Here is a 102313-nt window from a genome sequence, read left to right on the forward strand (position 1 = left end):
AAATTGAAGGACTAACAGTACAGTTAGATAGCAATAAAAACGGTACCATAGAGGCACAGAATAAGTTAGAGGAAAAACAAAAAGAAATGGAGGAACTTATTCAAGAAAGATCCAGTGTAATATATTATAAAAATAAAGCGAACTGGATGGAATATGGGGGAAAATGCACCAAATTCTTTTTCAATCTTCAATATAGAAATGCTACCAAAAAAAATGTATTAAAACTTGTTACAAATGATGGAGTCACGCATGATTCACCAAATGATATTTTGAAAGAGGAAGTAAAGTACTTTAAGAATATGTTTTCGTTTCAGGCTCCTCCATCTCCACTAACTGAAACTAATTGTATGGATTTTTTTCCTATTAATAATGTAAAATTAACATCTGTACAGAAAGACTCATGTGAAGGCCAAATTACAGAGGAGGAACTGCTTGATGCAATTGGGGCCTTTAAGGATGGGAAAACTCCAGGGCTGGATGGCATACCAGTGGAAGTATACAAAACTTTTTTTGATATACTCAAAGGACCATTATTAGCTTGTTTTAACCACTCCTATATAAATGGTAGATTATCAGACACGCAACAAGAAGGTCTGATATCGTTATTACTGAAACAGGACCCAAGTGGTATATATAAAGATCCAGTCCAATTAAAAAATTGGAGACCTCTTACACTTCAGTGTTGCGATGCAAAAATCCTAGCAAAATGCTTGGCGCATAGAATAAAAAAAGTTTTGTCAGATATTATTCATCCTAATCAGACAGGTTTTTTACATGGACGATACATTGGAGATAATATAAGGCAAGTACTGGAAACAATAGAACACTATGAAATATCGGGGACACCAGGTCTGGTTTTCATAGCTGATTTTGAAAAGGCTTTTGATAAAGTACGACTGGAGTTTATATATAAATGCCTAGAATATTTCAATTTTGGGGAATCTCTTATAAAATGGGTTAAAATTATGTATAGTAACCCTAGGTGTAAAATAGTAAATAATGGCTACATCTCAGAAAGTTTTAAACTATCTAGAGGAGTAAAACAAGGTTGTCCACTATCGGCATATCTATTTATTATTGCCATCGAAATGTTAGCTGTTAAAATTAGATCAAACATTAATATTAATGGATTAGAAATCCGTGGCTTAAAAACTAAGGTGTCATTGTACGCTGATGATTCATGTTTTCTTTTAAAACCACAACTAGAGTCTCTCCACGGCCTCATAGAGGATCTAGATACCTTTGCTATCCTCTCTGGATTAAAACCAAATTATGATAAATGTACCATATTACGTATTGGATCACTAAAAAATACACATTTTATATTGCCATGTAGTTTACCAATTAAATGGTCTGACGGAGATGTGGACATACTCGGTATAAAAATCCCAAAAGAAAGAAATGATCTCACTCCAATAAATTTTTATAGAAAGTTAGCAAAAATAGATAAGATCTTGCTACCATGGAAAGGAAAATACTTGTCTATTTGTGGAAAAATCACCCTGATTAACTCTTTAGTCATATCACAGTTTACCTATTTGCTTATGGTTTTGCCTACACCTAGTGACCTGCTTTTTAAATTATATGAACAAAAAATATTCCATTTTATTTGGAACGGCAAGCCAGATAAAATTAAAAGGGCCTATTTATATAACGAATATGAATTCGGAGGGCAGAAATTATTAAATATTAAAGCATTAGACCTCTCACTAAAGGCATCAGTCATACAAAAGTTATACTTAAATCCAAACTGGTTCTCTAGTAAATTGGTACGAATGTCTCATCCTATGTTCAAGAAGGGCCTTTTTCCCTTTATTCAGATTACACCTGCTCACTTTCGGTTGTTTGAAAAGGAAATAATCTCCAAAATATCCTTATTTTTTAAACAAGCCTTAGAAAGTTGGTTGCAATTTCAGTTTAATCCACCTGAAAGGACGGAACAAATAGTACAACAAATATTGTGGTTAAATTCAAATATAGTAATTGATAAAAAAACTGTATTTATCGAAGAAATGTTTAAAAAAGGTATAATTTTTGTGAATGATATCATAAATAGGACTGGTGGAGTTATGTCACACATGCAGCTAACACAGACATATGGAAATGTCTGCTCTACCCAAAATTACAACCAATTAATTGCAGCATTACCACAAAAATGGAAGAGGCAAGTAGAAGGGGAAAAAAGTAAGGAACTTGTATGTCGGCCCTGTATTAAAGAACATAAATGGTTAAAGAAAAGTGTGATAAATAAAAACATATACCAATTTCATTTAAGGACCAAAAAACTGACAGCTGTGCCATATAAATTGCAAAATAGTTGGGAAGAGATTTTCGATGTACCCATTCCATGGCACATGGTTTATGAATTGATACGCAAAACAACGCCTGATTCAAAACTTCGAATTTTTCAATTTAAATTACTGTACAAAATTCTTGCAACTAATAGAATGTTATATATATGGGGTATACAATCTTCCCAGCTCTGCAGATTCTGTTGTGAGGAGGCAGAGTCATTAGATCATTTATTTTGGTATTGTCCATATGTAGCTCGTTTTTGGTCACAGGTCCAGGAATGGCTGAAGAATTGCAACATTTGCCTAGAACTAACGCTACAGATAGCAATACTGGGGGATTTGAAAAGCCATAGTCAATCAATCAATAATATAATAATTATTTTAGCAAAAATGTTTATTTTTAATTTACAATCTGTAGAAGCTATGAGAATAGGAAGGTTCAAATCTTTTGTGAAGCATCACAGCACAGTTGAAAAATATATGGCAAATAAAAATCCGAAATGGATGATGTTGGAAGATAGATGGGAAGGATTGAGTGGAACTGAAGGGTGGGACTAATAACAAGATAAACAATGTAGGGCATACGGGATCTGTGAAATGTGTATAGGTGCGGAGCTTTTGTGAAATAGCACAGTTACAAGTGGAAATAAAATTGGATGGACAACAGAAATAGAGGAAGGACTAAGAACAAACAAGAGAGAACTATTATAAAGTAGTCTGTGTCTGTAAAATAGGTATAAGATGTATAAATTGAAGGTAAAAGCAGAAGTGTTTATTAGTTTACTCCAATTGGGGGAGCGGTGGTAGGGTTGCGGGGAATAATAATAAAGGTATATTCTTTAAAAAAGTATGTATGTCTATATAGGTATGTGTATGTATATATGTATATATGTATGCATGCGTGTATGGATATATATATTTACCCCAAAAAATATGGGGGATTGGAAATGATGCAGACAATTACATTGGAAGCAACATTCTTTCCGCAATATTAAGCTGATCCACCCCAAAGAAAAAAAAAAAAAAAAAAAAAAAAAAAAAAGGGGCTACACTGAATGAAAGGGACTGAATACGCCAAAGTCGAATAGTCCCTCATATAGGCAACATTTCAGCCACAATGTTCAATGAGCTTAAAGTCCATTTCACTTTTCATTGTAGCAGTCAGCACTCATCAAGGACATTCAGGTCACTGTGGTTTAACAGGACATGGAGGAGGAGTGCCTTTGACTTCTACTACCACAGATGTTCTGACAAACATTATAGCAGGCCTGGTGAGCTCTGGCTGGTGGTCATTGTGGACATTCAGTTCTGGTCTGAGAGCTGCGTAGCTGCAAAGGTAACATGGTTCTCCAGAGGAGTGTGAGACAGCGAGCGAGAAAGAGAGAGAGCGAGAGAGAAAAGCGCTGGCCTGCTCCCAGTGACAGTTCAGTTCCTCCTAAAATAACTCCCTGTAGACGTCCACAGCTACTAAAGCGCACACCATTGGCCCTCACTATCCTCCATTACTGCTGCTGGAGAGAGACCTCTTAGAATGCAGGGGTTGATGAATGCGGCTGAGGAGAGAGAGGAGATGTTACTGTTGTAGGAAAACAAAACAATGTTTCGCCCTTTTTCTTAGCCGTACTCCTCTCAAAGGCAATACTTCACTATGTTTGGGGGGGGGGGGGGGGAGAGTCATATTCATTTTTCAAATAATTGGCTTTGAGGTCGTTTTTTATGTTCGCTAGCCATGTTGTGAGCAGCCACCACTGTGTGTTGTTCAGCTCATCTCTCTTGTCCCTCGTCCCTAATCACAAGGACAGGAAGTGAAGCGTGGATCACACAGGAGCCCAGAGAATACAGAGCAGTACAGGGTTAAACAGAGGATGTGTCCACTCAGGAAATCAAGCCTTCTGCACTTCCTCCTGCAGCCACAGAGATTGAGGGAACGAGAGACAGACCTAAGAGAAAAGCAGCGGAGTCCGATGAAGAGGTATGGAGAGAAAGAAAAACAGAGGGAGAGAGAGAGAGAGAGAACGAAAAAAAGAGAGGGAGAGAAAGAAAGAGCTGGAAAAAGATTGGACATGTTTTCAGTGATTTTTCCACTTATAGAAAATATACAGCGAGACCAAAGGTTCTTACAGAATGATGTCACCTTCTCATTTCCTGTGTGTAGCCCCTCCAGACAACAGAACAGCACACAAGAACACATAACATAAGAACTGGGGCTCCTGTCCATGTTTATAATAGCTACAGTGATCTATTGTACACAGTAGTTCAGCGCTTTATACCATTATATCTGTGTATCCCTCCCTCCTTAGTAAATACAAGTATCCTCAGTTATCTGAAATGTTTTGATTCTGGTTAGCTTTGTTTATGTTGTTGCACAGAGAGCCAGGCCATGACATCATACTTGGCAGGCCTTATGTCCTGTCCTGGGCTGAATCTGGAACACGCTAAAACACCAGGGCCGTGTGCACAGGAACAAACTGACAATGGGGGGGACAGAACGATAGATGGAGGAAGAGAGTTTAGTGGCAGGAGTATAGAGGGAGGGGGAAATGGATCAGGGAGAACGAGCGAGAGTGAAAGGGAGTAGGAAAAAAGTGGGAGAGAAAGTGAGACAGAGAGAAAGTGCAAGAAAGAGAGAGAACGGGTAGAGTGATGCTTGGATTCATTAGCCCCAGCTGTGCGATGGCAGCTGTTTGTCTTTGTATGCCAAATAGAGGCGTATGAGAAACAGGCCGACTGGATGATGAGGAATGAAGAGGAGGAGGAGCAGGAGGGTTATTTCTCTCTCTTCTCACACAGATGTTGTTAATTAAGGCAGAACCATGGTCTCATCTCTACAGAGACGGCCTGCCCAGCCGCCTGCCAACCCGCCTCCTCTTTTCCTCTGTCCTCCCAGCCAAACTGGGCCTGTGTGTCCATGACTCCACTCATCTCTGCCTCAATAGGCTCTCTGTCTCAAAACAACACATAGAATTGACAAACAAATTGACAAACAAACAAACCAAAACAATGGCAAAAAACACACATTTCTTTCCACAGGGCTGTGGGGTGAGACAGGGATGCAGCTTAAGCCCCACCATCTTCAATATATATATCAACAAATTGGCGAAGGCACTAGAACAGTCTGCAGCACCCGGCCTCATCCTACTAGAATCAAATGTCTACTGTTTGCTGATGATCTGGTGCTTCTGTCCCCAACCAATGAGGACTTACAACAGCACCTAGATCTTTTGCAAAGATTCTGGCAGACCTGGGTCTGACAAAGCTGTGAACGAGCTTAGAGACAAGGCAAGAACGGCCTTCTATGCTATCAAAAAGAAGATAACATTTGACATACCAATTAGGATCTGGTTAAAAATACTTGAATCAGTTATAGAACCCATTGCACTTTGTGGTTGTGAGGTCTGGGGTCTGCTCACCAACCAAGAATTCACAAAATGGGACAAACACCAAATTGAGACTGCGTGCAGAATTCTGCAAAAATATAATCCGTGTACAACGTAAAACACCAAATCATGCATGCAGAGCAGAATTAGGCCGATACCTGCTAATTATCAAAATCCAGAAAAGAGACGTTAAATTCTACAACCACCTAAAAGGAAGCGATTCCCAAACCTTCCATAACAAAGCCGTCACCTACAAAGAGATGAACCTGGAGAAGAGTCCCCTAAGCAAGCTGGTCCTGGGGCTCTGTTCACAAACACAAACAGACCCCACAGAATCCCAGGACAGCAACAAAATTAGACTCAACCAAAATATTATTACTTGACACATTGTAAAGAATTAACAAAAAAAATGAGCAAACTAGAATGCTATTTGGCTCTAAACAGAGAGTACACAGTGGCAGAATACCTGACCATTGTGACTGACCCAAACTTAAGGAAAGCTTTGACTATGTACAGACTCAGTGAGCATAGCCTTGCTTTTGAGAAAGGCCGCCATAGGCAGACCTGGCTCTCAAGAGACCTGCTATGTGCACACTGCCCACAAAATGAGGTGGGAACTGAGCTGCACTTCCTAACCTCTTGCTCAGTGTATGACCATATTAGAGACACATATTTCCCTCACATTACACAGATCCACAAAGAATTTGAAAACAAACCCAATTTTGATATACTCCCATTTCTACTGGGTAAAATACCACAGTGTGCCATCACAGCAGCAAGATTTGAAAAGGGCAACCAGTGAAGAACAAACACCATTGTAAATACAACCCATATTAATGTTTATTTATTTTCCCTTTTGTACATTAACTACTTGCACATAATATGCCATTTGAAATGTCTTTATTCTTTTGGAACTTTTGTGATTGTAATGTTTAATGTTCATTTTTATGGTTTATTTCACTTTTGTTTATTGTCTAGTTCACTTGCTTTGGCAATGTTAACATATGTTTCCCATGCCAATAAGAGGCTTAAATTAAATTGAATTGAAATTTAATGGCCTCTCGTCAGACCAGTTTAATGAGCAAAACATCCAAGTCTGATTAGCTTTAGTGGAATTTGCCATCTCTATCGGAATTAGCCTGTCGGCTCATAATGTGGTGCGTAGCCATGAGGTCATGCGTTTCAGAGTCCCTGTTTATTTTGCCGTACTTGATCATCTCAGTCCACAAAGACACACTGATGTAAACTACTGTAAACTCTTCGGCTCCATTTGTTTCAGACGAGTGACTAATGTCAGACTGCAGAAAACTGGAAATAATTGCGTTGACGTTGGAGCCGGTTGCTTCTGCACCGCTGTACTGTCATTTCCTCAGTTTGGTAACTCCCGAGAGAGAGGCCTTGCAGCTGCTCATCATTTGTATTACTGGGTTGTGTTGTGAATGGCTAAAGTTAGGTCATCTCTACAGTAAGGCAGTCTACAGTAAGGCAGCATAACGGACTGTACTAACTGGGGTGCAACGGGGGGGGGACAAGGCTTGATAAATCTAAAGTTTTTGTTGTGATTTTGTCCTCTCTTTTGTTGGCCTAACACCACTGATCATAGACATACAATATCAAGTTGAAGTATAATGTGTGTGTGTGTCTGTGTTTGTGTGTTTTCCAGGCTGCTGAGTTCAACGTGTTTGAGGGCATGGAGCTGCGTGGTGCCCCCTCGGTGGTGATTTGCCAGGGGAAGCTGGTGCTGGAGGATGGGAACCTGCACGCCATCTCCGGGGTCGGTCGCTTCATCCCATGCACCCCCTTCCCAGACTTTGCCTACAAGCGCATCAAGGCCAGGAAGCAGGTAAAAGATGCTAGCGTCTCTCTCCTTACTCCTGTCTAGTCAGAATCTACTGTACTCTAAGGCTGTGTTGACACAGGCATCCCAATTCTGATCTTTTGACCAATTATGGGCAAAAGATCTGATCTGATTGGTCAAAAGACCAATTAGTGGCAAAATATCAGAATTGGGCTGCCTGTATAGACACAGCCTAAGTCTGTCTCCCCTTTATAAAAGTATTAAACAATATACAAGTATTTCCAATGAACATATTCCCAACTCTTCAGTTCTGTCTTATGTTTTATGCGGATTGTTTGTTACATGCCAGAGTGTTGCTATGTGACACTGAGCCAAGGTAAAGGACTGTGAGGACTGTGAGGTATGTGAGGCAGTGGAGGCTGCTGAGGGGAGGACGGCTCATAATAATGGCTGGAATTGAGTGAAAGGAACGGTATCAAACACATGAAAAAAAAAGATACATGTCCTTGATACCGTACCATTAACTCCATTCCGGACATTATCATGAGCCGTTCCTCCCCTCAGCAGCCTCCACTAGTATGAGGTGTGTGAAGTACAGTATTTGAAGACTGCAAGGTCTGTGAGGTCCGCGAGTTGCGGACATCTGGAAGTGTTTTCTCAGTGGTTAGGGATTAATCAGGACTAATCTGATGTAGAGCTGAGATGAGCCATCCAGAACCCACAAACATGGAAGATGTCAGTGCGGCTTTACTTTCAAGGCGGTTTAGCTTTGCGCGAATGCATGCTGCTGCTGTGGCTCAGCCTATGCCACACATCATCAGACATGCCGTCAATCTCAATGTACATACTGAAATGGTAATCCAAAGCAGTGTGTTCAATGGAGACAGACTGCACTTATATATCTCAGCTGTTTTCACACCAACCCGTACCGCAATCTCTATCGCACTCCACACTGCCCTTTCCCACCTGGACAAAAGGAACACCTATGTGAGAATGCTGTTCATTGACTACAGCTCAGCGTTCAACACCATGGTGCCCTCAAAGCTCATCACTAAGCTAAGGACCCTGGGACTAAACACCTCCCTCTGCACCTGGATCCTGGACTTCCTGACGGGCCGCTCCCAGGTGGCGAGGGTAGGTAACAACACATCTGCCACGCTGATCCTCAACACTGAGGCCCCTCAGGGGTGCGTGCTCAATTCCCTCCTGTACTCCCTGTTCACCCACGTCTGCGTGGCCAAGCATGACTCCAACACCATCGTTAAGTTTGCTGACGACACAATGATGGTAGGCCTGATCACCGACACTGATGAGACAGCCTATAGGGGGGAGGTCAGAGACCTGGCAGTGTGGTGCCAGGACAACAACCTCTCCCTTAATGTGAGCAAGACCCAGGAGCTGATCGTGGACTACAGGAAAAGGAAGGCCGAACAGGCCCCCATTCACGTCGATGGGCTGTACTGGAGCGGGTCGAGAGTTTCAAGTTCCTTGGTGTCCACATCACCAACAAACTATAATGGTCCAAACACACCAAGACAGTCATGAAGACGGCACGACAACACCTTTTCCCCCTCAGGGGACTGAAAAGTTTGTTACCACACGGCAAGCGGAACCGGATCGCCAAGTCTAGGTCCGAAAGGCTCCTTAACAGCTTCTTCCCCCAAGCCATAAGACTGCTGAACAGTTAATCAAATGGCCATCCGGACTATTTACATTGAACCCCCCCCCCCCCCCCCCCCCCCCCCTTTGTTTTTACACTGCTGCTACTCGCTGTTTATTATCTATCCCTAGTCACTTTACCACTACCTACATGTACAAATTACCCCGACTAACCTGTACCCCCGCACACTGACTCGGTACTGTCATTCCCTGTATATATTCCCTTGTTATTGTTATTTTATTGTGTTACTTTTATTTTATTTTATTTTTTACTTACGTTTCTTTGGTAAATATTTTCTTAACCCTTTTTCTTGAACTGCATTGTTGGTTAAGGGCTTGTAAGTAAGCATTTCGCGGATACACCTGTTGTGTTCGGCGCATGTGACAAATAACATTTGATTTGATTGTGTACACATAGGACGTCTGTCCTCTGGCAGTCGCTCTGGTGTTAGCTATAACAGCAATACATTATGGGCTGGATGCATGTCTGTCTGTCTGTTTCCAGGCTTCGGGGGCATAATAGGAAGTCTGTCTCCCCAATTGGAAGGCACAAGATAAAAATAGCATTGGGAGTGTGTAATGCAGATGGGAATTGCCAGAAAATGCAGTAATGGTGTCTTAACTACCTCTCTGGGTGATCTCACGTATCCTTTTGATGTAGGTGCTGGAGAATGGGGGGATTGAACGAGGGGATGGGGATGTTTGAGAGAGAAGTATTACGTCAGACTTGAGGGTTCACCTCAGGGGAGTTGGCTGTTGGCTGTGGGTTGTATACTGTAACAACTGACTGCCAGTTAGAACCCTCTCCACAGAGGGTTCTAAATGGAACCAAAAAGGGTTCTACCTGGAACCAAAAAGGGTTATCCTATGGGGACAGCCGAAGAACCTTTTTGGAACTATTTTTTCTAAGAGTGTAGCTCAGCTTCCAGGAATTCCTCAGTCACATAATCCTAGGACAGAGGACAGAAGCTTGCATGTCAAATAAGAACAGTGTCTCAGTCTGCAGTGCGTCTGTCTGTCAGTAAATCTGGAAGTGCTTTCCTTAGGAAAACACCGGGTGAAATATGCATTTTGATTCAGGCACAATGCGTTCTACAAACAAACCCATGAATCAAATTATAAACAGGCATTGTCTTGGAGAACTGTTGTAAACTTACCAACAGAAATGATACCCAATTCATCTCTCTTTCTCTCCTTCTTCATCTCGATCCCTCCTTCTTCCTCTCACTTTCTCTTTCTCTTCCTCTCCACTCCCCCCACCTCTCCTTTTCCCCCTCCCCCCTCTCTCTCAGCTGGCAGTCCTGCGGGCAGTGCCCAGGGGCATGTATGATGGCCCCGTGTCTGACTTCTCGCCTATGTCCCGTGGCGGTACCCCCTCAGCGTCTGCCCGCACCTCCCCCACCAAGCAGCCCGTGAGGAACCTCCATCACTCGGCCTTTAGCTTAGCAGGTAACCCTGCACAACGCGGTGAGCTTCAGCAACCTTTTCATTTACCCATCTGTCTTCCCATACCTTGCCGTCATAGGAAGTACCAGGAACCTGACACACACACACACTCAACAACAGTCAACAATGACACATTACAATGCAATTCACGCTTGATATGTTGCCATGGTCGACTTTGCCATTTGTCTGCGGAATATTAAATAGCCTTCGGGTGAAATCTGACATTTTACCATAATCAAATTTTCTGCCTTCATGATTTGTTTGAGGTAACAAATGCACACAGCACAAGACATTTGTCCTCCAGCCATCTTGGTACTTCCAGACAGTGCTCTATATGTTTCTCAAGTCTTTTTGTTATCTTAAAAAAAAAAAGTTTTTTTACATTGGTTGATTTAATTCATTTCAGCTTGATGCAGCTTTGTCTTGGTTCTCTCTCTCTCCCTCTCTCTGTATGCATCTTAATTCAACTACAGTATGTTCTAAGATTTCCGTCCAGACATCTGGCATCTCACTTTCGTAGTTGTTGTCTGTTTAATGAAGCTCATCTAATGAGCGGGTACAATGAGGCTGATGATAATTGATGTGTCTAAAGTTCGTTCACATAACCAATAGCAGAGCTTAGTGGAGCGTTGAGTGACAGTGCGATTACATACATCTGCAACCTCTTTTCAAAGTACAACCTTTGAGGGAGGAGCCAAATAAACAATAGTTTAACAGGAATAGTTGATGTGTGATGCACTGATGCAGGAGGAGGGAGGGTGACCTGCGTTGGAAAGTATTTCCCCATGGCTGTAGTCTAGTGGGGGTTTATTCCATTCATCCCCATCGTTCCCAGAAAGCCAGAGAGCCTGCTTTCCTTTCCTAGGCTGTGTGTTTATAAACCAGACCTGGCCTATTCTCTCCTTCTGGCTTCCAAGATAATCCCCTGTTCGAATACTAGCCACTCACTCTGGGAATAAATACCCCTCTCGTCCACATCCAGTACATGCAAGAGCACATGCACATATACCCGCGTACACACACACACAAACGTAACACACACATGCGCGCGCACACACAGACGCAAACACACGCACACTCACAGGACTCTGCAGAATAGGGCTTCATCTCACCAGCCACAGGGTTGATATACTTCTCTGTCTCCAGATGTGAAGTAACCTTGGCCGTGTTTCGTGCAGAGAGGATGTGGTAGAGTTCTACAGTGTAAAACACTAGTCCCTGGCCCGGAGAGAGTGTACGATTTAAAACAGTAGGCGTAAATCTCTCCTTGTCCATTATGCCAATTTAATCCAGGGCTAATCCCAATCCCGTTGGCGGTCGAAAAGGGATTTATTCCAGAGGTCGCCAAGGAGTGCCAAGGTCGCGTCGCCTGGTTGGTTTGTCTCATGACGAACGCTAGTTGCTAGTGGAGAAACTGGCTTTGTTGAGGGGAATCTGTAAGAGACAGCGCTAAATCATGTATGTCTGTGTCAGGTCCCCCCACCACAGAGGATCTCCCCATCCGGCCAGCGGGACGCCGCATCGTAATTCCCCCCGGTGGTCGCTCCAACATCACATCCCTTAGCTAAGAGGTTGAACCAGGATCGAGACCAGTCAGAAGATGACAACAGCCACTGGGAGAAGACGGAGACATGATTAGTTACAAGTTAAGAGTTGAGCAAAACACTGAATCCTCATGCCTTACCAGCCACAATGCTACCTGCTTAAGCTTCTAAAGCACCGTTTTCCTCCTCCTAGGGAATTGCAGGTCAGTCACTAGAACAATAGGTTAATTTGAAGGATATTTGGCAAAACCTTTACACAAAGATTGAATTTGTATGCCGTGGAATTACATGAGCATGGTCATAACCAGAATATAGGTAATCAATGTGTATTACTGTCCCTTACTGTCAACATTAGTAGTTGTTTTAACTGTGCATTGACTGTTCCGGTTCTACTCTGAATCCATAATATAGTTAAATGAACCTCATGATAACTGTCATGACCAGTGACCACAGTGTTCTGATGCCTGTTCCCTAGGACAAGTAATACTGCTTTTCTCATAGCAATTCTTTGTTTTTTTCTTCCATCACGTTCTCGGCTTTCAATGTCACCCTTTTTGAGTGCTAGTCTGCAGATATACAGTAGTTCGCTAGCGGTGTAATAATAACATACAGTAACGTCCATTACTGATAGGTGGCACTGTGAGTATGTATGGTAAATGTAACGTAGCTTTGTGAATGATGTTGTCGCTGGCTCCCTGGGTTGTTGAACCAGAAGTGATAGTCATTTAATGATAAAAAAAAAAGAAACTAGATAAAAACACAGCTGGTAATACAGATATTTTGTAAACATGTAATAGCATGTTGGTAGAAGTGGTTGTCAGGTTAATTTTCCCTTGCGCTCTGCTCCATCCTGGCTGTAGATTCCATTGAGAAACCGTCCTTTGCCATTGCTTCAAGCTTAATGCCTGTTCCTATACATACCGTTTAGCAAGTCATCTGGGGGGTAAAAGGAAAATGCGCAAGAAGTACCAAGCTCAACTTCCATGGCCTGGGTCGTGAAATTGTAATTCTGAGCTTTGTGAACATTACTACATAAAGAAAATGAAATGATTAAAAGTAACAAACCTGATTTGAAATAACAGTAATTCACCTCTGTCTTTTATTTTTTTTATTTTCATGGCAATGTGGGATCTCGTTTTGAAGCAGCAGACCATCGTAACCTGCATTCAAGAACATAACATTGAAACGTAATGTCGTGCTGTTTTAAATCTCAACACTCTGAGAGTCTTCACATTTCTGTACACTCTACCTGACTGACAGCCCTTAGTTTGGTAACTAACACCAAGGGGAAGACAGACATGCTTAACCCTGGGTCACTCTCTTTCACAATTCTTTTCTATGCGTCTGTTTGGTCTACCTGTCCCAGACAAGGCAGGGGATTGTAATATGTTTTCAGAAAGAGGCGAGGAGGACGAGGAGAGCTTTATTTTTGCTATCCCAATCAGCTGAGGAAGAGGTTGTGAGGAAGTCATTGTGTTTTAATGAGTGATGGCGTGGAACTTCAAGCCATCCAAGTGGTGATTATATTTATGTTAGTTTGACTTGATCTTTGTTATTGTTTTTTTTAGGTTCTTTTTTTTTTTTTTACTGTTGTATCAAAACCCAGAGAAGGCAGGTAATAAAATAAAAAAACGTTGAGGTGTGATGTGGTGTTATGAACTGTTCCTGAATAAACATGAGTTGCAACTGACTGGCTGTCACTCTTTTATCTTTCAATCTACATTATAGTAGAAATAAAAAATATATACCTTTTTAAAACTTCTTCAGGATCGGTGGGTCCCCCACGGGACGGTTCAGCTAACGTAGGATAATGTGATTAGCATGAGGTTGTAAGTAACAAGAACATTTCCCAGGACATAGACATATCTGATATTGGCAGAAAGCTTAAATTCTTGTTAATCTAGCTGCACTGTCCAATTTACAGTAGCTATTACAGTGAAATAATACCATGCTATTGTCTGAGGAGAGTGCACAGTTATGAACTTGAAAAGTTATTAATAAACCAATTAGGCACATTTGGGCAGTCTTGATACAAAATGTTGAACAGATATGCAATGGTTCATTGGATCAGTCTAAACCTTTTCACGTACACTGCTGCCATCTAGTGGCCAAAATCTAAATTGCACCTGGGCTGGAATATACATTATGGCCTTTCTCTTGCATTTCAGAGATGATGGTACAAAAAAATGGTTGGTTTTTTCTTTGTATTTTCTTTTACCAGATCTAATGTGTTATATTCTGCTACATTCATTTCCCATTTACACAATCTTCAAAGTGTTCTCTCATAGAAATTGGATGTGTAGTCCTGACAGTTAATAGTACTAATAATACTGACAGTATTATTGCTGTTCCAGTATATTACATTTCTATCTGCACAATTCTGGATTCATACTTCCATTGTTTTGGGGATTTCCCATTTTCTGACCCATTGTTAATCCTGGCAGTAAACTTGTCACCGCTCTGTTATCATTTTTCTATTTTATAGCCAGTTAAAGTATCATGACGTCACTTTTGATGACTGTCATTATGAAAAACTGAGAAGATTGCTTCTATAAAACGCCATCTCAGTCTGGAGTGGGAGATAGTCAGCATTATTTTGCAAACACGGCCAGTTCACAAGGACTTCTTGGCATTGTATATAAACCCTCCCAAGATAATGTAGTTGTCACTGGCCAGTTAGTTTCTACAGTATGTGCATTTACAACAGATGAGCTTGTGTGGGGGGAGAGAGAGGCTCTTTGAGGAGAAATCCAAAATAAGTCCACTGTTATTCTTATCGTATGTGATCCTCCAGCTTGACTTCAATTTGGCTTTATGAGGAGCGTATATCATTCACGGAGATTCACAGATTACCCCGTGAATGTGGGAAAGCGCTGGATCAACTTTGATCTCAGAGCCCACCGAGGAAGAGTAATGGGGGCTTGTCTTAAAAGGGGATCTGGGGAGAAGTTGGCCACAGTCAGACTAGCAGTGAATGGGAAAACCACATGATGCATGGTAACTTGCTGATGGTGCATTAAGAGGTAATGTCTCCAGCTGATTAAGACAGGAGAGGGTGGGCGGTCAGAGAGAGAGAGGTCTCGGACACAAGGACTCCAGTCTTGACTTGAGATCTGGCAAGATCTTACAAATGAGAGTCTGTAGTATCAGGGAAGAGGTAAAACATTCTACATTTTTGTCAGTATAGGACAGATAATTAGTTACAGGCAGCATGACTTTGGCTGTTATGACCATTATGACCTCAGCAGCTCTGAACATAACCTCTGTTTTTCTAAGGGGTGGAGGAGCTCAGAAATAATGAAGTGTGACATAAACTCAGCGTAAGCTTCACAAAGCCCTGAAAGTACCAAATGACATATTAGCTCATGCACAGCTTTGAAGAATACAGTGTGATTCACCAAGGAAACAGTGGCTAAATTGGTGTGTTCACCCCAAATTACTTGGTGAGCTCACCATTCTGGTGTGTAACACCAAATACTGGAGCCAAATCTGGAGAAGAAGGAGGAGCAACAAAGCCTTCTCATAAAGAAAAATACTTCAGACAAACAAATCAAGCCTAAACTATGCTTCCTGTTTCTGCGGGGCTACAATTGATTGTCTGGGTAGTCTGGGGGATGCTATACTTAGCTTATTCTCTTTGGTGCCATTCTCCACTGTGTCTCTGTCGGTCTGATTTCGGACTGTTTTCATGGGTTTGCCCTTTTGGCTCATAGTGATAAGGCCCCTAATGCGTTAGAGCCCTGTCACTCATCCATAGCCACCTGCTAAGGCTACTGAGGAACTTACAACATAAGGTTGTTAAAGACAGACAGAGAGCACACAGCTCTCGCTCTCTCTAGAACATTCTTATTTTGAGTGTTTTGTGGTTCCCCATGCCTATTCAGGCATAATCCCATCTCTGCAAAGGGCAAAATCAATACTTAAAAAATGTATACAGTATCAGTGGTGTTTACCTTGGTTCCAACATATCAGTGACATTAAAAACTCTCCTAGGGTAGGGGGCAAACTTTAGGAATTTTGGATGAAATGCATGCCCAAATTAAACTACCTGCTTCTCGTGCCCAGAAGATATGATATGCATATAACTGGTAGATGATTTGAATAGAAAACACTCTAAAGTTTCCAAAACTGTTAAAATAGTGTCTGTGAGTATCTGTGAGAACTGTGAGAACTGATTTGGCAGGCGAAACCCTGAGAAAAATCCATTCAGGAAGTAGTTTTTTTGGGGTTTTGTAGTTTTCTATTCAATGCCATTACAGTATCCATTAACTTAGGACTCAAATTGCAGTTTCTATGCCTTCCACTAGATGTCAACAGTCTTTAGAAATTGTTTCAGGCTTGTATTCTGAAAAATGAGGACGTAAGAGCAGTCTGAATGAGTGGACCCTAAAGTGTCACAGAGCTTTTTCATGCATTTCATGCCTTTCTTGTTTACCTTTTAAATTGACGACGTTATTGTCCGGTTGAAATATTATCGATTATTTAGGCTAAAAACAACCTGAGGATTGAATATAAACATCGTTTGACATGTTTCTATGAACTTTACGGATACAATTTAGATTTTTTTGTCTTCCTGTTTTGACTGTGTTTGAGCCTGTGGATTACTGAACAAAACTGAGGTTTTTGGATGTAAAGAGACTTTATCGAACAAAAGGAACAATAATTGAGTAAATGAATGTCTGCTGAGTGCAACCATATGAAGATCATCAAAGGTAAGGGATTAATTGTATCTCTATTTCTGACTTGTGTAACTGTTCTACTTGGCTGGTTACTGTTTGTAATGATTTGTCTAGTGGGCTATGTTCTCAAATAATCGTAAGGTATGCTTTCGCCGTAAAGCATTTTTTAAATCTGACACCGTGGTTGGATTCACAAGAAGTTCATCTTTAAACCTATGTAAAATATGTTTTGTTTTCTGAATTTTTATAATGAGTATTTCTGTATTTGAATTTGGCGCCCAGCAGTTTCACTGGCTGTTGAAGAGGTGGGACGCTAACGTCTCATGTACCCAAGTTAACACAGACTCATCCAACCGTAGGCATGACACTCCTACAGAAATACAAACAGTGAATGTACACAACAGAGGCATGACCCCGTTTTGAATCCTCAATTTTATTTTAAATACATTATTAACACAGACATAAATAATTAAACGTGAAAGGATTTTTGTAGACACTGTATTTGGTCTGTGTGGGGAGGGGAAAACGGAACATTTGCTGTTAATGGCAGAGAGGTTTGTAACTCTCTTTCTTATTGGTCTATTAACTAATTTACCGCATGGTGATGTCACCACAGAAGGCCAAAACTCCATCCCACCAAAACAGACTGAAATTTCAGGCAGTCTTTTCAAACAGCGCTTACACTGAAAGTGCATTATCATAATTTTCACAATTTCACAGTATTATTCCAACCTCATAGTGTTGAAATATAAAACACAGATTAATCCCATTTTTGACTGCACTGGGCCTTTAAGTACACAGGAGCACTACCACGAATAAACACTAGGTGGCAGTGTTTCATTGTAGTTTATCATAGAATATCAACCACACACGAAGCATGGAGATGGAGGAAAGGCTTGTTTGAAACCGATTTGAAATGGATTTGTCTATTTATCTGCCATCATTAATTATATAGTATTCCCTCTAGTCTCCTGTTGCTGCTAATCAGAAAACCAACACCACACATTATCAAAAACAGGTCTAGCATTTAACCCTCTGAGGTATTTCTCTGGCTAACTCATCACGTTGTTTTAAGATACACTTTATTAGTTAACGGAAATGTGTCTTCTGCATTAACCCAACCCCTTCAATATACACACACAGATACACACAAACACACATTAGGTTGGAGAGGCTGGAGCAGAGGGCAGCATCCAATGAGCAGACTTTAGGGGGTTGAGTCGGCAGCTGTGATATTGACGACAGCAACCCTCCGGTTACCAGCTCACGCCTGCCAGATTCTTCCCCCGTCGGCAATGGGATTCGAACCCGCTTCTCTAACCCTCATTTTTTTGCAGGTTATGTACAGAAAGTCTTCTATCATCTCTCTCTGGAGGGTACGCAGGTGTCAAACTCCTCTCTCTGAGGTCAGGAGGGTGTTCCAGGAGATGGTGATTGCCACTCAGAGTCAGTAGTGTGATTGATATGCTTTTGACTTCCCCCCTAGGAAGAGCCAGACAGGCCTACAACTACAGGATTAATCCCCACCATAACCACTACAACCCCCAGCCTTAAAGGTCCAATGCAGCCTTTCATTTTTGGGTAACAATTAAGTGTCTTACTGTGATTGTTTTCATTTCAAATGGTCAAAAAGAAACAAAAATAGCTTCTTAGCGAAGTTCAGATTCTCATGCAAGAATTTAGCTTGGACTGTCTGGGAGTGTTCTGAGTGGAGGGGAAAACTGAAAATTTGCTGTTATTGGCAGAGAGGTTTGGAACTCTCTTTCTTACTGGTCTATTAACTAATTTACCACATGGTGATGTCACCATGGAAGGCCAAAACTCCATCCCAACAAAAAAGGATGACATTTCAGGCAGTCTTTTCAAACAGCTCTTACGCTAAAAGGGCTTTATCATAATTTTCACAATTTCACAGTATTATTCCAACCTCATAGTGTGGAAATATATATATAAAACACAGGAAAATCATGTTTTTGACTGCACTGGACCTTTAAGAAACCATATAGAGAGGCACAGCTCCAGGTAATAGGACTGAAAAATATACAGGTTCTACCCTAAGTGCTATGTGGTATATCCCAAGGCAGTTTGCACAGGAGGAGCCTAATACAACTCTTTTCTCTTTTACAACTATGTTTTTTCAGTCTTTTTAACCAATGCCTCCAACTGTTGCCAAATCCACAAAAGGCCACGTTTATCTGGCTATGTATTAAATACGCACAATGAGCAGTCAGTTAGGTAACGCCTGTGAATGTGAAAGGAAACGTTCACCAGTGTTTCTGCTGTTTAAAAGCAGCGCAGTAGTAAAGCACAAGCAGTGGTAAAGGTCGGTGTCCCAAAGAAACGTAATAAATTAAGGCACCAGCTGCTTGACAACAAAACAACAGACAACAAATGACAAACAAAATGCAGTACTCATTTTACAACTCTGCTTTCATTGTGTAATAAACCTAATGCTAGTTTGAATATCTGTACCAATAAGGGTTGTCAGAAAGGTCCCAGTAGTAGATCTGATAACCAGGGACAGGTAAAGCCTTGGATACGTTTCGAGTTGTATTTCAGAGAGGGTCAAAATAATGGCAAAGCTATTTTCCAAAACACATATTAGACTAGAGGACGGTGAGTTACAGTATAACAAACTGACTACATGATGATCATTCTCTACGTGGGGAAATCCAGTATGTGCTATATAAAAGTTAGAAGGCACATAGGGGAGAGTGGGGTAAGTTGAGCCACCCTTGTTTCTAGGAAACCATACACAAAATGTATCATTTGACCAAATATTTAGGAAGATGTCATCATTTCATGGAGTCTGTGAAGGAAGAAACCACATGGGGAAAAAATGGTAAACAAGTTAGGTCCAAATAAACAAATAAACCAAAGTAGATCATTTTAAGATTGTTCTATACATCAGTTGGGGTCTTTATAAGCTTCAATATGAAGTCCGAAACCTAGCATGAAAGTGCATCCTTGAAGCTGTGTGGGATAAAATAGTCAAAATGTTTGCCTTGGGGTAAGTTGAGCCAATGGCCAACGGGTAAGTTGAGCCAATAGCAAGTTGAGCAAGTGTTTTTTTCCATGGCATAATGCAAGGTATTATCGCTGGGATATGAGGTAACAACAGATCCTGGCCTATGTTAAAAGTGTTTACAAAAGTACAAAGTGTTTGTTAGGTTTTAAACCTGTGTTAAAAGATCCTTAAAATGATTAAAATACAAAAAAGTTTGTGATGGATTGTGTTTGGGAAATAAAGATAGACATGGTTTTAAAAAGGTAGCGGTATTATTTCATTCAGTACAGAAATATGTAGTCGGCTTAACTTGCTTAACCTGTCCCGGGGCTCAATTTACCCCATTCCCCGGGGTAAGTTGTGCCAAGAGACCACTTTTTTTTTAACAAGATATGTTTTCAAAAGTATAACGTTTGACATGAATTCGGATTATTTGATTCACAACATCCTGAAATATATGTAGATATCTTTATTGGAAAGAATACTATATTTCCCTTGGCAGACTGATGCTGAATGTAACAAATGGTTCAAGTTCCCCCACTCTCCTCTACCGGCACCCCTCTAAAGGCACCCCTCTAAAAACCAGAAGAGAATGAGGATTCATCTACTCCTCTTTGACCTCTGTGCATAAACGCTACAACTAATGGAGAAGCGTATGCAAATCATGTTTCTGTGTGGAACAGACAATACCTATCTATTCGTCAATAAAGATTGACGTACAAATATCCATGTCGAGCACCAGTCATTTTGGTTTGCTTGAGAGGCATATCGATGCCTAATCATTTCACAGAGACGTATTACGTTCAGCAGCTAGCGCTCAAGCCTACAGTGGTTCTCTTTGTCTTCGAAGAGGAATCTGTGGTTGGAGTCTTGAAAACAAAGGCCTCATATCTCATCTCTAATCCTAATTCATTTTGTGTGACGCTACTCACAACCCCTCTCTCTTCCAAAAGCAAGTCAGCACCGTTTCACTGCAGACGTAGTCTCCTACTTGTCAACATTATGCTTCATTTCCTGCCTGGCCTGAGTCTAGCCTCAGCATAACAGGCATGGTGGCTGTATCCTGTCTGGCTCTGCTCTCTGCTGGGTTTGTAGTTAAGTAATTTCCTGGGCCTGGCTAACTTGGTGGACGGAGGAGAGCTCTGGGGGACCATAGTGCATCAGGCCAGAGCAGGTCAGATCAGGGTAGAGTGTGAGGAGGGCTGCCCACTGAGAGGCACGTCCCCCATCATATGAAAAGTGAAAAGAGCCAGGGTCTATCTGTCTGTCTAGGTCAGCTGCCTCTCACTCTGTAAAGTAGAAGTCTATGTGAGCTCCTGAAGTCTGGGGTCTGGGCATAATAGCTGTCTGTTGGGGGAATGTGTCAGGGTTAAACTCAATCTGAGTGCCCTGCGCCGGACAGGGGAGAGGGGAAGTGGACGATTGGTTAGTAGTGATCTACAAGCTGTGGCCAGGTTAGCATGGCGACTTACGGCTCAAGCCGTAGTCCGCTATCCTGATATGTCGGCTGCCGGGTCCACGTTGTTGTTCTGTCCATCTTCGATAGCCTTGTTCTTCTCTGTCGTGGTGAGGTCTGCTACCTCTGTGTCTGCCACAGCCTTCTTTGACCTATCAAGAGAAGGACAAAAGCTTGATTTCTTGCTTTCTGGTAATATGATATGTAAATAAATGTTTTTGTTCATGAGATTCTATCATGACATGTTACTCAGTATTAGGGGACACGTTCAAGATTCATTATTGCAACTTTTTCTGTAAATACGTCCTGTTGCCTGTGGCCCAATACTTTTGCCGTACGCCATCTAAAATATTCCTAACTGTTCAGCTGAGCTTGATTGGATGGATGGAACAGTTCTCTGGCAACTCACATTGAAACTGGACATCAAATCTGGGCGATTTTAGACAAAACTCAGGACGACAGCAGGCGCCACATTTTGGTGTTAATGTAGGCCACCGGACTATATACTGTATCTCCTTTAGGACATATACTGAGTCTCCTTTAGGACATATACTGAGTCTCCTTTAGGACATATACTGAGTCTCCTTTAGGACATATACTGAGTCTCCTTTAGGACATATACTGAGTCTCCTTTAGGACATATACTGAGTCTCCTACCTTTCTCTGTTGAAGATGATGAAGTCCCTCTCCACATTGTTCAGGCGCTGCTGGAGCTGACCGTTCTAGGGAATCAACAGAGGTTTGAGAACACACACACACACACACACACACACACACACACACACACACACACACACACACACACACACACACACACACACACACACACACACACACACACACACACACACACACAGTCATCTTTTTTAAGACATTAAAGATCCTACAGTTATGTGACCCAGATAACGGTTGTTGGGACTCGGAGAAATGAAGAAGTAGGTAGATGGATGAAGTTTCGCAAAACTTTAAAAGGAAATACATGACCTCTCTCACAGCTCCACTTGCCCTACACTGACAGTGTCACACATTTAGATATGCTAATAATGTGAGAACAAAAACACCTCCATGACGACCTGTCCCGGCAGCTATATGGCGTTATGACAGGCGTGTTCTCGCTCTCTCTGGGCGGTGGGTTAGTGGTAGGCAGACTGATGGGGCCAGATTGGGCCTCAGACGCCTCGCCACTATAAGTTTGTTGACCCCCTTTACAGGCCTGCCAATCAGCCTGGAGAGCTAGTACAGGTGCTCTCAGAGTGGGGCGCCAGACCCTGGCAGACAAGAGAAGTAGAGCACAGAAGGAGAGAGAGAGAGAGAGAGAGAGAGAGACAGAGGCCTACTGGGTAAGGGTAGCTTACGGAGGGCTTGGTTTTTCATCATATGAAACAGAAAACAAGCAATTGTTACATGAAAATAAGTTCTAAATAGGAGGGGGACCAGCATCATCTCACCTCTCGTTTCATGATGGGCATATTGACACATGTAGCCTACATGGAGTTGGTTTAACGCACATCCAAAACGGGAGTTGGCTCAAATAATGTAGTCCTACAATACATGTAGGCTAGACAAAAAGGGGATGTCCCTTGCTGCTCCCAAACTCCATCTTTTAATAAAGCTTTGGTGATTCAGATTTATTCAAAGCAGTCTCACAAGCCAAACCCTTTATTGATAGGCGTGGCTACTTGGCGAACGCATCGGGCAAGACAAATGAAACCAAACATGAAAAAAAACATGTTTTTATGTTTATTAATACGAGGGTTAATGGCCCAAAAATAACATCTCTCTTGTTCCATGAGCATAAGGGCACTGTGCATCATGGCTGGATAGGTTGTGCTTCCGCTCACAAAATCAAGGTGTTACTGCTAAGACCTGCTTTTCATTGGTCTTAAAATTCCCGAAATGCGCTGGAAGAAATTGACATTTTTGCACTCGTTTTCAAGAACACAACTCAAATATTGCCACCCCTCCCACCTCATTGCAAGCATACTGATTAGGGGTTGCGAAGGGAGGGTATATTTACTGCCAACTTTTGAAGTTTAGTTGTCTGTAACTCTGGACCTCTGTGTGGCCTTATCACATGTAAAATATATGAAGAAATTGAATAAGATTATTTAAAAAATAAAATATAGAATGGCAAACCATCAACCTAGTGAATACCATTAGTGTTTAATATGAGGTTTGGATTTGTATTTATTTGACTATGTCAATATGTATTTTCCATTAGTGTTTTGGCTTCAAACTAGTGGCAGTTGAGAAAAAAGTCAATAGTTGGAAGAGTTGTAGAATTATTTGAAAATAATGCCATTGTTGATTAGGTACTTTTTTTCATTAATTAGGCTATTTTCTTGAACCATATGGTCTATCTACTAGAAACTCATGGACAATACATTAATACTCAAATCAAATCGTACTTGTCACATGTGCCGAAATGCTTACTTACAAGCCCTTAACCAACAATGCAGTTTTAAGAAAATAGAGTTAAGAAAATATTTACTAAATAAACTAAAGTAAAAAATGTAATAAAATAAAAATTAACTCAATAAACTAACAATAATGAGGATATATACAGGGGGTACCGGAACCAAGTCATGTGTGGGGGTACAGGTTAGCCAAGGTCATTTGTACATGTAGGTAGGGGTAAAGTGACTATGCATAGATAATAAACAGTGAGTAGCAGCAGTGTAAAGACAAAGGGGGGAGGGAGGGTGTCAATGCAAATAGTCTGGGTGGCCATTTGATTAATTGTTCAGCAGTCTTATGTCTTAGGGGTAGAAGCTGTTAAGGCGCCTTTTGGACCTAGACTTGGTGCTCCGGTACCGCTTGCCGTGAAGTAGCAGAGAGAACTGTCTATGACTTGGGTGACTGGAGTCTTTTACAATTTTTTGGGCCATCCTCTGACACCGCCTAGTATATAGTCCTGGATGGCAGGAAGCTTGGCCCCAGTGATGTAATGGGCTGTACGCACTACCCTCTGTAGTACCTTGGTATTTTGGTATTTTATTAGAAACCTTACGGTCGGTTGCCGAGTAGTTGCCATACCAGGCGGTGAGGCAACCGGTCAAGATGCTCTCAATGGTGCAGCTGTAGAACGTTTTGAGGATCTAGGGACCCATACTAAACCTTTTCAGTCTCCTGAGGGGGAAAGGGCGTTGTCGTGCCCTCTTCAAGACTGTCTTGGTGTGTTTGGACCATGATAGTTTGTTGGTAATGTGGACACCAAGGACCTTGAAACTCTCTACCCGCTCCACTACAGCCCTGTCAATGTGAATGGGGGTGTGATCAGCCATCCTTTTTCTGAAGTCCAAGATCAGCTCATTTGTCTTGCTCAGGTTGAGGGAGAGATTGTTGTCCTGTCACCACACTGCCAGGTCTCTGACCTGCTCCCTATAGGCTGTCTCATCGCCATCGGTGATCAGGCCTACCACCGTTGTGCTGTCAGCAAACTCAATGATGGTTCTGGAGTCGTGCTTAGCTATGCAGTCGTGGGTGAACAGGGAGTACAGGAGGGGACTAAGTATACACCCCTGAGGGGCCCCTGTGTTGAGGATCAGCTTGGCAGATGTTTAGTCCCAGGGTCCTTAGCTTAGTGATGAGCTTTGTGGGCACTATGGTGTTGAGGGCTGAGCTGTAGTCAATGAACAGCATTCTCACATAGGTGTTCCTTTTGTCAAGATGGGAAAGGGCAGTGTGGAGTGCAATTGAGATTGCGTAATCTGTGGATCTGTTGGGGAATTGGAGTGGGGCTAGGGTTTCCGGGATGACGGTGTTGATGTGAGCCATGACCAGCCTTTCAAAGCACTTCATGGCTACCAATGTGAGTGCTATGGGGAGGTAGTCATATATTACCAAAATTACGAAAGATTCTGGTAACTTTCGTAAATGACCCGTAGCTTTGCAACAACAGTGCTGATATTAGACAAGTACATTTCCAAACCTGGCGCATGTTGTGGAAAATGCCAGAGCACCAGATTTACTTGATGAAATTCCTGACTAACATGCGGTTGGCACTTGCGCCGCCGTAGCGCCAGCCAAAAATAGAGCCCAGACAGACAGACAGACAGACAGACAGACAGACAGACAGACAGACAGACAGACAGACAGACAGACAGACAGACACAGACAGACAGACAGACAGACAGACAGACAGACAGACAGACAGACAGACAGACAGACAGACAGACAGACAGACAGACAGACAGACAGGGGTGGTATGGGATGAGCTCTCCACCTGTAGAACGAGAACCCCCTGTGGAGCAGACAAGGCAGCCAGGCAGCTGGTGGAAGTTCAGAAGTTAATTATGCCCAGCTGTTTGATTAAACATTTCATTTTACAAAATTAACCTCGAGCGATCTTTCTGTTAGCCGTTTTCCAGGATGGTAAAAATACAGTTGACGTCATTGTCTATTTCAATTGTACAGATATGGCCTCAAGACGTCAATTCGGTGACATCATTGTGTATAATAACTCTCTGACAGCCATACAGTTGGTTCTGACCGTTACAGATTCCGCCTCCATCTTAGTCATAGAAGTGAGTCGGGTGAATGGAGGATGGAATGTGCATACTGAACCAATGGATCCTCGGATGACGCGATCGCCATCGCACTGCACACTGCCCTATCCCATTGGGACAAGAGGAATACTTACGTAAGAATGCTGTTCATCGACTGCTGCTCAGCCTTCAACACCATAGTGCCCTCCAAGCTCATTACTAAACTCAGGGCCCTGGGTCTGAACCCCACCCTGTGCAAATAGGTCCTGGACTTCCTGACGGGCCAACCCCAATTGTTGAAGGTAGATAACAGCACCTCTGCAAAGCTGATCCTCAACACGGGGGCCCCACAAAGGTGCGTGCTCAGCCCCCTCCTGCACTCCCTGTTCACCGATGACCGCGTGGTCCCGCACGCGACAAGTTTGCTGATGATACAACAGTGGTAGACCTGATTACCAACAATGACAAGACAGGGAGGAGGAGGTGAGGGCCCTGGCAGAGTGGTGCCAGGAAAATAACCTCTCCCTCTCCCTCAACATCAACAAAATGAAGCAGCTGATTGTGGACTACAGGAGACAGCAGAGAGAGCAGGTCCCCATACACAGTGGAGAGGGTGAAAAGCTTCAAGTTCCTTGGCGTGCACATCACTGACAACCTGAAATAGTCCATCCACACAAACAGGAGGCTGAAGAAATTTGGCTTGGCCCCTGACCCTCACGAACTTCTACAGATGCACCATTGAGAGCATCATGTTGGGCTGTATCACCGCCTGGTACGGTGATACAGAGGGTGATGTGGTCAGCCCAACCCGTCACCGGGGGCACACTGCCTGCCCTCCAGGACATCTACAGCACCCGGTGTCACAGGAAGGCCAAGACGATCATCAAGGACCTCAGCCTCCTGAGCCACGGTCTGTTCACCCCGCAACCATCTAGAAGGCAGAGACAGTACAGGTGCATCAAAGCTGAGCCTGAGAGACTGAAAAACAGCTTCTATCTCCAGGCCATCAGACTTTTAAATAGCCACCACTAGCCGGCCTCCGCCCAGCATCCTGCCCTGAACTTAGTCATTGTTACAAGCCGGTACCACCCAGTACTCTTCCCTGCACCTTAGAAACTGCTTCCCTATGTACATAGTCATTGAACACTGGTCACTTTAATTGTGTTTAAATACTGTTTAACCCACCTCATATGTATATACTGTATTCAGTCAAGGCTCATCCTATATTACTACTGCTGTACACACCTTTTATTTTCATACACTGTCTATACACACCATTATATACATATACACTGAGTGTACAAAACATTAATAACACCTTCCTAATATTGAGTTGTACCTCCTTTTGCATCGGGGTATAAACTCTACAAGGTGTCGAAAGCGTTCCACAGAGATGCTGGCCCATGTTGAGTCAAGTTGGCTGGATGTCCTTTGGGTGGTGAACCATTCTTGATACACACTGGAAACTGGCACCTACTACCGTACCCCATTCAAAGGAACTTAAATCTCTTATCTTGCCCATTCACACTCTGAATGGCACACATACACAATCCATGTCTCAATTGTCTCAAGGCTTAAAAATCCGTCTTTAACCCCCCCTTCCTTCCTCTACACTGATTGAAATAGATTTAACAGATGACATCAATAAGGGATCATACTGTAGCTTTCACTTGGATTCACCTGGTCAGACTGTCATGAAAATGTCTTGTACACTCAGAGTATATGTATTTATATTCCGCACTCTGACATTGCTCTTTCTGATTTCTTAATTTATTTCATTTGGTTGGGATTTGTGTTTATTGTTTTGTATCATTAGGTATTACTGTACTGTTGGAGCTTGAAACAAAAGCTGCAACTACGGTAAAATCTGCAAAATATGTGTGCCCGACCAATACAATTTCATTCGGAAGGATGGTGCTATGTATGCTGTTCACGACAAAACAAGTCCAATTTCCCACTGCATTATCTGTGATTTAATTGAGCAAATTCTACTGTCCATTATAGGTTCAACAGCAGAGGGAGAGAGAGAGGGGGAGGAGAGAGATGTAGGGAGATAGAGAACATTGCAGAGGCTGAGAAGAAGACAGAAAATAAGAGAGAGAAAGAGAGAGAGAGGGTTGCGGAGTCAAACAAGGAGAACATAATGTGGGGAGGAAGAAATAGAGAGGGGGAGGAAGGGGGAGACAGGGAGAAAGGAGGAAGCCTGAGGCAATGAGCCAGCAGCAGGGTGAGATATTTGGGCAGCGCCCCGCCTGCCATTCATATAATATTGATCTGCACTGCTTTAGAAATGGTTACACGTAATGGGTCTCTCTGTCTTTCTCTCTCTCTCTCTCTCTCTCTCTCTCTCTCTCTCTCTCTGCACTACAGGCAAGATAATTATGTGTCCTCCTTCCTCTCCACAAGTGGTCCCAGAGGTCCCTCCGTAAACACACAAACACACACTCAAGCATGCACGAAGAAACACAAGCATGCGCACAATGCTGTTTTCCCATTTTAGATAGTTGTGGGGGGAAAAGTACGCTTGGCTCACTGGTTTTATTTAAAAATACATGTAGTTAAGTGCACTTCCAGCTAGAAGGCATGTATGAAGCATTCTTAGTATGGTTCACAAAATAGAACTGGAAGGCCCAATGCTTTGAGGTTCCTATCTCCAAGACGTTGAACAGTATTCTTTATGCCACTGGGCATAAACTGGTTAAATCCAACGTAATTTGTCAACGTGTTGTGAAATTGAATCTCCTTGGAAAATACATTGGATTTGAAAAAAGTCATCAACGTAAACTGTTGTTTTGAGGATACAATTTCAACCACAGGATTATGTCATCCTGGTAACCAATTTTCAACATAGACAAAATATGTTGCATTTTTACCTTGAAAACAACGTCAGCTCTTCAACGTAATATCCACTATAAGAAAAAAACGATAGGCTAAGCGGCAGGGGTGTCATGCACCCCCGCAATTTGAGGGGGCACAAAGTACGTGAGGATGGCTGGAGGGTGGCTAAACATAGGATCAATACGTTTTATCTGACTGTGACTGCCGATAACTTCAGAACGAAGTTGACTGCAAATACAAAATTGCCTAAGTATTTGCAATTGTTACAAACAAGTGAAGGATAGAATGATGCTTCAAATGAAAACCAAGATGATACATAGGCTACATGGGCCTGTATAGGCTAATTTAATCATATTTAAATCTATTTCATGTTCAATCAATTGAATTGTATTTTGTGACTAGGCTACTGTCTGTCATTTTTGCCAAAATGTGTTTCATGATCAGTGACAACATTTGCGCAATGCTCTGCCCAATCTGTGATTTACTGCATTATTATTTGGTAAGCATAATAAGTCGCCTCAATATCCTATTTGCAGCGCTGGGTGGTAATATCGCACATGTGGAATGATTCTAATGTTAAGGTAAGATTTGAATGGAGAAAGCTGGTCTGAGAGCAGCTCTGCTTTTCTTTTGATCCTATCAGTATCGACGCATGGTGTAACGACGCACTTAGTGAACATTCTCTCTACGTGCATGTTTGGGAAACACTTAAAAAGCTGCTTCGTGAATAATGATGCATCTGGTACTATCGTCATAGTGCTTAAGTTACATCGCAACTGGGAAACGAGGCCCAGGGCTAGCTAAAGCCAACTTCATAAAATTGCTAGGTGTCCAGTTGTACTACTGGGAAACCCCCCAAAATATATAGTATATAATCATTTTACAGGACAAATCTGAGGGGGCACAGGGCCTATGGGCATGACGCCTCTGCTAGCCGGCACCTCCTTAAGGAGAGCTGATCTATCTACATCTATCCCTTCCGTCTCCCGCCCCGGGTTTTATCCAAACCCAGCACTGCTTAGCTTTGATATTTGTCACTTACAATTACCAATGTGCTATCGTGAGAATGATTGTTGAACAATCTCCACTTAATAGATTCAGTGTTGCTATCGAAGTCTTTCCAAAGGGTATGTTCAACAGAGCAAATGAAATGTAACCATACTTCAGCAATCACATATCATCAATGATGCTAGTTAGGTCTATATACAGTAGCATTTGGGAAGTAATCAACAGCTATTGTTTAAATTCAGCCCAGGATGAAACAATACATATAGGCAATGTTCGTTCTAATGTTTTTCGTCAGTGAGCAAATTTCAGGTCTGCTGAGCGCAAACTTGAACTTTGTGAAAATTCTGTGCAACGTCCGGTGCGCGTTTACTGTGAACACTGAGGCTGTACCCGCTTTAAGTTAGTTTTAACAGTGGTCAAGTAGGCTACTGTAGCTATTTGATGATAATGTAGGCCTACCAGAGTGGCCTACCATCAAAAACAATGGAGAAAATGCATCCCATAACATTTTAACATGGAAAACACAGCCCCTCTAGAAATGCACATATTTTATGCTCTTGTAGGAAGCAATCACTCCCCCATCGCAGACTACAAATTATCTATAACTGAGCTAAAAACTCACTAACTAGCAAAGGATATGAACAAATGTACACACGTCACTACATGTAGCTCTCACTTTGATCTCAAAACAAGCGCATCTACTCATGACCGCTCATGCTGTAAAAACAGTCCAGTTCAAAGTGAATGGCACAGATCCATATATGCCAATGGTCTATTTGCATATAGGCTTACTAAAGCTCTGATTGGTTATGGCTCACCAGTCTGTGTAGAGTACAGACCTGAGTCATGCCTGTAATGCAATAAAATCCTACTCCGATGCATTCAGCCTAAAACAACATCTCTTGCATCGTTAGTTTTGCATACTAAATCTTGCATAGTTTGTTATTTATATTGCCTTGAAAGTGGCTAATGTTGCGTTGATTCAATCACAATTCTCACAGTAAAGAGAAACATTGATAGAGTTAACTAATGGGGAAAACTCTAGAAAGTTGAGTGAAGTTCAATCTCGTGCTTCTCTGCATGGGGAGATTTCTTTTGCGGGACAGTCCCGCATGAAGCTTAGAGGGAACATTGCATATAGGCCTCAGGTTTCAAGCTTAAGTTGATTTAAAATGGAATCTACAAGTTATAATAAATATGTTGGACTCAGGTCTCCATCTCAACAAAACATAAAAGTTAAATAATATGATTCAATCAAATCAAACTGTATTTGAAGTGCATTTAAATTTTGATTTGATTTGATTTAGTCCTATACTTTAACTTAGATTTTTGGTTGAAGTGTAGACGTGAATCCAATATATCAATTATTAACTTGTAGACAGACTGGAATTAAAGCCAGACTCAGTGGCAAAGATGGAACTATCCAAGCAAAATACATATCTTTCAAATGTTGATATTTGATTGCGTTGACAACCAAACACAATTCAATATCACTTTTGCAATGCAAGTTAACAAATTACATGTTGGATACAAGTCTTCCATTTCAACCAAAAATACAAGTTAAAGAATAGGATTAAGCCAGTGACTCAGATGGAACTATCTTAGTGGTAGATACATCTCTGATAAATGTTGATATTTGGTTGCGTTGTCAGCCAAACACAATTCAAGATTACTTTTGTAAGACAGCCTAATGTTAAGGCCATCTTACAAACTAATGTAACAGTATTTATTCAAAATGAGTAACACATCCATGGCCACATTTTGAGGTTACTATAACAATAAATGCCTTATGTAATCACAGAAAGCGTGCATGTTCAGGGTTGCAGGTTTGTGCAAATCTTCCCAATTGCTAAAAGAATCTGCACAGAATCTCAAACAGCACTGTTCACTTGCACCATGTACTTCAATGTAATTTCAACTAGCTGCAATCCAGGTAATTTGGCTGTGCTATTAGATGAAACACAGTGATAACAAATTAAGTTGTATAAATAAACAAATAGATCTGTCAGTGTATTGCCATTTGAACGTTGGTGTGCTTTTAAATGGTTGAAAGCACAGTGAGAAAACATTTAGGTGACAACTAAACCAAAAATCAGATCATTGATTTTCCATTGGAACTTGGTTGTGCTTTTAGATGGTTGAAAGCATAGTGAGAACACATTGGGAATTCAACAAACTTTTGGCTGTCTTTTGAGTGGGTGAAAACAGGTTGGAATCGCATTGATCAATGTATCTACCAAATATTACCCAATTCACCACATTGAAACGAGGTGGTGTGCCCAGTGGGTTAATACACTTACTTCATTGCTATAGAGCATTTCAGTTTGTGTGAATAAACCTTCTACATTAACCCAGGGAAGAAGAATCTGCATCATGTCTTTCTAAAGCACTGTGAGATTCACAGAGCTCCACTTGGGCGAGTTCCCACAAAAGTTGTCAGCTTCCATAAAACATGACTCAATTTGGGGCCAGCTCTGGCTTATTATTGCTACTGACGAACAAGATTTGTGCCCATTCCACCCAAATGTATTACCTCTATTGGAAAAGAGTCACATAAAATCTATTTAATGTAGCTGACAACGGAGAGAATCTAAACTGAGAAACTGATATACTTTATAATGGCCCTTGACATGAGGCGTTTAGTCGATGGTTCCTGATTAGCCGATGGAGTCCCTCCGATCATGTGCATTCATGTGCACCACCTCGTGTTGGGTAAACAACATTTAAAAGGCTGTAACTCGATCACTCACACTGGGATGGCAAACAGAAGCAGTCTGCTGTACTGAATGAGAAATAGAAAGTAGAGAAGCTGCATGAGGAGGGAGGGGAGAGAAGACGAGGAGAAGGGAGGGGACAGGAGTAGGGGGGGTGCTGACTGGTTCATTAAATGGTTACCCGGACTTTCTGCTTTTCACCCCCTATCTGCAGTGCATGTACATATTACCTCAATCAATCACCCCAACTATCTCGTACCCCAGTATACTGACTTGGTACTGGTATATAGCCTGTATATTTCCTCGTTATTGTTATTTTATTGTGTTACTATTTTATTTGATCTATTTGTAAATGTTCTTACTTTTTAACTGCATTGTTGGGAAAGGGCTCGTAAGTAAACACTTCACTGTAAACTCTACACTTGTTGTATTCGGCCACATGTGACAAATACCATTTGATTTGAACAAGTGGCATCATTAACAACATGGCCCCCAGCAGCAGTCACAGCAGCCAGTCCAGGACACAGCAGCACTCTCAGTAAACGGTGGAGGATGCTTGATGAATGCCCACCACCACGGAAAAAGCACCTTTAATGAAATCACTGATGCCAATCTTTCCAGCTCTTTTTCGTGTGTTTTTGTGTGTCTGTATGTGTGTGTGTTTTACCCCCCCCCCCCCCCTCTCTTACTGGGGGATCAAATTAACCTTTGGGTGTTTTCCTCACGGTCGGCGTAAACACCGAGAGGACTTGGCTGATTTATGTGGACGTACAGAAAGTGTGAAGGAGAGAAAAAAATTGAAAAAAGAGAGAGAGTGATTGCATTCTTCACATTCTCCTTCTCCCTCACGCATGGAAAGTCCACATCGTTCATTTATTCAGATAAGAAAAGTGCTTCTTCCATCCATTACATCCACGCGGGACATATTTAAGGGACAAACTAAAGGCTACTTATCACCTGCTGCCGAGCTAAATGGACACACATGCACACACAGACGGTTCTTGTGACTGATGGTGAGCTCTGGAAGGAAGTGGAACCATTGAGAGGCAGGGGTTTGTTGTTAGGGTGAGGCTTTACCTGGGGGGACCCATTGGAGCCCTGCTCTCTGGTCTTCCTGGCTAGTCTTTTCTTTTTCTTGTGCAGCGGTTTGGACTCCAGGATCATCTCCTCCAGCTCAAAGGTGGGGTCGCAGTTGAGCCTCCGCCTCTGGAAGAGGAACAGAAGGCCACAACACAGGATGAACATTTAAAGGGGCAATCTGGGATTTGAAATAGATCATAGCGGCCACCCTGCCACAGTTGTTGGTAAGGAGCTGAGGAAGAAACACAATACAGGATGAAGCATTTATTCTATAGAGCGAGGATGTCGATTCAATCGATCAACCTTCCCTATCTCTCCTACCTGGCCGGCTGTAGTGACCACAGGGAATTCACTCTATAATCACACACCACAGGGAATCAGATACTGTAATTTCCTGTTAGCTTGGTAACCAATGACAGCCTGTAGTGTTGCTGTTATCAGTCAACAGCTGATAGTCCCCTTGAATCAGTGTCCATTCATCGTTCAACTCCTCCATGAGCTGTCAGGTATGAAGCGAGGGTTCACAAGTCAAAGCTCCGCTCCCTGGCACCAAACGATCGGGTGTTGGAGGTTGGGACAAGCTTGGCTTGGTTTGGTAAGGTTGTGCAAGGATGGGAGGTAGGTACAAGCTTAGCTTACTGTGCCAACCGAACAGCTCGACCTACTGCATGACGGCTGATGACGCCACTACCTTGCATGCATCATTTTACCTGCTTGTCACACACCTGCTTCCTAACACCTGAGGAGATGCAGAGGCTGTATGTGTATGTGTATGTGTATGTGTATGTGTATGTGTGTGTGTGTGTGTGTGTGTGTGTGTGTGTGTGTGTGTGTGTGTGTGTGTGTGTGTGTGTGTGTGTGTGTGTGTTGTTTGTGTGTGTGTGTGTAAGAGGCATGAGCTCTAATGACCCGTAACGGCCTCCTCAGACCAGCAGGGGGGCCGTGGTGACGCACCTCTCTGTTTGGGCTGTGGCAACGTCGTGGCAACGTCGGCATAATGTTGTGGTCTGACTCACATTGGGGATGAAGCCGGGGGGCAGCTGTTTGTTGAGCACAGTGTCCCAGTTGACATCAGACAGCAGGTCTAGATCCTGCAGCTCAGCCAGGCAGGACACACGCTGGTGCACGTCAATACACAGCAACTAGAGGAGGAGAAGGGAAGAGGAGGAGGAGTAGCAGGAGGAGAAGAGAACAAGAGGAGAGGGGAGGTAAAGAGGAGGAAGAGCAGGAACACACACATCACACACACCGCATACACCACACACACCACAGGAATGTAGATGAGTGGTGTAGGGGTAGGCTACTTCAGCACTGAGCTACAGTTTGTCTATAGTGGAGAATTACCAACATAGAATCGGATCACTCAGCCTTATAGGCTTCCAGTTATAACCTCATGATGACAAAGGATACGGCTTACATGGCTTACAAAACCGATCATCCTAGCATGTAATAACAATTAGTCTTTCAAGGAATGTAGGGGTCAAATACAACTCTAGTTCAAGTAAACAAGGTCATGGCTCAAAGGTCACCGGTTGTCAATAGCATACAGTTCAAAAACAATGCACATTTATTATTCATTCGGGGAATTTAGGGATGAAAAACAAGGTGACCAAGTGTCTACAGTATACAGTATGCAGATCTTTCTGTACCTTTCTGAGCATGGTCTTCATCTCCAGAGACCAGGCTATGGGGTAGCTGGGGTTGACCTTGTGGAACATCTGGAGGATCTCATTGGCCGGTGTGCTGGAGCGCATGACGTACGGCCTCTGGAGGGCCAGGACAGAGCATTATTATCACACAAAGGTCGTCAGGGTTACCGGGTCCTCACACAGAGATACACACAATAGTCCCTAAAACTGCCTGAAGAGAAATGTCTAAATCTGGGTTTAAACTAGACCACATCAGTCTTATGCTGTGTTACCTCTCTCAGGGGAGAGACAGTTTTCCTGTGTTTGGGATAGATTATGGCTGGGGCTGTGACAGTGATTGATGTGCGGTGCTTTAAGGATGCCAGGGCTGGCTGCCACTGATAGTCCAATCCATCCGGGCCTGGGGTGAGGGGGTTTAGGGCCTGGGGAGAGGGGGCTCAGAGGGCTGCTGTACAGCTTGACCCTGTCATACTACAGTAAGGACCCAGCAGGAGCTTAGTGGGAGTCCTGCCCCTGCCCTCCCTGTCTTTTCCTCTCCTAACTAAAGATATGCCCTGAGGGTAGTCACAGGCTGGTCCCAAATCTGTTGGTAAAACAGCACAAACAGGACCAAGCTAGGGTAATTACACCTTCATCTGAATGGTGAGGCTGGCTGAGATGGGTATTTTCATAATAATATTAAGGGGTATTTTCATGGTTATATTAAGGGCAGGCTTGGAGAGAAAGGTGTTGTCACTGTCTCTTCTTTTCTTACTTAAATGACTATTCTAGGAGCAGTAACAGCATGTATTGTAGGTTTTAGCATGCATTATTTACAGGCTGGGGATGGGCTGTGATGGGCTTTGTTTCTGTACCTGTCCTCGCAGAAGCTCGTAGGCAGTGACGCCCAGAGACCACCAGTCCACAGAGAAGGAGTAGCCAGGGTGTATTCCCTCGTGTGGCTGGAACAGCTCGGGGGCTGGGGGGAGGGAGGCACGGACACAATCAGCTGTCATTGCTCATCCAGACTGGACAGTAGTACTAGTTAGTACTGAAAACCAACACTTATAAATGGAACCAAAAAAGGAACCCATCAAAACTGCTACTGAAAACTCACAAAAAAACGCTAGAACCAAGCCCTTCAAAACCCTTCACCAAAAGGGACTCTGTTCCTTTTTATAAATAAATGAATGTTCCTGGAGATCCCCACCCTCTGAACACTTGGAATATGAATGTACTTTATTTCGATTAAATTATACATTATCCTTTACGGCAGTCTTAAATCGGGATCTAAATCCATCGTCTCCTCCTCCTTCCCTCCCATCCTCTCCACCCCCTCCATCTCCTCTTCTGTTCCCTGCTGCTTCCTCGGTGTCAGTCCCACTAAACTGATCCATTCGTCATGCCTCTTAATCACGCTGGACGAGACACACCGGTCGGCCAGGACCCGGGGTCAATGAACTCCACAGTCGAATCTGTCTGTAATTCTATTAATTTACATCCGATCCCCCAGAGCAGAAGGAACAACATTGATCTGATACTGTATGGTACGTTATGAAAGGGAAATGTAAGAAGCATAAGCATCCACATTGAAAGGGAGATATATTTACTCTGAAACTAGAAAGACACAGTACTGTACCGTTGAGCTGTGTCGTCCTTACATTAGCTCAGTGGTATAAGTGTTGTGTAGCTACTTACCCATGTATGGTTTGGTCCCTGCGATAGACGTTGCTCTTAGATCGTCTTTGACGATGGCAGCGATGTTGAAGTCCGTCAGGTGACAATGTCCTGTAGAACGGAAACAGGAAAGAAAGTCGTATTCGAAATTCTTGATGACAGTTTATTTGAAACAAGGTTTATAGGCAGTCTACTTAAGGCAGCATTCAGGCATCAAGCAGCTAAAACTGTCTTTGCCCTACATTGTGCTGTGCTGGGTGGGGTGCCCGAGTTAATGCAGTCGTTAGTAATAAGGCATTCTTTGTTTGAACTCACAGTTCACTCTGGCTGCATTCATAATGTGGTCACCGTGAGTGAATGATTTGGTTGGGGGTTAAATGGTGTAGCTCCCTAGAGCAGGTCACAGAGGGAATAGCAGCCTCAGTGCCTGCTGCCAAAGTCACCGGCTAACCTTTCTGTGTGTGGGGTGGACTGAAGCCTCAGCCATGCACACTGAACACCCTTTTTTATAAGCTGATGAGTGTGTGTGTGTGTGTGTGTGTGTGTGTGTGTGTGTGTGTGTGTGTGTGTGTGTGTGTGTGTGTGTGTGTGTGTGTGTGTGTGTGTGTGTGTGTGTGTGTGTGTGTGTGTGTGTGTGTGTGTGTGTGTTTTTAACCAGAAGTCCCCACAACAATAGTAAACAAACAAAAATTTGACCAACTGGTGACAACAAGGTCAAATGCTATTTCTAGGGGGTTTAGACTTAAGGTTAGAATTAGTGTTAGGGTTAGGAGCGAGGGTTAGTTTTAGGGTTAGGAGCTAGGGTTAGGTTTACGGTTTGGGTTAAGGTTAGGGTTAGGTTTAGGTTTAGAGTTCGGGAAAATAGGATTTTGAATGGGACTGAATTGAGTGTCCCCAGAAGGTTAGCTGTACAAGACTGTGTGTGTGTGTGTGTGTGTGTTTTATGCCACAGAGCTAGAATCGCAAAACTACCGGTAATTTACCACAGTTACCAGAAACTTCAGTAATTTTGGTAATTAACAGAAAGTCTTTGGTAATCTATCGTAAATTTGGTAACGTATACTTGAGTAACTTGAAAAAATGACTCGGACAAAGTATACATTGTTTTATATCTGTGTCCATAATGTCCATAATGTCCATTAGTTTCTAGTAGATAAGACACATGGTTCAGGAGAAAATAGCCTAATTAATGAAAAAAGCATTAATCAACAATGGCCTTATTTTCAATTAACTCTGAAACTCTTTGAGCTATTGACTGTGTTCACAACGGCCACCAGTTCGATGCCAGAACATCGGAAACAAATACATACTGACATAGTAAAATAAAAGTGTGTGAAAAAAATACAAAGGACATTTCAAGACGAAACCCTCAAACATTTTGGTTTACTATCCTTGTGGGGACATTTCGCCGGTCCCCAACGGTCCCCGCTAATTTTAGGCTTAGGGGTTAGGTTCAGGGTTAGGGTTAGAGGTTAAGGTTAGATTTAGGGTTAGGGTTAGTGTGTGCACACACATTTGTGTTCATGTGTGTGTCTGTAAAATCACAAGAGAATGACCAAGTATGGCAGTGATGAGAATGCGTTTCACCAGGCTTTCTCACGGATTGTCTCTCTGCTGTGAACCCTATGCAACATTAGGCATGAAGGAGGTGGCCATATATTTTATGGTGCTGCTGGGTCCATGAACTATACCCCTGTCACTGGACCTAACCTGCAGAGGGCAGTGCAGGACCTAACGCCTTCTGTCACCCTATTGACAGTGTGTCCATTTGTTTATTATTTGTGTACTTGGATCCCCATTAGCTTTTGCAGAAGCATCAGCTACTCTTCCTGGGGTCCACAGAAAATACAAAACATGACAAGTAACTAAACTCTGATAGACAAGGACAGTCACGCACATTTAAAATACAACGATCTACAACAACAAAAAAATCGAACAAAAATAGTATACAAACAATACAAGTAAAAAATCATGTTTGCGTTTGTGTGTGTGTCCCCACAGTCCCTGCCGTTCCATGAGATGTTGTTTAATCAATTTTTTTTTAACGTCATCTTGCTGTTTGCTTGAGTAATTGGAGACGGAAACGAGTTTCATGTTATCATGGCTCTGTATAATACTGTGCGTTGCCATGATTTCATTTTAGACTTGGGGACTGTGAAGAGACTTGGCGGCATGTCTTGTGGGGTATGTACTGTATGGGTGTCTGAGCTGAATGCTATTTGATTACGCTGACGAACTGGGCATTTTCATCACAGTTATATTTCTCATGAAAACTAGAAGAGAAGCAGTTCATCTCTTGTCATCCCTCAACCAGGAAACACTGGCATCCATGTTGTTGATGTTAGATCTATATGTGCAGTTAAGGGCAAGGCATAATGCTCTGTTTTGAGCCAGCTGCAGTTTTGCTAGGTCTTTCTTTGCTGCACTTGACCATATTACCGGACAGTAATCAAGATGGGACAAGACCGGAGCCTGATCAACTAGTACAGTTGATTTTTGTGTCAAACATATTTTAATAACAGACATACCCCTCCCTATTTTCACAACAACGTTTCAATATGACTTGACCGTGATAATTGACCATCCAATGTTCGGAGTTTAGCTTCGTCAACTTGCTCAATAGTCACAACTTTTATGCACAGCTCTAGTTGAGGTTTAGGTCTTGGAGAATGTTTTGATTTTAGTTGTAGATGTATTTAAGACCAGTTTATTATTAATCACACATTCTGGTACTGACTGTAACTCCTTATTTCAAATTTGAGTGAGCTCACTGGCTTTGGGTGCTGACGTGTAAAGTGTGTAATCGTCCGCATATATTGTGTGTGTGTGTGTGTGTGTGTGTGTGTGTGTGTGTGTGTGTGTGTGTGTGTGTGTGTGTGTGTGTGTGTGTGTGTGTGTGTGTGTGTGTGTGCGTGTGTGTGTGTGTGTGCGCGTCTACTGTACCCGTACATGACTTAATTGTTTTGCTGAGATACTAAATGCTATTCTCATCAGAAAGGGCACATGAGGTAAAGATAGGTCAACTATTCCAGGACTCTGTGCTCTTTGAAAACACTTCACGGGGATGCATTTTTGACCCGTGTTGTTTTTCAAAGTTCAGTGGTAAACTTAAGGTAGAAAAACCCAGGCTGAGCTGGACTCGGCTCCTGTGTAATGACAAATTGTGTTCCAGGAGAGCAGCTCAGTCCTGATCATAGCCTGTCAACTATCTACTGTAGTTGACAGGCTATGATCAGGGGACGTGTACATGAGCAGGTAATGTCTGGATAAAGAGCACAGGCACAGCATGAGAAAGAAATAACATTGAAGTTAATAGCATCTCAAGTCCTGAGGGCAAAAGAGACAGGCTCTCTCTCTCTCTCTCGCTCGCTCTCTCGCTCTCTCTCTCTCTATAGGGGGTTAAACCAGAGAGTGGGAGAAAGAGAGTGTGTGCGTGTGTGTGTGCAAGCAAGCATGTGTGTGGAATGGTGTGTCTGTGTGTGCGTGAGTGTGTGTGTACACGTGTGCCCGCCTTCATGTGTGTGTGTGTGTATGTGTGTGTGTGTGTGTGTGAGAATGTTTGTATGTATGGTTGTGTGTGTGTGTGTGTGTGTGTGTGTGTGTGTGTGTGTATGCACAGACTATATGTGGCTGCATAATGGTAGCGCCATTGATAAAATCTAAACTTATCTATCATTCATTCAGTGGAGGTCGTTCCTTACACAGCATGGATGGAAAAACACACCACATAATTTGTGTACAGACATAATTTACGACATAAATCATTGGCTGAGCCGTCTTACCGTGTTCGTCCAACAGAATGTTGTCAGGTTTGATGTCTCTGGAAAGCACACACACACACACACACACACACACACACACACACACACACACACACACACACACACACACACACACACACACACACACACACACACACACACACACACACACACACACACACACACACACACAGAAACAGAGCAGCATTAGGTCACTGACCATCTCCATCAACATCACCATGACAATATTGTATCGTTGTTGGACAGAGAACAAATCAACAACAAAAAATGTGTCATGTCACGTTACATCCTTAGAACAATATCGGCCTAGAACAAATAAACAAAAACAACACACGCAGAAACGCACAGTATGTCAAACACAGTTATATCACTAGCAATAATGTCCCAATGTCTTTAAATTGGACTGACAGGAACTGTGCTTTTCCAGCCAAACACTCACTGCATCCCAAATGGGCTGGAGAATCAGGCCCTCGGAATCAGGTTGTGTTCTAAATGGCACCCTATCTATCCAAATAGACTGCACCACAGAGCATTGTCGTCAAAAGTAGTGCAGTCTATTTGGATAGATAGGGTGCCATTTAGAACACATCCTAATTGCGAGGGCCTGATTCTCCAGCCCAGTCAGAACAACCTGGTCTCAGAAAATTTTGCATTATTCTGTTCGCAAATCCGTATTAATTTGTGGATGTCCATCACACAGTTTGTAAATGTTATGAATTACAATATGTATTATAAGTTACAAATTTACATAACATACAATATGTTACGAATTTGCAAAAGTACAATATGTTACAAATTTGGAAAAATATACAATGTATTACGACTTGCAAAAAACGTATAAGTTACATATTGTAGCTAGGTGGCTAACATTAGCTAGCTCGCTAATGTTAGCTAGGCTAGGGGTTAGGGTTAAGGTTAAGTTTAGGAGTTAGAATTTCTGCCACATCCAACAAGCGCCGGAGCCAATGTAGTACGATTCGATCTTAGTCCTGCATTGATGCTTTGCCTGTTTGATGGTTCGTAGGAGGGCACAGCGGGATTTCTTGTAAGCTTCCGGGTTAGAGTCCCGCTCCTTGAAAGCGGCAGCTCTACCCTTTAGCTTAGTGAGAGCGTTGCCTGTAATCCATGGCTTCTGGTTGGGGTATGTACGTACAGTCACTGTGGGGATGACGTCCTCGATGCACTTACTGATAAAGCCAGTGACTGATGTGATGTACTCCTTCATGCCATCGGAAGAATCCCAGAACATTTTCCAGTCTGTGCTAGCAAAACAGTCCTGAAGTTTAGCATCTGCTTCATCTGACCACTTTTTTTATAGAACGAGTCACTGGTGCTTCCTGCTTTAATTTTTGCTTGTAAGCAGGAATCAGGAGGATAGAGTTATGGTCAGATTTTCCAAATGGAAGGCAAGGGAGAGCTTTGTACGCGTCTCTGTGTGTGGAGTAAAGGTGGTCTAGAATTGTTTTCCCTCTGGATGCACATTTAACATGCTGATAGAAATGAAGTAAAACTGATTTAAGTTTCCCTGTATTAAAGTCCCCGGCCACTAGGAGCGCTGCCTCTGGATGAGCGTTTTCCTGTTTGCTTATGGTGGAATACAGCTCATTGAGTGCGGTTTTAGTGCCAGCCTCGGTCTGTGGTGGTATGGAGACAGCTACGAAAAATACAGATGAAAACTCTCTTGGTAGATAGTGTGGTCTACAGCTTATCATGAGATACTCTACCTCAGCCGGGCAAAACCTTGAGACTTCCTTAGATATCGTGCACCAGCAATTGTTTACAAATATGCATAGGCCCCTGCTCCATGTCTTACCAGAGGCTGCTGTTCTGTCCTGCCGATAGAGTGTATAACCCGCCAGCTGTATGTTCTTAATGTCGTCGTTCAGCCACGACTCGGTGAAACACAAGATATTACAGTTTTTAATGTCCCGTTGGTAGGATATATGTGCTTTCAGTTCGTCCCATTTATTTTCCAGCGATTGAACATTAGCTAGTATGCTCTGCTAGGATAAGTAGGGGGAGGAGCAGACTGAGGGGCCGAGAAAAGTGCAAGGAACTCAAGATAGCAGTGGCAGCTGTACAGATAACTCATCCAAAGTGCTTTGACTTCTCAAACACGGCAGAAAGCTACACTTCATGGTGCCCCATCTCCTTATTAATTCAGCCACTTACTTACAGCGGCAAGAAAAAGTATGTAAACCCTTTGGAATTACCTGGATTTCTGGATAAATTGGTCATAAAATTTGATCTGATCTTCATCTAAGTCACAACAATAGACAAACATAGTGTGCTTAAACTAATAACACAAATTATTGTATTTTTCTTGTCTATATTGAATACATCATTTAAGCATTGTCGGTGTAGGTTGGAAAAAGTATGTGAACCCCTAGGCTAATGACTTCTCCAAAAGCTAATTGAAGTCAGGAGTCAGCTAACCTGGAGTCCAATCAATGAGACAAGATTGGAGATGTTGGTTAGAGCTGCCTTGCCCTATAAAAAACACTCACGAAATTTGAGTTTGCTATCCACAAGAAGCATTGCCTGATGTGAACCATGCCTCAAACAAAAGAGATCTCAGAAGATTAAGAATTGTTGACTTGCATAAAGCTGTAAAGGGTTACAAAAGTATCTCTAAAAGCCTTGATATTCATCAGTCCACAGTAAGACAAATTGTCTATAAATGGAGAAAGTTCAGCACTGTTGCTACTCTCCCTAGGAGTGGCCATCCTGCAAAGATGACTGCAAGAGAACAGCACAGAATACTTAATGAGGTTAAGAAGAATCCTAGAGTGTCAGCTAAAAACTTATAGAAATCTCTGGAACATGCTAACATCTCTGTTGATGAGTCTAGACTACCTAAAACACTAAACAAGAATGGTGTTAAAACCTTTTCTCAATAGGGGGGCGCCATTTTCACTTTGTAAAAAATCGTTCCCAAATTAAACTGCCTCGTACTCAATTCTTGCTCGTACAATATGCATATTATTATTACTATTGGATAGAAAACACTCTCTAGTTTCTAAAACCGTTTGAATTATATCTGTGAGTAAAACAGAACTCATTTTGCAGCAAACTTCCTGTCAGGAAGTGAGAAATCTGAAATCGGGGGCTCTGTTCCAGGGTCAGCCTATTAATTTGCATGGAATCTATGGGTCTACATGCACTGCATACGCCTTCCCCTAGATGTCAGTAGGCAGTGAGAGTTGGAATGGGGTGTACAGCTCTATCTGAGGCCGAACAAGACCTGTTGGAATGACGTGACCACTCTTTCCTTTATTCTGCATGGCGCGAAAGGGTCACCTGGATTGCGTTCTGAAAAGCTTTCGTTATCGACGTTAGATATCTCCGGCTCTGATTTTATTTGATATATGTGTTAAAAACATCATAAACTAGTTATATTAAACCGACTTATATCAGTTTATTGCGATTTTCGGTATTTTCTTTGTTATGCGTTCTGGTGAGTTGGACACTTCTGTGCCGCATGGCCAGCTTTGTTAGCTAAATCGACAGATGAAGACGACATTCTACAACCGAACAACGATTATTCTGGAAAAAGGACACCTTGTACAAGATTCTGATGGAAGCTCATCAAATAGTAGGAACCATTTATGATATTATTTCGTATTTCTGTCGAAAATGTTTAGACGTATATTCCGCCCAGATTTCGGGCGCTGTCTCGCTATAACGTAAGCTGTATGTCATACTAAGGTTATTTAAAAAAATCTAACACAGCGGTTGCATTAAGAACTAGTGTATCTTTCATTTGCTGTCCAACCTGTATTTTTTAGTAAAGTATATGATTAGTTATTTGATTAGATGATGTGAGTGTCAGAAATATATCCGGATAATTTTGTGCAGTTTGGCTACGTATTCACATTGTTCAACCACGAATTGTACCGCTAAATATGCACATTTTCGAACAAACCATATATGTATTGTGTAATATGATGTTATAGGACTGTCATCTGATGAAGTTTGAGAAGGTTAGTGAAAAAATTAATATATTTTGCTGGTTTATTCGCTATCGCTAATGTGCCTTGAATGAATGCGGTTGTGTGGTAGGCTATTGTAGTAAGCTAATATAATGCTATATTGTGTTTTCGCTGTAAAACACTTAAAAAATCTGAAATATTGGCTGGATTCACAAGATGTTTGTCTTTCATTTGCTGTACACCGTGTATTTTTCATAAATGTTTTATGATAAGTATTTAGGTATTTCACGTTGGTTTCTGTAGTTATTCTAGCTGCTTTGGTGAGACTTGTGATGGTGGCTGCAATGTAAAACTATGATTTATACCTGAAATATGCACATTTTTCGAACAAAACATATGCTATACAATAAATCTGTTATAAGACTGTCATCTGATGAAGTTGTTTCTTGGTTAGTGACTATTTATATCTTTATTTGGTCGAATTTGTGATAGCTACCTATGCAGCAAAATGTTTTTTGAAAATATGCGGTTGGGTCTTTTGCTATCGTGGTTAGCTAATAGAAATACATATTGTGTTTTCCCTGTAAAACATTTTAAAAATCGGAAATGATGGCTGGATTCACAAGATGTGTATCTTTCATCTGGTGTCTTGGACTTGTGATTTCATGATATTTAGATGCTAGTATTTACTTGTGGCGCTATGCTAGGCTATGCTAGTCAGCTTTTTTACTGATGAGGGTGCTCCTGGATCCGGGATGAGTACCAAGTAGAAGTTAATGGGAGGACACCACGGAAGAAAACATTGCTTCATGTCTGAAATTTGCAAAAGTGCACCTGAATTTTCAAAAATATTCTGTGGACAGAAGAAATTTGAGTTGTTTGGAAGGAACACACAACCCTATGTGTGGAGAAAAAAGGCACAGCACGGCACACCAACATCAAAACCTCAACTCAACTGTAAAGTATGGTGGACGGAGCATCATGGTTTGGGGCTGCTATGCTGCCACAAGGCCTAGACAGCTTCCTATCATCGATGGAAAAATTAATTCCCAAGTTTATCAAGACATTTTGCAGGAGAATGTTAGGCTATCTGTCCACCAATTGAAACTCAACAGAAGTTGGGTGATGCAAAAGGACAACGACCCAAAACACAGAAATAAATCAACAACAGAATGGCTTCAACAGAAGAAAATACACCTTCTGGAGTGGCCCAGTCAGAGTCCTGACCTCAACACGATTGAGATGCTGTGGCATAACCTCGAGAGCAGTTCACACCAGACATCCCAAGAATATTGCTGAACTAAAACAGTTTTGTAAAGAGGAATGGTCCAAAATTCCTCCTGACCGTTGTGCAGGTCTGATCCGCAACTACAGAAAGCGTTTGGTTGAGGTTATTGCTGCCAAAGGAGGGTCAACCAGTTATTAAATCCAAGGGTTCACATACTTTTTCCACCCTGCACTGTGAATGTTTACACAGTGTGTTCAATAAAGGCATGAAAACGTATAATTGTTTGTGTGTTATTATTTTAAGCAGACTGTTTGTCTATTGTTGTGACCTAGACGAAGATCTGATCAAATTTTATGACCAATTTATGCAGAAATCCAGGTATTTCCAAAGGGTTCACATACTTTTTCTTGCCACTGTAGCTAACTAGTATGTACACCGCTGGACTCTTTCTGTTGTGCTGGTTAAAAACAAACACGTGACTCTGTCAACTGTTCTGGGGAACTACGGTAAGCTTCATAATGTAAAATAATGTGACAGGTGAAATGAAGAATGTAATCTGCTTTATCTCCTAATGTATTGTACAAGTTGTCTGAAGGTATTTACTTAAAGAGTAGCTATAAATGTTCACATTTATTGAAAAACTTCAAAGAAATAGTTTCAACGGTATTGATGGTATTGAAAAACCATCCCGTGGCTAGTTCCAAATACCCCGGTATATGTTATATATGGTTTACCACACGAGCCTAGTGTGTGTGTAGTTGTGAGCATGCGTGTGTTTCAATCAGCAGGTAGGGTATTGGGAAAACCAGAGCAACCTGAGGAGAGGGACATGTGTGGACCAGACCATCCTTTTTGTATGAGAACCGCACAGGGGACAGATCACACAGACTTTACTATGAGCATCAAAGATCAATGATGAAACAGAGAGAGCTACTTCAAAGAACAACCCTACTGTATTTGTTGTCCATTGTATGAAAATGACATGTGATGTAGAAAACCTTAATTCCCCAGGGAACCCTATCTTTGCATTAGTCCTCATTTTCATAAAGTTGCCCTAAATGGTCCTTCTCTGTAATGATCAGACACTACTTCATTTTCTAAATGTCCCTTAAAGGACTATGATGGATGACAACGTTGGATAATCACCTCAGTGACAGAATAAAAAGATCTCATGTAAGATACAGAACATGACACATCATCACATCTGGCCATGTGTCGATCAGGGCTTTGGAGATGACAACATACTGTAGAGTTCTGGATCATAACACTGGATCAATCACTCAGCGGGCTAGTAGCAGCAGCACTTGTCAGGAGATCATGTCCACTAACCATGAGCCTTTGGAGCACGGCTTCCCAGCCTCATTAGTCCTGACAACCACATCAGCGGACAGGGTTGATTAGCATATTAAAATGGTGCCTGCTGCAGCAGGTGGGGCGGGGGTGTCAGTGTACCCAGAGGCGTCAGTGTACCCAGCCCGGGTTAAAAAGGTCAAATGTGTTGCACTTAATTAGTTGACATTTCCCTCAACGGTTGCTCTGAGAGGTGTTTTATATTTTAAACCCATGGCAGCCATTGTGGAACACCAGACAGGAGCTGCTGCGCCACTCAACTGCCTGCTGATGATTATGGGTGCGACTGTGAGAGCCGGAGCCAGCCGGAGCCATCCACCACGCACCCCTGCTGTCACCCAGACAATGACCTTGGCTGAGATATGGAAACATTGGGGCTTGATCACCCGTTCTCTAAAAACCCACCGTTTATTTATTGTTCGGCATTTTCTATTCAGCTGAATCACATGCACCCTGCCTGCATAATTCTAGGATGAGAGCCCCGACCGCTGTCTGATAAGAATTACCCAGGCAATTACCTTGGCCCTGCTCCTCGTTCATGGACTTTTATTAGTAGAAGACAAAGGGGGGGAAAGCTTATTTGTGTTGATAGAATGTGCTGGTGTTCAGACATAGCCTGGTCCCAGATAAGTTTCCATGAATAAAGCACATACAGATCTGGGACCAGAGAAGTTCAGACTCATATTGTCTCCCTCTCCTTCACTGTTGTTGTCCTGTGTCTGCCCAGTAATTCTAGAAAAAGAAAAGGAGAGCCACGCACTCTAGGAGCTCACATGCAATTAATAATAACCAACGTTTCGACAAACAATCTGTCCTCCCTGATGAAGACAGCGTGTCCGTCGAAGCGTTGGTTATTAGATTATTCAATTATTGCATCTGAGCTCCTAGAGTGTGCGGCTCTCCTTTTCTTTTTCAAGTGTTTCTTTCACCTCTAGATTTCCCAGTCATTCTACCTCCTGGCCGACTGTCACTCCTGGTGTAGCTAGAGGCCAAATCACCTCCACCTTCCCTGGGCTTAGTATTAGCATGGGCCCCACGTTATCATTTCCCATCTTTTCAGTGGTACAGCACCGCGCTAGGCCCTCGTCTCGCGCTACAAACTCATTAGGAAATGGAATCGTTATATTCCAGCAATTAGAGATGAGCAACAGATGGACTCGGGCCTGATGTACCCACAGCCAGCTGGCTGAGGGACTATTAAAGGTGTCACGTCGCCTGGCGTACAACTTTTTTTTGCCACTTTTAATAGAAGGATTTTTGGAGGTGTTACCAAGGGCTTCATCGGTCCCAAAAAATGTGCACCTCATTTTCCGTTTCTCTCTCTCGCTCTCTCTTCATCGCTCTCTTGCTCTTTTCCTCCCCTTACAGGAAGAAACATGTGGAATCAACGTGTTTTTGGTCTCCTTCTCTCAATTCCTCTCTTGCTCTCTCTTGCTCTTTCTCTCCATTTCTCTCTCTCATCACTCGCTCTCTTTCATCTTTTCTAGAGCTTGCACAGGCAGCGTTTGCAAAGGGCGAGTTGTGAATAGAAAAATGGCTGTGCGGTGTATATTCCCATTGATAGACACTATATTGAGTAAAGGAGCATATTTGTCCTTCAAGATCAATGCCCTTCTATGATGTTAGATTAAACAAACTCATCTCCAGCACAGGCCAGATGATTCCCTATATAGTGCACTAGTTTTGACCAGAACCATATGGGCCCTGGTCCAAAGTAATGTGTTAGGCTATATAGTGAATAGGGTCCTTGTTGGGTTCCCCCGTCCTGAGTGAGGCTCATTGGTGATCCTGCCGAGGCAGCAACGGAAGGGCGGGGTTGAAGGGCAGTGCAACCGATCCGCCTGGCTTTTCTCTCGCTTGACTAGTCCAACAACCTATTACCTGGATCTAATGATCTCATTACACCAGCTATCAGGATGAGAGGAGTAACCAAAACCTGCACCTGGTCACCTGACACCCCTCTGATACAGGGAGACAGAGGACAGCCTGGGACAGACCCAAAAGTCCTTCAATGTGCTCCGCCACACACAGGTCAGAAGACTGGAAATAGGGGGTTTGGGCTGTTAGGTTCCATATCATCGTCTTTGTACATGACCCACTCTGCAGCCAACTCCTAATGAGGACTGCTTTGATGACTCCCTCAGTACTGTGGAAGGTCAGAGATAGCACCACGGACAGCACATCCAGCCGCCAGGCCTTAGGGCAGGTTCTGCCCCATGATGTCCCAGAGTAGAGCAAAGCAGGCTGGAGCAGCACAGCGAGGGAGCACCAGTCATCCATCAGCAGAAGCCAGCCGCCCACGCCCACCGGCCATGAGAGAAATCATCAGACAGCAGCACACTTTGAACGTGGAGGGAAACCTCAACTAACCACAGCAAGCAACTTACATCTAAAACGAACAGCCTCAACCCCATTAAGAGCTAAGGGGTTAGCCGAAGCAGAGCTTCCATTCACTTGAGTTTGACCAGTTAAATAATAGCAGTAATAATAACAGCTCTCACAGGAGAAGTGGCAGAGTGGAGGTTGGTTATGCTATTTCTTATTCATAGACACAGTGCTTGGATTTCACTGCCTGACGAGCGTTCATCTGGCTCCCATCTAATTTGGGCCGGTTTGAGTCGGTTGGTCTTCAGAGAGCGCCCGTTTGAACAAGGCATTCTGAGGCACCGGCTCACTGAATCACAATTATTACAGATGAATTATTTACTAACTCAAACTCATAGGGAGAACGCTGAAAGTTCACAAAAAAAGTGGAAGGTCTTGTAAGGTAAAGACTGTAAGACTGTCTTTGAAAAGACTGCCTTGTAAAGACTGTAAGATACAAGTAGTTAACTATTATTTTAGGGTAGACGACAAAGGTAAATATGTTGTCATGCTCCCGGTAAACCAACGTTCACAAATCCACTGTTGTGAGTTTAAAGGATGTTTAATTTACCTTCTTCTGCTTTACCTAACTTACAGTCTGAAATATGAACAGATATGTCTCCTTCTGTCATGAAATAGTTATGCAGACTATAGATACAGAACACTGAACTTTTCATTAGGAAGACGGAAGCTTCGTTTACTCACAGAATCATCCCTCTCAGGCGCCATAACACTGTGGGATGAGAAAGTGTTGACAAATGTGTGCCATTTATCTTCCTTTAACAAATGAGTTTCAGCGGTAGAGAGACTTGCTGAGCGAGATAATGTGTCTGTGCTCGAGGTGTTGCTGAACCCAAGCCAAGTCAGGGACACAGTGGGCCGTGACAGAGCTGTGGGGAGCAAGATGATGAAACAGTACGTTTGGAGAAACAATGTCTGGTCAGTGCCACATTCACTTGCACAGGGAACCAGAAAGATACACAGTGCCAGTTTGAGGCTGTGTCGCACTGAGCAGAGCTGTACTGAGCAAAGCTGTTTGGCTGAGTTGAGCCGCTGAAAAATCTATCTCTCGTCAGAGAGTAAAAGGAAAACATCTTACTCTCACAAAAACAAAACCAGGGTGAGAGAAAATGAGAGAGCTCTCCAAGAGCATCAAACAACAGACATCCACATGATGCGACGTTTTTATTAGGATATGCAACAAAATGTCTGGGAGAGATTTAGAGAACAGACGCACCCTCCCCTATGTGGACACCTCCCTGGTGAAAGCAGCCCAGCGGTGTTGGAAATAAGCACGAGAGAACAGCTGTGGGTTACTATGTTCCATTCGATAGCAATCTGAACAAAGATAGAGCCAACCTTGAAAGACTTTCAACATGGAATGAGTTTCAATTGAGGCGGTAGAAGGGCTCAAATGTGATTATGCATTCAGTGCTGTTGCCATTGGGGGTGCAGGATTGGGACTTTGCAATCACATTTGACCCTCTGACTGTATCTTTCCTCTAAACATAGCCTGGGCGTGTCTGTAGCTTCTAAAGCTCTTGTCCGAAGCTCTTGTCTGCCTCGGTGTAAAGCAGGCAGCGGCTCTTTCTCTCTCAGAGCTCAGAGCACAGCGTTGTTCAGAGCCATGCCGTACTTAACGGTGCTGTAGCCTGTAATTAATTCAATAATTCAAACTGAGACCATAAAAACAGTAGAGAGGGCTACAGTCTCTGTGGCACTTCTGTTTTTAGTTTAAAACCTCGGGCCTCAACAGCGAGCAAACATCAAATTGTATTCCAGACGCAATATGATTTCTGATGTCAAAACAGATAATTTTACTTAGCTCCATAAGACGAACCACTGTCTTGGTCTGGAGCAATGGAAAACAGGCTTCATACTCCAAAATCATCTGTCAAATGCAATCCTATCTCACTTAAGGACATCATCTACAATCTTTGTGCAGACCAAGCATCTAGACATCATGTGGTTTGATCAGTCATCATCATTTGATCAGTCATCATGTGCTGTCGTACCTTCAGCATGAAATATTAAAACCTATTGAGGATTTCAAATCACTTGGTCACTTTCGTCAAAGTGCAGAAGCTACTGTGGCGAGATAGTGAGTCAATAACACCACAGCTCCACCACTTCCCTTTCTACAAGTCCTAACCTGTGGACTAGTGATAATGCTCCCGGCTTGAGCTACATGGATACTGCACCCCACTAGAGACCAAGGTTCAATCTCCACTTCCACCATTCTCATTCCCACTTGCCCGTCTCCCCCTCCAACCATCTAAACAAGCTGCTGTGGGTCAATAACTCCACCACTTCCCCTTGTACACCTCCTTTCCCTTTTTCCACTTGTCTTGTTTGAGAGCATTGTCTCTGAAGATACCACTAATTGAGATTCATCTTAGTGTTAACAATTGAAAACCCTATGAGAAGGTTCTGACAAAACAGGCCTTGGTGATTTGTTACCCTGATGGTAACAGATCTATTGTGAAAAAGTAAAGCTGGAGTAAATATGGAGAAGTGCCCTTACGAATGTATGATTTTTCTTTTTGGAATCAATCATCAAACCCGATGCAATGTCGTTATCAACATTATCATCATGAATCAACAGTCATGAGTCATAGGATACTGTGCATTGGATAGAGATTCTGCTCAAGGCCAGGGTATCACCAGCAGACACACACACACACACACACACACACACACACACACACACACACACACACACACACACACACACACACACACACACACACACACACACACACACTGAATACACAAAACTACTCAGAGTGTGCACATCCGCCCTCTCAAAGTATTCCATTTCTATACAGATTAGATTAAAATTAGAATATCCATCTTTTCCTTCTTCCGTAATAAATGCAGATTGAAAGCTGTTGATTTGATCTAAACACGCATCTCCCAAACACCTGCTATTAGGATTTTATGTTGGAATGGAATGACAGAAATAGAAAATATCCCACTGAATCGATTCATGAGTTATGTATTGAGAAATGATCACCCAGTCTATTTCCCTGCAGTGGTTTCAGCGCTCATGAGGCATTTCTAAGTTATATTCTTCAAGAATCAATGGTTACATATAATACATTTTTAAGTCCAAAAATTGATGTAGCTACTGTAGATTGTCCCTTTAAGGCCTACCACTAAATGATGTCATTTGTTATCCTACATGTGATTAATTAGCACTCTGGAACCCTGTTCCTGTTCCTCTGCACACAGGGCTATCATACAACCTGAGGAAGGTCTATAGGGCCACCTCTGCCTGGAGTGTGTGTGGCGTGTTTGTGTGTCTTGACTTATCATCAAGTCAACCCCTCACTTTCTCCAGGCTGATCTGATCTGCGTGTGGCGGCACACACTAAATCACAATTGAAGGTCTTTCAGGTCAATCCAATTTGTCACGATGAATGACAGGACAGTCAAATTATTTGTCAGTTACTTGAAGGAGCTTGAGGGATGCTGTTGGGTGGTAGCCATCTATGTATTTTGGCGGTCGGCTGTGGACGTCGGGGGCTTTGGCATGGCAGCATATACTTGTGCCTAAAAAGCACTTATGTGCATTCCAAGATTGAATAAGGAGTCTATGTTTTTGGGCCTAGACAGAGTTTGGACATATCATAAAGAAAATACTCAGCCGCTCACAGTAAACTGTTGTGTCAGGTGTAACTCCTTTCACGTCCCTTTGCCCTTGATCAACACAGTATTTGGAGGTGCACTATCTGATGCAGCAGGAATCCAGGACTGGCAGCTCACAGTGTTGGGCTCAATTCATAATTGAATTGAGGGTGCCTCATAAATTCCAATTCAATTCTTGAATTTGAATTAAATTTGAATTTTATATAGTAAACAGCATACAGAATTGTAAGGAAATATAAATGAATTCAGTGAAATTCTAAATTATGTGTAGTCTACAATTGATTATCAGGAAAAACTACAAAAATGTATGATCAAGGAAAACAAAAATCTGTATGTGAATATTCTAAGTTATTATGTTTCATTAATCACTTACGTGTTGTTCAATACGGGGACCTTACTAAATTTCCCAGAATGCATTAGTTTAACCCTCAAGTTAACCCTGAGGCCTTCATAAATAAGGCAAACAAATTAAATGGTTGGTGGAAATATAATTGGCTATTCTAAGTACTAAGGGTAAAAGAGTATATGAACATTATTTCCAGAGAAAATGTATATATTCTCTGTTTTCTTTTTTTGTTTTCCTGCGTGAGGGAGCTCCAAAATGCAGGTGTTTCAGCCTAGCTCAGTGCTTTCTGTGGTGGTGGGGCAAGCGAGCAGAAAACTTGGAGCGTTGAGCCGTGATTGGCACAGTGATCTGTCACTCATGGGGCCACTACGTCACCTCCAAGTCTAAGGCTAGACTTTGAAAATATTTGCCCCTTGGGTGCTGCCATAGTTACATTAGAAGTGCCCATCCAAGAAGGCTCAAGGTCATTGGCCACAGATAAAATGATGACAAATCACGTTATATCTACAGTAGCTTTGATTGGACTGTCAACATCATGCTTTCAAAATCTTAGCTAGCAGTCATCATCATGAATGAAGTCGACAATCTACTGGCAAAACCTATTTAATCCTTGTCATATGAAGAGAAATAATGAAGAGAAATTATAGATAAAACATATCGGTGCTCATCGGCCATTGGATATGAACACAACAAGTTGGAAATCGCAAATTCAACAATGAGTGGTTTGGAAGGAATCAGTGGCTAACGGTGAGTTTAAGACAACTGGGAACTTGGGAAAAATTAGCTACGACTGGGAAAATACGTTTAGAAATGTCATCCAACTCGGAATTGTAAATTGGGAACTCCGGCCTCTTACTAGAGCTACAACCTGAAGATCACTGACGTCATCATGATTCAACTTTTTTGTTTTGTTTTGAAAGCATCATAAATCCAGAGAACGCAAGACTTTGATGACAAAGTTTGACAACATAATTTGCCCACGAAGGACCACCACGCTACCTTCCTGTTCAAGTGAGCACAGCACAACAAGGTGAGTCCAAAAATGTCTTGTATGCTGCTGCATAAAATATGCCAGGAAGATATGTATACTGTAGCTAAGAAAGTAATACTAAGTGTTTGTTGTGTAGTAAGCTGTGAGTAGCCCATGTGCCTCACCCTAATAATTTGGTCTATTTTCACCTCTTAATTTCGCCTACTGTTCTGACTTGGTGGTGTTTTCGAGAAATGTAGTCATTGAATAGTGTAAGAGCTTTCATTGTCTGCTTATATGCCCCCTTTATTTATCCTATGATTCTGACTTGGTGTACAGGGAGAACACTGTAAGAACGGCCCATGTTCTGAATTCTGTTGCTGTACATTTCAAAAGTGCTGAACAAATAGTTATATTGACAACGTCTATCCTTGCTCGCTCGTTAATGTCTTAATCGGAATTACGGATTGCCTCTACTTGTCATCCACTTATGCCATAGTTTGTACATCTCAATTGTCTGTAGAAACCACATTTGTTTAAGCAAGTCAGCTATATCAGCTATGTTTTTTTTCAAGGCAGTTAATGAGGCTGAATGAACTGTTTCGATGCCAAACAAGAATCCGCTGACAGCCAGGTATAGCAGTGGTAAGGTGTAGGGACTGCTTTTGGGACTCTGCTGTTGGGACAGCTTTATATAGGCAATGCAATTAATGTATTGTTTAGTGTTGTGTTGTGTAGTGGTTTTGCAGGGAATGCAACCCAATTTTTTTTTTTGCCCTAGCAAGATTTACATGCAAAAAATCACCACTGAGAAGGTTATTCTCATTTCAAGCACATTTTCTTGACCTTTCCTTCTCCTTGCCTCCTCTCCTCGATAACCTTTGACCTTTTTCAAAAGATGGCCAGAGAGGACGGAGGAGAGAGGACGCAGAAGTTGAGCAAATACAATTGAGAAAAGGCCTATGACTGTGTGAAATTTCATTGAATTGCACCAAATTAAATTCTACTTCCTGTCACTCAAACTCAAATTCAATTTCTACATCCTGTGCGATGTGGTCAAATCAATTCAAATTTCAACTCATGAGTTTTGAAAATCAATTTGAAAATGATGAATTAAGCCCAACCCTGCTGGCTAGTCTGAAAGGACATTGGAGGACAATATGTCCCCTAGGAGCTGCAGCTGCTGTAGTACCGGTCAGCTCTAGTACCGGTCTGCTGTAGTACCGGTCTGCTGTAGTACCGGTCAGCTGCAGTACCGGTCAGCTCTGATCGGTCTCTCTTAAAGGAGAAGTTTTATTTTTTACAACCAAATCTCAATTTATGTTGTAAATGACATGTTAAAGAAGGGTCCAGACACCTTTTTTGTGATTTTACATGTTTTTGAGAAATATACCCCAAACAGCAAATCACTTCCTCATCCTCATTGTAAGAGACTAGTCAGGATCGAGGCAAAGATGAACGGCGCAAAGTACAGAGAGAACCTCGATGAAAACCTGCTCCAGAGCGCCCAGGACCTCAGACTGGGGCCCTTTTTTTCAAATACATTAGCAGTTTTTTGCTTTGTCATTATGGGGTTGTGTGTGTAGATTGATGAGGGGGGAAAAAACATTTAATCAATTTTAGTAGAAGGCTGTAATGTAACAAAATGTGGAAAAAGTCAAGAGGTCTGAATACTGTCTGAAGGCAAGAAATTCGGACTTAACCTCATCAATCACGATGGCCTGAGTTCTGTCACTAAGATAATCATGAACCACGAATAGGCATCAGAGCTCAGGTCTATCGAGGACAACTTATTCAATAAAATAGCATGATCAACAGTATCAAAAGCTTTTGACAGGTTCTCAAACAAAGCAGCACATTTCAATTTAGTGTCTAAGGAATTGACAAGATCATTAACAACTAAAATGGTTGCCGTGATAGTGCTATGCCCAGGCCTAAACCCTGATTGGTTTACATTCAAAATATATTTCTCAGATAAAAAGTATCAAAGTTGTACATTTACGAAAGAAATGGGTTGATAATTATTAAAGGAAAAATCCAGCCAAACTCACTCATTCCTTTATGTTACAGTGTTAAAAAACATTAAGATGTGAGAACAATATTTTTTGTGAACAAATGTTTCATTTTGGTGTTATAATAAGGCTGGTAGCAACATGGACATTTGTGGTGGAAATCTGTTGCAGGTCAAGTCGACTACAAAATCCACAATATAATGCTCTCTCTATGCGTCAGCTGGCTAGCTAGATAGCTAGGTAGCAAGCAAACGTAGCTATACACAATAATACCAAAGACAATATCAGCATGTGAAGAAGCTAGTTAGTGTAGTTTGTTTAGGTGATTTTACAGGTTTCTCCTTTCTATAATATCTCTGGCAACGGCACCATGCAATGTACCCTGGACTAAAGAGGCAGACAGGAAAAATGTGCCAGACCCTCCGTTAAATAACACACTTTTCAAGGTAGGAATATCACAAAAATATGATCAATGGCTCATTCGAGAGAAGACATTCTCCCGAGTTATCACTTTAACACAGTGCTACGCTATACCGGACAGATTTCTGCCTGCTTGAATGCCAATAACTCAGCAACACATGAAAACATGAAATGGCCCATGGAATCGATAGAACATCAATCAGAGATGCACAAAAACAATATCACATAAAAAATGGGTTAACATTTCCTTTAGGATCACTACTATCCCCGCCCTTATGGAGTGGCAGCACAAGAGATTTCAATACTTTTGGAATATTCCCTGATAACAATGTTAAATAAAAAATGTGGGTTATTGAGCCAACAATGATGGGTGCTGCACACTTGGTCGGCCGCTGTGGATTTCTTGTTGTCTATTGCTAGCAATGATTCCAGGACTTATTTTTATGTTAATAACCTAAAAGAAAATCTTGGACTATCATTTATTTGATCATTCAGCAAGTTTCCCCTATCAGCATCCAGCCCAATATCATTGTGAATAGGCTTAGAAGTTATTTCAAAGAGGTAGCCCGCTGAAATAAAATGGTGATTAAATGCATCAAAGATGCCATTTTTTCCCAGAACGAGGCCCGTGTCTGAATTCATTTGTTGTGACAGAAAGAAGGAAGTAGAACCCTTCAGGGATTTGACATTTTTCCAGGTTCCAATTAGCCAGGTTCCAATTACAATCCAAAAGAGCGGTTACATAATAATCCGATTCAGATTTTCTGATTTGTCTTACACAATGATTCATCAGTTGCTTAAAAGCTTGCCAGTCCAGGTCTAAACCGGTGTTCCTGGCCTTGACCCAAGTGCTGTCTCTTTTATGAATGACTTCTGATAATTCCGGAGTGTACCAGGCATTCGATCTATCTTTAACCCTTAATTTTTTGAAGGGAGCATGTTATCCACAATAGTTGTCACGGTCGTCTTGAGGTGAATGAATGGACCAAGGCGCAGCGTGATATGAATACATCTTCTTTTATTTTACGACGAAGATGAACACGAAACGAAACACTTATACAAACTATACAAAACAACAAACAACCGTGAAGCTACAAACGAAAGTGCACACACAAGCTACTTACGTTCAACATAGACACAGACAATTACCCACAAAAACCTAGTGCCTATGGCTGCCTTAAATATGGCTCCCAATCAGAGACAATTAATGACATCTGTCTCTGATTGAGAACCCTTCAGGCAACCATAGACACAGCTAGACTTCTATACTAAACATAAACCCAACTACTCTAATAAACCCCCTAACCTTACAACCACCCTAGACACTACAAAAACACATACATTCACCATGTCACACCCTGACCTAACTAAAATAATAAATGAAAACAAAGATAACTAAGGCCAGGGTGTGACATAACCCCCCCCTTAAGGTGCGAACTCCGGGCGCACCAGCATAAAGTCTAGGGGAGGGTCTGGGTGGGCGTCTGTCCACGGTGGCGGCTCTGGTACTGGTCGTGGTCCCCACCCCACCATAGTCACTACCCGCTTTCGTAGCCTCCTCCAACTGACCACCCGCCAACTTAACCCCACTGGATTAAGGGGCAGCACCGGACTAAGGGGCAGCACCGGACTAAGGGGCAGCACCGGACTAAGGGGCAGCACCGGACTAAGGGGCAGCACCGGACTAAGGGGCAGCACCAGGATAAGGGGCAGCACCAGGATAAGGGGCAGCACCAGGATAAGGGGCAGCACCAGGATAAGGGACAGCACCAGGATAAGGGGCAGCTCCGGACTGAGGGACGGCAGCTCCGGACTGAGGAACGGATCCTGGCTGGATGACGGCTCTGGCGGATCCTGGCTGGACGGCTCTGGCGGATCCTGGCTGTACGGCTCATGGCTGGCTGACGGATCTGGCTGCTCATGGCTGGCTGACGGATCTGGCTGCTCATGGCTGGCTGACGGATCTGGCTGCTCATGGCTGGCTGACGGATCTGGCTGCTCATGGCTGGCTGACGGATCTGGCTGCTCATGGCTGGCTGACGGATCTGGCTGCTCATGGCTGGCTGACGGATCTGGCTGCTCATGGCTGGCTGACGGCTCTGGTAGATCCTGTCTGGTTGGCGGCTCTGGCAGATCCTGTCTGGTTGGCGGCTCTGGCAGATCCTGTCTGGTTGGCGGCTCTGGCAGATCCTGTCTGGTTGGCGGCTCTGGCAGATCCTGACTGACGAATGGCTCTAGCGGCTCCTGACTGACTAACGGCTCTGACGGCTCGGGACAGACGGGCGGCTCTAATGGCTCGGGGCAGACGGATGGCTCAGACGGCGCTGGGGAGACGGATGGCTCAGATGGCGCTGGGGAGACGGATGGCTCAGATGGCGCTGGGGAGACGGATGGCTCAGATGGCGCTGGGGAGACGGATGGCTCAGATGGCGCTGGGGAGACGGATGGCTCAGATGGCACTGGGCAGACGGATGGCTCTGGCCGGATGAGGCGCACTGTAGGCCTGGTGCGTGGTGCCGGAACTGGAGGCACCGGGCTAAGGACACGCACCTTCAGGCTAGTGCGGGGAGAAGGAACAGGGCATACTGGACCCTGGGGACGCACATTAGGCCTAGTGCGTGGTGCCGGAACTGGTGGTACCGGGCTGGGGACACGCATCTCAGGGCTAGTGTGGGGAGCAGCAACAGGATGCACAGGACTCTGGAGACGCACAGGAGGCTTAGTGCGTGGTGCCGGAATTGGTGGTACCGGGCTGGAGACACGCACCATAGGACGAGTGCGTGGAGGAGGAACAGGGCTCTGGAGACACACTGGAAGCCTGTTACGTGGTGTAGGCACTGGTGGAACTGGACTGGGGCGGGGAGGTGGCGCCGGAAATACCGGACCGTGCAGGCGTACTGGTTCCCTTGAACACCGAGCCTGCCCAACCTTACCTGGTTGAATGCTCCCCGTCGCCCGACCAGTGCGGGGAGGTGGAATAACCCGCACCGGGCTATGTAGGCGAACCGGGGACACCATGCGTAAGGCTGGTGCCATGTATGCCGGCCCGAGGAGACGCACTGGAGACCAGACGCGTTGAGCCGGCATCATGGCACCTGGCTCAATGCCCAATCTAGCCCTACCAGTGCGGGGAGGTGGAATAACCCGCACCGGGCTATGAACACGTACAGGAGACACCGTGCGCTCTACTGCATAACACGGTGTTCGCCCGTACTCCCGCTCTCCACGGTTAGCCTGTGAAGTGGGCGCAGGTCTCCTACCTGCCCTCGGCCCACTACCTCTAAGCCCCCCCCCAAGACATTTTTTGGGCTGACTCACAGGCTTCCTACCGCGTCGTCGTGCTGCCTCCATTCGCCGGTATCCCTCCTCGCACTGCGCCAGAGAATCCCATGCGGGCTCCGGCACTCGCCCTGGGTCAATCGCCCACCTGTCGATCTCCTCCCACGTTGTGTAGTCCAGATTACGCTCCCATTGCCATTCCTCCTTGCGCTGCCCCTGTTGCCGCTTATCACGCTGCTTGATCCTGGATTGGTGGGTAATTCTACCACGATCGTCAAAGGGAGAGAGAGAGGACCAAGGCGCAGCGCGTGAAAAATACATCTTCTCTTTATTATAAGAAGGAAAATGAAACAAAACAACAAACAGACGACCGTGAAGCTAATAAATCCAGATAGTGCTGACACAAACACTACACATAGACACATACATTCACCATGTCACACCCTGACCTAACTAAAATAATAAATGAAAACAAAGATAACTAAGGCCAGGGTGTGACAATAGTATTGAAGACACCTGCAAAAAGGCTGACAGCTAAATCCGGTTCAGGGACAGCTGAAATACAATCAAGGTCACTAAAATAAAGATCATGTAAAAAAAGCCTGTTCACTGAAGTTTTTAAAGTTCCTCCTTGTGATGACACAAGACTTAGATTTTTGTATTCTTACATCTCTAACATAAAGAACTGGGCAATCTTAACTAATATCTTGGGTCAAGACACCAGTATTTTTCTCTGGTATATTCGTTGAAATAAGATCAATCAGAGTTGACTGTTAAGGCTCTTTAGAGTTGGGCCGTGTAGGCTTAGTCACCAGCTGGGTTAAGTTTAGATCATTACACATGTCTTTTAGATTGTCTGAAGCCTGCATTTCCCAATCATAATTTAGGTCACCCAGGATAATAACCTCTGATTTAGTATAAGAAAACAACAAACTAGTTAACTCCTCAAGTACACAACTGTTAGCAGAGGGAGGACGGTAAGACCCCTATGACAGTTATGGATACATTTTTCCCCAAACAAAGGTTTAAAGATAGCTCAAAGTTTTTGATAAGGGAAATGGATTTTGGCAAAGAGACAGCGAAATTATTTTTAATAAGAATGGCCACCACCTCTACCCTGTCTATCGGTTCTGAACACATTATAACCCTCAATATTAATATCAGAGTCCAGAATGTTCAGATTTGTTTGCATAGCCAAGATCTTGATGCAATCCAGTTTAGGAAGTTAACTCCTAATGTTCAGATGGATCAATCCATGTCCTTTATGATTTTTTAAATCACATGGAGTCTCCAACTCAAACAAACTACGTTATATAGGCAGTTGCAGGCTCTTTCTGATGGCTGATATTGATACAGTTGATATGGCTATAAGATTGCATTGAACTCCCCCATTTGGTCTACTCTATTAGTAATAGAGGAAAGACTCTGCAACCAATGTCAATATGAGGAACTCTCAGAGTAACCAATGATGGAACGTTATTAACTGACTTACATGGGCTTTGGTTGCTATCGTGCATCGACCCAAGCCCTCTATGTGATTTGAAAACCGAGTGGGTATTACATTGTACATTTAAACTAATAACACTGGGTGAGCAGACCACAGTGGGCTTCTCTTTTGAGCTAACAATAGCAGATCTAAGAGTGGAGTTCAATTGAATGAGTACAATATTACAACTGACCCCTGGCAGTATAGACAACAGTACGACAATAATGCTTAGAAAGGATGGGAGGTATTACCTGAGCGGTGCTTGGACTGTCTCTGAGTAAATATCTTAACGCAGCCTTGAAATGTGACGAGAGGTTCCAGGATCCTAGATGGCTTGGGTGGAGTCCATCATCTCTTTAGAGCATCTTTGTTTACAAAAAGTGTCGGAATAGTCAATAAAAGTTATGAGTGGCAGCTGTCTTTAAACCAGATATGAAGTGCTATGATCCCGCTGAACTTTTTGCAGCCGCGACCCACGACGGCACGTGGCCAGAGCCTTTCAGGGTGTTGATGAGCTCAATAAAATCCTGTTTCATTAGCTCTGATTTACCCTTTTTGATATCATTTGATCCCACATGCGCTACGACAGTGGTTACCTGTAGCAGCAGGCTACACAGAGAATCTAACAGCTGGATAGGGGGAACGTCTCGTGTTGAGCAAAAGGGAATGTAACATTGTGGATAAAGTTCGGAATAACACAATTTCATGTGTACAACATCTGAAGACCTGCATCACTACACTGAGAGCTTTGCCGTTTCTTAAAGATCGTATATGGGTGTTTTTGGAGCCTTTGTTCATGTTTTTTCGGGGCCCTCATACTACAAAATAAGGATGAGGAAGTGATTTGCTCTTTGGGCTGTTTCTTTAAAATGTGAAATCTCATAAAAAGTGTCTGGACCCTTCTATAACATGCCATTTACATCGAGATTTGGCTGTAAAAAAGAACTTCTCTGTGGATGACGATGACGATGTGGATGATGAAGGTGTCTCTCCCACTCACCTGTGGATGATGCGTTTGCTGCGGAGGTAGCCCAGCGCCAGGGCGATCTCACAGACGTACAGCTTGACAGTGCTCTCTGAGAAGTGAACGTTCTGCTGGAGGTGGTAGCGCAGGTCTCCTCCCAGCAACAGATCCACTACCATGAACATGTCCTCCTCATCCTGGAACGAGTACCTACAGGAGAGGAGGAGGAGGAGGAGGAGGAGGAGGAGAGGGAGGAGGAGGGTGTGAAAGAAGAGGTGGAGGATGAGGAGGTGGAAGAGGAAGATGTGGAGGAGGAGGAGGATGAAGAGGTGAAAAGGGAGGTGGAGGAGGAAGATGTGGAGGACAGGGTTGTGGAGATGGAGAAGGAAGAGGAGGGGGAGGGAGAAGAAAAGGAGGAAGAGAAAAGAAGAAAGAAGAAGAAGAATATCAGCCTATGACGTCCCATATTTCTTACATTTCCTACAAATCCTAACAGCTTACAAGGTTTGATATTATTATATTGTATTGGGAGTCAGAAACCAAATTGCTGTAATGTGACTTTTATGTAACTTGCCTCAGGGCGGCAGGTAGCCTAGTGGTTAGAGCGTTGGACTTATAACTGAAAGGTTGAAAGATCGAATCCCCGAGCTGACAAGGTAAAAATCTGTCGCTCTGCCCCTGAACAAGGCAGTTAACCCACTGTTCCTAGGCTGTCATAGAAAATAAGAATTTGTTTTTATTTAACTAGGCAAGTCAGTTAAAAAAATGATAAATAAATAACACAAAATAGAAGAAACCAACACACCAACATCTATTCAAAGCAATTACCTTGGTTTGCCAAGATCCAACATGTGAACAAGTTCTATTCAAATTTAGTGTGAGGCATGTAATGAAAGTGGAGGGTTAAATTATCAAGGCTAAAAGACAGCGCTGCAATCTTCACAACTACATGATGCAAAAGCCAGCAGAATAGCCCCTTATGACACGTACGGTGCCGGTGAGCTCACACAATGACTAAGCCAAGCCAGAGATGTCGCTAGTTATTCTAGTGATGGAAACACCACTCCAACACACTGATAGAACTGTTCCATTGAAAGAAAAAGCTTTATGTCAGGTGTAGTATGACAGAGCACATCCATCCAACCATCCATTCATCCATCTATCAAGGGCTCCATCCATCTAGCAATCAAGCAGTGGAGTGCCACAGCAGGCCTGCTACATCAGACCTTGCCTGTTCCACTACTTCCCATTGATTTTACATGACGGAATTCCCACTGTGATCTGTACTTTCGCCTTTTGAATGGCTGGATAATGAGTCTATGGCACTGTAAAATAATTTGTGTGAAAAGTATTTCACTCAAGACCTTCCTTGCTTGCCTAGCCTCGAGTGAATCTCCAAGATAATCAACACAGATCAAAGGCAACTTTACACTTTCATTCTGAACATTCTGTTAGGTTCCACAGAAGTTTCTTATCTAATTGTTCGAAGTTCAGCGTAGTCATTTACGTCAGCGATCCATCCATACACTATCTTGTCACCTGTCAATGGAAGTGAAAGGTTTATTAGTGCTTCCATGCCTTTACTTCCTCCGTGAATAATACCAATCATTGGCTGGCATTCAACTAAGGATGGTGGTGGGCATGCTGCAGTAGGAGGACATTATGTCAATGACTTCAGGGCCAGAGAGTATAGGATGGAGGGGGGCTTTCTGCAGTAGAGGACATCAAGGCAATGACTTCAGGGCCAGAGAGTGTAGGATGGAGGGGGGCATGCTGCAGTAGGAGGACATCATGTCAATGACTTCAGGGCCAGAGAGTGTAGGATGGAGGGGGGCTTGCTGCAGTAGGAGGACATCATGTCAATGACTTCAGGGCCAGAGAGTGTAGGATGGAGGGGGGCATGCTGCAGTAGGAGGACATCATGTCAATGACTTCAGGGCCAGAGAGTGTAGGATGGAGGTGGGCATGCTGCAGTAGGAGGACATCATGTCAATGACTTCAGGGCCAGAGAGTGTAGGATGGAGGGGGGCTTGCTGCAGTAGGAGGACATCATGTCACTGACTTCAGGGCCAGAGAGTGTAGGATGGAGGGGGGCTTGCTGCAGTAGGAGGACATCATGTCAATGACTTCAGGGCCAGAGAGTGTAGGATGGAGGTGGGCATGCTGCAGTAGGAGGACATCATGTCAATGACTTCAGGGCCAGAGAGTGTAGGATGGAGGTGGGCATGCTGCAGTAGGAGGACATCATGTCAATGACTTCAGGGCCAGAGAGTGTAGGATGGAGGGGGGCTTGCTGCAGTAGGAGGACATCATGTCACTGACTTCAGGGCCAGAGAGTGTAGGATGGAGGGGGGCTTGCTGCAGTAGGAGGACATCATGTCAATGACTTCAGGGCAAGAGAGTGTAGGATGGAGGGGGGTTTGCTGCAGTAGGAGGACATCATGTCAATGACTTCAGGGCCAGAGAGTGTAGGATGGTGGGGGGGGGCTTGCTGCAGTAGGAGGACATCATGTCAATGACTTCAGGGCCAGAGAGTGTAGGATGGAGGGGGGCTTGCTGCAGTAGGAGGACATCATGTCAATGACTTCAGGGCAAGAGAGTGTAGGATGGAGGGGGGTTTGCTGCAGTAGGAGGACATCATGTCAATGACTTCAGGGCCAGAGAGTGTAGGATGGAGGTGGGCATGCTGCAGTAGGAGGACATCATGTCCAATTTGTAAGTCGCTCTGGATAAGAGCGTCTGCTAAATGACTTAAATGTAAATGTAAATCATGTCAATGACTTCAGGGCCAGAGAGTGTAGGATGGTGGTGGGCATGCTGCAGTAGGAGGACATCATGTCAATGACTTCAGGGCCAGAGAGTGTAGGATGGTGGTGGGCATGCTGCAGTAGGAGGACATCATGTCAATGACTTCAGGGCCAGAGAGTGTAGGATGGAGGGGGGGTTGCTGCAGTAGGAGGACATCATGTCAATGACTTCAGGGCCAGAGAGTGTAGGATGGAGGGGGGCATGCTGCAGTAGGAGGACATCATGTCAATGACTTCAGGGCCAGAGAGTGTAGGATGGAGGGGGGCATGCTGCAGTAGGAGGACATCATGTCAATGACTTCAGGGCCAGAGAGTGTAGGATCGAGGTGGGCATGCTGCAGTAGGAGGACATCATGTCAATGACTTCAGGGCCAGAGAGTGTAGGATGGAGGGGGGCATGCTGCAGTAGGAGGACATCATGTCAATGACTTCAGGGCCAGAGAGTGTAGGATGGAGGGGGGCATGCTGCAGTAGGAGGACATCATGTCAATGACTTCAGGGCCAGAGAGTGTAGGATGGAGGGGGGCTTGCTGCAGTAGGAGGACATCATGTCAATGACTTCAGGGCCAGAGAGTGTAGGATGGAGGGGGGCTTGCCAACCCTAAGTGTAGGATGGAGGGGGGCTTGCCAACCCTAAGTGTAGGATGGAGGGGGGCTTGCCAACCCTAAGTGTAGGATGGAGGGGGGCTTGCTTCCTTCAGGGAAAACTCACCACTTTGTCCTCTCAGCAGCTCAGGTAGAATGGCTTGTTGGTCTATGGTCTGTCATAGTCATTGCAGAATAGAGCTTAACTGGTGTTTGGTTAGATCTCACTGTAAGTGCAACACAGTGAAAGCATAACACCGAGAGTGAACACTACCTACTGAATAAATGTCACAGACCTGCAGAGTGGCTGTCTAACATCATTCCATCAGGGGTCAATGCCTTAAGGTTCACTGCTATAGGGTATTTCTCCTAAAAGTTTCACTGCTATAGGGTATTTCTCCTAAAAGGTTCACTGCTATAGAGTATTTCTCCTAAAAGGTTCATTGCTATAGGGTATTTCTCCTCTAAGATGCATAGATTTTAAAAAGGCTCTGTGGTGAGCCTGCGAAGCCTCAGTGTCTCGTGGGGGAACGCAGGGTAGTAAATTCGGCAAAGATTCGGCCTTTTCTGGTAAACATACAATATTTTTTAGAAACAAGTGGAGAAGAGATGGCGCCGCCCACTAACCAGTGTATGATGCTCCTGAATGGCCGGGAGCATCCTGCGCCCCATAAATCACACAGACAGACAGCGAATGGATACTTAGGCCCACAGACGATGGTGTCATGATGTCACCAAAGTTTCCCAGTGTTCCGTCACGAGAAGGGCTGAAGGAGATTGAAAACCCAAAGTTAAGGAGGAGAGGAACTCACTCCTGGGAGCATCTGCAGCTCTGCAGTCTTTAAAGCGGCAATCTGCGATTGCTAAAATGCATGATATATAGCCATTGATTCTTGAAGAATATAACTTAGAAATGCCTCATGAGCTTAGTTCAACTGTCACACTCCATGAGAACCCTAAAAAGAAGCTTGTTTTACTCCTTTGTTTGTAAACAATGTAATTGTAAACAAATCCTGTATAGCCTCAAAACATGATTAAAACTATAATTTTGATATCATGGATAGTCAGTCCTTGCACCATAGCTCTGTCTATACATTTACATTTTAGTCATTTAGCAGACGCTCTTATCCAGAGCGACTTACAGTAGAGTGCATACATTTTATTACATTTTTACATACTGAGACAAGGATATCCCTACCGGCCAAACCCTCCCTAACCCGGACGACGCTATGCCAATTGTGCGTCGCCCCACGGACCTCCCGGTTGCGGCCGGCTGCGACAGAGCCTGGGCGCGAACCCAGCCCAGCCTGGGCGCGAACCCAGAGACTCTGGTGGCGCAGCTAGCACTGCGATGCAGTGCCCTAGACCACTGCGCCACCCGGGAGGTCATATACCTCCCACCCGGGAGGTCATATACATTTGAGAGTGGTTACATTTCTCTAGACCATTACTCAGCTGTTCACCAAAACAGTGGTGGGGTATCCGCTTTGTTATTGCTTGAACTGTAGATGTCCCCTTTAAACGTCAAGAAATCAGTTGTGAGATGTTAAAGTACCTCTGAAGAGACAGTCTGACATGTTGGGGAGCTGGGGGATAGTTTGACAGAGCCACTGAGGGAAGTCAAAGCACCTGAGATCAAACACATGTAACTATCACATTAACATCACATACTGTACTGTATACTCTTACTGACATGACAGTCTTCTCATGGGTGACTGTAGCCAAGAGTGGACTAGTTTAAAGTGTTGGACAAAAGTCTGAGAATGCCCTTGTCCTGCTTCGATGAAAAAGAAACAAAGCCATGTGGCAGAATAATCACATGGATGTCTTTGTTTTAATGTTTCAAATTAATCGTTGTTGTTGTTTTGGCTCTGTACTACAGCACTTCAGATTTGAAATTATACAATGACTATGAAGTGCAGACTGTCAGAAATTGAACTGTTTAGAAAGTACAGCACTTTTTTGTACATAGTTCCCCCATTTTTAGGGGACCAAAAGTATTGGCACAAATTAACTTATATGTGTAGTAAATGACCAAAAGTGCCCTCTTTAGACTCATGGGTGGAATGTTATTAATATGTCATCATTTCATAATTAATAAAGATAATTTAAAAAATTACGACAAAATTCCGGCGTTTCTATGTCAAACTGTTTTGTTATATTTCAGTCTTCTTTAATATATATATAAAGTGTAATACTGATATGCAAACTCAAAATTGAATACATTTCAAATCTACTGTATACTGAACAAAAACATAAACGCAACATGCGACAATTTCAACGATTTTACAGAGTTATATTTCAGGAAATCAGTCAATTAAAATAAATTCAATCTGCCCTAATCTATGGATTTCACATGACTGGGCAGGGGCACAGCCATGGGTGGGCCTGGGAGGGCATAGGCACACCCACTTGGGAAACAGGCCCCCCACTGGCCCAACCAGGCCCAGCCAATCAGAATGAGTTTCTGCCACAAAGGGACTTTATTACAGGCAGAAACACTCCTCAGTTTGGTCTCAGACGATCCCACATGTGAAGAAGACGGATTTGGAGGTCCTGGGCTAGCGTGGTTACACGTGGTCTGTGGTTGAGAGGCCATTTGGACGTACTGCCAAATTATCAAAAATTACATTGGAGGTGGCTTATGGTAGAGAAATTAACATTAAATTCTTTGGCAACAGCTCTGTGACAAAACTGCACATTTTAGAGAGGCCTTTTATTGTCCCCAGCACAAGGTGCACCTGTGTAATGATCATAATGTTTAATCAACTTGCCACACCTGTCAGGTGAATGGATTATCTTGGCAAAGGAGAAACGCTCTCTAACAGGGACATAAACAAATATGTGCACAATATTTGAGATAAATAATATATTTGTGCGTATGGAAAATTAATCAGATCTTTTATTTCAGCACATGAAACATGGGACCAACACTTTACATGTTGCATTTATATTTTTGTTCAGTATATATCTGACATGGTACAGGTGTCTTCTTTTTTAAGCCCATAACCACGCGTGTGAGATACAGTATATACTTTAGTTTCAGAGTAGATTTGTTAAAGACTACCAAGAATATCGCTGTTCGAGCCTGAATTAGCCCACTGCAGTAAAAGGTTAAAGTAGTAAAAAGTTAAGAATTTGGTCCCATATTCATAGCATGCAATTATACCATCAAGCTTGTGACTTTACAAATTTGTTGGATGCATTTGCTGTTTGGTAAATAATGCATTGTGTCATTTGAGTCATTTTTATTGTAAATAAGAATATAATATGTTTCTAAACACTTCTACATGAATGTGGATGCTACCATGACTACGAATAATACTGAATAAATTGTGAATAATGATGAGAGGTTAGCGTGTCTTTGAGATATGATATTTGTGCGTCTGTAACTAATTAATTATGGGAGAAATGGCGGTGGAAACTGGAAATGCCTCTATGGGCAAATATTGATATAATAACCATCATATTGAAGTCAACTTGGAGTCATGCGATTATATGGTGTGTGGTCCTCCCACTATGATTCGGGAAAGCGTGCAGTTTATTAGGCTACAGATCAAATAAATTATGATGAACTTCACAAGGTGGTGAAAGTGCACAGTGATCTTGACGCCCCTTTCCAATAAATATCGAGGGTCTTTTTCTGGTGACATGATCATTGATGCTTGAGTGCCATTGAAAAAATAATCCATAGTAATCTCATCATGTAGACTATCCTACCCGCACAGCCTACACGCACAGCCTACACGCACTGTATCTGCGAGCTGTTGGCTACTTAGCTAGAGCGAACATGCCAAGACCAGAGTAGGCACATTTTCTATTTAACGCAACAGATTTTGTGACAAAACTATCGGTAGAGTTGAAAATGCATTGGGAACACATTTAACTTTAGATTTTGTATTCAGTACATGAAAACTTAAGCGAAAAAGTACATTTTGTACAAAAAAAAAAAAAGTACAAAAAAAAACCTTGTCTGGTGAGTTAGATGTGTTTAGAAGGGCTTGCCAGTCAGATCTAAGAGAATCTAAGCATCTCAGTAGTGCTATGCTCAGCAGGGCAGTGCTCTCTATTTCTCTCTACAGAGCTCCTTCTGATGTTGGGAAAATACTCCTGGCTCAGCGGAGTCTGCCGAGGTGAGAGCGTCTGGGAGCTGTCACTAGCACTTACCCAAGGAGAGGGACATGAATTGCCTTGTTTCCTGCAGGAGAAATATCAGTTTATTTTCCTTTACATTGTGGGCACTTATGGGGGAGAAAAGTAATGTTTTTTATTTTCCTGTAATGTAGTGGCATGATCCAGCCAGCTTCCCCTCCTGGCGCCAGTCGGAATATTCATGAAGGAACGTGTTGGTTTAGCTGGAGTGGCCTGGGGTAGGAGCGATAGCAGTTCCTACAGGGAATCGATCGTGCACGAAGAGTCCGTAGTCTACTGGAGAAAGCTTAATCTAGTAGAAAATCTGATTCTTATGTTTCACTGGTGGTTTATTATTCTTGTTCCCACAGCACACTCTACTAAAGTGGGAAGTTGGTGAAACCTAACCATTATAGAATCTTATGCGGCGGTGGGGGAAATACGTTTAGAGGGTGTAATACAATACAATGGGTGTTTCTCAATATGCATACAACCGTGCTCCACACTCTCATGTTCCGAGTATAGTCTCTGACAATGTTCTTTTGAGTACGTTCTTGTGAGGATGAGAGTGTTGAGAATGCATAAAACATTACATTTGAGAAGCACTCCCCCTACTATATTACCTCACGCTTCACCTCCCATTCACTGAACTTTCTTCCAGCCAGGACAATGGCAACAATAGACGAAACAAAATATACACAAAGCAAACGTTTTATTTAATTATTATCAGCTAGGTATGTGAATCGTAATAATCTAGCTAGTCAGCTAATTAAACAGGCAAAAATGGCCTAATAGGAATGTTATGCAAGGTACAGTAGATGTACAATTTTCATGGGTAACTACCAATCTTTCGTGGGTAGCTAGTTAGCCCTATTGACCTATGGATTTACCCATTCACTGAACCTTCTTCCAGCCAGGACAATTGCAACAATAGATGTAACAAGATATACACAAAGCAACTGTTTAACTTCATAACTATCATCTAGCTATATGTGAATCGTAATAATGTAGCTAACCAGACAGTTTAACAGGCAAAGTGAACTAAAACGAATTGTATGCAAGATCGATGTCAATTCTTCGTGGCTGTCTGGCTAGCTAACAGTAATAACTAGTCAGTTAGCCCTATTGACATATTATGGGCTTGCAATCTAGGGTACGTAGGCAGGTAAACATGCCAAAACTAACACAGCATGTATTTATTAACGTATCAAGATAAAATATTTTAGTCAGGCAACATATGACATGTATAGGCAACATTTCATTCCGAAGTCGGAGTGTATTTTCTCTCGCTTCAGCTCAAATAATAGCAGCCATTGATTTCAAGAACTTTTGCATTGCTCTTAATTGGTTGCGTCATATTTCTTTGCATACTTTCCATTGAAGCTTGCATCGATGCATGCTTCAAAATATTTACAAATGGAGTACGCATTTGAGAAGTGCCCTCCGTGCTCCGTTTTGCATACTTGGATTTGGACTCAGACGCTGACCCTCCTGTGCTCCAATATGTGTGCTCAGAGCACGGTAGTATGCATTTTGAGAAACACCAAATGTAATAATCTATCATTTATGTTCTTAACCCTGGGCAACATGGGCCTGGGATGCCCACAGGGATATTGATATCCACAGTACTCTACCAATTACACATTGTTCAAATCAATACAATTGCATTCCCCAAAAATGATGATTTTTTTTAACAGAAATGCACTGCAATTTAAGCTTTAAACTTTCTCTCTGCCTCATGGCAAACATGGTAGAATTGCAGGATAATAGCTTTAAAGCTGCAACAACAGGAAATCTCTCTGCCCAATGACAACATTTTGAGAATGCAGGAGCTTGACAATGGCAAAAATGTATCTCCGATGCCAAAACAGGCGGGCCTTTAAAATGTTCCAAGACTTGGTTCGTACAGTCCAAATACTGCCAAAGTCATAGTAGAACTATTTACTAAACCTCGAAGCCGTAAGACTGCTAAAAAGTTGGTTAAATAGCTAACCAAAAAGCTACCCGGACTATCTAAATTGATCCTTTTTTTTAACTCATCACATACTGTATGCTGCTGCTACTGTTTATTATCTATCATGTTGCCAAGTCACTTTATTCCTACACTGAACAAAAATATAAATGAAATATGCAACAATTTCAAAGATTTTACTGAGTTACAGTTCATACAAGGAAATGTGTCAATTTAAATAAATTCATTAGGCCCTAATCTATGGATTGCACATGACTCGGAATACAGGTACTGTATGCATCTGTTGGTCACAGATACTTAAAAAAAAAAACAGAGTCAATTGACGCACCTGTGCGTCAATCTAAGTAACATAATGAAAAAATCCCCATCAAAATCTGTCAGTTTAAGCTAGGGATGGGCTGCATCTCAATCTACCACATCCGCCTATGGCGGCCTTCAGCAATTCTGTCCCTACTCTCACACCATGCACGCTACAGAACTCAAGTGTCTTTGAATATGTATGAATACTTAGCTGCAATGGTCATCTGCCATCTTGGCCTCGATAAATTACAATAAGCAATCACCACAGTTTACTGTAGAACTAAGACTATGCTGTCCTAATGAGCCACATACGAGGCAGTGCAAACTTATGTAGAGAGCAAGAGAGAGAGAAAGAGTCATTTAGCATCCCCAGCAGGTTGTGAGGGTGGCATACACTGCCACCTGTTCATTATTTTCAACAAGCCTGGGATTCTGATTAGTTTTCTTGGCATGGACTCTCCCACCCAGGTCAGTTTGTTCTACCTCACATGCAGTTTGAAAACACCCTTCAGGCCAATTTAGAACCAGCATATCTCACAGTAAGCTACTTGAGAGGTGGAATCCCGTGCAGAGAAAAGTACTGGACTTTGGACCAAAGGGTTCCAATTGATGTTTTTCCTGAAAAATATTCACACCCCTTGACTTTTTCCATATTTTATTGTGTTACAGCCTGAATTTTAAATCAATTAAATTGAGATTGTCACTGGCCTGAACACAATACCCCATAATTGTTTTAAACAAATTGTTATGGCAAGCCTAAATAAGTTCAGGAGAATAAATGTGCTTAACAAGTCACATTATAAGTTGCATGGACTCCCTCTGTGTGCAATAATATTGTTTAACATTCTTTTTTAATAACTACCTCATCTCTGTACCACAGACATATAATTATCTGTAAGTAAATTTCAAACAGATTCAACCACAAAGACAAGGGAGGTTTTCCAATGCTTCACAAAGAAGGTCCCCCACTGGTACAGTAAAAGGGTAAAAAAAAAGGAGACAATGAATATCCCTTTGAGCATGATGAATTTCAGGGATTTCACCATGAGGCCAATGGGGACCTTAAAACAGTTACAGAGTTGAATTAACGGCTGTGATAGGAGAAAACTGAGGATGAATCAACAACATTGTAGTTACTCCACAATACTAACCTAATTGATAGAATGAAAAGAAGGAAGCCTGTGCAGAATACAAATATTCCAAAACATGCATCATGTTTGCAACAAGGCACTAAAGTAATACAACAAAAATTGAGGCAAAGCAATTACATTTTTGTCCTTAATACGGAGCGTTATGTTTGAGGCAAATCCAATACAACACATTAGTGAGTACCACTCTCCATATTTTCAAGCATAGTGGTGGCTGCATCATGTTATGGGTATGCTTGTAATCGTTAAGGACTATGGAGTTTTTCAGGATAAAAAGAAACAGAATGGGGCTAAGCACAGGCAAATTCCTAGACGAAAACCTGGTTCAGTTTGCTTTCCACCAGACACTGGGAGATGACTTCACCTTTCAGCAGGATTTGCTTACCAAAAAGAAAGTGAATGTTTCTGAGTGGCCGAGTTACAGATTGTACTTAAATCTACTTGAAAATCTATTGCAAGACTTGAAAATGGTTGTCTAGCAATGATCAACAACCAATTTGACAGCGCTTGAAGAATTTTGAAAAGAGTAATGGGAACATTTTGCACAATCCTGGTGTGAAAAGCTCTTAGAAACTTACCCAGAAAGACTCACAGCTGTAATTGCTGCCAAAGGTGCTTCCACAACGAATTGACCTGGGGGTGTGAATACTTATTTAAAATAGACATTTCTGTATTTAATTTTCTATAAAATCTAGAAACATGTTTTCACTTTGTCATTACGGGGTATTGTACGTAGATGGGAGAGAAAAAACAAACCATTTAATCAATTTTGAATGTAGGCTATAACAACAAAACGTGGAATAAGTTAAGGGGTATGAATATTTTCTGAAGGCACTGTATATTAGTTTCGCAAAGTGGCCCATAATGCACAACATAATGTATATTCTAGCACATTTACAGCACATTTACTATAATGCATGTTTAATTGACTCCCATGTTGTATCTGTAATTGCCTCCAAATCAATTAAAAGTTCCAAGGCCATTACTCTCTGGTTTACGTTGGAGTTTGCATATTTCGACAGAACAAACACGCCTTGAATTAATAACAAGAAGTCTAATGAATAGCTTATAGTTCAGCTCAATTTAAACAAAGTCAACACAGTGCTGATAGAAATACTGGAACAACTTTTACAATCAGGTAGCCTACAAAAAGCACACACACACACACACACACACACACACACACACACACACACACACACACACACACACACACACACACACACACACACACACACACACACACACACACACACACACACACACACACACACACACACACACACACTTAGAGAGAGAGAGAACTGAGGCCATCTCAGAAGTAGCTGACTGAAGCCTGCCTCTGCAGAACAGACCTGGATGAGTCCCCCCAATGTGACGGTGTTACATTGATTCCGGCCCCCTGATTGACTGACAGATCCCTTCAGCCAGAGGCTAATGCTCCTTCAGCTGCTGTCGACCGTGGGGAGAAATTACGCCCCATCCCAGCAGCCCCCGCTGAGGAGGCACAAGCTACAGTATGAGGCATCAAGGTCACGCCACTGTCTTCTGCCTTAACGCGCTTCACCTGCAGTCCACTGAGCTGCCTCCCCCTCGGCGAGACCATCCCAGCACTGTGACCTTCCACTAACTGACCTGACAACCTGCCAGAAGAAGGGCATACTAGTGTCCTGTAACATAATGTGATGTTTGAATAAACCAAGAGACTGTGAACAGTGACGTTATGTAGAGAGGCCCCGGTGTGCATTAAGGGGATTCTTGGTCGTGGATCACTCCCTGGGTCGTTTGATACACAAGGTATAGCAGATTGTTGACTAGAAAGAAATTCCAGATCATGTATGGCAATAAGACTAATAGGTGTGTTTACTGTATGCAGGTAACCTTCCTGGTTAAATAAAGGACAAATAGTGGAGAACTGTATTTGATGCATTGAGACCATTACAAAATAAGCATGTTGAATGAAAGACATGAGACACTTCACTACCTCACTGATGCCAATGAACATTCTTGTCCATGCACTTAACTTCAAGTCCTTGTTCTTCTTCATTGTCGATTCAGTAAAGCAATTCCTGCCTTGTGATGCTCGCCACAGGATGTGGAGTGAGACAGAAAATTCACCTTCAATAAAGTCAATTCCATCAGTGTCTCCGCTCCATCCAGTTTCACTGACAGCAACAGCTCAGGATGACGCCCAGACCAGCCAGTTTCCATAAAGGCCCTGTCTGTCTCTGAGTAGGCTACTTCTGCATCATCAATAGTAAAAATACATGCTTGTCTTGGCAGAGTGAGTGATGTGCAGCTGAGTCGGGCTCCGAGTAGGATGCCTAGTGTGTGTGTGTGTGTCTCTCTCTCTCTCTCTCTCTCTCTCTCTCTCTCTCTCTCTCTCTCTCTCTCTCTCTCTCTCTCTCTCTCTCTCTCTCTCTCTCTCTCTCTCTCTCTCTCTCTCTCTCTCTCTCTCTCTCTCTCTCTCTCTCTCTCTCTCTCTCTCTCTCTCTCTCTCTCTCTCTCTCTCTCTCTCTCTCTCTCTCTCTCTCTCTCTCTCTCTCTCTCTCTCTCTCTCTCTCTCTCTCTCTCTCTCTCTCTCTCTCTCTCTCTCTCTCTGACTAAGTTCAGTATGTCTTTACAATGTACTTACAGTACCAGTCAAAAGTTTGGACACACCTACTCATTCAAGGGTTTTTCTTAATTTTTTCTACATTGTAGAATTAAGTGTGAAGACATCAAAACTATGAAAAAAGACATCACGTAGTAACCAAAAAAGTGTTAAACAAATCAAAATATATTTTTGATTTTTCAGGTCACAGGTGAATGAAAAGCAGCCAACAAGTGCTCAGCATATGTGGGAACTCCTTCAAGACTGTTGGAAAGGCATTCCTCAAGAATCTGGTTGAGAGAATGCCAAGAGTGTGCAAAGCTGTCATCAAGGCAAAGGTTGGCTACTTTGAAGAATCTCAAATATAAAATCTATTTTGATTTGTTTAACACTTTTTTGGTTGCTACATGATGCCATATGTGTTATTTCATAGTTTTGATGTCTTCACTATTATTCTACAAAGTAGAAAATAGTAAAAACTTTTGACTGGTCCAAACTTTTGACTGGTACTGTACTTCAATAATCCTTCACAAGTAACTACCCACATGATTTTCAAAGACAAAAAGTCTGAGGTTTTGTTCTACTTTTTTGTGTTGTTTGTCCTCCTCCATTCTATACGTCAAAGCCTTGGCTGAGCAAACATACATGTTAGATTGGGCATTCAAGCTTCTGCCACTTTCAAGGTGAGAGTCCTCTCGCTACAGATGCTTTATCACTGTCTTCAAAGCACTTGTTCCTAACAGTTGCTGTTGTTTCTTTCTTTCTTGTTCCTTTCTTTCTTTAACGAATGCACACCCATACCCCCCCCCCCCCCCCACACACACACCCACACACACCCACACACACCCACCCACACACCCACACACCCACACACCCACACACACACAATGAGCCTTACCAGAAATTGACAAGGAAAGGATGCTCGAGGTTCCGCATGATCTGCATCTCCTTGAAAACATTGCGGACCTCGTTCCGTTCCACACACTTCAGTTTGTTCATATACTTCATGGCATACATTTTCTTTGTGTCCTTCTTCTGCACAATGCACACCTAGAGAGAAACAGACAATAGCTCTGCATACATCCTGCTATCACCTGAGTTTACTGAATGGGTTTCTTACTGATCATTGCATTGTGGTTTTACTTAGATGTAAACGCAAGCTGTAAGAAAGTGCTTTGATAGAATGTGAAAGTACTGTTCTACTGCATCTGTGGCTACTATTGTCAAGACAACTAAGAACTGATTATTTCAAGTGGAGGTTGGACTCAGCAATTTACCAAAACAGACTTACCTTCCCGAAACTTCCTTTCCCGATAGCCCTTAGGATCTGGAAGTGGTCAAAATTGACTGGGGAAAGAAGAGGAGCATCTCTTTATTTTCATATTCGCAGGCAAACAGCATACAATTTCATACAATCACAATCTTGTTGAAATACATAGAGGATGCACGAGAAAATCTAAATGGCACTAGAAACAATTGACATTCAGCGTCCTTTTTAACTTGTGTGAGGCAGTGTTATTATCTCAAATGGAAAAGGATCTAAATGTGAAGTCATTTTGGCCGCGGTAAGTTGTTTCATTCAGTTCATTACAGTTCATTACAATCAGATGTAGACAGACTGCTCCCTTGATACAAAATTAACTTGCGGAGAGAAATAAAAGGTTGTTTACATTATAGCCCAGAAGATGAATTTTTTTTAAAATGTTGCACGTTTTTCTCTGAAACAAAATACACCATCTCTTCTCAGCACACTTACTACACTCCCAGTCAGTACTACACTGACAGTCAAACGTCTCATGCCCATTGGGGGCACAGGGGCACGTGCCCCCTCAGATTTATCCTGTTTTAAAATATACTGTATATATATATATATATTGTTTTAATGGGGCATTTTTTTGTTAAGTTTTTGTTGTTTTTCTGTAATACTGCTAGTCAACTAGCAATTTTATGAAGTTGGTCCAGAAAGGTTCAAAATCTCACACCTCTCACACTATCTGCAAAGAAGACATTTCAGGTTATCAATGAAGTTAGAGTAGCTAGCTTGTCTAGCTATCTTAGCTGGCATGCCTGCTGGCAAGCAATAACTAAATATACTGACGATTTTTGGGGTGCAGGACGCCCCTGCTCCCAGTCCCAATTTAACCTGAACCTGCACCAATTATCGGTCTAATCTCAAAAAACATTTCTATTCAATTGGAACCAGTTGTGGCCTGTCTTCACAGCCATGGCAATCGAAACAGAGGGTTATCCCTCTTTCTATCTGCCATCTCCCAGGGTGACGTGCAGCTGCCACCCACTCTCTCTCTCTCTCTCTCTGGTCCCGGTCATGTGACCTGGCCGGTGTACCCCCGCCGAGCAGCGACACCTCACATCCCCTCCGAGTGGATGGATTGGATGTGACAGTTAATGATATGCTCTGTTAGTCATGTATCAGTGGCACTTCCCCTCTCCGCTACTTGTGTTTCACTGTTCACTACAGGCTCTGAGCCTAACTCTGGTTCTGATGGGGTTTTAGGGAAGGACAGCTGTGGTTTGACTGCGAGGAGAGCAGAGCAGTGGGTGCACAGAGACAGAGGCTGCGGTCCCGGTTACTTACTCTTTCTCTATCTATCTCTCTGTATCTCTCAGTCTCTCTCTCTGTCTGTCTCCCCTCCCCCCTCTCTCTGATGTTCACAGAGGCAGGAAGCTCTAGCGGAGCCCCATATACACTAGTACGCAGCCATGACTGAGTAAGTCATGCGGTTGCTGTGGCGACTGAAACAGAACCCACGGGTCCCAGTCAGCCGGAGCGTGAATAAAGCATGATCACCAGACAGGCGTGCCCATTAAGAGAAGTGGAAGCCCCAGGGGACAGACAGACAGACAGGCAGACATGGAGGGGGGACAGGTCACAGCTTTAGCATGATTGTCAACAGAACAAAGTCACAGAACAAAGAACACTTAATTCCCAATCCTATTCTTAATAGACTTATAAAGCACTCAGTCCTGTTGATGTACTACATCTCTCTCTATGGTTCTCTATCTGTCATTTGTCCTGTTATTTCTCTGGCCAACACCAATCCCAGGTGCCCAGGCAGTAAATTCAGGGCATTGGAAAATTGAACACTCAGCTTCAATGTCAAAACCACAACAACAATGTCAAGGAGCACTCCAGTTATTTTGAACTTCCAAGTACAATTCCAAGTCACACGTGACTTTTATTTCTAAGGTGATGACTTTGTCCATAATGGGTAACTAATGGGATCGATGGCAGAAGCTCAAATTTAAGGAAATAACAAATGTTGAAAGAAATGTATGACGATTATTCTGGCAACGGCATAAGAATACTACATAGCTGCAAACAATGTCCATAGTGTACACTCTAGAAAAGATACTGTACAATTGTACAGATATACAGTTGAAGTCGGAAGTTTACATACACCTTAGCCAAATACATTTAAACTCAGTTTTTCACAATTCCTGACATTTAATCCGAGTAAAAATGCACTGTCTTTGGTCAGTTAGGATAACCACTTTATTTTAAGAATGTGAAAAGTCAGAATAATAGTAGAGAGAATAATTTATTTCAGCTTTCATTTTTTTCATCACATTCCCAGTGGGTCAGAAGTTTACATACACTCAATTAGTATTTGGTAGCATTGCCTTTAAATTGTTTAACTTGAGTCAAACATTTTGGGTAGCCTTCCACAAGCTTCCCACAATAAGTTGGGTGAATTTTGGCCCATTCCTCCTGACAGAGCTGGTGTAACTGAGTCAGGTTTGTAGACCTCCATGCTCACGCATGCTTTTTCAGTTCTGCCCACACATTTTCTATAGGATGAGGTCAGGGCTTTGTGATGGCCACTCCAATACCTTGACTTTGTTGTCCTTAAGCCATTTTGCTACAACTTTGGAAGTATGCTTGCGGTCCTTGTCCATTTGGAAGACCCATTTGCGACCAAGCTTTAACTTCCTGACTGATGTCTTGAGATGTTGCTTCAATATATCCACACAATTTTCCTACCTCATGATGCCATCTATTTTGTGAAGTGCACCAGTCCCTCCTGCAGCAAAGTACCCCCACAACATGATGCTGCCACCCCCGTGCTTCACGGTTGGGATGGTGTTCTTCGGCTTGCAAGCCTCCACCTTTTTCCTCCAAACATAACGATGGTCATTATGACCAAACAGTTCTGTTTTTGTTTCATCAGACCAGAGGACATTTCTCCAAAAAGTACGACCTTTGTCCCCATGTGCAGTTTCAAACCGTAGTCTGGCTTTTTTATGGCGATTTTAGAGCAGTGGCTTCTTCCTTGCTGAGCGGCCTTTCAGGTTATGTCGATATAGGACTCGTTTTACTGTGGATATAGATACTTTTGTACCTGTTTCCTCCACCATCTTCACAAGGTCCTTTGCTGTTGTTCTGGGATTGATTTGCACTTTTTGCACCAAAGTACATTCATCTCTAGGAGACAGAACGCGTCACCTTCCTGAGCGGTATGACGGCTGCGTGGTCCCATGGCGTTTATACTTGCGTACTATTGTTTGTACAGATGAACGTGGTACCTTCAGGCGTTTGGACATTGCTCCCAAGGATGAATCAGACTTGTGTAGGTCCACATTTGTTTTTCTGAGGTCTTGGCTGATTTCTTTTCATTTTCCCATGTTGTCAAGCAGAGTTTGAAGGTAGGCCTTGAAATACATTCACAGGTGTATCAGAAGCTTCTAAAGCCATGACATCATTTTCTGGAATTTTCCAAGCTGTTTAAAGGCACAGTCAACTTAGTGTATATATTCTTCTGACCCACTGGAATTGTGATACAGTGAATTATAAGTGAAATAATCTGTCTGTAAACAATTGTTGGAAAAATGACTTGTGTCATGCACAAAATAGATGTCCTAACCGACTTGCCAAAACTATAGTTTGTTAACAAAAAATGTGTGGAGTGGTTAAAAAACAAGTTTTAATGACTCCAACCTAAGTGTATGTAAACTTCTGCCTTAAACTGTTCAGGTATTTCATGTATGTGTGTTTTTCTCTGAAAAGGAGAGTATTCACTCTGTCTGTCACAGCTGACCTACCAATAAATAATCCTTTGCTAATGCTTTGTCACCGTCATTAATTTGATACAGCTAAACATTTGCATAACACGTTAGCCTACATCAGCTGATGTGCTCTATAAACTGTCACAGTAACTGTATTCTAGTGAGTGAAGAAGGTTAGCTGTAAAAACCTTAGATCATCACTTATTGGCTTCCAAAATGTAAAACACCCTCAGATGACAGCTGATTCATTATGTAATATATAGAAAAACACAATGTCTTTAATTAAAAAGGGAACCCAGTGACAGCCCTTGAATTGCTGATGTACTCTTACCTCTGTCGGTTTTGCCAAAGTGAGTGAATTCAATCTAGAGGATTTGTCACATTCAAAGATGTTGAATTCCACTTAGCTAGTATATACTGTAAGCCCAACACAGTGCATAATTACACATAGAACGCTATGTTATAGGAATTATATGATCTCTATGACACAATGTCTGCATACCTGAATGATAACTACCATTACACTTTATGAGACTTTAAGAAACCTGTTAGTAACCGTGGCTTTACTGATCCTTACATTTCTATTGATGTACTGCATCTTCTTCATCTGTTTGTTCAATCTATCGTATTCATTTTTGATACAGAGCCTACTGGGGTACACTCAGAGAAGACAAATCCAAAAGGAGAAATGTCTAATAATCCTCATTGCCCACTTTATAACAGTCTCGGTCATTACTCACCCTCCTCTGTGTCATCGGTGACGGAAGCCTTGTTGGATTGTCCCAGCCCCATGTCTGTTCCTGTAGTCTCCAGCTAGGCAGGTCCCTCTCAGCTCAGTACGGAATAGCTGTCCCACAGCCAGGGAGACATAGCCTGGAGCCTGGGCTTGACCAACCTACCTAGATCCGCCAGTTGGGTTGATTGGAACTTGGCCTGTACTCTTCTCTGTACTCTATGGTTCCACACCCAGGGGTGTGGATCTATCTCTGGCCCCCCTCAACAGGAAACCAAACTATATAAGAGAAGAACACACAAACATGACACAATGCGTCAAAATCAAGAAGGGAGGGGGCTGAGTGGTTGAGCCAACACATCACGGTAATGCTCTATTCGTGTTGGTAGGAGATTGCCGAGAGATGCTCTTTCCGATTATGAACTTGTCAAATTCTTCGAAGGAGTATACCCAGCAAACCAAAATTGGTTCTGTGAAAGTTCCCAGAACATTTGTTAGGTTGCAACAAATGTTCCCATAACACAAAAATTGTCTAGTCGTCCTGAAGATTATAGAATGTTTGTATAAAACATTTGCCTGATTTTGCAAGAACGTTCCTAGAAAACATTTAATTTGTTCTTTAAAGGTCCCCAGAATGTTTCATTATATTGTGGGAGAAGTCTGGTGAGAACATTGGGGTGACATCACAAAATATATGTTTACAACAACAACAACAAAAACATGTCCAGTTGTGCAGATGATTCTACAATGTTTATTTTAAGCTGGAAAAAAAAAAAATCACAAAAAACATTTACCTGAGGTTACAAGAACATTCCCAGAAAACATTTTGTGTTCCCAAAACACAAAAAACTGTCCAGTTGTGCTGACATTCAGATACTGTTTGTATCAGGGTGCACAAACCATTCCTTTGACGTTGCAAGCATGTTGACAGAACAGCCTTTCTGAGATCTTTAAAGGATCCCAGAACATTTAATTAGGTTGTGGGAACAGTGTGGGTACATTACAAGAGATAGGATCCAAAACCACAAAATGTACTCAGTTGTGATGACATTCATACAATGTTTAAGTTAGCTTGCATAGGACATTCCTATAATGTTGTAAGAATGTTGGCACAACTTCTGGTTCCCAGAACATTTCAGAAGCCCTTTCCTGCAGTCAAATTACCTAGTGGCCGTATTACATTTTTTCATAATTTCAAAATTAATAAACATTACTTCAAAAACCAGCTGAAAATCTGGTGTTTCTATGTCAAACAGTTTTGTTAAATTTCAGTCTTCTGTAATGTACAGTATCAGTCAAAAGTTTGGACACACCTACCCATTCAAGGGTTTTTCTTTATTTTTACTATATTGTAGAATAATAGTGAAGACATCAAAACTATGAAATAACACATATAGAATAATTTAGTAACCAAAAAAGAGTTAAACAAATAAAAATATATTTTAGATTTTAGATTCTTCAAAGTAGCCACCCTTTGCCTAGATGACAGCTTTGCACACTCTTGGCATTCTCTCAACCAGCTTAACCTGGAATGCTTTTCCAACAGCCTTGAAGGAGTTCCCATATATGCTGACCACCTGTTGGCTTCTTTTCATTCACTCTGCGGTCCAACTCATCCCAAACCATCTCAATTGGGTTGAGGTCGGGAGATTGTGGAGGCCAGGTCATTTGATGCAGCACTCCATCACACTACTTATTGGTCAAATAGCCATTACACTGCCTGGAGGTGTGTTGGGTCATTGTCCTGTTGAAAAACAAATGATAGTCCCAATAAGCGCAAACCAGATGGGATGGCGTATTGCTGCAGAATGCTGTGGTAGCCATGCTGGTTAAGTGTGCCTTGAATTCTGATTTACGGTGGGAACCACACATGCGATGATCACAAAGACATGGCGGTTGGAAACCAAAATCTCAAATTTGGAGTCATCAGACCAAAGGACAGAATTTCCACCGGTCTAATGTCCATTGCTCATGTTTCTTGGCCCAAGCATGTCTCTTATTATTGGTGTCCTTTAGTAGTGGTTTGTTTGCAGCAATTCGATCATGCAGGCTTGATTTACGCAGTCTCCTCTGAACAGTTGATGTTGAGATATGTCCGTTACTTGAACTCTGTGAAGCATTTATTTGAGCTGCAATTTCTGAGGCTGGTAACTTTAATGAACTTCTGGGTCTTCCTTTCATGTGGCGGTCCTCATTAGAGCCAGTTTCATCATAGCGCTTGAAAGTTCTTGCGACTGCACTTGAAGAAACTTTCAAAGTTCTTGACATTTTCCGGATAGACTGACCTTTATGTCTTAAAGTAATGATGGACTGTCATTTTTCTTTGCTTATTTGAGCCATAGTATGGACTTGGTCTTATACCAAATAGGGCTATTTTCTGTATACCACGCCTACCATGTCACAACACAACTGATTGGCTCAAACACATTAAGGAAAGAAATTCCACAAATTAACTTTTAACTCCAGGATGCTGGCCTTCTAGGCAGAGTTGCAAAGAAAAAGCCATATCTCAGACTGACCAATAAACATTAAAGATTAAGATGGGTAAAAGAACACAGACACTGGACAGAGGGACTCTGTCTAGAGGCATCTGTTTCTCAAACTAGGCAATCTAATGTACTTGTCCTCCTGCTCAGTTGTGCACCGGGGCCTCCCACTCCTCTTTCTATTTTAGTTAGCGGCAGTTTGTGCTGTTCTGTGAAGGGAGTAGTACACAGCGTTGTATGAGATCTTCAGTTTCTTGGTAATTTCTCACAAGGAATAGCCTTCATTTCTCAGAACAAGAATAGACTGACGAGTTTCAGAAGAAAGTTCTTTGTTTCTGGCCATTTTGAGCCTGTAATCAAACCCACAAATGCTGATGCTCCAGACACTCAACTAGTCTAAAGAAGGCCAGTTTAATTGCTTCTTTAACCAGGACAACAGTTTTCAGCTGTGCTAACATATTTGCAAAAGGGTTTTCTAATGATCAATTAGCTAATTCAAGTTTATACTTTTAAAAGGCTAACACAACGTGCCATTGGAACACAGGAGTGATGGTTGCTGATAATGGGCCTCTGTACGCCTATGTAGATAATCCATAAAAAATCAGCCGTTTCCAGCTACAATAGTCCTTTACAACATTAACAATGTCTACTCTACACTATATTTCTGATCAATTTTATTTTATTTTAATGGATAAAAAATTTTGCTTTTCTTTTAAAGACAAGGACATTTCTAAGTGACCCCAAACTTTTGAACGTTAGTGTATATTGTGCAGTAGTAGGTGATATAGAGACACATGGCATTTCAATTTCATTCATAAGACATTTTAACAGCCTTTAATCATACAGTACAAACACAACCCTATTTTTTTTTACACTTCATATGTTGACAATCTGCACATTATTTCAGTCATAGGACATTCTAACAGCATGTAGTCATACAAATCAAATCAAATGTTATTTGTCACGTGACAGTGAAATGCTTACTTACGGGTCCTTTTCCAACAATGCAGAGTTAAAGATGAAGAAAAAAAACAAAAGAAAAATATGAAATAGTCACACGAGGAATAAATACACAGACAATAACGAGTAACAATAAGAAGTCAAAATAGCATCGCTATAACATACAGGGAGTACCCGTACCGAGTCGCTGTGCAAGAGTACGAGGTTATTGAGGTAGCTATGGACATATAAGTAGGGGTAAAGTGACGTACATGGTGAGTGTGAAAGTGTGTGTGTATGTGTGTGAGTGTGGCATCAGTATGCATGTGTGCGCATGTGTTGTGTTAATGTTATGTGTGTGTGGGCGTATGTAGTGTGTGTATGTGTGTCGGGGTGTCAGTGTAAGTATGTGTGAGTGTGTGTGCATAGATTCAGTGCAAGAGAGTTAGTGCAACAAAGGGTCAATGCAGGTAGTCCGGGTAGCCATTTGATTAGCTATTTAGCAGTCTTGTTCAGCAGTCTCGTGGCTTTCGGGTAGAAGCTGTTCAGGGTCCTGTTGGTTCCAGACTTGGTGCACTGGTAATGCTTGCCGTGCAGTAACAGAGAGAACCGTCTATGGCTTGGGTGGCTGAATTCTTTGACACATTTTTGGGGCTTTTTCTGATTCCGCCTGGTATAGAGGTCCTGGAAGGCAGGGAGCTCAGCCCCCTGTGATGTACTGGGCCGTACTCACCATCTTCTGTTGCACATCCTTTGAATGTTTTTGGGATGTTATCATCCCAAAGGAAGAGCACCCTCCTCAAAAGGAACAGTAATCTGCACCGCTCGGTCATGTTGTCAACAAGGCAGCATGATGCATCATCCAGAAACATACATCTCTTTTCCATAAAATATATGTTCGAATTTTCTAACTAGTTTTCATTTGGAAGGCAGATACAGCCTTTTTATCAAAGGTAATCACTTTTGAATGTGAAAGCACAGGATCTTGATCCAGTGGGCTTTGAACTGCTGGCTCATGCCCAGGAGGCAGTCCAGTTCTAAAACGAACGCAATCAACTTTCACCTGGTGTTTCGCCTACTCGGGTGCACGGGCCAGATTAATCAAATCAAGGCGACAGACAATCCATCGTAACTCCTCCTCAATATTTACTGGATTAGTTGAACAGTACAGAAGAGAACCTCTCCCGACAGTTTTTTTTCTTCTTGTCTAGACTAGTATGCAGGGGATCTAGTTTCAGGAGTTTCTTTTACCCCTGCTACATTAGGTTGCTTTCATACTAACCCTAAGGAAATTGATAACTTGAAAACTGGCTGACAAATAAGGCAAGCTAAATACATTCTCTGAAATATTTAATTATTGGAGTGATACACTGATTCTTGTTTGAGTATGAGGATAAAATAGAATAGTTTCAGTATTTTTTAATTTTTTTTGCAGTGTTGAAAGTAATTTCATGCAATTCTTCTAATTTTGCCATGTGGCGGAGAGAAGAATTTGCCGTCTCAAAGGTAATATCCTGCAATTCTACAGATGTCGCCCTGAGGTGGAGAGAAACTTTTGCAGTGGAAAGATAATTTCCTGCAATGCTACACATTTTGCCATGTTCATATACTATCTGAGTGACAAAAAAAGATATGGGGGCCCTATTATGGTCAGGGCCCCTGGGCACATGCCCTGCACGTCTACTCAGTCATTTGGTGAGGATTATTTGAGTGACTGTCATTGACTGACATAACTATTGGAAAACTGTTGATTCTCTACAAAATTTCGAAATGATTCTACTTTTCTAACTCTTAACAGCGTAATCTGCGTATAGGTGTAACGGAGTTAAGAACGTGCCGTAAACTCACTCCACAGCTAGCTTAAAATGTCGCAGATAGAGCCATCCAATTGGTACCTTTTAGGTGGGTCAACCCATTGGAATGTTTTTAAGGAGGGCCAGTGACCCAGATCGACTGTTAGACTCAACGGCCGGGGTAGCTCGCTGTGTAGCGAGTGTAGAAGGGGTGAATGTAACGGAGAAAAGAACGTGCCGTAAGCTCACTCCACAGCTAACTTGAAATGTCGATGGTAGAGCCATCCAATTGGTGGCTCAACTCGTTGGAACGTTGTCAAGGAGGGCAGTTACCTGTGTTGCGAAGCAGATGATCACTGGTGTGAGTCCAGTATGGGGCAGTCGGACAGTGGAGGAAGCAAAGCTGTTAGCAGCACACTGACCCCCGTTACATACAGTGCCTTCGGAAAGTATTCAGATCCCTTGACTTTTTCCAAATTTTGTTACGTTACAGCCTTATTCTAAAATGGATTACATTTATTTTTTCCCACAGAAATCTACACACAATACCCCACAATGACATAGCGAAAACAGGTTTTAGTATTCAGACCCTTCGATATGAGACTCTAAATTGAGCTCAGGTGCATCCTGTTTTCCATTAATCATCCTTGAGATGTTTCTACAAGTTGATTGGAGTCCACCTGTGGTAAATTCAATTGATTGGACATGATTTGAAAAGGCACACACCTGTCTATATAAGGTCCCACAGTTGACAGTGCTTGTCAGAGCAAAAACCAAGCCATGAGGTCGAAGGAACTGTCCGTAGAGCCCAGAGACAGGATTGTGTCGAGGCACAGATCTGGGGAAGGGTACCAAAAAAATTCTGCCGCATTGAAGGTCCACAAGAACACAGTGGCCTCCATCATTCTTAAATGGAAGATGTTTGGAACCACCAAGACTCTTCCTAGACCTGGCCACCCGGACAAACTGAGCAATAGGGGGAGAAGGGCATTGGTCAGGTAGGTGACCAACATCCCGATGGTCAATCTGACAGAGCTCCAGAGTTCCTCTGTGGAGATGGGAGAACCTTCCAGAAGGACAACCATTTCTGCAGCACTCCACCAATCAGGCCTTTATGGTAGAGTGGCCAGATGGAAGCCACTCCTCAATAAAAGACACATGACAGCCCACATGGAGTTTGCCAAAAGGCACCTAAAGAATCTCAGACCATGAGAAACAAGATTCTCTGGTCTGATGAAACCAAGATTGAACTCTTTGGCCTGGATGCCAAGCGTCATGTCTGCAGGAAACCTGACACCATTCCTACGGTAAATCATGGTGGTGGTAGCATCATGCTGACAGGATGTTTTTCAGCAGCAGCAACTGGGAGACTAGTCAGGGTTGAGGCAAAGATTAACGGAGAAAAGTACATTGAGATCCTTGATGAAAACATGCTCCAGAGCGCTCAGGCCCTCAGACTGGGGCAAATATTCACCTTCCAACAGGACAATGACCCTAAGCACACAGCAAAGACAACACAGGAGTGGCTTCGGAACAAGTCTTGAACCCGATCAAACATCTCTGTAGAGACCTGAAAATAGCTGTGCAGCAACGCTCCCCATCCAACTGACAGAGCTTGAGAGGATCTGCCGGGAAGAATGGGAGAAACACACACAGGTGTGCCAAGCTTGTAGCATCATACCCAAGAACTCGAAGGCTGTAAGCGCTGCCAAAGCTGCTTCAAGAAAGTACTGAGTAAAGGGTCTGAATACTTATGTACATGTGATATTTCCAGTTTTTTATATTATTATCTAAAAACCTGTTTTTGCTTTGTCATTGTGGGGTATTGTGTGTAAATTGAAAAGGAAAAATATATATATTTAACCAATTTTAGAATAAGTCAAGGGGTCTGAATACTTTTCCGAATGCACTTTCCACTCCCCAGAATCAAATGCAGTCACTAGATAATAGTAATAGATTAAAGGCGGGAAAAAAGTATTGTTCCAAATTTTCCAATAAAGTCCCCCAAACTGTAGACCTATACAATAAATATATTTAGACATTTGGCTAAATTACTTCCATAAAATGTAACTTTATTATGTTTAATAAAACACCATTTTCCAACACCATACTAGGGTGGCTAATGTTACAATACTTCCCGATGTTTTAGCATTTGTGGCACAAAGCCCATTCAAGTCATGAGACCGATATAATGTTTAAATTATCTAAGTGATTTTATTGAGCTTCACACTCAATTTTAGATGATTTGGACATGCGTGCAAAAAATGCTAATATCGGTCCCATGATTTGAATGGTATTTGTGCCACAAATGCTAAAAGGTTAGCATGTGTTACCAGTGCCAGGAAAACAAAATAATGGATTGCTGTCATACCTTGTCCATAGACTGCTTACAGGGTAAGTAAACCAATATGTAATTTTGTAATTTGTGTGAACTATCCCTTTAAGTTCAGTCGCATGTATGATTCCTATGTATGACACAGCCTGCGTGGCATGGGCATTCAAAAAACACTGCACTCCATTATAACGGAATGTAACGCAAACTTAATATTTTAATTTGCGTGTTAACCTAGTGGTAGCTATAAACAAAGTTAAAAAGAAATCAGATTTTGCTGTCTATTTTGTATACATTTTCTGGTATCCTCGATAAGGTCACCCTAGTGAATCTAAATTAAATATAAAAAACCACTTGAACGCTAAAGTACATAGAAATCGCATTGCTTTACTTAGAGCCATACGGGAGGGCATTCCGCTTAGAATCCAGTGACAAAATAGAAAGCATGCACTGAATAGAAAGTAGCCTAGGCATTCAAGCAGACACCATCATAACCTACCTTTAAATGCCGCGGGGCTTTTAGATAAATAACATATCCAGTTAAAAAAAATGTAAGGTAGCCTATTTGAAGAGAAGAGGACAGTTCACGGCATCACTTTCTTGTTAGGACGACGCATCCATACACCTGCCCCGACTCACAAGAAGGACTGTCTGGAGTGATGAGGGAAGGAGGCGCAGATTGATCGTAAAACAAAATAATAAAAATAAAAGTGCGATTAGTGTTCTCGTATTTTCTATACTGTTCGGGCAAAATTATTGTTGCTACTGAGGATACAATTGTATCATGAAGCAAAAGAGAAAACTGCTACATTGTTGCACGAGATCAGCAGACGGCAGAATAATAGAGACCTCCACACACCGGTATATCGACTAGACTATAATTAGGATACTTGGCGCTACGCTGTATAGAACTCCCTCCTCGTGCATCTCGCAAAGCTCACCTCATCATATGGAATGTTGCCTTGCCTACTCACCCTCGCCTTGTGATTTTTATGAGGCGATTTATTCGCAGGTATTTATTTTCAGCAACTATATGTTCGGAATGCCGTCGGGTGTACGCCAAATAAAAATGTGATTCACATTTTAAAAAATGTATAAAAAATTAATTAATTCTTCACACTTTCAAACAGTCCATTTATATTTTCCAACGGGGCTATACATTTGGGTGAGATTTTTTTCTCGCCTGAGTAGCCTCGTTTCACTGCCAAAAATAAAATTAAACCATCTAGTGTTCAGCAAAATAACAACACAATGTCAAATACAGGTAGTGTCACGTTCTTCGTCCTCCTCGTCTGAGGAGGAGTAGGAGATATCGGACCAATACGCAGCGTGGTGAGTATTCATATTTATTAGAATACTTTCAAATAAAGAACAAAAAACAATAAACTGACAAAATAAACGAAGACGCAACAGTCCCGAAATAGTGACCACAGGAACAATCACCCACAACCCACAATACAAAACAGGCTACCTAAATATGGCTCCCAATCAGTGACAAAGACAAACACCTGCCTCTGATTGAGAACCATATCAGGCCAAACACATAGAAATAGACAAACTAGACAAACAACATAGAATGCCCACTCAGATCACACCCTGACCAAACAAAACATAGAAACATACAAAGCAAACTATGGTCAGGGCGTGACAGGTAGCCGAGACAAATAATTAACATCCAATCACCTTAACCGTTACTCTCTCGCGGGAATTCCACTAACGGTCTGTATGTAGCCAAACGTAGGTGCTGCTCATTCTTTTTGCTCGAAAATTGATAAATGGTTAAAAAAAGTAAGGCCTGTGTCCAAAGAGACACATACCAGCTCTACTGGTAGTACTGCTACTACCAGCAGTACTACACCTGCACCTGTCAATGACACAAGTTGTTCTGCTAACACGAGCACATCCAATGCTAGCATCAGTAATTCTACATTTGTTGTTAGTCCAGCTAGCATGGACACTGACAGTTGTGAATCTGATGCAGCTGAAGAGCTACTGCCCCCTTACCCGTGAAAGCACCGAACAACAGACAGGGACGTTGGACCATCGAAGAGGTGCAAATATGATGAGAACTACATTGATTTGGGGTTCACTTATATTGGGAGTAGTCGTGCCTTTCCTCAGCCACAGTATGTTATATGTTCAAAAGTACTATCTCCCAACTTGATGAAACCTTCACTCTTGGCAAGCCACAGGAGTTTTTTGAGCGAAAATTAAGACGACTTTCGAGTAGTAAGACATGTATAAAAGCAACAGATACCACTAATAAGAAGGGGCTAGAAGCGTTTTATATGGTGAGCTACCGAGTGGCAAGGACAGGCAAGCCCCATACTATTGTGGAGGACTTAATTCTTCCTGTTGCCGCGGATATGGCTGGGACAATGCTGGGGGAAAAGGCCAAAAAAACTATACAGACAATGCTTTCATCAAACAACACTGTTTCACGACACATCAGTGACATGGCAGGAGATGTTTTGAAACAATTACTGCTTCGCATACAAGCCAGTGAATTCTATGTGTTACAGCTGGATGAGTCAACAGACGTGGCGGGCCTGGCAGAGCTCCTGGTATATGCCTGTTACGTATATGGGGGGTCAATTAAGGAAGACATCCTCTTCTGCAAACCACTGGAAACCAGGGCAGCAGGAGAGGATTTAAAAAAAGTACTGGACAGCTTTGTGACATCAAATGGACTTTGGTGGTCAATATGTGTTGGTATCTGATGGCGCAAAATCCATGACAGGGAGACATAGTTGAGTGGTAACGTGCGTGCAAGCAGTTTCTCCCAACGCCACTTGGGTACACTGCAGCATCCACCGAGAGGCTCTTGCTGCAAAAGGAATGCCTGACAGCTTGAAAGATGTATTGAACACGACAGTGAAATGGTTAACTTTGTTAAAGCAAGGCCCCTGAACTCTCGTGTATTTTCTGCACTATGCAATGATATGGGCAGCGACCATGTAACGCTCTTACAACATACAGAATTGCGCTGGTTATCAAGGGGCAAAATATTGACACGTTTAAAAAAAAATGAGAGATGAGATTAAAGTTTTCTTTACTGACCGTCATTTTCCCTTGTCTGACCACTTGCATGATGACGAGTTTCTCACACGACTGGCATATCTGGGTGATGTTTTTTCTCGCCTGAATGATCTGAATCTAGGATTACAGGGACTCGCCGCAAAATTGAGGATATGATTAAGAAGTTGGCGCTCCTCTCTGTCTGCATTAACAAGGACAACACACAGGTCTTTCCATAATTGTATAATTTTTTTGTGTGCAAATGAACTCAAGCTTACGGACAATGTCAAATGTGATATAGCAAAGCACCTGAGTGAGTTGGGTGCGCAATTACGTGTAACAGTATAACTTTAGACCGTCCCCTCGCCCCGACACGGGCGCGAACCAGGGACCCTCTGCACACATCAACAACAGTCACCCATGAAGCATCGTTACCCATCGCTCCACAAAAGCCACGGCCCTTGCAGAGCAAGGGGAACCACTACTTCAAGGCCTCAAAGCGAGTGACGTAACCGATTGAAACGCTATTAGCGCGCACCACTGCTAACTAGCTAGCCATTTCACATCCGTTACACTCACCCCCCTTTCGACCTCCTCCTTTTCCGCAGCAACCAGTGATCCGGGTCAACAGCATCAATGTAACAGTATAACTTTACGACGTCCCCTCGCCCCGACCCGGGCGCGAACCAGGGACCCTCTGCACACATCAACAACGGTCGCCCACGAAGCATCGTTACCCATTGCTCCACAAAAGCCGCGGCCCTTGCAGAGCAAGGGGAACCACTACTTCAAGGCCTCAAAGCGAGTGACGTAACCGATTGAAATGCTATTAGTGCGCACCACTGCTAACTAGCTAGCCATTTCACATCCGTTACATACGCAGGTACTTTCCCAAAACAGATGACACAAACAACTCGATTCGTTATCCCTTTCATGTCCTGTCTTCAGTCTACTTACCAATATCTGAACAAGAGAGTCTCATCAAAATTGCAACAAGCGGTTCTATGAAAATGTAATTTAATCAGAAGCCACTGCCATATTTCTAGATTGGGCTGCGCTCAGAGTATCCTGCCTTGGCAAATCGCACTGTTAAGACACTAATGCCCTTTGCAACCATGTACTGTACCTATGTGAGAGTGGATTCTCGGCCCTCACTTGCATGAAAACTAAATACAGGCACAGACTGTGTGTGGAAAATGATTTAAGACTGAGACTCTCTCCAATACAACCCAACATTGCAGAGTTATGTGCATCATTTCAAGCACACCCTTATCATTAACCTGTGGTGAGTTATTCACAATTTTCGATGAACAAATAAAGTTTTATATGTAAGATGGCTAAATAAAGAGCAAAATGATTGATTACTAATTATATTATTATTTGTGCCCTGGTCCTATAAGAGCTCTTTGTCACTTCCCAGGAGCCGGGTTGTGGACAAAAACTCACACTCATTCTTATGTTTAATAAATGTATCGTATAGTGTGTGTGTGGCAGGCTTACAATGATGGCAACAAAACAACATTTGAGAGTGCGCTGACCCTGGTGCTAGAGGGTGTACGCAGCAGGTTGAATGTTTGAAGGGGTACGGGACTATAAAAAGTTTGGGAACCACTGCTATAGAGAACCCAAAATATGACTGTGGAAATAGTTTTGAAACACATTTTGTGGGTTAACACCTTCATAATTAATTGTGTAATAAACTATACAATTTAATGAATTCCATAATCAGCATTTACCATGCCAAAATGTAGAACACACATGACTTTACAATGCTAGGCTATTCAAATCAAAAACGATAATCTTCATAGTCCTCAAACGTTATGAGGTCACAGGTCACACATGGATTGCATGCTCTTGAAATTGTCATATAGTTTATGTATGTTCATTTCCACATCACTTTCCACAGGCAGCCAAATTCTGCTAATTTGTCCACTAATTGGTCTTTTGCCCAATTATAGATCTTTTCACATCAGCTCTTTATCAGTGCTGATCTGAATGGTCAAAAGACCAATTAGTGAAAAAATATCAGAATTGGGCTGCCTGTGTGAACGCAGCCTCTGAAGCCTAAGCAATGCGTTCAATTATGGCAGAGAAAAGAATGGGCAACTTTGGGACAGAGTTCTCCCTGTGGCTGCATCCAAATCTGTCATGACTTGAATTGAGGTGGTATTAACTAATGGCTCCATAGTGTAACCATCCGTTAGGAATTGCATGGCACCGCTGCCTCCTACCTCCTAATTGTGTGGTCCCGTCCAAGGTCATGGGATTGACTGGGTGAGGGATTTGCTTACAGTGCACACTCTCTATTACTACTAGTGGATCATGCCAAAATGATTTCAGTCCAAACTATCCATCTTCATGAGACCAGGGCTCACCCCTCCACTCTCCGAGGCAAATGGCACCCCTCAAAATAAGACCAGACCACCTTTAACCACTTGGAATGAATGATGATGCTTCTGTCATGCGACTACTGTGCTGTTTAATTGGTATTTATTGTGGGCACGGTTGCAAACTTTAAGTAGACTTTAGTTTAAAAAACTTTTTTTTTTTAAACATCATCATAATTGTTTTTTAATTTCATAGATATAATCAAATTCGCTTTTGAAAATAGCGGGATGGAAGGAAGAATTCCTCCCTTGTAAAGCTGATACCAATTATAATGGGTGTGATCCTTTGCATTATAAATGAGCCTCTTTAGCTACAGAGGATTCCTTGGAAGTGGAGTCATACAGAGCTATGTGTGTGAAATTAGCCCCATCTAGTGGATAGCTCTCTCAAAAATAGAATGACAAGCAGTCCAATAGTCCCTACTCATGTATCAAATCAAATCAAAAGTATTATATTAGTAACATGTGCCAAATACAACAAGTATAGATAGACCTTACAGTGAAATGCTTACTTACAATCCCTTAATTTCGGGATCGGTGTCCCATCCACGGGACGGTTGAAAAAAAAGAAAGAAAAGTAACAAATAATTAAAAAGCAGTAGTAGAATACCGGTTAGTCGAAGTCATTGAGGTAATATGTACATGTAGGTAGAGTTATTAAAGTGACTATGCATAGATAATAACAGAGAGTACTGGCAGCGTAAAAGAGGGGGGGGGGTGCAAATAGTCTGGGTTGCCATTTGATTAGACGTTCAGGAGTCTTATGGCTTGGGGGTAGAAGCTGTTTAGAAGCCTCTTGGACCTACACTTAGCGTTCCAGTACCGCTTGCCGTGCGGTAGCAGAGAGAACAATCTATGACTTGGGTGGCTGGAGTCTTTGACACTTTTTAGGGCCTTCCTCTGACACTGCCTGGTATAGAGTTCCTGGATGGCAGGTAGCTTGGCCCCAGTGATGTACTGGGCCGTACGCACTACCCTCGGCCTCCGGCCGAGCAGTTGCCATACCAGGCAGTGATGCAACCAGTCAGGATGCTCTCGATGGTGCAGCTGTAGATCATTTTGAGGATCGGAGGACCCCATGCCAAATATTTTCAGTCTCCTGAGGGGGAATAGGTTTTGTCGTGCCCTCTTCACAACTGTCTTGGTGTGCTTGAAACATGTTAGTTTGTTGATGATGTGGACACCAAGGAACTTGAAGCTCTCAACCGAACCACTACAGCCCTGTCAATGAGAGTGGGGGCGTGCTCGGTCCTCCTTGTCCTGTAGTCCACAATCATCTCCTTTGTCTTGGACAGCTATGTTTGTGCAATGTGTTCACAATGATAACATTAGCATATTGGTATATAGCTATAAACCTAGATAGTCCTACACTTACCCATTACCCCCACACAATGAATTTGAGACTGTTGTCCTTGGAAACGTTCTATTCCTTTGTATACAATTGCTCAATATGCAAATACAAGATGACTTGGGGCCATACAATGTTCTCTGAATTCCTGCATAAGGTTGCAAAGGGAGGGTATAATACTGGAAACTTTAAAAGTTTACCAGTAAACTACAGTGCCAGCATTTTAATATCTTTCAGGGATTTGATGTAATCTATCACAAAACATCTAGTGGCCCTTTTGGATACTTCCGATTATCACAGATGTCTATATTTATATCTGGCCCTTGTGGCCTTATCACATGTAAAATATATGAAATAATTGAATAAGATGAAAATAGAATGACAAAGCTGTAAAACATTATCCTAAATATAAACTAATAACATAGTGAATACCATTGGTGTTTAATATGAAGGTTTCAGCATGAAATATCCTTTATATTTTTTTTACACACATTTCTTTTACTATGTCAATATGCATTTGTGTCAATGTTTTGGCGTCATTCTGGTGGAATTTGTGAAAAAATTCAATAGTTGAAAAAGTTGTAGAGTTAATAGAAAATAATTAAAAACAAATATTAGATACTTTTTTCATTAATTATGCTATTTTCTCTTGAACCATTGGGGAGAAAAAGGGGTAAAAAAAAGGTATTCAAGTTTAAATGACCAAAGTTACAATATATTGCCATAGATTTGCTGTTAATTACCAACGTTTATAATCGTTTTGCAACCCCATTCCTGCATCAACAAAAGATCCAGCCTGCAATAGCATGTCTCACACCATTTTCCATTGTGAAAAACCATACAGCATTTAATGTCAGATTTGACATATGTTCATTTTGTTTGGAGTGATAACTGATGGGCTACAACAAAGGTGCATGAATTGAGGAGAAAACTGAAGTGAAGAGGAAATTCCGCCAACATAAAACCAACGACTTTGTGGCTTTAGCATATATTTAGTCACCATCCTCCTCCACACCACATAAATACACATACAGTAAACAATATGTACACACATGTCACACCCTGACCTTAGAGAGCCATTTTATTTTTCTATTTGGTTATGTCAGGGTGTGATGTGGGGTGGGCATTCTAGTTTCTTTATTTCTATGTTGTCTATTTCTTTGTTTTTGGCCGAGTGTGGTTCCCAATCAGAGGCAGCTGTCTATCGTTGTCTCTGATTGGGAATCATACTTAGGCAGTCCTTTTTCCCTCTTTCATTTGTGGGTTCTTATTTTTGCATTGGTTGTTATTTTGCCCTGCAGAACGTCACGTTCGTATTTTGTTTTGTTGTTGTCGGTGTTCATTAAATAAATAAATAGAATGAACACGTACAACGCTGCGCTTTGGTCCACGTTCTTTCCCCTAAACAGAGAGGTTAATCCAAAAGCCAGGGGGTCGAAACACGTATAAACATCAACAAAGATTCAAGCAACTTTAATTGTCTTACTTACTTCCGAGGGTGGTAACCCAAGCCCAATGAGCGAAGACCATGACACCCTTGCCCGAACTGTCCTACAATCCAAGAAGATGCAAACCGCAAATAATGGACAATGACGCCCTTCTAGGGAAGGCCACAGGCGAAAAGCCATAGGCTCCATGATGCGACAATGGGAGAAAAAAGTACAGGAAGTGTAACAATGATGCTGGGAGTCAGGAAGCAGATGCAGTTGGTGAGTTTAATAATAATGATAATCGAGCGATACAAAACAAGAGCCGCGTCTGGGACAGGAACACAGAACCAATACTGACTGAAGAGTGATGCTAGAGAGTGCTAGATAAAAGGGGTGTAATCAGGGTAGTGATGGAGTCCAGGTGTGCCTAATGATGGAGCGCAGGTGTGCATAATGAGGGTTGCCAGGTGTGCGTAATGATTGGTTGCCAGGACCGGTGGTTAGTAAACCAGCTATGTCGAGCGCCAGAGCAGGATGTGATAGTACCTCCCCTCTGACGCGCGGCTCCAGCCGCAGGACGACGCCGGCCAGGGGAACGGTCCAAAGGGCGAGGTGTGGGCCGGTCCGGATGGCAAAGGTGGAAATCTCGGATGATGTTGGGATCTAGAATGTCGTCCACTGGAACCCAACACCGCTTCTCTGGACCGTACCCCGCCCAGTCCACTAGGTACTGGAGCCAACCCCCACAGCGTTGGATATCCAGGAGGGATGTGATGGCATAGGCGATGCTTCCCCCGATGTCCAGGGGAGGCAGAGGGGTGTCGTACGAGACGGCTTCAGCCAGGGCACCAGGAACCACAGGCCTGGGGAGGGAAACATGAAAAGAGGGTGAGATCCGGTAGTTAGTGGAGAGCTGTAATCTATATGTCACCTCGATGACCCTCCGGAGAACCGTGAACGACCTCAAAACCGGGATGATCGCCAGACACAATCACCAGAATGGAACACGGGAGCCTTACTGCGGTGGCGATCCACCCGCTCCTTTTGGCGGCTGACAGCGCGCTGGAGCCTTACATCGCCATTCCTCCAAACCTCTTCTGCGTGGCTGAACCACTAGTCCACCACAGGAGCTTCGGTCTGGTTGATAATGAATGGGAAGGAATGGGCCCACTGCCCCTGCCGGCCTGGCAGTGAATCCTCAGGAACCTCCCCAGCTCCTGGTTCATCCTCTCCACCTGCCCGTTAGACTGAGGCCGGTGCCCGGAAATGAGGCTGACCATGACCCCCAGCTTCTCCATGAAGGCTTTCCATTCTCGTGACATGAATTGGTGGCCACGGTCGGAGACGATGTCCTCCGGAATTTGGTATGGTATGGCTATTATTAGACTTAGCTACTGCAGGTCTATTAAGGCAGTGCTCACCAGTGCTCCAACAGTTGAACTTGAGGTGAGGAGGAATGTTTTAGGCCTACCAGAGTTACTTCTTAAATGTAACAATATAATGCTTATCTTTATTTAAAAAATACTTGGATTGAAAATGTATGTATTAGCCTCCTCCTGTACGCCTGTCTGTATAATAGTAGCCTATCTGAAAATGATCAAGAATGCGTGTTGGTGTCAGGAACGTGGGGCCGGCATATCTCTATCTTTCTATGTACTTTTTAAATATTCATATACAGTGGATGCCTTGGCCTATCAGCCTATATGCATGCAATGCCCTGATGGATTTAGCGCTCAAATCTCTGACAGTGGATTATTATTGTTTTAGGAAAGTAAAAACCAATTAAACAATAGGCTATATCTTTTCAAATATGCCACACATCGAAACACAATAAATCGTTTTTGGATAATTTGTTATAGGAAGTTTAAGGGCACATAAGTAAATGGATAATTATTGCCAAATTCACTTGTTTATTGTGGTGGCATGTAGCCTAGTGGTTAGAGTGTTGGACTAGTAGCCAAAAGGTTGCAAGATCAAATCCCAGAGCTGACAAGGTAAAAATCTGTTGTTCTACCCCTGAACAGAGCAGTTAACCCACTGTCACTGTAAATAAGAATTTGTTCTTAACTGACTTGCCTGGTAAAATAAAAAATTGATGGCGCTGGCAGCACCCAGTTGGAGGTATCTTTATATTCTTGGTTCTGAACAGGTCTCTCGGATCCGAACCAGCACGGGTCTGTTTGTCCACAGGCCTTTTCAGAGCGGGTCTCACTGTTCTCAGGTCCATTTGGAACAGGTCTCCATTTAAAAATAAATAATTTATGCATATCGGGTCAGGTGGGAAAGCCAATGATCCATTTTCGAACAGGTCCAACTTTTTGGAACCATGAAGACATCTACCCTGCACACTATCCTCCTCAGCCTCCAGGGCTGCGCTGTAGGTTGGCCGACCCTTCTTACCTCCCTTAAGACTGCTTCCCTACAGCTTTGGCCTGGTTCAGAGGTATAGCCTGAGTTTTGGCAGACTGCTGCGTTGCCGGGGACCTCAGTCCCCCAAGGAAAGCTTGTTGCCCCTCCCAGCTGTGAGACTGGGGCGAGTTGCAGGAACCAATAGGCTGCTACGGGTTCTGCAGGGCGGGCAGAAGTTGAAGGCTTTGCCTTCCTTTTTGCCAAGTCACACTTTTGCTGCATAGTGGCGACTGTGGGCCCGAACAACTCCCTGGGTGTCACAGGGGAATCCAGTAGGTCCACTTTTTCCTTTGTCTGTTAAGCTTGATAAGATCAGCGCCCTTTCTGCCACCACCTCTAGGCTCATGATATGACCACAACCTTGGATGGCACTACGGGAGGCAAGGGGTTTCAGGTCTGTAATCCCAAACATCTGGGTCTAGGGTGTCTTCCAGGTGCTTCTCCACCTCCTCCAGTAACTAAAGAAGTCACATTGAGAGCTCTAATTGCTTGGGCTGAGGCCTTGCACAACTTCTGAAAAACGGAGCCAGTAAAGCGCTCCACCATCCCAGGGAGTGAAGCGCTGGTGTCATTAGTAACTAACGTGCTAACAAAATAGAAATGGAAAAAACAAAACCTGTAACAGTGGTACCCTTAGCAAGAATATTGCTTATGAGGGTTTTTTCGCACAAACTCTTAGCTTCCCTGAGGCAAGCTGGTACTGCAGAGAGCTGTTCTTTTATCGGGGCTGTATGGGACGTAAGTCTCTTCCCATCGTATAGGTCCTTTGACGGGCCCTGAGCACCTCCAGCAGACAGCCACTCCATGCCGAGTCTGGCCACGCACACACTTGCAGACACGAAGGAGACCAAATTTTACTGGAGGAGGTGCAGCTCCCCTGCTCTTGGGGTCATCAGGTCTGCGAGAGGGAGGGAGAATGGGGTCATAAGTCCCCATCTCCTGAGCTATCTCGAGGATATCCATGAGATTAATTCCATCATCATCCTCGTCAGACCCTAACTTGCCTCCCCTGACATTACGTTGTCAGACAGTGAGGGGAGAGGGTCAAGGCTATTCATGACCTCACACCAACTGGGCTCAATTGTGAAGAGCTGAGCCTCAGCTATCGCTGTTGGCTAGGGGGCAAGAGGGGCCATCAAGATAGAAGCACTTTTAGGCCTCTTCAGACCTGCTCTCATCAGCAGTCTGCAGTGCTCACAGCACTCAGGGTCCCCGAGCACCTCTTCGGCATGTTCCTTAACCAAGCAGTTGATGCATAGAGGGTGGGAATCTTTCCCCGCAATCATGGAGCCCCAAACACAACATTTTTGGGGCTACGCTTGTCCTGGGATGGGATAGCAGTGGCCATTGTGAGGAACAAGGCTTGCAAGGGGAACCGAGCAAAGCCTGTTGTAACAACAATGTAGGCTAGCTAGATAGAAGCCTTGCGGTTGGTGGCTAGCAAATAGTAGCTTGTGTAAACAGCGTACCAAGCTAGCTAGTTGGGAGCCTTGCAGCTACAGTTGAAGACGGAAGTTTACATACACTTACGTTGGAGTCATTAAAACTCATTTTTCAACCACCACAAATTTCTTGTTAACAAACTATAGTATGGGCAAGTCGATTAGGACATCGACTTTGTGCATGACAAGTAATTTTTCCAACAATTGTTTTGACAGATTATTTCACTTATAATTCACTGTATCACAATTCCAGTGGGTCAGAAGTTTACATACACTAAGTTGACTGTGCCTTTAAACAGCTTGGAAAATTCCAGAAAATGATGTCATGGCTTTAGAAGCTTCTGATAGGCTAATTGACATAATTGACATAATTTGAGTCAATTGGAGGTGTACCTGTGGATGTATTTCAAGGCCTACCTTCAAACTCAGTGCCTCTTTGCTTGACATCATGGGGAAATGAAAAGAAGTCAGCCAAGACATCAGACAAAAATGTGTAGACCTCCACAAATCTGGTTCATCCTTGGGAGCAATTTCCAAACGCCTGAAGGTACCACGTTCATCTGCACAAACAATAGTACGCAAATATAAACACCATGGGACCACACAGCCGTCTTACCGCTCAGGAAGGAGACGCGTTCTGTCTCCTAGAGATGAACGTACTTTGGTGCGAAAAGTGCAAATCAATCCCAGAACAATAGCAAAGGACCTTGTGAAGATGGTGGAGGAAACAGGTACAAAAGTATCTATATCCACAGTAAAACAAGTCCTATGTCGACATAACCTGAAAGGCCACTCAGCAAGGAAGAAGCCACTGCTCCAAAACCGCCATAGAAAAGCCAGACTACGGTTTGAAACTGCACATGGGGACAAAGATCGTACTTTTTGGAGAAATGTCCTGTGGTCTGATGAAACAAATATAGAACTGTTTGGCCATAATGACCATCATTATGTTTGGAGGA

General features: G+C 42.8%; 2 protein-coding genes across 3 annotated transcripts in view; one reads left to right on the plus strand and one right to left on the minus strand.

The window, feature by feature from the left end:
• Positions 1-13704, plus strand: part of dpysl3 (dihydropyrimidinase like 3) — a 31764-nt gene extending 18060 nt beyond the window's left edge. The window contains exons 12-14 of one of the 2 annotated variants that reach the window (XM_038977993.1): positions 7335-7514; positions 10421-10595; positions 12048-13704. In XM_038977993.1, coding sequence (XP_038833921.1) covers positions 7335-7514; positions 10421-10595; positions 12048-12142 — 450 coding nt within the window. In that variant the 3' untranslated portion in view covers positions 12143-13704. The remainder of the gene's footprint in view (positions 1-7334; positions 7515-10420; positions 10596-12047) is intronic. The other variant, XM_038978002.1, reaches the window with a different exon arrangement.
• A 7590-nt stretch (positions 13705-21294) lies between these two features.
• Positions 21295-81829, minus strand: stk32a (serine/threonine kinase 32A). Its single transcript, XM_038988505.1, has 12 exons — positions 81778-81829; positions 77304-77359; positions 76911-77062; positions 62513-62686; positions 40475-40512; positions 36714-36803; positions 35891-35994; positions 35037-35153; positions 34404-34529; positions 33385-33513; positions 21918-21982; positions 21295-21412 (listed from the first exon to the last, which is right to left on the minus strand). The coding sequence occupies exons 1-12, from the start codon at positions 81827-81829 to the stop codon at positions 21295-21297; spliced, it is 1221 nt and encodes a 406-aa protein (XP_038844433.1).
• Positions 81830-102313: the final 20484 nt, after the last annotated feature.

Source organism: Salvelinus namaycush, chromosome 3, assembly GCF_016432855.1.
Source record: "Salvelinus namaycush isolate Seneca chromosome 3, SaNama_1.0, whole genome shotgun sequence".
Taxonomy (NCBI): domain Eukaryota; kingdom Metazoa; phylum Chordata; class Actinopteri; order Salmoniformes; family Salmonidae; genus Salvelinus; species Salvelinus namaycush.

Excerpts from the sequence above, each read along its gene's own strand:
- stk32a (XM_038988505.1), bottom strand. The coding sequence starts at position 81,829 with ATGGGGCTGGGACAATCCAACAAGGCTTCCGTCACCGATGACACAGAG. Across the intron at positions 77,360-81,777 it reads CACCGATGACACAGAGGAGG|TCAATTTTGACCACTTCCAG; the intron begins GTGAGTAATGAC and ends TTCTTTCCCCAG. Across the intron at positions 77,063-77,303 it reads GGAAAGGAAGTTTCGGGAAG|GTGTGCATTGTGCAGAAGAA; the intron begins GTAAGTCTGTTT and ends GTTTCTCTCTAG.